Genomic DNA, 144,179 nt, shown 5'->3' on the forward strand with positions numbered 1-144,179 from the left:
TCCTCCTGCCCCCAATCCCTCCCAACATCAGGGTCTTTTCCGATGAGTCAACTCTTTGCATGAGGTGGCCAAAGTACTTGAGTTTCAGCTTTAGCATCATTCCTTCCAAAGAACACCCAGGGCTGATCTCCTTTAGAATGGACTGGTTGGATTTCCTTGCAGTCCAAGGGACTCTCAGGAGTTTTCTCCAACACCACAGTTCAAAAGCATCAATTCTTCGGCATCAGCTTTCTTCACAGTCCAACTCTCACATCCATACATGACCACTGGAAAGACCCCAGCCTTGACTAGACGGACCTTGGTTGGCAAAGTAATGTCTCTGCTAATCACCAACAAAGCCTTGCAGCTGCATCAGCTCCCGGCTGTCAGGAAGCACTGGTGAGTGTTCCAGGGGCGGGGCTGATGACAATGATGAAGACTGCGCTGGTCCCACAGAAGGATGTGAAGGTGGAGGAAAGCTTTGGCCAGGACTGCCAAGCAGAGTGGGGCAAGGCTGGAGTCGAGGGAGCCAGGTTCACCTGTGGTGTGGCCACAGAGCGGCTGCTTTCTGCCCTTACCCTTGGGCAGTAGCTGCTCCTCCCTGAAAAGGGGAAACTAAAACTAGGAAGTGTCTCTGGACGCTGAGCAAGCAGGCACATCGTGATACCACCGACACGCTTGGCTGGAGCCCTTCTGTGACAGGACCGACAAGGCCGTGGAGGCGGACTTCCCCCTCAGGCTGTTGGTGTCCTTCTCGTGACTCACCCTGCCGACGTAAGGGCGAGTGCTTCCCATCCCCAAGGCTGAAGTTCCGGCACTTGCCCTCCCCTGTGGTGTGCTCTAAAGCGGCCGACTCAGTGGGCCTCCCTGATGTGAGGTTTGTTTTACTCGATTCAGGAGTAAAGGGTGCACTCACAGGACTTCACACAGCTTGGTGTGCGGAAAGCGCCTAGTGTCTGTCAGCTTTCACTGTTACTGGCGCGTGGTTCTGCATGAGGCCACGGTGCTTCTCCCAGGTCAGCCATCCTGGATCTGGTTTTCATGTGGGACACAAAGCTGCGAGTGAGGGCCTGGACTGACAAAGAGCAGGAGACGAGAAGGCCCAACCCCATCTTGGCATGCAATTCTTCGGGTCCTCAGAAATCACTGATGACCCCTTTTGAACCCGATGCAAGACCCAGTTCCCAGGGGTGTCTGTGTGAATGGTAAGAGAACTTCGGGAGGTGGTGTCTGAGGGCACCTCCTCCCTGGTCTTCGTTTCTGGACGAGATGAGTGTAGCTTTTCCCCTTAGGAGAAAGATGCTGTGCTTGAGCCCCCTAGTGCCAGGCTGGGGAAACCAGTTCACTTCTCGCTTCTGCAGCACCGCAGTGCTCCCTGCCTGACTGTAGAATCCTAGACTCATAAGAAAGGAAATACTGTGGCCATGAGGACCCTAGGCTCACCCCAACTCCGCCCCTGTGGGGACCCAAAGGAAGAAAACTTACCCCTTCAGCTTTTGCTCAGAGGGTCTGAAATACTTGGCCTATCAGCTCTCTCCCACCCCTCACTTCACCGTTTGAAAGAAAATCCAGAAAGGAAAGGGCAAAAGGGCCAAGGTTAAACATTTTTTTCAGGCCTTGTCAAAATGACTCACATTAATATGGCCACGTAGAAGGCTCATTCACAATCGAGCACGTTCCCTGCCCTAGCACACTGACAACTCTGCACAGGAGGCATCTCCTCGGCAGCCCCCACCCTGTCCTGCCCAGCTGGTTTGCCTGGTAGTGCCTCTACTGCCTCTCGTGTGTCTGGACTCCACTCAGGGCTTGTGGAGGGCAGCTTGGCCGTGCCCTCGCTCAGCACCTCACACCCAGTGCGCGCACGTGCCATAAAAACTTTTACACCTCTTGAGTCGTCATGTGGATGTGAGGGGTGCTGGCCAGCTCTGACTGCTCCACTGTAACTCCTAGTAGGAGAAACATGAAGAGGGATGAAGGGACCTGGGAGGACCTTTGCCTCTGGCCACGGCTAGTCCCGGGGAACTTTCTTGGTGAGGGTTGCTTCCGTAGCCGCGCTGGCAGTCTTGCTGGGTGACTCAGCTGTGTTTGGCATGATCTGGGCTTTGTCATGTTTTCCCCGGCAGCAGGTTCCTCACCTTCCCGACTGCAGAAGGCTGTGAGTTGCTAGGTAAGCTTGATCTTGGAGTTCCCTTCCTGGATTCTGTCCAACCACCCTTCTAACTTGGACTTGTCAGGGCCTCCCTGCCAACCTTTATGAACTGGCCTGATTTTTTATTATGTGGGTCTTCCTGGACATTCCCCCGCCCTCACCCCCCACTGCTTTACTAGCCTCTGTTCCTTCTTCACTCAGCAGACTGGCTATTCTTCCTCTCCTACCTCCCACAGCCTATCTCAAAAAGACTAAAGCCCATCTGTGCCAAAACCCTGCTGTACCATAGACTGCACCAGTAACCAGAGCTGGTATTACCTAGCCCTTCCTGTCAGGTACCATGTTGTGTTTACATAAAGGCGTTCTCTGCCACGCACAGCAACTGGCACTCAGGGAATCTGACAGTTTCTATCCCGGGTGTTGCTTTGGGTTCAGACAAACTAGTTCTGCAGTCTCCGTGACTGGCAAAAGGACCCTCACGGGAAATGTGCAGTCCCTTCTGACATGCACCTAAGTGTGTGGCCATAGTTGTCTGCATAACCTCATGGGAAGAGCAAACATCACTGTGGTTATGAACCCTTGGGGGACTTCCGGTGTATGTACATCTAACTCGTTTAGGCAAAACCCAGTTAGGCAGTAACACCTATTCTAGGTGGTTTGCTTGACCTGGTATTATTCAGTATCTCAGATGGTAAAGAATCTGCCTGCAATGTAGGAGGCCTGGGTTTGATCCCTGGGGTCGGAAGATCCCCTAGAGAAGGGAATGGCAACCCACTCGTCTTGCCTGGAGAATTCCATGGACAGAAGAGCCTGGCAGGCTATAGTCCCTGGGGTCACAAAAAGTCGCACACAACTGAGTGACACATACTTACATAATTTTAAAGGAGCAGAGCCACTGAAATTGGCAGTTGGGAAGGGAGTGGGAGCAGAGAGATGCCATCTCCTCTGCTACAACCACCCTGGTGAGACATGGTGCTCCTCTGACTGAGTGCAAAGTGAAACCTTCCACTCTCAAAGGCCCCCTCATCTCCTCTTCACTTAGTAGAGAACAGACCTCAGAACAAACTAGTTTTGGGACCCGTTGTCTCAAATTCTTTTTGGATTAAGATTCTTTGGAGGCTATAAAAGTTTAAAATTAGAAACCTCTACTTAAGTGTTTTGCTTTTCTCTTTGGAATGACAAAACCCAGCAGGGATTAGGTTCAGAAGTCAGCATTTACGGAGAAAATGGCATACAGCTGAAATGAAGTCCTGCACGTCCATCTCCCACCAGTAGAGAAGGATACATGCCAGGCACAGTGGTGGGAAATGTGCAAGTCCTGTAAGAGGACTGGTGCTTGCTGAGTGATGAGCAGATCACGTCTCCTAATTAACTCAGGCAGAATCACTTGTGCTATTTTAATTATTTCCCTCCTTTACAGCCACCTTCCCTACCACCCCCATCAGAGAATAAAACTGCTTTACTAACTGGTATTTTTAGACGTCTATTAAGTAGTATGAAGAGGTTGATAGAAGATTCAAAACCAGATTCAAAATCGATTATTTGCCAATCAGTAAAATGCAAAGTTGTATCCGTTAGTGCCCTATCAATTAGGAGGGGAAACGGCCCGTCTGTGTGTAACCATGTTTGCAGCCCCGTGGGCAGGCAGGGACGGACAGGACTCTTCTGGGACAGAGCCATTGATGACCTCGGCTCTTCCTCACCAAGCCTCCTGTATGGGTAGCCAGGCACGATTCTGCTGCAGGGTGTGTGGCCTGCCACGAACAATTCTCCTTCCACTCCAGCCTGGGCTGATTCCTCTCCTAAGCAGAGACTGCTCTGCTCTGGCTGCCCTGGCATCCAGGCTGGGACCTCTCACACCATCTTTCCCCAGGTCAGTGGTCTCCCTTCAGGCTTCCGATGTGTGCTCTGCGGAGGCTCTTTACTGCATACCTTCTCAACAGGGCTGTGGACACACCCCAGAAGAGTGAATTAAAGGAGGGTTTAAGTGTAAGCAAAGGGGTAAGCCCTCCCCAGTTTTTGTGGCCCAGGGCAAGAATATAAATGAACCCTCCTACAGCCTCCCATCCACCGCTGTTTAATATTTTTCATGCTAATCAGATGAAATAGTATTTGGGGGTATCCTGAATTAAACTATATTATACATTTTACCTATTTCTTACCTTTTTAATGAGACTTCCAGAAAGTTTAGAATCACATATGTGGGCTACAATAAATATTACACTGGATGGCACTGCTATAGGTGAGTGTTTCTAAAACATTAGTGCACGTATGTTTTGGGCATTAAAGGTCTTGGTCAAGAGCTTTCCAGACCTCAGCAGACTTTTTCTCCAAGGCCATCAGTGCAGCAGAACTTCCAATGTAAGCCAGTACCAGTACCCCTAAGCCAGATAATAGGTGTACCATTAGGGTGCAAGTCCAGGGTGCTAGACACGGTCCTTCCTACTCTGACAGCAACTATTGCTGAATACATTACTGATGTAGAAGATATGCCGTTTCTATCATTATTAATCACCCTTTGGTTGGGAGATGTTTCTCTCCCATCTACTACCTTTCAAACCACTTGCCCCTCTGTTATTAAAATCGAGAGCCATCTACTTGCTTATGCTCTACAAATGTCTTCCTGATAATGTTTCAAATTTAGGGAAATAAGCTGCTGGGAAGGGCAGGAGAGCCCCTTCCTCAAAATCCAGGTGTCTCCAGAAGTCATACAGGAAATGCTAAAAAGCCATGCCCCAGGGGGAGATGGTGAACAAGCTGATATGGACCTGGAGGTATTGATGCGCCTTCACGACCGAGCTGCTTCCACTCTACTGACGCCCGCCCCTCTGCAGCTTACCTAGTGCTGTCAGACAGGAGAGGGCGATGGCACCCACTCCAGTGCTCTTGCCTGGAGAATCCCATGGGCGGAGGAGCCTAGTGGGCTGCAGTCCATGGGGTCCCCAAGAGTCGGACACGACTGAGCGACTTCACTTTCACTTTTCACTTTCATGCATTGGAGAAGGAAATGGCAACCCACTCCAGTGTTCTTGCCTGGAGAATCCCAGGGACGGGGGAGCCTGGTGGGCTGCCGTCTTCGTGATAGCACAGAGTCAGACACGACTGAAGCGACTTAGCAGCAGCAGTGCTGTCAGATACCTCCTGCCTATTTCTCACTTTCTAAAGGGACCATTTGAATTCTCCATCAGGTTTTCTCCCCACCAGACTATTACCTCATTCCTTCCTACAAAAACACAATAAAAAAGTCACTGATGCAGCTTTTGCTGTTTTTCCAACCCCTTTCTTCTAAAAAGATGGTCCCACTGGTCCTTTTTGGTTAAAAAAACAAAAACACTTCATCTTCGGAACTCTAAGCAGACGGTGAACGCTTTTTCTGGCGATACTTTCTCACCAGATCCTTGGAACGGGGTGCAACTGGTGGCTTTGAGTATTTCATAGCTGGGGTTCAGATAACTTGCCCAAAAGTTGGTTTCAAATTTCCTAGTGCATGCTGTTGAAGCATTTTTCAAATGACCTCCCAACCATTAAGGACAAATTTATCCTTAGTTCTTTCCATCTGCTTCTACCCAATTCCTGCATCAATCATGATCTAACTCTGAGGACTGGGAATCTGTGTGTATCCATTAGATGGGAGCATATTTTTAACTGTTATCTGGGGAGGTGCAAGGACTGACATGGAAGCACACGCTTCCATTTCCCTGCCTGTCTGCTGCTGCTGGCTGGCCTCTTCCTGCAGGTGAAAAAGAGAAGGATGCCCACGGCAACAGTGCCTCAGCATTTGTCTGAGCTGCTCTTGCTGTTTCAGTCATCACTCTCGATATCCCCATCCACCTTGCACAGGGGCCCTCTCCACGGTAATCTAACCTGAAAGGCACAGATCACCCACCTGGGAGAGACTACATAGTTCCTAAAACAGAACAAAACACAGAGGGGAAGGATTCTGTTCTCACTGCTTGACAGATTGCCTCTAACATTTCCCTTTCTCTTTTTCTGAAGAAATCTTAGGCAGATTCCATATGGGCAACCCAGAGGCCCCATCCTTCCCTCCCTCCCTCCCTCCCTCAAGGGCTGTTGCAAGACACCAAAAGTCACTGCTGGTGATCCGCATCAGATGATAGCTACCAGACAAAAACCCATCTTCAGAGCAAGTATGCAAACAATTTTCAAGATGGGCCATTACTGTAATACCACTAATACTTTTTCAAAAAGTATTAACAGGCATTTTTCACCACGTGGCAAAAAATTCTTAAAAAAAAAAAAATCCTATAGTTTGTATAAAATACTCCAGAGTTAGATCTCATTTTTGCTACCCTCAATTTATTATCAGTAGAAATGAGTAATCAGAGCTTGAAGAAGACGTACATATTTGCAAAGTACTGTTAAAAGATTTATTGCAATAATACAACAAAAGTTTAGAAAACATTTATTTGTATGACTCAGACTGGTTTGGAAGTCGCAGAGCAGTGGGGAATCCCTGCAATGTGACGCCTCGAGGAGATTCTTTTAACAGCATGCCACCAGACGTTCCTCCCCATATTATCAATGCAAGACTCCTTACATGAATTCTGTCCACTTCCCCATGTTGACATGGTTCTCCCCCTGAACTTACAGATGTGCAAAGCTTTTCTTCGTTACACCCCATTACAAAAACAGTCTTTAACAGACCATTTAAAGCAGCCTATATGGTGCCTGTGAGTTTTTCTAGTATTACCTTGTTTCAACAAATCATTTTACTATGGAATACATGACCAAGTTCTATGGCTTTTTTTGTTTAGAAAAAAAAAAACCAAAATACCAGCTTCAATTCTTTAAAAAGCTGTTTACATATGGTTCTGGCACCTCCATGAGAGATTTTAATGAGCAGCAAAGAGAGTAGAAAAAACAAACAGTGGTTGAAATGTATATTTAAGAATATTTACAGGGTGGATCCAGTGCAAAATAATGAAAACCAAAATATCTCAGCAGTGTTAAGCCAGTATGTTGGTGTTCAAAACCATTAAAGGTTTGATCATTAACCCTAAGTAAAGTGCCTCTATTTGATATTAACAACAACAAAACATACCCTATCAATCCCTACATTTCCCATATCCATGTAAGTTTCATTGAATTACTCTAGTTTGTGATATCTTCTTTGTAAGATTACTTGAGAAGAACTGTGACTGCTGTGCATTTTTTCAGCTAAAGTTGTTTCCTACCCCCAAGCCCCAAATCCCAGTGTTCCAAGACTAAGCTCTTTGAGGGTCTGAATGCCTAGACAACTCTCATCTCATGGGATTTTAAGTTCATTTGGTATTTGTTCAAGTCTACCGCAGCCACCCTCTATGAACTACTCTACAGACATGGATGGATGGGGCGATTCAATCCAGCAATCACGAAAGCCAGCACTTAAAACCCGTACTGGCTGTAATAAGAACGCACAATGGGAAAAGCTTGTTTACTCCCTCAGTGGAAAATTCATAAAGTCAGGGAACTCAGGATTCCTGGGTAGGAATAAACATTCTTCTCTGCAATTCTACCCCAAACTCTACCAAACACTAAGTATACCAAACAGCAAGAGCTATATATAGCACCTCAGATTCGGAGGCAAAGTATCAACTATAATAATTACAACGAGAAAAGAAGCTAGGGTGGGACAAACCTCCGAGTGATTTATGAGGTACTATCATGCCAGTCACACTAACAAGACATGGTGATAACGCCTGCTAGGAATTTTTCATAGGATTTCACTTGTAGTTGTTACATAGGATTTTTTTTTTTAGTTATTAAAAATAAAAAACTACTTACATATTTGTACATAATGCCTCTCCACGGTTTTGTTATGAGATTGTCACCAAGAAAAGGACAAGACACATTAGCTGAAAATGATCTCTTGGTGAGAGAAAATTCTTTCCATCAGAGCTTTCCCAGGATAGAGAAGAACAGTATTAGCTATAATGATGTGCTCTGCATTTCAGAGCAAAGGTAGTGTCCTTAGAGCAACAAAGACCTAGGAAACAAACAAGCAGGGTGGTTTTCCCTGGAGAAACCTGCTACTTACTAAAGCCCTTAGAAAGAAACTAGACAGCAGCAGAATGACCAGAGGCCACTTCAGTGGCTTTTAACCTGTGCCCAGGCAGGCATTTGGCTTCCATAACTGAACGACCTTAATGACTTACTTTTTACCCACAGAAAATAGTTCAATTTCAAAATGCACATGGAGTGGGTGGTAGGAGTTCAGTCTAGGTAAGAAGGAACTTAATTTCCCTCAAAACACAAGAAAACAGTTCTTAAATCTCTAGGACAGTATTGCAGCCAGCATCTCTTCTCTTCATGGATATGGGTCCTAAAGGAAAAAAGACCTCAGTTTCTTTGGTGTGTGGGGAGAAAGAAAACGGGAATGTCCGACAGGCCACAACGGAGCAGCGTGAGTGAAATCGCCTTTAAACTACCTCCCCCTCCAAAACCAGAATAAGACTGAAAAACCCACCCTTTTAAAACGAAACAAAAATCCTTGACCTAAAAACCGAACATGACCAAATTATAAAGAAACCACGTGTTTCAAATTGCCTATTCTCTGTAGAAAAAATTAATGGCATAAAAACGAACTCATATTAAACAGTTTTCATCTTTCAAGTCCGAATCATGAAGAATCACTTCCTTGTGATTCAATCTCTGAAACGAAGTGTTTAGCAAGTCTTAGCATCACAAGGGACCAACATGTCAGCCATGTCTATGGGGTCCATGCCTGTCCTCAGAGGGAGCTCCCTGCATTTCTGCCTCAACAGAACTGACCAAACAGGGCCTTCCTCCACCAGCACTGGTCTGGGAGAAGGACCTGTGACCCCTCTGTTCTGTTAATTATCATAAGCATGTCGGTCACCACCACTGCCCAGTTGACCAAGAGAAATGCTAGACTCCCTGTCTAAAAAAAAAAACCACCCCAACAGCTTAACCTCATTTTGTTCCAGGCACTATCCGAGCTAAACACGTAATGTTTGCTAGAGAGTGGAAGAGGCGCTTTCTCCAGGCGGTAGTGGCGCCTCTTGGTCACTGCCCGTCAACGGTGTCCAGTGTAAGCTTTAAACCAGGAGGTGACTGAGGCTGCGGCCGATGAGATCATCCCACCTGCACTGCTGCTCGCGATGGGCGGGGACGCCTGGCTGCTCTGGCTTTGGGAGACTTCCACCGGCTGGGAAGGGATGTCACAGAACCGGGGGCTTGGCAGGTTCTCCCAGTCCGTGCCCAGGTCAGTTTCCTCGTCACTTACGTGCTCATCTCCACTCTCATCTGATTCTCCAGCAACTCCGGGATCCACAAATTCCATGGACTCCTCCAGGTCTGCTCGCACTTCAAAGGGTCCTGATCTGCGGGCAGACAATGAGACAAGCACCACTCTCATGACAGAAGAGATGGGACGCGGGGGACCAGAGCCATCCCTGCACCCTCTGCTGGCCTAGAATTGAGTGCTTCTTTACCTAAGTAAGGGGCTTCCCAGGTGGTTCAGCGGTAAGGACTGTGCCTGCAGACTTGGGTTCAATCCCTGGGTAAGGAAGATCCCCTGGAGAAGGAAATGGCAACCCACTCCAGTGTTCTTGCTTGGAAAATTCCATGGACAGAGAAGTCTGGCAGGCTACAGTCCAGGGCAGTCGCAAAGAGTTGGACATGACTGAGTGCGCATCCAGTTACCTAAATAACGATGGCCATCCAAGTAGTGAATAGAACCACCACACGACACCTTCCTCAACTTGACCTACTTGTGCAGACCCTGAATGGAAAAAGCCCATCCACTGAGACAAGGCGTGCTTGTCCAATGTGTGAGTTCCTGTTTCAAACAACTGCTGTGTCTACGCATTCCAACGAGAGAATTCTAACAGTCAGCTGAGGTATACGCTGGTAGATTAGTGGAACAACGGAACTGTACAGGTGTTCTCTGCCTTATGTAAGCCCCCAGTTACTAAACTCCTAACACTCACAGGGGCTAAATGATAGAGCTGTATGCATGTTAACAACACTTCCTTGGATTTATGTCAATAGCAAGCTCTTGCACACATTTTAAGGTATCATTACATAATTTTCTAGGGACATATTTATAGTATTGAACGAGCTACAACTCTTCAAAATATAGTCATCTGGAATAGTGTGTATTTCTGTAGTATATTTCAAGAGAAAGCTCTTTTTATTTCCCAAAGGTCCCCAATGACATCATCACCTCCAAACCAGGCTGCATTGGCTGTGACGGATCCTCAGTGCCACTGTGGAACCCGTGTCAACAGGCTCTACCCAGCCCCTGCCCCTTCTCCTTGGCCTCTTCCCAGCTCCTGCCTCGGGGGAGCCTTCAGCTAGGCAGTCACCCTGCCCACTGCCCTTCTGGGATGGGACCACTCACAGGATGGGACCAGTCACGCCAGCAGCCCTTTTCTATCCCCTGTGGTCCCCAAGATAAGGACCAAGGCCTTGTTCACTGAGGAATTTCACTGATAGCAATTTAGGGGAAAATGACAGACATTAGCAAAAGTAATGGAGACATGAGAAAAAAAGAATCGTAGAGCCCGTCATTTTACTTTATGGTCCAAAATTCTTTGCACCCTTTTGAATGCTAAAACCCTAGCACTAGCCTCAGTGCACCTCATCAGACCTGTACCTTCTGACTCACTTTTTTCAGGGTCAGGCAACCTTCATTCTTTCAAGACAACCATGGTTCCTAGCTAGAACACAGCAACAGTAATAGCTAACATTTCTGTTCAGTCTAGGGGCTTTACAAGTATTAATTAAATTGGAAGAAGCACTGCAGGGCTCCCCCTTGGTCTGCAGTGAGCAATTTACTTTTTGAAGAGCCACTCAGACCAGGGGCTCCCAAGTTGACCAGGCTTCCATCCTGCCCAGCAGCCCTCACTGTACAAGAGGCAAGGGGAGGAAGAACGGAGAGATGTCTCTCCCCAGCAGTCTTTCAACCTCCTAATCACTGCACCAGCCTCTTAACTCTCAGTATCTCTTTTCTGGTTCCTGAAAAGGTTCTCCTTACAGTTCAGTCTTGTCCCCCTTCTCTTTTTCTTTTCTTGGACAGGTCTACCCCAAAGATGTTTTTTCAGATTCTTCTCCTCCCAGCTCCACTCACAAATACCCTCCAGCCTGCCAGAGCTCTCCGACTGAGGGCTGCTAAACTCTCACACTCATCTTCTCTGATGTCTGAGCTCACCAGTCTCAAAACACAAGCCAGCAGGGACTCTCCCCATCCTCCCTCATGCTCCTGCCTGCTATAACCAAATAAGCCCCCCTTTCCACCCTCACTGCCCCCCTCCAGCTCTGGTCCTCTCTACACCCCACCCCACTTCCTGGTCAGGGTCCCATCTCCACTCAACCTCCCTTCACCCACCTCGCTTACTGAGAGCTGCTAGCCCCGCTCCTCTTCTCATGGCAGCTGCCCACCAAGAACACAATTTAAGTGCCTCTGCCACCAAGAGGGACTTAGCCTTTGTCCCCATTTTCCTGAACACTAAAGTCTTGTATTCTGTTCTGTCCAGGGCCCTCAGCATCTACTGCCAGGTTCCATATCCCAGCGCCCCCAGGACCCCTCACAGACCCTGGCCAGCTCTCCACAGCAGTCGCTTCCTCCCAGCCAGCCCAAGAGGCACAATCTGTTTTCTATTCCTTTCTGATGCTGCCAGATCTACTCTTGGGGTCCTTCTCGGCATGAGACTGCCATCATCCACGGACCTTCTCTTTAAGGGTTTTCCCAAGGAAACAGGCAGGAGCGATGCAAGGTGGGGAAAATGACACTTCCTCCAGGCAGAGCTCCCTGCTGGAAGCCACCTGGACTCCAGTTTTCTGCTCAGAATTCCACAAAGCAGAGTCCAGCTGGCCTGAAGAAGGTGCCAAATTAAGTACTTCTAATGAAAAATAAGCCAGTAAGATGATCCCCAAAGTGACAAGTCAGAACAATTTTAGTTCTGACGAGTAACCTACATCTCTGAGAACCTGCAAGAGCAGAAGACATTTCTCCACTCAACTGCTCTCCCATCACTTCCAGCTCAGAGACGATCTGCCCAGTACACCCCAAGCCACACACACATCAACACAGAACTAACTAGCAGAATTAAGTCTTTTCACTTAATATCTTTGGGAATAAAGATTATAAAATCATTCCTTTAATTTTCAGTTTAGCTGAATAACTGACATCCTTTTATTCAAGACTCTGAAGTTAAAGAGTACTCATTTTTCACGATCCTATAGGAAGTTAACTCTTATTGACTAAGGGAACAATCTTTTGGCTTTTAGGAAGCCATCATTTTTGGCTTTTAGGAAGTTTCTTTTGCAAAATATTTCAAAATTATTATCTGATAGAATACACAACCTCAAGAGTGAACCCTAAAGTAAGCTATAAACTTTGGATAAAAATGATGTGTTAAATATGGTAAAGGCTGGATCAGATAGGAAAAAAAAAACAACAACAGATAACAAAATCCAGGGGGAAATTCTGATGAGGATAACTGCATGGTCTCAAAATGTCTCCTAAATGTCTGCTTACTAGTTGTAAGGAAGGAAAAATACAGGAAGTGTACAGAGAAGAAGCTGGAGAGCATCTCGACTAGGTGATGAAATTAACATCACCGGTGAGGGACAGACGGCCACAGTGGGCCTTGGGATGTGACAACCAGCAGATGTTCACCTAGGAGGCATTCCAGCCTGCAGTGTACACCTGATCCACGTTTCAAGGGAACAGCAAACTCAGAAGAAAAGCTCTATTTAAAAACAAACAAACAAATGGTAATGTCATGAAAAGCGAAATAGACTGTGGTAACTGTTCCAGATTTAAAGGGTAAAGAGATAACAGCAACTGAACAGAACATCCAACTCAAGACTGGATCCTGCACTCAGGGGCAGTGCTATCAAGGACATTATCTGGTCCAGACAAAACGTGCATCTGGGCACTAGAGTACTGTATCAATTAGATTTGTTGATGTTGGTAACTGCACTGTGGTTAAAAGCAGGAAAATGGCCCTATTTTTGAGAAATACATACTGAAGTCCTGCTAAGGGGTAACAGCCATGATCCATGTAACTTATCCTCACAGAGTTAAGGGAAAAAAGGTTTTGTGTGTGTTTGTTTGTATGAATTTGAAGATAAGAGACACAGAGAAACCACACAGATGACAAAGCGAACACGATGCAACACAAACAAAGGTGGATGTGGGTAAAGGGCCTAGGTATTTTTGTCCTATTTTTATTTTATTGCTATTTTTCTGTAAATTTATTTCAAAGAAGTTGTTTATTTTGGGCTCAGGATGGATCCTCAGTTCAGCTAGTCTTCATGGAAGCAGGCAGAACCCAGGTTCTTGCAACAACCTCTCTAAAGTCTTAATTCTGACTGAGGCAGGTATGAAGGGTGAAGCTTACTTCCCGCCCTTCTGGCCCACAGACGCGGATTCAGCACCCAGGCGGTGCGTGTGTACTCCCGGCAGGCCGAGCCCTCAAAGTGGAGGGCAGCCCAAAGAAAGCGTCACACCCACCAAGGAGATCTACCCTACGAGAACGGCATTTGTGTTCCAGCAACACTGGGTATCATCAAGCCTTTCTACTTTTGCCACACTTATGACTGAAAACTACTGACAGAAAGCTGTTTAGAACAGTAATTCTTTATTCTTGATTGAGGCTGAGGATTTTTTCATTTGAATACCTCTTGCACTTCTGTGTGAAATTCCCGCCTAAATCCTTTGTCTATTTTTCCATTAGGTTTGTCTTTTACTGATTTGAAAGATTTCTTTAGTCTAGATTTTAAGCTGCTGCCTATTATAAAGGTTACAAAACACACCTGCTGCTTGTCTTTTAACTTTGTTCATGGTGTCTTTTACCCGAGACATTTAGTTTTGACACAGTAAAATGTGTAACTCCTTCCCTTCATGGTTTTTGGGTCTTGTGGGTTGCTTGGGAACTCCCTCCCCACACTGCCTTTCCTCCTAGTTCCTTTAGAGATTTTTTTTTTTTTTTAAATAAAGTAATAAGGTCTTTTATATCATCTGGAATTTATTTTTACATACGGAATGCAGTATGATTCCAACTTTTCTCCCACAGAAATACCCACCTGGCCTACCACCATTGAGCTGCTACTGTTATCCGACTCAACATGCCACCCCATCATCATCTATGATGTTCCTACACACACACACACACACACACACACACACACGCCTGTTTCTGGACTTTGTTCTCTTCCTCTAAGTGCTCCACCTATCTGCATGCTGTGAGCAGGGAATAAAGGTTTTAATTACCTTCATACTACGTTTTAAAGGAGCCAAGCCCATCCCTTGTTCTTTCTTCAAAATTTCCTTTCAGACTGCGCTTCTAGCTGAACTTTGGAAATCAACTCAAGTTCCATGAAATATCTGTTGAAATTTCCGATCAGGTTTCCTTTTGGGCAGAAATGGCATTCTTACCATACGGAGCCTTCCCATCCTAGAAAATGCTAAGGGCCTTCACAGCCTAGGGCTTACTTTCATTCAGTTCAATACCTCATACAGTGCCTGGCAGACATTCTGGAAATATATGTTGAATCATTTTTTAAGTTCCTTATTTTCTTTATATGGGTTTGCAAGTATTTGGTAAGGATTACTCTTAGATAATTTATATTTTTTGTTGCCACAATAGAAAGGACCTTTTATCCATTACATTTTCTAACTAGTTGCTGTTGGCATATAAGAAAGCAACTGCTCTTTGTATGGTGAACTTGTATCTAGCCACCACTGAACAATCAATGCCAACAGTTTCTCAGTTCTCCTGGATAACCAGTTTGATAATCATATCATCTACATTGTCACCTTTTTCCCAATATAAACACACCTTCTTTGTAAAAATGTTTTGCCTTGGTCAGGCCTCCAAAGCAGTAACACAGCAGTGATAGTAGGCATTCTTGGCCTTTTCTGACTATAAGGGGGAGACTCTATTAAATATTTACCTAAGTAACATGTCAGTAAGTATACTAGTTTTTGATGTAGGTTTGTAGTAAATATCCTTTATTAATAACCTATTTTAAAAATTTTAATAGTTTTCCTTTAATTATTAATGAGAACTGAATTTTATTCATTGCCTTTTTCTCATCTATCATGTCAATCTTACACAGGTCAAGCAGTTGGCCCACTGTCCATATATACTGGCTCAAAAAATATTAGCTGTTATCATCAAAGATAAATTTCCTCATGTGGAATCCTTTACAAATAATGTATAGAGAAGACAGCAGCAAACTCACAAAAATAGGCATCAACCACTAAAAATGGGATGGCCACCTTAACAGGTTCCTGTGGCCTGTGAACTAATGCATGTGATTTAGGGTGAAGCAAACAACCTCCATATAAAATGATGTAGAATTCTAGGTATAGGTGCAGTGCCCTGGAGAGATTTCACAGCATTCTCCAGAAGGGTCTATGTCCCAGAAAAGTTAAGCACTGTTTTAGGTGGGGGGAGAGTTGAGAAGACGCACAAGACAAGGTTAAGAGCAGATGACCAAGATTAGGCTCACTGCAGTTTGGAGGGAGCCAGGCACCCTGGTCAGTGGAGGGGTCTCCCCTAGAGCTGTGGTTTCAGTATCGAAGAAAATGAATGATGGGGGAGGGAGTCCCAAAGAACTTTCCCACCTTTTATTTTCCTTTGTTCTCTTTCAAAAGTTCAAATACATTAACCAAGTCATATCTGAAGAAATGTACAGACCAACTTCTCAGAGCAAGGGAAAAAGATAAGCACCCAGAGAATGGGTGCATGGATGGTCCCAAAGGTAAGTCTCATTTATGTTGTGCTTCTGTGGGCTTAGAGACTACAAAGATCACACAGACCAGACCTGATTGGTCATTTTGGTGAACTTACTCCTCTTTTCAGGATAATGGGGTTTCAAACTAGTTCATCTCATAAACTTTCCAATACCCTTTATCTCCAACAAATGGTGGCCAGATGGACTCAGCAACAAAAAGAAAACAGGGAAGGATCATTATGATGGGAAAGAATGAAAAGGCACAAAAGAAAATGCGTAAGAACTGGGGGAGACGCTAGGCCGAGCTAAGGAAGAAACAGATGTGGATTCAAAGAAACAGCCTCTGGTCTTCAGAGACAGAACAAGAAGTCCCCACTCCAGGAATATATGGCTTCTATTCTGCTGTAGGTGTTAAAAATGGTTGCCATTTATTTCCTCTTAGGAAAGATTATGTAAGGACCACAGGGGATCAAACATAGCTAACCCTTGTTTCCTTCTGCACAGAACTGTGTTAGCTTTGTCTCAGCACCCTGCTCACGGGCTTAGAAACTCTACTTAGAAGCCATCGCAATAACACCACTTACAGAAAAGCAACAAACATCCTTCTTACCTGCCTAAGTGTTCAGAGTTCGGACTGACCAGGTACATTAGATTCCTGAGTGTATGCAGTGGCTGTAATTGATCTAAATTTACATGCTAGAAAAAGTGGGGGAAAAAAAAAAGATTAATATTTTCAACCATGTAACAAATTAAAATTGAGCTCACAGCATATTTTCCATACCTGGGAAAAGCACAGGTAAAGAATATTTGCATTCAGTTTCTTCACTGCTCGAGTAAATTTCTGTCTGCTGAGGTTTTCTCCACAAAATTCACTGCAAAACAAACGGACAATCTGTAAAGTCGTGATTCCTAAAGAAATTCTGTTAAAATGTTCATTTTAAAGAGTATGCTTTACACTACAGTTAGCACAAGACACACCCCAAGTCCTTGGCCTCATAATAAACTGCACTTAATCAGAAACTTTCTAGGAATGAGCTGCTGCTCTCCCGGAGAGCAACTTCACTGCATCCAGAAATTACACATGCATGTACCCTGTGACCAAGCAGCCCTGCTTCTGAAAACTTACTCTGCACAAGTATCCGCACACTAATGAAACAACGAATGGACAGGATTATTCTCTGAGGTATGAGCAGGGGACACAGCGGACTGGTAAAGATTCTGGCACATTTGTACAAAGAAAACTTTGCAACTATCCACATTAGGTGGAGTGACTGCTAAAGCCAACAGTGGCTCTATAAGGTCCCCACGGGATCCGCAGACTTGGGCCCCCACTGCCTCATTCTCTCACTCTCCCCAGGCTCTACACCTGCTCTTCTTGCCCAGGGATTCCCGTGGCCTGCTCCCAGCCTCCTCCAGGTTCCCACAGGATCCATACCCACCCTCTTGGAAGTGGTAAATAAACCCTTCCTTGCCCCACATTCCCGCTCTTTCACCTGCTCTAATGTTCTCCCCAACCCTCATCATGAACTGACACAACATTCATTTACTATGTGTCTCTCTGTTCAAATTAAGTACCAAATGGGCAGAGATTATTTTCTCATCACCAGTGCCTAGAACAGTGCCGAGCACACAGCAGGTGCTCAAAAAATCTTCACAAATAAAAACAAATTTAAAAAGCAAGGCATAACACCTTAGTTTAGCACAATACCTTTTATGTTTAAAGGGAGGTGGTGATGGTGGTAATAACATACATGAACATTTACTTGAAATGCAAGGATAACTGGTGGGAGGTAGGAAGGTCTTAGTAGGAACTGGGTGGACTATAAACCTTTACAATTAAATAAGTGTCACAATTTACTCAGTTCTTACACATAAGCATGCCCTCTGCATATCCTGGTTTTCCCTTATCTTTTCGTATGAGAGAATTCTGTGGTCTTTTCAAACATGTCACATGCAATTTTTGCACATTGGGCTTGGCACATTGGGCTTATCAAGTATTTCATGGTCAGATCTCTTCTCTGTAGAACTTCCTTCGATTCCTTTTCTTTCCTGGCCATACATGAGGCACGTGGGATCTGACCAGGGATCCAACCCATGCCTCCTGCAGTGGGAGTGCAGAGTCTTAACCACTGGACCGCCTGGAAAGTCCCAATAATACTTAGATTCTTGGCCTTCCCCAACTCCCCTCCCATTATTTAATTAGAATAAAGAACACAATAGGAGCACGAGAGAGCCATGATAAAGATGACATCACTGCTTTCAATTACTTGCCTGTTGCACAGCTTTTTGGGAAGATTTATGTCGAGTATATGAGACAAAATGTTGACCAGCTGAGTCGCGTAGCACAGTGCAGCGCTGATCGTGTAAGCAGGGTTATTATGCTCCATGTCTATAAAGTAGATAAACAACAGCCATACACAAAAAACTTCAATTTCAACAAGAACATTAATGAACCTAGATTTCTGGGATGTGTGGTTTTATCAATACATTACTGACGGCTAAGCTTTACTTTTATTAATAAAGGGTCCGTGGCCAGATATTAATATTTCATTATTTATAATTCTTGATGAGTGGAATATAACCTAAGCAAATGGGCCTAACCAGACCCAGCATAAATGAAATTGAAATCTGAACTGCTTGGATAACACATTATTTATGCAATTAATGACCAACTTAAAAGTCACCTCCTCAGAGAGGCCTCTCCTGACTACCCTACAGAGAAATAGTCCCTTCCTCTGTAGCCCCACCCCATGATGGTGCTGGCTCTGCCCACAGCCCACACTCAGTTGTGATGCCTTTGACCATTAGTTGCTTCCTTTCCTCTCCACAGAGAGGCAAAGGGCTATACCTGCATTGGTGACATTGCCTTGTATCACCAGCAGCGTGCATAACAGAAAGCATTCATTAAATACTTGCTGGATAACTAAATGCATCATCTTTCTCCACCAAAGCAAAGCTACTGGCATTTTAAAGGGTTTTTCTACTGGGGTATTTCAACCTCCACTTAGGACTGGTAAAAAAAAAAAAAGTTATTTACAAAGTTAGAAGCTATAAAAATGGGACCCAACAGGCTAAATACACTTCTTTAAATAGTGAGATCTTTTTATATAAGTAACATTTGACCCCAAAAGGTGAAATATGACGCATGTTTTCAGTCCATTCATTGATTAGCAAAATGCGACATAGCCACACAAAGGAGTATTATTCAGTCATAAAAGGAATAAAATGTATATGCCACAACGTAGATGAGCTTTGAAAACCACACACTACGTGAAAAAAGCCTGACACAAAAGGCCGCATGTTGTATGATCCCATTTCTGTAAAACAGAGAGAAAGCATCCACAGAGACAGAAAGCAGGAGTGACTTGATTTGAGCCCCACAGTTTTCGTCTGGGATGAAAAACACGCTTTTGATCTTGACAAAGGTGACGGCCGCACAACACTGTGAATGTACTGAGTCCCGCTCGCTGACCCTATAACTGTTCATTTTGTTACATCAAGTTCACCTCAATTAAAAAAATTTTTATAGAAGTTTTCGAACACTATGTTGCTTCTCACCAGGCCCCTGCGTGGTCTTCTTCTCTTCCACCCAGTTGTAGTAGGCCGAGTAGTCCCCGTTGTTGGGAAGGCTAATCCAAGGCCCTGTGATGCTAATGCTGGTATCCCCGTTGTGATCATCACAGACCCATCGCCCCGAGAGGTAAGTCGTCCTCCGTGCTTCAGCGAGTTTGCTCACGGTGCTGGAGGTCATGGCGCTGTCACTCTCTGAAGACACGTCTGCAGGATCTCTACAAACCGAAGATCATACGGATGTAAAGGCACTGGGTTTTAAACAGGTGTGCAGTTACTTGGAAGGTACATGGAACACTGGGATGATGCATGAAAAGACAGGAATTTAACTGGAAAATACAGAGATAAGCAAGTCCTTCCAGAGGTGAAGGACAAAGCAGCCGTGGCAGAGCTCACAGCATGTGGGCACGATGGCACCATAAACAAGGGCATCAAGTGTTAGGTTCTCAAACTATGTGATCTCAAGACCCCCTCATGTACTTAAAAATTCTGAGGGCTCCAAAGAGCTTTTGTGTATGTGTGTTAGATCTATTAATATTTACTGTATTAAAAATCTGAGAAATTTTTAAATTATTAACTCACTCAAAAATAATAAACCCCTTTACACATAAGTAGCTTGTCGGAGAAGGCAATGGCACCCCACTCCAGTACTTCTGCCTGAAAAATCCCATGGATGGAGGAGCCTGGGAGGCTGTAGTCCATGGGGTCACTAGAGTCGGACACGACTGAGCGACTTCACTTTCACTTTTCACTTTCATGCACTGGAGAAGGAAATGGCAACCCACTCCAGTGTTCTTGCCTGGAGAATCCCAGGGACGGGGAAGCCTGAAGGGTTGCCGTCTCTGGGGTCGCACAGAGTCGGACACAACTGAAGTGACTTAGCAGTAGCAGCAGCATGTTTTTATGAATGAAAAACTGTATTTTTCAAAACAGGAAAATTCATGAAGAGTGACATTATTTGCTGACTACCTGGGCTGCAAAGCACAGCACAGCACTGATCATGACTTTTGAAAATCTCTTTAAAACCCAAGTCTTTCTGGTGTTCTTTCAAGGGGAGAAAGTGTCCCATGGAAAAAACCAAACAAACTAGTTTTACCAGCAACTCACTCAAGGGCCTTTCCTTCAGCCCCCGGTAGCTTTCAGTATGCAGCAAACATGCTTTCTACAGACTTCCCACCACACTGCACAGCAGTCTAAGGATGGGCATGCAGAGGTCAAGACTTAATTTAAATAAAATGAATAATTTCTACTGCTTCATCAACAGTGTTCTTGATGTGTACCTGGCTGGTTTTTTGCACTGCAAAGCAATCCAATGACTATTACCACAGTTTGGTGTCACTGCCTTGAAACCTGTCAAGGCGACAGAGGTTTTCCTACCATGGCGTTTCAGCCACCAGTACAAATGTCAACAGAGTACAAAGGGAAAATAAAGTGTTAGTATTATTATGGAAACAGTTTCAACTGCACAGATGCCCTGAAAAGGCCTCAGTGACCCAGAGAAGTTCACAGACTACTCTTGCAGCGCTGCTGGCCTAAAGTGTGGAAATGGAATGAGAAGGCCTGGAGGGTACCATGCAGGTGGCGAGAGGACACAGGGTGTCTGGGGAGCAGAAGGTCAGTGTAGGTGCGTGTAGGAGGCACGAGCAAAGTGCCAGAAAATGGTGTTGAAAGAAGAGGTGGGAGACGCTCAGACAAGGCAGGGCCTGCCGTGCTGCTCTGGGTTTAGAATGCATCCCCGGGGCTGCCGGCTCTCAATTCCTCTTCCTCTGCACCAGGTGCACGTAAACTCACTCCTCCTGGCGGCCCTGTGCAGGACAGGACAGCACAAGACATCATGGCCAGTTCTAAGCTGACCTTTACTTCCTCCTTCCTCCACTCAAGGCAGCTTGAGAAGAAATGTGAAGGAATAAGGTATCTTACCATGGGGATAACTTCAACACTACTAGCTTAAAAAAAAAAAGAATGATATACAGCAATTTACACTAACATAAAAGATTTAAACAGCACAAGTATGGAAGAGAAAGTTTTTCTCTATGAGTGGTCTTAGTATCCTAAAATCTGGAACAGTAGCCTAGTCTTGTTGACTATGCGTTCTAACACAGGTATTTTGGCTCATACGTAATTAAAAAAATCTAGAATGTAATTTGGCATAATGCTTCTGTTTGTCAGCTTTTTCCCCCTCAAAGGCCTGGCCAGCTGTCTTTACACCAATTTTTTGAAAAATCCAACTTTCCCCCACTGATTCCAAATACCACCTCAGGGTCTATTTCTGAGCCCTGCATTCTTCTCTATTTTGAATCTGCCTTTTTATCTCTGTATTTGCTAACCATCACTAGTGACAAATGACTTGTTAAGTGTCAGAGAGTAGGCTGTCAAATCAGAAGCACAATCAGACCTTCAGGCTTTGAGGAAGCTCACTCTGGCAACAGGTGAAAGGATAGACTGAAGTGGAGGCAGTGAATTTTAAGTCCTAAGGAGCAAGAGTCCAGACTGTCCAGCACCAGGAAAAGGAGCCAGAAAGTGAAGACAACTGCAAGAGAAGGAAAAGCCTCAAGGGCAAGAGCCTGATGGTTAACCAGAAAACAAACAGGGAGGTGGGAGGGGGGGTTCAGGATTGGGAACTCATGTACACCCATGGCAGATTCATGTCAATGTATGGCAAAACCAATACAGTATTGTAAAGTAAAATAAAGTAAAAATAAAAAAGAAAAGAAAAGAAACTAAAAGAGGAATCAACTTTCAATCAGATTATTAAATGTCATAAAAATTTCTTTATAAAAGTCAAGATGAAAAATTTAGAGTTTTTCAATATCTAGCTCTAAAAATTAAAATGTGTTATCATACTTTCATAATTTAAAAAATAAAGAATATTTAAGAAAAGAAAAAAAAAAAAGAAAACAAATGAAACTCCTCAGTGGAAGTTTCCAAATCTGTGTGATCACCAGCATCATCTAGGGAAGTTTAAGAAACAAAGCATTCCAAGATGGACAGGGAGGCTGGAGCTCAGTCCTCTGGGACCTGTTTTCTCCTGAAGTTCCTGAGTGACTCTGATGGCCAGCCGCTGGGAATCCCCATCCAGTTCGTCCCATGGGCTCCTGAGGGTGTCTGAGTACTATGGCCTGAGACTCGACCTAGCTGATCCTGAGCTAGACGGGAGGGTTACCAGGAAAAGGTAGAGTCAGCATGTCTTGCCCACCAAGTAAGAGACCCAGGGGCTTCTTCTTCCATCTTCGCTCATGATTTCTCTGTGAAGTAGGCGTTTATTATCCCCATCTCACAGACAAGGAAATAAGACTTGAAGGCGCAAGAACCTGCCTAACAGCGTGTGACTAATGAGCAGCCGGACTGGCCCTGCAGCCACAGCAGATGGCTCCGGATGAAGCGTGTGAGCCTAGCCCTCTTCTGGAAGCTCCAAGAGTCCACAAGCCTGGGCTTCACCTCTCCCAGGGCCACCACCCTTCCCCTTGGCTGCCTCCCCAACTTTGTGCAGTGTTTACTGTTTGCTGAAGCAGATAAGAAGACTTAAGTTTCATCACCAGGAAAACCCAGAATAAGGCCCAATAAATGTGCTGACGTGCTTGAAAGACACTTGATCTTTGGAAATTGGGTTTCCCTAGAGCTGAAATACTCGCTTACTGTACCTCGCACCAGTCTTTACTTCCTCGATGGGAAAAATGACAGACGTGAGCTCTAATATGTGCGACCGCCGAAGATCTGCCAGACGCTCATAATGACTTCTTAAGTCCGTGTTTTTTTTCTCTACCAGGTCACCAAGTCTGCGATTATGCCTCTGGATCTTCTCCTTCTTCTCCTGGTGCCGTTGTGCTCGAGTATAAAGTTTCTGATTCTTTTCCTTGGTTTTGAGGAGGCCTTCGGCATCTAAAATAAACAAGTCACACCCAACAATAAGCTCTGGAAACAGTTCCTGGGTACTGTATACTACCACTCCCCCACCACAGCTCCGAAGCATTAAGTGTCTTCCTGAATTATGTCTAAATTGAAAGCAAAACTTCAATAACATTAATGAGGTGATGTTCACCAAGTATGGAGACCAAGAGTTTAGTTCAAGAAGGTATTACACACAGAGCAAAGGGGACCACCACTAAAATGATTCTGAGTCTCCACTGGTAATCAACATTAGTAAGTACATTGAATCATAAGTAACATGATTCAACATGTTAAATCAAAAGATTCTGGAGAAATATTCATCAGGAGCTACAGTTTATAATTGGTATTTTAACAATAAGATTCTGGTTTTTTTTAAAAAAAAAAACACACAACAGGCTATTTCTTGAGCAGTAAACTCTTAATCTATAAACTTGAGCTTCTGGAATCCATTAACTGCCTTGAAATTGTTTGCAAAATTTTCTGAGTCTAGTGGAGATGGTGGCAAACAGCTTATGAACCTGGCAGGTCATCAGAGTAGAGCTACTACTTAAAGTGTGAACCATGGATCTGGCCCAAACCTTTACCACACAAAACAAGTACAGAAGTAGAGAGCAAACTTAGGAAAAAACAAACAAACATATTTTGACATGGCTATGTGATATTACCCTGGCATCCAAGTATGCAATCACTTTTCTAGTAACTAATTTTATTATAGTTTATAGAAGTATTGATGTTGGTTTATGACACATTAGAAAAAAATGGTCTTCTACTACAGACAGCTAATGAACCATTGACCCCAGTCGCCATGAATGAGATTTTCATTTTCTAAGTTCAAGGCAGGGCCCAGATTCTCTCTAGATTTTAAAAATGGTTATCAGGTGACACCAATCATCTGCTAGGAATGGAAATCACAGCTACAGAGTCCACTAGTGGAGAACCATTGGAGAAGGCAATGGCAATCCACTCCAGTAGTCTTGCCTGGAAAATCCCATGGACGGAGGAGCCTGGCAGGCTGTATTCCACGGGGTCACGAAGAGTCAGACATTTACTGAGCGACTTCACTTTCACTTTTCACTTTCATGCATTGGAGAAGGAAATGGCAACCCACTCCAGTGTTCTTGCCTGGAGAATCCCAGGGACAGCGAAGCCTGGTGGACTGCTATCTATGGGGTTACACAGAGTCGGACATGACTGAAGCGACTTAGCAGCAGCAGTGGAGAACCATCGCTCTTGTTAATATTTCCCATGGTTGTTGCTTTCAGTATTTGGGGGCTTTGTTGTGGTTTAGTCACTAAGTTGTGTCCAATTCTTTTCCACCCTATGACCGGCCAAGGCTCCTCAGTCCTCCACTATCTCCCGGAGTTTGTTTAAATTCATGTCCATCAAATCAGTGATGCTACCTAACCATCTCATCCTCTGCCACCCTCTTCTCCTTTTTCCTTCAATCTTTCCCAGCATTAGGGTCTTTTCCAATGAGCTAGCTCTTTGCATTGAGTGGTCAAAGTATTGGAATTTCAGCTTCAGCATCAGTCCTTCTAATGAATATTCAGGGTTGATTTCCTTTAGGATTAACTGGTTTGATCTCCTTGCAGTCGATTCTCAAGAGTCTTCTTTGGCACCACAATTTGAAAGCATCAGTTCTTTGGTGCTCAGCTTTCTTTACGACCCAACTCTCATATCTGTATATTACTACTGGGAAACCTATAGCTTTGGCTAGATGGACCTTAAGCAACAAAGTGATGTCTCTGCTTTTTAATATGCTGTCTAGGTTTGTCACAGCCTTTCTTCCAAGAAACTAGCATCTTTTAATTTCATGGCTGCAGACACCATCTGCAGTGATTTTGGAGCCGAAAAAAATTAAGTCTGACACTGTTCTACTTTTTCCCTATTTGGCTTGAAGTGATGGGACCAGATGCCATGATGTTAGTTTTCTGAATGCTGAGTCTTGAGCCAGCTTTTTCACTTTCCTCTTTCATCCTCATCAAGAGGCTCTTTAGTTTCTCTTCACTTTCTGCCATAAGGGTGGTATCACCTGCATATCTGAGATTGTTGGTATTTTTCCTGGCAATCTTGATTCCAGCTTGTGATTCATCCAGCCTGGCATTTCGCATGATATACTCTGCATAGAAGTTAAATAAGCAGAGTGACAGTATACAGCTTTGTCATATTCCTTCCACAATTTTGAATCAGCCATTTGTTCCATGTCCAGTTCTAACTGTTGCTTCTTGTCCCACATTCAAGTTTCTCAGGAGACAGACAAGGTGGTCTGGTATTCTCTTCTCTTTAAGAATTTCCCACAGTTTGTTGTGATCCACACAGTCAAAGGCTTTAGCATAGTCAATGAAGGAGAAGTAGATGTTTTTCCATAGAGGAGCCTGGTGGGCTACAGTCCACGGGGTTACAAAGAGACAACTTAGTGACTAAACTAAAAGGATAATTGGGATAGGAGCCTATTAAAAGGAGCTGATCAAAGTTTTAAGCTTATTTATCAGAGAAAAGCACAAACTCAGTCAATTCAGCAATTTCAGGAGGTTCACAGATACCTGGTGGCAAACTCCTACTGTGAACATCCAGGGAGGGGAAAGTGGGTGAACCCATGGTAAGTAATGAGTCCCTACGCTGCTGCTGACCCAGAGCCTTTGGAGGGTGCAAGCCAAACTCGGCACAGGAGAGGTGGGCTGTAGTTCTGAGACCTCTTCACCAGGCTGCCCTGTTTCTGTAGCTTATTAATCTGTGAAACTCCACGCGAGCACTTTATTAGGACAAGTTTTTCAAAGGCAGCTTTTATACCATTACCCACCACTATAAAATACTTGCTTCTAGAAGCAATGAGTAGACAAGAACGGGACTTACAAGGCATGACAGCAATCCATTTTAAACTTTAAACAACTGTCTTCAGAAATACTTATTTTTCTTTTTTCTAAAATTTATCTTTGGCCTTGCCACATGACATGTGGGATCTCGGTTCCCTGACCAGGGACTGAACCCCCACCCCCTACACTGGAAGCTCAGTGTCTAAACCACCGGACCACCAGGGACGTCCCAGCAAGCACTATGTCTAAAGACACGGATTTCTAAGAGGATTCTCTTAAAATCTGGCAACTACCTGTGATAAAATATGAAGTATACAAACGTAATACAAAATTCATACAAAGTAAAATATGTATAAGACTCACTGATGGAGAAAAAGCCAGTATTTGCTTCTGGTTTGAACTAATAATTATACGTGATTATACCAAGACTGACTCTGAGCTTCCTATAAGCTAAGGGAAATGGGACACATACAGTACTCAACTTTTTAAGCTAAGTAGTTTATAAAGGTTATTACATTTGCACATGTGTTTATGTATATATGCACACATTTGTAAATATACATAACACAGATACATGTTTTATATATATATTTGAAATATATATATATATCCTTATACAAATGTTTTACAAACAGTAAAAGGCAACCAGTTAACTTTTCCAGGTTGCTATTGCCTCTACTACCCCTCCCCTTTTCTTTCCCTAGTTGATCAATCCCATGAAATTACACATGAGTTCTTTATCAGGGCTGGAGAGAGGTGGGAAAGTTACTTACTTTTCTTCATCTCTTCATTTCCTTTACATATAGTTTGTTTCAGCTGTTCAATCCTCATCTTGCAGGACATTATTTTCCATCTCTTAAAAAAGGTATGAAACAAATATCACAAATATTGGTCTCTTACAATTAATATGATTATCTACTAGGGACACTACTTATCCTGAGGTGTATCTTAGAAAATGAAATGAAGAAATGTCCAGTATAATTATATTTATTACAGCTTTTGTAACTAGAGATTCAGGACAGAAGCTGCTAGGCAAGTAAGAGAGAATAAGAAATAGTTCTTTTCTGTGTTAGTAAGTACACAGAAAAAAGCTGATGCATATTATCTTAACCTGTCCTATCCAAAACAGAGCTACTGTATGTGGGTCCTATGTGGCTATCTGAAAGTCAATGAGATTATATAAAATTTAAAAAGAAAATCTGGTTTTTACTCCCACTACCCACATGTCAGGTGGTCCGTGTCGACACCACCTATGGCTAATGCCTACCACATCGGCAGTGTAGACAGAACATCTGTATCATCAGAGAGTTCTATGGATGCACTGCTCTAAATTCCCAGTGCTGGTTACTGAGGAGACTATCAGCTGTACTATCTCACTGATATAATAAGCAAATATTACTTACAGAGTAATAAAAAACTGCAACAGAGCAGAATTCCTTTTTTTTTTTTAAATGTATAACTCATGTAAGATTTCTGGAAAAGCCCTGAAAAAATTTTGTCAAACATGAAACTGCCTTTTTCCATTACCAAGATTTAGGTACGGCTTCCCCAAAGAGAATGAAGGATAAGTAAAAATTTGACATACTAGCTGGTTTTTAGAAAGTATGATTTATCTATTCCATGATGTCTCCATAAATGGGGACATCCGAAAGCTTACAACAACATTCAAATGCTTATAATGTTTAACACTTGTCTAAGTAGTGTGATGGTACAAGATACAGAATACATTACAGGACTGTTCAGTGGGGAAAATGCTCCCCTTTCCAAAGCACTGTGAGAGACATCTGAGAATAGACTCACAGGAACCGTGATCAATTTAGGAATGTTTTCACTTTTAAAAGATATTAGTCTTTAAGAACCAATATTTTAAGTTTTTGATAGATAGAAAAACTAGAAAACTTAGAAAGGAACTTAGAAAAACTGGGATGAGATTCTTTACAAATAGTCTTTTATAACTTTTTTCCATACAACATAATTTGTGTATAGAACATTCAGAATATAAGCAGAATCCACTTATATCACATCTCTAAGTATTTAAAAATTATGAATGATGCTTATGATAAAAAAAGCAGGCATCACAAAAGAGAAGAACGAGATTGTTAGCCTGACTCCTTCCCACTATTCAGGGGTAACTGTGTATCTTTTCAGCTTTCAAGAGCATATATATTTAAAACACATACACAAATGGAATCCTACTTTACCCGAGCCTACTATTCGAAATTTTTTTCATTTAAAAAATATACCTTGGGTATCATTCCGTACTAGTGCATATAGACTGACCACATACTTTTTAACAGCTATGCAGTATCATAATCAGCTGATTCTATTTGATGAATATTTAATTATATATTAATTTTACTAAGAACAATGCAGACAATCAGAATCTTTACCTGTAAATCTCTACAGTCACATGCACTTTCTCAGGAGGAAAACTGCTGGATGTATTTATACCACATATGCATTATAAAAGCAACAAACCACCACCAAGCTGTCCCTCAAACAAATATGTCAACATGCCCTTCCCCCAACAGTGAATACACGTGTAGTCAATCAAACCCCTTATTTTCATATGTTGTAATCATTTTGTCCCAGTTTATATTCATTTTGCCAGGGTCTTCAACAGACATAATTTTTAAACGTTTTATGTAGTGTATCAAATGTTTTACTTTATGGCTTATAAAGGTCTGCTCACCTTCAGATTATATAAACACTCTCCCATATTTTCTTTTAATATTTTAGCTTATTTTTCAATTAACCCATCTGGAAAATGTGTGTTCATGATGAGTAATTTTTTTAAAAAAAGAGCATCTAACTGTTCTTGTATATTTCTGTCAGCATCAGACCTCATAATTATTCATTATGGTGGTTTCATAATTAACTGCCGATACCCTGTTTTTGATATCTAAATGAAATATGTGAGAAGCCTGCACTAGAAATATACTCACAGAGAACTACTAAAAAATGATCACAAATAAATTTAAGTTCAAAATCATTTTTTAAGTTCTGCCAATTTAAAAACATCTAACCTCAAGTGTAAAGAATATTATTTAAATACTTGTTGTTCTTACCAATTGATCTGTCATCCATTTTCCTTCCATAGCTTTTAATACTCTGTATGGAGAAGAGATAAAGGAAATAAGCTCTTAAAATAATAAAACTGGTAAAGCTCAAAAATGCAAAATCAACAACTTTTTAAAATAAGGTCTTAGAAAACTCTGGATTTACCAAAGTGGGGTATAAGTATTTAAAAATGTTTTCCAAATCCCCTACTTTCTGCCATGCTTTTCCTCACCTGCTTCCTACTGTGCTTTTAGTATGGCTCAGAGCCTTTCTGTAAATACAATAAACTTCCATAACAGCCATTGCCTTTGCTCTCCATCATAATCAATAATTTCCATCACTTGTAAGTAATAATAACGAGACCCTGATATTGGAAAAGATTGAAGGCAAGAGGAGAAGGGGGTGACACAGGATGAAATGGTCGGATGGCAACACCGACTCACCGGACATGAGTTTGAGCAAACTCTGGGAGATAATTAGGGCAGAGAAGGCTGGTGAGCTGTAGTCTATGGGGTCACAAACAGTTGAACACAACTTAGCAATCCAACAACAACAAGATAATTCATGATTCAAAATGCTATCATCAGTTCCCCTACTTTAAAATGGCACTAGTAGGCTAAAATTTGTTCTATAGAATGAAGTGTTCTACAGGAAAGAAGTTAAGTTTCTATGTTACAGTAAGTCAGAGAAGTGACTGAGTAAAATAAATCCAAGCAGGTTTCTCTAATTCAGGGCATCTCTGAAGAGTTAATCTGCTCATAAATGTGTTAATCATGTCTGGGGTCTGGATGGAGAGCAGTGACTGGACCAATTTGGGACAAAAGGTTCTACAGGATAATTTCCAAATCCAGAGGATGAGAGATTTGTCAGGGGTGCTTGTTAATACCTGATTTCTGGGCCTCCCCTCAGATCTACTGAATCAGAATATCTGAGGACAGACTCCAAGAAAGAATCTACATTTTTAACCAGAACACCAAGTTAATTTAATCTTATGTGGATGATCCAGAGATCACACTTTGCAAAACCTTCATGTGGAAGAATGAAGACAAAGAGAAGCAATAATGTCCTACATGAGCCACCACCACTAGTATAACATGCTTTCTGTACTGGACCCAGTCAGTCACTGTGCCTGCTGTTAACCAGGCACCATGTTTGATCCCACTGTTTTCCAGAAACCCGACAATCTCTTATTTTGGTTTCTCCCAGATACAGTGCTCTTCACATGTTGAGATCTGTATCCTAAATTCAATAAATCAGCAACCTACACATCTGCGTACCACAGCATTGAAATAAACCAGGTGGTGACCAGATAACCCCCACAAATTAGAAAGCAAAATGAAAACTCACTCTTTTTGAAATTCTTCTTGCTTGCTCTTAAGCTGGCTTAACCTTTCCTTCTTGTCTATAAACCTGTAAGAAAAAAATGCAGCATTTTATTTAAATGTTCTTTTTTTTTCAGTCAAATGAGATTCTGCAAATTCCTGAGAGCCAATCATTTCTGCAGACTCATCCAGAAATGTCACTGTCCAAACATATCTTCTCGATGGGATGCATGCAGCTGCCTATCATTTTACTTAAAACTAGGTTCATAGTCTCAGCTTTAAAACTCTTTCATGGATTTATAAAATATGTCTATAGGTTTCTTCATGCCTAGGTTAAATTATCTTCCAAAACAGGCAAATCAGAGCACTAAAGTGAGTTTGAATCCAAGGAAACTGAGGCTTCCATTATAAATAACTATAATTATTAAACTTAACTGAACCCTGCTCTCATCTATAAATTGGTGCCTCAGCTCAGTTCAGTCACTCAGTCATGTCCAACTCTGCGACCCCATGGACTGCAGCATGCCAGGCCTCCCTGTCCATCACTAACTCCCGGAGTTTACTCAAATTCATGTTCACTGAATCCGTGATGCCACCCAACCATCTTATCCTCTGTCATCCCCTTCTCCTCCCACCTTCAATCTTTCCCAGCATCAGGGTCTTTTCACAAGAGTCAGTTCTTCGCATCAGGTGGCCAGACTATTGGGAGTTTCAGCTTTAGCATCAGTCCTTCCAATGGATATTCAGGACTGATTTCCTTAAGGGTTGACTGGTTGGATCTCCTTGATGTCCAAGGGACACTCAAGAGTCTTCTCCAATACCACAGTTCAAAAGCATCAATTCTTCAGTGCTCAGCTTTCTTTATAGTCCAACTCTCACATTTATACATGACTACTGGAAAAACCATAGCTTTGATTAGACGGACCTTTGTTGGCAAAGTAATGTCCTATTTTTTCTCACTAAATTTACTGCTAGTAAGTCACTATTATTAATAAAGTTAAAAGGAAAGAATATCACATCACAGATCATTTTTTATATTTGTCAGTATTCTACCCTTATTTTCTTCCTGCTACCTTATTAGGGATTTAGTTTGCCTTTTTTTTTTTTTTTTTTGGAGTGTAAGGTAGAAACTTCAATCATCAAATTTAAGCCTCTCATTAACTTACAAATTTCCACCAAAGTATTGCTTAAGCTAAACACTAAACATTTTTGAAATGCTGTATTTTATTCTTTAGTTTGAAATTTCTAATTTTCCATAAAATTCCCTCTGATCAAGAATTTATTTATAAGTGTATCACTCAATTTCCAGATATACCAGCTTTTTAGGTAACGTATTGTTATTTTTCTACTTTAACTCTGATGTGGTCCCAGAATACATGAGATTTCAATCTTTCAATTTGAGATTGTCTGATGGCCTTGCACATGATGAACTTCACCTTGGTGAAAGTTCCATGTGAACTTGAAAGAATGCATATTTTATAGTTCCTGGGTACAGAGTTCTATAAGCATCAACCAGCTGAAGGTGGCAAGCAGTGATATTCAAATCTTCTAGATCTGTGCTGTTCAACACAGCAGCCATCAAGCATATGTGGCTACCGAGTACCTAAAATGTGACTGTAATGGCTCTAAAAATCTCTTCCTTAAAATAATAGTAAAATAATCTCTTCCTTGAAATAGGAAAAAAATTTAAAAATGTATGAGTAATATCACGCAACAGACTGGTTCAAACTGGGAAAGGAGTACATCACAGCTCTATATTGTCACCCTGCTTATTTAACTCATGTGCAGAGTACATCATGCGAAATGCCAGACTGGATGAAGCACAAGCTGGAATCAAGATTGCTGGGAGAAATACCAATAACCTCAGATATGCAGATGACGCCACCCTTATGGCAGAAAGTGAAGAAGAATTAAAGATGAAAGTGAAAGAGGAGAGTGAAAAAGTTGGCTTAAAACTCAACATTCAAAAAACTAAGATCATGGCATCCAGTCCCATCACTTCATGGCAAATAGATGGGGAAATAATGGAAATAGTGACAGACTATTTTTGGGGGGGGCTCCAAAATCACTGCAGACGGTGGCTGCAGTCATGAAATTAAAAGACGCTTGTTCCTTGAAAGGAAAGCTATTATCAACCTGGACGGCATATTAAAAAGCAGAGACATTACTATGCCGACAAAGGTCCATCTAGTCAAAGCTATGGTTTCTCCAGTGGTCATGTATGGATGTGAGAGTTGGATCATAAAGAAAGCTGAGTGCCAAAGAATTGATGTTTTTGACCTGTGGTGTTGGGGAAGACTCTTGAGAGTCCCTTGGACTGCAAGGAAATCAAACCAGTTCTAAAGGAAATCAGTCCTGAATATTTATTGGAAGAACTGATTCTGAAGCTGAAGCTCTAATACTTTGACCACGGGATACAAAAAACTGACTCATTAGAAAAAACCCTGATCCTGGTAAAGACTGAAGCCAGGAGGAAAAGGGGACAACAGAGGATAAGATGGCTGGATGGCATTACTGACTTGATGGACATCAGTTTGAGCAATCTCCAGGAGCTGGTGATGGACAGGGAAGCCTGGCGTGCTGCAGTCCATGGGGTCGCAAAGAGTCGGACACGACTGAGCAACTGAACTTAACTGAATCTCATGCAATGATTCTGAATTGAGCTAACAGTGGCTTATTAACTACTTTCAAAGAAATAAACGCAATGTTACCCGCCATGGTTTAACATGGTATGGAGTCCAGAATTAGGCTTGTGGCTATCTCCTGATTTTCCAGTCTAAATTAAAACAATTCAACAGAACCGTAACATAAAACCAGAACCATAACGCCCTAAAAATCTCTTCCTTAAAATAATCCAGACACAGAAGTCTAACACACTATTTTTATAATCCCACATCTGAAATATCCCCGGATATCTACTTCTAAATGGAAGGGATAAAATGCCCTAACTATGACTCTGCCATTTCATAGTCACTGAAAATGTATCACATATATTAAACAAGAAAGCAAATCAGACAATATTATATGTGACAGAATTATATACTTAAGCGGCTAAATTAAATTAAAAATTCACTTTCTCAGTGACACTCTCACATTTCAACAGCTACATATGGCTGGCGGCCACTTTACTGGATGCACAGATATGGAGCATCATTGCACAGAGTTCTACTGGGTAGTACTGCAAAGGCCACTGAGGTGGTAACTACACTCAGAAACCAATGTAGAATGTGGACAAATTCATAGGTTCACCAAATAATCTATCAGGCTTTTACTATGTGCCTGCAACTTACTACAGAGCATTTTACAGAATGTTAAGAAATCTAATCATTCATTTTCTGCAACTGGCTGTGTGCTAGACATGGTACTTGTTATATGCTTCCATTTCCTTACATTGAAAATGAGAAACAAATGTGGTATTTACAGCTCCCTTACTGAGGTAACACGTGATTCATGCTCTTGATAACCTGAAAGGAGATGACAAACTCACAAGATTCATCAACCTGTGTAAACAAAGGGCTGAAAATCCTGCTTTCAAAGGCTATAAAAGTGCTCCTTCCAGATCTGTTGTTAAGACTCCACTTTGCACTAACACAAATTGGGATGATGACACTGTCCAGCTTTACATCAGGCGGGTTAGTTCTCCTGGGTTGTTAGAAACAAACCCAAACAAAACACAAAAATAAACAAACACAAACTTAAAACACAAGCAGGAGATGGCAATTCCTCCTGTACCGAACGCTTCATGAGCAATGTCATTCTTCACGAAGGAGATGAGAAAATAGGCAGTGTGAACAGAGCAAAAGAGCAGATGGCATCAAGGAGTGTGCCCGGTCAGCAAGCCAACTGCTTCCCAGCACCTCATCCATTCTCTGCATTTTCCAGTTCTGGACTCATGGAGATAGATTAGGGAAGGAAAAAAAAAGAAAAAAGGAAAAGGGGGAAAGGCATATTTTATTTTATACACTGTCTTTCAAGCTGGGTTTATTACATAAAATGTTCTGTATCTTTTTCCACGTCTAATTATAGAATTTCACTGAATGGACATCATGTAACTTGTTTACAGAAACTCCTACTGAGGAACACTGCCATTGCTTCTAACTTTTTACCACTATCAATAATGTTAGAAATGAATATCCTGGTGCACAAATCTTTTAAGCTTTTAAGCTTTTAGGTTTCTCTACAAGAAATTCTTATAAATAAACTGCTAGGTCAAATATTTTCATGCCAACCTCTGGCAGTTATCTCTAAATTTCTTCTGAAATCATTTCATATGATATTTCCAACCCTACCAGCCTGTTCTCATTCTCTCAGCTCTGCGATTTTATTCTTTACTAACCTGACTGGCTTCCCATTCCCTTCCTTCAAAGACAGTTTACAATTCATTTACTTGCCTTTCTTCATTATTTCTTATTGGCTACTTTTCATTTGTTATTCTATGTCCTTTATTCACTTTTCTATAGTTTTTTTTTTTAAGGGTTATTAGGAAAATTAGCTATTTTCCTTTCATACATCTTAAAGTTCTTTCTCAACTTTCTTAGTGACTACTTATGGTTCTGCTCTACAAAAATTCCAAAATTTTGTGCAGATACATTTATTCATTTTCTTGTCACTGAATGGCTCTATAGTTTTGCACTGTTTTCTGAAAGAGATCTGCCAGTGAACCTGTACCATGCATAAGGGCTTTTAAACACTTTTTAAATATTTTTTTTCCCAATTTAAAAATGTCTTTTGTGTTATTTACCAAATTCCTCCAGACTTGTACTTGCTTTTCTCCCCCCTAAAAAAAGGATTCCCTTAAGTTGACTTTAAACGGTGCCCCTGTGACAGAGACTGGTGAGAGCCAGGAGCAGGCGGTCACACACAGTCTGGGGCTATCAATCCAAGAGACGGCACACAACCCAACTCAGGTTCTGGAGTCACGTCTGCCTGAGCTGCCACTTGAGGACCGGTTAGAGGTGGCCCTGCTAAGGGAAGGAAGGCATTACAGGCAGAGGAGATTCTGCTGTTTCACAAGCTAGGAAGTTAATCTGTCCTGCCCCAGAGAACTTCACCACACCCAGGGGACAGCAGGGTGACGAGGATCAGTTACAAGTGTGACCCGCCATCGCGCCACGCTGCGCCATGGCCACAGATCGTCCTGGGTGACTGAGTGGATCCGGCCACAAGCAGGACTGGTCACCTAAGTCTGTCCCATGAGACCAGAAAAGCAGCACCCAGGCATGCGCCCTATCAGGAATCCTATTAATTCTGTGCGAGATGATCAATAACACCGTCAGACCACCGACTACACCTTGCTGAGCACTGACTTGGTGCCTTTCATAAAAGAATTCTCACCTTCCATCTGCCTGCCCAGTCCTTTCCCTCATTCTAGTGCTTTACATTCACTTTGTGCCTAGGGTTATGGCAACAGAAAAGTCCAAGAAACACTCTTCCTGTATTTTAAGAAAGGTAAACAGAACAATGCCACAAAACTTTCAAATATGCAATTGAGGGCCTTCAGAATTAGTCAACCCTTATATTCCTTGGGTTTCTTAAATTTGAAAGGAGAAAATAAGCACTGACAGCTTTCAAATTAGTAGGGGGGAATTTCCCCCAGCTCTGATTTGGACACAGGTTTGGTGAAGAGTTGATGATTCTGGCTCTAGAAATAAGGCACCAAGACTTATCGGGCAAGAAAGAGCACAAATTTTCTTGGAGAAGAGCACAGCAATCTCTATTATACAAGCAGAAATGGTTAAAGAATTGAGTATTTCTTGAACTAGGATACTATCAATAACACAGCAAAAATTACTAGCATTCACATTTTTCTCCCTCAAGTTCTTTTAGGCATTCAAGGGTATGACGTTTATGGACAAATGCAATATGAAAAGACATAGTCCTTATCAGAATAGTTCTTCTACCTTATGTTAGAGTATTTAAAGTATGAGAAAACACACAACTTCAACAATGCGGGTCTCATCAATTGTAAATACTACAGTACCACACGGTCTGAAGTGGATTCAATCTGTGGATGCAGAGCAACCGCAGGTAAAAAGAGGGCTGACTATAAATTATAGGCGAATTAACCCCTGTTGTTCAAGGCTTAACTGCAGTAAAAACCTACTCCACTGGCAGGAATGAAGGTTAAGTCATTAGTAGAAAGGACAAACAGAGCACTGTTTAGTTTCCTCACTTGTAAAATGAAAATAATGATTATCCTACTTGATTATAGGGATTAAATAAGATAAATGTGAAAGCATCAGGTACAGGCATTTAACAGGCAATACAGGCTAGTTTCCCTTTTCTTCATCGCAATCAGTGATTTTGCACTTAATCCTACTAATGTATTAAATAGAGTATATACATATGTATGTATATATGTATGTATTTCAGATCTGGAGGTCAATGTAAGAATGAGCATAGCCCAGCAATAAGTAAGGCACAACTACTCTGAGCGTCCTCATCTTAAAAACAGGTTAATAACTCATGGTTTTGTTAGCAGGGAACAAACGAGATAATACTTGTGAAATCCTTTTACAAATTCTGAAGGGTACACATAATGGTTAAGAGTAGCCAGTGATACTGATTGAAACAAGAATTATACTTTCTTAGGAGATCCGCATGTATTGTTGGAAATACAATTAATAAGCTACAAGGGTTGGGAGCTGTGACCCTTTCTGAAAGATAACCAAAGAGCAGCAGGTTGATTAAACTCTTGTCTCAAGATGGGGAGTCCAGGTACCTATGGAGCTTTTTTTCTGCTGAGTGGGGTACACAGATGTGGGTCCAGAACCGAATCCTCATGAAAACAAACTTTTATATAAGCTAAGGAGTGACAACCAAAAAGATACTGGAGGGGAACAGAAATGTCTCGAGAGTAGCTTTTAGGATGCATCTTCCTCTCAAAATCTTCACTAATGTCTAAAATTTCTTGCTGTTCTCTATCCCACTTCTCAATTTGTCCAGTGCCCATATTTGTTTTGTGGTAAAAATGTAGTCCTCAATGCCTAAAACTCATCAGTGAAAGGAGCGCTGTATCATTCCTGATGCTGTGTACATATGAAAGCAATATCCATCTGCTCATAAAATGCCTTTCTTTTTGATCCACACCAGCATGTAGATGTTCCTGGGTATCCTCAGATTATCCCCCCTGTCTCATTCTTACACCCTATCATAAACTGGTAAGCAATTTTTTCCAGTTTTGAGTGGAAAGATTATTTCAACTTGTCAGTTATTTATTGGGTAACTGTTATTTCTAGTATCAGATAAATGTTTAATCCAGAAAACTACATTCCTGTTAAAAGACCTGCAATTTTAAAATGTTCTCCGGTACAAGATTCAAAGGAGATGGTGTTGAATGTACTGCTTAAAATCATTCCTCTTCATCTCTTAAGGAAGCAAACAAGTGAAAAGACAGACACAAAAGCAGAGATGTGGGTACTGTCTCAGGACTGGGCCGAGGTGGGAGATGAGGAAAGGATAGTGCTGATGAGGGTACCAAGGCTATAAGGAACTGTCCCACTGAATAATAACCAAAAATAAAAACCAAAAGTGGCAAGTTCAAGTATTTTTCAATCTAACTGCCAAACTCATACTGTCCACAAAACTACATAAAGATGCATGTTCCCTTCTTAGAAGTCAAAAGAATTATTAGGAGACACATTTATTCTTTAATACTGAATTTTCCTTGAACTGCTAAACCATTAGAACCTATATATTCAGCTAGTCTATTAACGAAACCTGAAAAAAACCTACATTTATAGGAACTTTGATATGTACATCACATTCAAGATCCTTGCAGGCACAGCTATTTTGGTTGGCTTACTGAAAAGAACCAGGGGTTAAACAAAGGTATTTAAATCATGCTGAAGCTTCCATATTTTATTTCCAAGTGATTTCCCAGTCAGTGAGTTTTCTCATAAAGTAAGAGGGGAAAAAGGGTGTGAAGCAAAGCGCAGAATACAAAATTTTTCATAAGTACTGAAGACCAGAGAATATCTCACAATCAACCTTTGGCCCAAGATATTTAAGGCTTATTAGTAGTCAGTGCAAATCCTCGAGAGCAGAAACCTGCCTTTCTCTTATCTACTGGAATATTTCACACCAATAACTGCACCCAATGAGCTCAGTCAAACTGAGGACATCAGGACAGGGTCCTGGGTCTCAAGAGATTCTTGTATCCTACTACATGCTGGACACTGGTTAGGGAATGAAGGAAAACAAGCAAACTCCTCTTTAGAAATACACACTTCAGAAAAGGGGATGATTGAAAGAGAAGTGAAGCTGTCTGTTATGCCTAAACCTTAACTTTTTCATTTCTAAATTCTGAATGATCCTGGTATTTATTTTTCACTTTTCTGCTTCGTCATAAAAAGAAATCCACTGTAACACATCCCTCTCCTGAAAATAATCTGTATTTCAGTTTCTAAAATGGTCTTGCCTTTAACATTCCCTTCAAGAATCTGCTTATTACGTTCCTCCCCAGCGCTGCACTAACCATCAGGATGGGACTAAACAAAAGCAGAATTCACTCCTGTGTGGAACTACTGATACATTCTGGATGCAGTTACCTTCCACAGATAAGTGATACCACTTATCATGCTCAATACCATGAAAGAATTGAGTACTGTAACAGAAATGGGGGGAGAGATGAAGTGGGGACTACCTGAGTGAAGGTCAGGCAAAGTCTCGCTGAGGAAGTGACATTTAAGTTGAGACATGAAAGGCAAAATGCTCATTAGGAGGAACAGTGTTCCAGGTAGAGGGAATAGTAAGGAAAAAGGCCCATGGGTAGAAGAGTTCCATGTGTTTGAGGATGTGAACATGAGGGAATGTGGTGAGAGTTTACTTTTTGAGTGCTTAATACATGCTAGACATCGTGTTAAGTAATTCAGTTCATGCTCTTATGTAATTACTACCAGAAACCTATGAAACTTCAAAATCACATAACAACTGGTGGAGCTTGGATTCAATTCAATACAGCTTGAATCCAAAGATCACATTTTAAACTCAACCTTACAGCCAAAATTACAAGGTAGGCAGTAGCCAGATAAGGCTTAATAAGCACAGTAAAAAGTTTGAATTTTATTTTCTATAAAGTGAAAAAACACTGAAGGGTTTAAGCAAAACAATGAGTTATCTGATTTACATCTCTACTGTGGCTGCTGTGTGAAGGCCAGAGGGTGGCGAGGGAGCTGTACCTGTAAAAGAAAGAAAACAAAAGTAGTGGCCAGGAAAGAAACGATAGCGGTCTGGACTAGAAGTTGACAGGTTCAAGATCTACTCTGAAGCAGATCAAACTATACCTGTCAATGATTTGGATACGTGGAATAAGAAAAAAAGGAAAAAGCTAGGACAACATCCAGGTTTCTGGTTTAAGTAACAAACGGGTCATGATGTATAATAATGAAGTGGTGCAGGATCAGATTAAGTTTGGGAAGGAAGGGTAGACTGATCCAGTCATTCAACGAATCTTTATTAAGCTTCTACTATGAGGATATAGCAGAGTACAAAACTGTCTTAAAGTTTTCACAGAGCTAACATTACTGGAGTGAGAGGCAGTTACAAATTAATATGTAAACCATAAGATGGTGATAGGTACTATGGAAAACAAGATATCACGTTGTGTGGGGAAGAAAGTTACTATTTTAATTGAATGAATGGTCAGAGTTTCTCTGTAAGGAACAGAGGCCTACAGATTCAAAGAAAGTAGCCTAGAAGCCTAGAAGAAAGGAGTTCCTGGCAGTCTAAATAAGACTGAGGCAGGAGTGTTCTCAGTATGCCTGAGTACTGGCAAGGAGGCCATGATGTTTTGAGAGTAGGTAAGAGAAGGAAATGGCAACCCACTCCAGTATTCTTGCCCGGAGAATCCCATTGAGGCAGGAGCCTGGTAGGCTACAGTCCACAGCGTTGCAAAAAGTCAGACACAACTGAGCTACTTTACTTTACTAAGAGAAAAACAATAGAATTGGAGAACAAACAATATAGAACTTCAGATAAACACTTTGGCTTTTTTTTTTTCTTCCAAACTTTGGGTAAAACAGCACACCCCTGGAAGATGTGAACAGAGGAATGGAAGGATAGAATTAATCTGTCTGCAATATGAGAAATTACACTATGAAGGAGAAGAGGCAGAAGCAGAGACTCAACAGGCAATAATCCTCCGGTGGACCAGACCGGGAGGTAGTGAAAGGGCTGGGATTAGGATAGGTTTTGAATGGCAGATGGGATTTGTTGATGGGATAAGATATGGTAGCATTAAGAGAGGAGTCAAGGAAGACTGCAAGACTTTTTTTGCCTGTTTCAAAGAATTAGGTCATCATTTACTGGGTTGGGATGAGCATGAGAAAAATAGATTTATTATGGATAATCATGAATTCAGTCTGCCATATGAAGATGGAGATTCTCACTACAAATTTAAATACAAATAGAGCAGGCAGCTGTTTTCTCAATTTAACAAAGGCCTAGGTTGGAGAAACAAGTCTGGCAGTCTTCAACCTATAGATGATATTTAAATTATAGGAATGGATCTAGGAAAAAGTATATAGAGAAGAGGATCTAGAACTGACCCTTGAAAGACATTTCCATCTCATACCTAGTATTTTTATAATAAAACTGTTTTAATTCTTAAAGCTATTACTTATTATATCAGCAGTTTCTAAATTCATCAACTACATCAATGAGAAAACAATGATGAATTAAAAGATTATATCATACAAATCTTCTCAAAATAAAAAGTAATGAACTCCATTCATGATCAGAAGACTATCAGAAACTCAAAAACACTTTCAAATACAGATGTTATATAATCCAGTGGTTAAGTGCATGGCATATGGGATCAGGCTGCCTGGAATTTAATTCTGGTCCCTACCCTTATTATTTGTGTGACCCAGGGCAAGAAACTGTGCAGCTTCCTTAGCAGTAAATTAGGGATAATAACTTATTGGATTGTTGTTAAGGTGTTATTATCTGAACTTTTGCACTAAAAAAAATTAGCTGGCTTACTGTCACTAAGTTATCGAAACAAAAGTTGGGACTGAGAAAACTTGCAGCTAACCACACTAATTTTACAATCATTTAACCAAGGACTTGTTTTGGTGACTAAGTCTGTCCGACTCTTTTGTGACCCCATGGACTGTACCCCGCCAGGCTCCTCTGTCCATGGATTTCCCAGGCAAGAATACTGGAGTGAGTTGCCATTTCCTTCTCCAGGGCATCTTCCCCACCCAGGGACAGAACCCGGGGCTCCTGGATTGTTAGTTGTATTCTTTACCACTGAGCCACCTGGAAAGCCCAGGACTTGTAGGCCTCTGTTTAAATTTCAAAACGAGGCCAAAACGTGTTCTTAAATTCAATTCTCTGAGGGCTTGCATCTCCCACTCTGCATTTGTAAAACAGAGGAAACATCCTCAAACGCCTTAACATTCAAAACAATCTTTGTAAAGAGGAGAAACTAGCTAGACTAGTTTATACATTACAGTAAGTATGTCTGATAACAAGATCAATCTGTGACACAAACTACCAGGGCCCGAATCCCTCTTAACCAGTTATTTGATTCTCTTCTGGCCTCTTCTCTAGAAAATGAATGTTCTTTTGAAAATAAAGATTAAACCAAGCTTTTGCTTGAGCGAGTAACAAAGTACCGAGAATCCAACTCTATGGCAATAATAGAAGACCTCTCCACAGGCACCACCTAGTACCAGAAGCACCGTGAGGTCAGACTCCACTCGAGTGGGTTAGGAGGAAACTGCGACCTCTCCTCTTCGGGCCTCCATCCCCATCCCCTGGGAGCAAAGCACCGGCGCAAAGGAGCTACCTTCGCTACCTCCTCCTCTTTTCGCTGGGCTCCGAGGCCCGTCTCGGCTCCGAGGCCCAGACTCGGCTCCAGGCTCCAGCCTCCGAGCCAGTGGAGACACCCAGAGAAGACAATAGCGCAGGGGCGGCTGCCGTACCTTTCGCGGTCGCGGCCGTCGAAGTAGACGAAATCGCCGCTCTGGACGCACTTGGCGCAGGTCAGCCGCCGGCGGGTGGTGTTGCAGAGCGGGCAGCGCTCGACCGCCACGTACAGCCCCTCCGCGTCGTCCACAGAGTCTACCAGGTCCCGGGCGAGCGGCTGGGGCCCGCAGCCAGGAGCGTCCTGCGCCTGGGCTCCCTTCCCACTGGGAGACGCCATGATAGCATGAGAGCAGAGGCAGTCACGTGGGATTTTGTTTTCAACCAGGTGCATCTTGGGTGAGGAGGAGGGGCCTGGGAGGGGCCTAGGGAGGCTCCAGGAGCTCGGCGGGAATCCCGCGAGCACCTAGCCTGACCTCGCCTACCCGTCAGCTGCCGCTGGGTACGAATTAGGTTAGAGGAGGGGCGAGGCGGCGCAACAGAGTGTCGTCAGCGGCTTCTTCACGTCCAGGCTACAAATTAACGCCACAAACGTGCAAGAGATAGTAATATAGTGCCCCCAGGATTTGGGGAAGACAGATTGCGAACGCATAAGGGAATTTCTGTCATTAGCTGTGGATACTTACTAAATTTGACTAAAACCACCGCAGAGTTGGATGAGGGAAGTGGGTCTTGGAGCGAGGGGGAATTATGGCTCATGTGATTTCGGGGCAAATTCCTCACCTCTCCTGTGTTCACGTGGAGAAAATTTCAGTGCCCACCCAACGTCGTGAGGATTAACAAGTCAATCCGTTTAATAGTAATCTGATAGTACTTTGCCAATAATAACTAACCAGTGGAAACAACTGTACTGAACGTGTAAATCACAGTTGGATCTTTATGAAAAATAAATTTTAATGTCCAGCATTCTGCTTCTATTCTCGGCCATATTCCAAGAATTTCAACTAGGTAGTCTTTTAACATGGCTTGAGTACTCCAAATTTCTTTTCTGTGAGGATAAATAAGGTGGGCCAGAGGATTATATCAGAGTAATTGGTGTTTGAATATGCCTGTAAACTACATAAGAAAAAAATTGGGCTCATAGGTCAAATGATCCAAACCAGTGACTCAACAGGATTATTTTGGCAGGCTATAAATTAATGACTGCCTTAATTTCTCCCTTCAACTAGGGCTTCTCTCCCAAGTTCAGTTCAGTTGCTCAGTCGTGTCCGACTCTGTGACCCCATGTATCGCAGCACACCAGGCCTCCCTGTCCATTACCATCTCCTGGAGTTCACTCAGACTCACGTCCATTGAGTCAGTGATGCCATCCAGCCATCTCATCCTCTGTCATCCCCTTCTCCTCCTGCCCCCAATCCCTCCCAGCATCAGAGTCTTTTCCAATGAGTCAACTCTTTCCATGAGGTGGCCAAAGTACTGGAGTTTCAGCTTCAGCATCATTCCCTCCATACCCCCAAATTCATAACTGCCTACACTAGGCTTAAAGTAATCTACGGTGACCAATTCACTGTATAGAATTGGTCTGAAGCAATTCAAAAACAAAACTGAACTCTCCCTCCCCACAAACGTTTCCTCATTTTGTTGTTGTTCACTCGACCAGTCGTGTCCGACTCTTTGAGACCCCATGGACTGCAGGCCAGGCCTCCCTGTCCTCATTTCAGTGAAAGACAATCCCCGCCCACAGGGGAACAAGGTCCAAGACTCTTATTAGCCCATCCCCCTCCCTGTTAATCTCCACTTCATCAAATGCGCATGATTCCCACACGCTAATTGGGTTTTGAAGCTGAGCTCTGCTCCAGCCTCTTAAGTCTTATTTGATCTATTTTAATACAATTACACAGGGTTATGAAGGTACAAAAAAAAGCACAAAATCCCTAAACTGTTTTCAAAATAGACTTTATACCAAACCTGAATAGTTCCTGAAAGTTTAAGATTTATTTTTAGGGAGAGAAATACTTTTCTCTGATCATTTCAAACAAAACGATATGTAATTATTTTTCTTAAAGTTTTCAGACTTTAATGTTTCATTTGTATTCTGACAGGATCCGTCACAGGCCTGTACCTACTGGCCAGGATCATCTACTCAATATTTTAAAAGGCAAAAAAAAAAAGACAATATACAGTTTCTATCCTGTTTTATACAGATATTTTAAATTTCTATATATTGTTATGCATTTTTAGAGAACACATGTTCATGTACTACGTCTTTAACAAGAACAAAGCATTAAATTTTAATGATGTTAGAATATCATTCTAGCAAGGCCTTAACTCTTCAAATTCTGAAATCAGGTTACTTTTTCCATTTTAAAAATAACATACAATAGTCATTTCAAAAAAAGCATAATTTCTTAGGCATGGTTACTCATACAGAATCACACTTTAATAATTAAAGTCAAAATGTGCATGGGACATCTACAGTCTAGCTGTTTCTGTTGCTGGGCTTATGCGTATATTCAAAACAATACACTGTGAGATGTTGAATGATACGTTCAGGCTTTTTTAAAACCCTTTAGAATAGGATAGATGTTTTCAAATGCTTCATAGATGTCAGAACGTTTTTTGGCACCTATAAAGAAATCCAAGTTTACATAATCTTTAATATAAAAGCAATGCTAAAATTTTCTTAAGACTAACATTTCATTGTCACTTTCAATTACCTTCAATACTTTAGGTGTACCTGAAAAGTACTTTATTCCTGGTAAAGACAAAAGAATTTGGTGACCGCAGTCATACCCCCACAAAAACATACCCTAGAGCAGAGTTTTCTAGTATTTCTGTAATGTGGGCACATCAGTATATCTTTAGCCTCCTAGGGCACAGTATGAAATATGGAATGTTATCTCTTGGTGTGGCATGGACATGACCACAGAACATGACCTTCGTCAGCAGCTGTGGGCACTTCAGTTCAGTTGCTCAGTTGTGTCCGACTCTTTGGGACCCCATGAATCGCAGCACACCAGGCCTCCCTGTCCATCATCAACTCCTGGAGTTCACTCAGACTCACATCCATCGAGTCAGTGATGCCATCCAGCCATCTCATCCTCTGTCGTCCCCTTCTCCTCCTGCCCCCAATCTCTCCCAGCATCAGAGGCTTTTCCAATGAGTCAACTCTTCGCATGAGGTGGCCAAAGTACTGGAGTTTCAGCTTTAGCATCATTTCTTCCAAAGAAATTCCAGGGCTGATCTCCTTCAGAATAGCTACCAGAAAAAGGGACTTCCTTTGATCTACTCAGCTTTAGTTAACATCCTTATTCCCTAATATTAACTAACAGAGTGAGACAAACTGGAACTGTTCTAAAGTTTCAAATTTCAATTTGGGAAGGGATTACTAGAGGGAAAGACTCTACCATTGTTACCCTTAGAGTTAAGTTTCACGAGGTCTTTAATTACAACTGCTCTAGGGGTTAAAAAGGATAAAAATATGAATTAGACATACCGCCCACCCTTCAGCGAGATTATCAGTCAGCCCTACTAACTACCTTCCACTTTCAAAGCTATGCAGGCATGTTATGTTAAGGGTTAAGGACATGTAGTACTTATGTGGAACTGTCAGTCCATCAGGGAACTATTATCTGATGCTGGGCAGGAGGCAAGGAGATTAATGAAAAGCATGTTAAAAACTGTTAAGAAAAATGGAAAATAGTTTTTCTAAGTTGATAAAGACTTGTTCTTGGGAGCTATAAACTTAGCTAGGAGAAAGGCTAAGTAAGACAGCAGAAATAACTTGTGGGATGTAGTTATCTGGTTTAAGGATGGGACTAACGAGAGGGAATTCCCAAAAGGAGAATCAAGAGATTTGAGAAGTAGGTAGAAATCAGAATTCAGAATCTAGGATGAGCTAGAATAATTTAAAAAGTGGAAAATGGCAAGTGTTGGCAAAGAGACTGAGAAATTGGAACCCTCGTACGTTGCTGGTAGAAACATAAAATGGTTCAGCTACTATGGAAAATAGTTTAGCAGTTCCTCAAAGCTGCTAAAGAAGAATTACCACATGACACAGCAATTTCACTCCTGGGTACCTGGGAATATACTCCCCAAATTGAAAATAAGTACTCAGACAAATAATATGCATGTAGCTGCATATTCATTGCTGACAATGGAGTATTATCCCACCACAAAAAGGAATAAAGCGCTGATACAAGTACAATGAGGATAAACCTCATAAACATTATGTTAAAAGAAGTCAGACATGAAAGGTCACATATTATATGATTCCATTTATATGCTATCTCCAGAATAAGTAAATTCAGAGACTAGAGACTGGTGGTTGCCAGGGGTTAGGGTAGGGAGGAAAGGGGGGAAAACTGCCCATGACATAGGACTTTATTTTGGAATAGTGGAAATCTTTTGGCACTAGAGTTGGTGGTTGCACAACATTTTGAATGAACTAATTGTCCCTCAATTTTTCGTTTAAATGGTTATATTTGCGCTATTTGCATTTCATCTCAATAAATTAAAAGTTAAGAATCAAAAATGAAGTACTTATTAGCTTAAAATGGCGGGGGGGGGGGTGGTGGTATGCAAGGGCAAAAGTTACTCATTCACTGCCAAAGAGTTTACTTTCTGAGCCTCTACCTTCAAAGATGTCTGGTAGAGAGGTGGGAGGGTGAATCATTAAATGGTTAATAGAAACTCGGTACGTTTGAGGTTGGAAAAGTCCCTTAAGTCTCAGCAAATTTTAATTATAGTACTAAAAATTTTAGTTTCTAAAGAGACTGGTTTTGTAGAAGCCAAACTGTTAGTTTGGGAAAAAGTAAACATCACTATAAAAAGACACTTTGCCTCTCCTTTGATGGACTTTTTCAGGTGCTGGATACATTTGAATAGAACAGCCTTAACTGGGAGACAGCAAATTAGGAAGATCCCCTGGAGGAGGGCATGGCAACCCACTCCAGTATTCTTGCCTGGAGAATCCCCATGGATGGAAGAGCCTGGCAGGTCCATGGGGTCACAAAAAGTGGGACGTGACTGAGTGACTAAGCACAGCACAGCAGCACAGTAGGCATAGCAAGCAGGGATACACATTCACCTCATTCCCCCCCCCTGCCCCCAACCCTGCCCCTGGCAAAAAACTAAAGTTCTTTTTTTTTGTAACTAAGTTTCTTTTTATATCTGAGTTAACAGATATCCAGGTCCAGCATTTTGGGTAACCATGTACTTCAGTTTTTTCATAACACTTAAAAATAATACCTAGGGACTTCCCTCCTGGCCCAGTGGTTAAGACTCCAAGCTCCCAATGCAGGGGGCACAGGTTCAATCCCTGGTGAGGGAACTAGGATCCCACATGCTTCATGGGGCAGCCCAAAATTTTTAGAAATACCAAGAGCTTTACATTCAAGCCCCAAATAGTATAGGGTTCTGGTGTCCCCTAGAGAGTAGAAAACACCCATTGCCCAAGAGGGAATAGACATTGAGAGTGATCATTTTTTTTATATCCTAGAAAAACAACTTTAGACACAGAAAGGCTTTAAGAAAATTGTCTAGTGCAATTTTTAAAAATTTACTGTGTGGGAAAGCAAGGCCCAAGAAGTTGAAGATCCCCCGAATCATGAGTATCAACTTTGAGAGAAGACTTCACGTATCTGTGTTCCTTCCTGTACACAGAAGGTGGAGCAAACAAACATCACAAGGAATTGTAAATCCCAATGAGGGAACCCGGTCAATTTAGTGAAATACTTTCTCATTGAAATATTGGCATAAAAATTTTGAGGGAACCTAAATTGGCCCCACCGGAGAAGGCAATGGCACCCCACTCCAGTACTCTTGCCTGGAAAATCCCATGGATGGAGGAGCCTGGTAGGCTGCAGCCCATGGGGTCGCAAAGAGTCGGACACAACTGAGCAATTTCACTTTCACTTTTCACTTTCATGCATTGGAGAAGGAAATGGCAACCCACTTCAGTGTTCTTGCCTGGAGAATCCCAGGGATGGCGGAGCCTGGTGGGCTGCCGTCTATGGGGTTGCACAGAGTCGGACATGACTGAAGCGACTTAGCAGCAGCAGCAGCAAATTGGCCCCACAGTCCTATTAATAATCAGTCTATAATCAAACATCTCAATTTAGAGCACCAGACTCTGGTTATATGACCCTTCTCTTTTAAGCGAAATCTATCAGATCTTTCCTTCAAGTTTATGATGACCACCAATTTCCCTGGTAGCTCAACTAGTAAATAATCTGCCTGCAATGCAGGAGTTCAGTTCAGTTCAGTTCACTCGTGTCTGACTCTTTCTGACTGCAGCATGCCAGGCTTCCCTGTCCATCACCGACTCCTGAAGCTTGCTCAAACTCATGTTCACTGAGTCAGTGATGCCTTCCAACCATCTCATCCTCTGTCATCCCCTTCTCCTGCCTTCAATCTTTCTCAGCATCAGGGTCTTTTCCAATGAGTCAGTTTTTCGCATCAGGTGGCCAAAGTATTGGAGATTCAGCTTCAGCATCAGTCCTTCCAATGAATATTCAGGACTGATATCCTTTAGAATGGACTAGTTTGATCTCCTTGCAGTCCAAGGGACTCTCAAGAGTCTTTTCTAACACCACAGTTCAAAAGCATCAATTCTTCAGTGTTCAGCTTTCTTTATAGTCCAACTCTCACATCCATACATGACCACTGGAAAAACCATAGCTTTGACCAGACAGACCTTGGTCGGCAAAGTAATGTCTCTGCTTTTTAATATGCTGTCTAGGTTGGTCATAACTTTTCTTCAAAGGAGCAAGTGTCATTTAATTTCATGACTGCAGTCTCCATCTGCAGTGATTTTGGAGCCCCCCCAAAATAGTCTTCACTGTTTCCATTGTTTCCCCATCTGTTTGCCGTGAAGTGATGGGACCAGATGCCATGGTTTTACTTTTCTGAATGTTGAGTTTTTACCCAGCTTTTTTAGGCTCCTCTTTTACTTTCATCTTCAATTCTTCTTCGTTTTCTGTCATAAGGGTTGTGTCACCTGAGTATCTGAGGTTATTGATATTTCTCCTGGAAGTCTTGATTCCAGCTTGTGCTTCATCCAGCCTGACATTTCACATGGTGTACTTGGCATATAAGTTAAATAAGCAGGGTGACAAGATACAAACTTGATGTGCTCCTTTCCCAATTTGGAACCAGTCTGTTGTTCCATATCCAGTTCTGTTTCTTCTTGACCGAATACAGATTTCTCAGGAGGCAGGCAAGGTTGTCTGGTATTCCCATCTCTTGAAGAATTTTCCACAGTTTGTTGTGATCCACACAGTCAAAGGCTTTGGTATAGTCAAAAAGCAGAGGTAGATGTTTTTCTGGAACTCTCTTGCTTTCTTAATGATCCAACAGATGTTGGCAATTTGATCTCTCGTTCCTCTGCCTTTTCTAAATCCAGCTTGAACATCTGGAAGTTCATGGTTCACATACTGTTGAAGCCTGGCTTGGAGAATTTTCAGCATTACTTTGCTAGTGTGTGAGATGTGTGCAATTGTGCAGTAGTTTGAACATTTTTGGCATTGCCTTTCTTTGGGATTGGAATGAAAACTGACCTTTTCCAGTCCCATGGCCACTGATGCATTTTCCAAATTTGCTGACATATTCACTGCAGCACTTTCACAGCATCTTTTAGGGTTTGAGATAGCTCAACTGGAATTCCATCACCTCCACTAGCTTTGTTTATAGTGACGCTTCCTAAGGCCCACTGGACTTCACATTCCAGGATGTCTGGCTCTAGGTGGGTGATCCCACCATTGTGGTTATCTGGGTCATGAAGATCTTTTTGTACAGTTTTTCTGTGTATTCTTGCCACCTCTTCTTAATATCTTCTGCTTCTGTTAGGTCTCTACCATTTCTGTCCTTTATTGTGCTCATCTTTGCATGAAATGTTCCCTTGGTATCTCTAATTTTCTTGAAGAGATCTCTAGTCACTCCCATTCTATTGTTTTCCTTTATTTCTTTACACTGATCACTGAGGAAGGCTTTCTTATCTCTCCTTGCTATTCTTTGGAATGCTGGATTCAAATGGGTATATCTTTCCTTTTCTCCTTGTCTTTCTCTTCTCTTTTTTTTCAGCTATTTCTAAGGCCTTGTCAGACAACAATTTTGCCTTTTTGCATTTCTTTTTCTTGGGGATGGTCTTGATCCCTGCCTCCTGTACAGTGTCATGAACCTCCATCTGTAGTTCTTTAGGCACTCTATCAGATTGAATCCCTTGGATCTATTTGTCACTTCCATTGTATAATTGTAAGGGATTTCATTTAGGTCATACCTGAATGGTCTAGTGGTTTTCCTTAATTTCTTCAATTTAAGTCTGAATTTGGCAATAAGGAGTTCATGATCTGAGCCACAGTCAGCTCCTCCTCTTGTTTTTGCCAACTGTGTAGAGCTTCTCCATCTTTGGCTGCAAAGAATATAATCAATCTGATTTCGGTGTTGGCCATCTCGTGATGTCCATGTGTAGAATCTTCTCTTGTGTTGTTGGAAGAGAGTGTTTGCTATGACCAGTGGATTCTCTTGGCAAAACTGTTAGCCTTTGCCCTGCTTCTTTTTGTAACCCAAGGCCAAACTTGCCTGTTACTGCAGGTATCTCTTGACTTCCTACTTTTGCATTCCAGTCCCCTATGATGAAAAGGACATCTCTTTTGGGTGTTAGTTCTAGAAGGTCGTGTAGGTCTTCATAGAACCATTCAACTTCAGCTTCTTCAGCATTATAGGTCAGGGCATAGACTTGGATTACCATGATATTGAATGGTTTGCCTTGGAAATGAACATAGATCATTTTGTTGTTTTTGAGCTTACGCCCAAGAACTGCATTTTGGACTCTTTCGTTGACTATGAGGGCTACTTCATTTTTTCTAAGGGATTCTTGCCCACAGTAGTAGATATAATGGTCATCTGAGTTAAATTTGGCCATGCCAGTCTATTTTAGTTCACTGATTCCTAAAATGTCGATGTTCACTCTTGCCATCTTCTGTTTGACCACTTCCAATTTACCTTGATTCATGGACCTAACATTCCAGGTTCCTATGCAATATTGTTTTTTACAGCATCAGACTTTACTTCCATCTCCAGCAATGAAGGAGATCCTGCTTTTATTCCTGGGTTGGGAAGATCCCCTGGAGAAGGAACAGCTATCCACTCCAGTATTTTTGGACTTCCCTGGTGGCTCAGACAGTAAAGAATTCACCTGCAATGTGGGATACCTGGGTTTGATCCATGGATTGGGAAGATCCCCTAGAGAAGGGAATAGCTACCTACTCCAGTATTCTTGCCTAGAGAATTCTATGGACAGAGGAGCCTGGCAGGCTACAGTCCATGGGGTTGGAAAGAGTCAGACATGACTGAGCAACTTTCACTTTCACCAGATCATTCCTTCAAGTTATGATGACACCAATTTGGGGGATAAACACCTTTGCTAACTGTGGTAAATGAGATAGAAATTCTGTGGCTAGTGCACTGAAGAAAGCAGTGGCTACTGGCTTGAGATCAAACCACATGGGCTCAAATGCAAGCACTCCCACTAAGTTTGAAACCACAGGCAGATTGTTTAACTTCTGAGCTTCTATTTCCTCACCTATAAACAAGGACAACAGTCTTCTCATAGGGTGACTATGAGGATTGCGTGAACAAGTTTTTGCAAAAAGTCCTTTTCAAATGGTAACATTTAACAAGAGTTCAGCCATTTTTCCTGTCCTAAAAGAATGTACTTCAGGATTAGGGATGCTGGGATGGCTGGTTCACGCACTCATGGCTTATCATTTGGTTCTGTGAGAATCAGTATCATGTAATTTGTCTGTGTCCTTCACCAGGGCTGGATTTCTGCTGGATAAGGAGTGCATTGTATTTGCTTTCGCATCCTGAGCACCTTAAACAGTATATGTACCTTGTAGGCATCCGAAGTTTATTAAATATCTATCATCTAACAACAGAGTTTGCAAGCTCATCCATACCCCCTTGCATGCATGCATGCGTGCTAATTCGCTTCAGTCATGTCCGACTCTTTGACCCTATGAATTGTAGCCCACCAGGCTCCTCTGTCCAAGAAATTTCCAAGCCAGAACACTGGGGTGGGTTGTCATGTCCTCCACCAGAGGAATCTTCCCCACCCAGGGATGGAACCCACGTCTCTTATGTTTCCTGCATTGGCAGGTGGGTTCTTTATCACTAGCACCACCTGGGGAGCCCTCCCTACCTCTTCAGTTCAGCCGCTCAGTCGTGTCCGACTCTTTGCGACCCCATGAATCGCAGCACGCCAGGCCTCCCTCTCCATCACCAGCTCCTGAAGTTCACCCAAACTCATGTCCATCGAGTCCGTGATGCCATCCAGCCATCTCATCCTCTGCCGTCCCCTTCTCCTCCTGCCCCCAATCCCTCCCAGCATCAGAGTCTTTTCCAATGTCAACTCTTCGCATGAGGTGACCAAAGTACTGGAGTTTCAGCTTTAGCATCATTCCTTCCAAAGAATACCCAGGACTGATCTCCTTTAGCCAGCCCCAATATCTCTTCCCAGGACTACCTGGATTTTCTAACTCTATTCTTACACCAAGTCACAAGTACACATCTTATTTTTCCAAGGGATACCATATGTGTATACACATAAATGAAAGTGTTATAAATTGGGGGAAAAATAGTCTTTAACCTCTCAAGGTATACATTTTGCAGTATATGCTGAGTCACTCTTAGTGGTAAATTACCAGAAATGGTCAACAGAGACATCCTGTTCTCTGTCTGGCTCACTCACTATTAAGTCTTGCCATTTTTATGGTGTCCTCTGACCAAGTCATTTCCAAGAACCACTGACAACCAGCTGATTGAGAGTGACCCTCCATAACAAAGACCCAGATTCTGCATCCTTTATGCCAGAAGGAAATAAGTGTAAAAAGCATTTTACTAAAGCCTCTTTAAACTTCATATTCCTATCATCTGGGCAAGACATGAGAGCAACAGCTCATCTTTTTCAGTGCTGGGGAAAACACAAGAAGAGTGGGCTTTCACAGAGGTAATAACAACTAACACTATATTGTGTTTACCATCTGTCAGGTCTTGTTTTTAAGCCTCATTACACTTAGCAGGTAGTTTCTATGGGCACCTGCCTTTTACATATGTAGAAATCAAGGTGGAGTGCAAACTCACCCAAGGTCAATGTAGCCAATAGATGCTAAAGCTTGGATTAAAACTAGATGACTGGCTTCCAGAGCTTAGCCTCTTAGCCACCACACCTGCTGCCTCTCACCACTAAGAGTATTTGCCATTCCTTAGGTGACAAGGAGTATTAGGAGGAAAGTGTCCAAAAGACCACACAGGTGTATTCATAGACATCTAAAGAGCTGGGGGATAGTGTACGTACATGAAGATGGTGGGTTCTGAAGCCAGGTATGTGCAGCATGAACAGCTGTTTGACATTGTTAATGTTACTTAAGCTCTCCGTTGTCCTCATTTTACAGGTGAGGAGACTGAGATATTAAACACAACCTCACAGAATTAACTGTTGTTGTCTGGTCACTAAATCATGTCTGACTCTTTTGCAGCCACATGGACTGTTCGCCCGCCAGGCACCTCTGTTCATGGGATTTCCCAAGCAAGAATACTAGAGTGGGTTGCCATTTCCTTCTCCTGGGTATCTTCCCAACCCTGGGATTGAACCTGCATCCCCTGCATTGCAGGCGAATTCTTTACCACTGAGCCTCCAGGGAAGCCCACAGAGTTAACTAGAATCCACATAAAAGCCCTTACTTATCATAATGCCTGGTATATGAGTACCTAACATGGCTTTATTATGTCTCATCTTGGAAGTGAAAATTGACATATACGCCGTCACTGTATATTGTTCCAGCAGATCCTAGCTAGACGATTCATTTTACCATGGTCTGAGAGAAAGCATGGGTCCTAAATGTCATATTAGCCGTAGAAAAAAAAAGCAGCACAGACTTGAAAAAGTTGTGTTAAGGTCCCTTTGCTGTTTGCTCTCTGGGACCATGATGAAGGACAAAATAGGAAAGTAGGTCCTCTTTGTTCTCAGCTCATTTAACTATTCATTCATTCAGTTGTAGCTTTGGACCTGCTGATTGCAGCTTTGGCACCTCAAGGGAGTAAGACAGTTTTACAACTAGCTATGCCTGTTCTTTGAGCTGAACACATTGACAAATTTTCAGGGAAGCGTATTGTATAGTCTTCAGTACCCTGTGTTGACATTCCTTTACTTTTGTCATTTGAAACTTTTCCCTGGTGGCTCAGAGGTTAAAGTGTCTGCCTGCGATGCAGGAGACCTGGGTTCAATCCCTGGGTCGGGAAGATCCCCTGGAGAAGGAAATGGCAACCCATTCCAGTATTCTTGCCTGGGGAATCCCATGGAGGGAGAAGACTGGTAGGCTACAGTCCACGGGGTCGCAAAGAGTCGGACACGACTGAGCGACTTCACTGGCAAATGTGCACATGAAAGTATATCTTTTTCCTTTTTATTTGGGATAACTAAGAAAGTTGGTCTGAATTATGGATATTTAAAGAAACTTGTTCTTGTATACCTATAATAGGAACTTAGCCTGTACTTAGCAATTTGTACTTGTAAAGAAGATAGATTCCTAACGATACATAACACATAGATGAAAACATCCATTCAAAGGTCTTAAAATATTTTTTTCCCTGGAGGAGGGCATGTATTTCCCTGCAGTATCTACACTATTCAATGTACTTGGCAGGCTTTATCCCCTTTCTTCAGGACATATAGAGGGAAACTGTCAATTACTGCTGCTGCTAAGTCACGTCAGTTGTGTCCGACTCTGTGTGACCCCATAGACGGCAGCCCACCAGGCTCCCCCATCCCTGGGATTCTCCAGGCAAGAACACTGGAGTGGGTTGCCATTTCCTTCTCCAATGCATGAAAGTGAAAAGTGAAAACGAAGTCACTCAGTCGTGTCCGACTCTTTGCGACCCCATGGACTGCAGCCTACCAGGCTCCTCTGCCCATCGGATTTTCCAGGCAAGAGTACTGGAGTGGGGTGCCATTGTCAATTACTAGGATGTCTTAATTATTCCAGACACTAAACTGGTTGCATCTGAGCAATTGTTGCATTGTTGTATTCAAAAGGTTCTTGAATTCTAAACAAGCTTTCCCCATTTGGAAGACACATTATTTCTGAAAGAAAAACTGTAACACTTACTGGGCGTTCTAAAGATTTAATAACAGACACTCCATGTTTTTGGATGCTGAGTAATAACTTTATCGATGTTTCTCAAACTAATTCAGCTAATGCAGAAATCTCAACTGGCTTTAGATGAGGCAAGATATTACTAAATTTTAAAGTTTATTTGGAAGAATAAATATTTGAGGGGAACTAATACAAGAGAAGCAACAACGGGAAACTAGCCTATCAGATATAGAGCTCACTAGGATTAACACCGGAGAAGGCGATAGCACCCCACTCCAGCACTCTTGCCTGGAAAATCCCATGGAAAGAGGAGTCTGGTAGGCCGCGGTCCATGGGGTCGCAAAGAGTCGGACACGACTGAGCTACTTCACTTTCACTTTTCACTATCATGCATTGGAGAAGGAAATGGCAACCCACTCCAGTGTTCTTGCCTGGAGAATCCCAGGGATGGGGGAGCCTGGTGGGCTGCTGCCTATGGGGTCACACAGAGTCGGACACAACTGAAGTGACTTAGCAGCAGCAGCAGGATTAACCACAATATAGTAAAAATACAGTAGGATTATCATAGTATAATTCAGGAGCAAAGGTGGAACTGGAGACCAGACCCACATTTTAAAATAAAGGCCAAAAAGAAGTCATCAGAAATTAATAATGAAGGATATATAGTTTTAGGTTGGCTGGCCAGCTATTTGGGGGTGGGGAATAGTCAATTTGGCTCATGCCATATGAACCGGGAATTCATACTGGTCCCAGAGAGTAAACTGTGTATAAAGTCAGACAAAATAAGGCAAAACCAGCACACTTCAGTAGAGTGGTGTGGCAAAGAGCCTCAACCATTTACCTCAAGAATTTAAAAAACCTTTATGTAAAAATAAGTCAAACTGGACAAAATCACAAATAAAACGGAGAGTAATTATTTTCAATACTACGGTGAACTCATACAAACCCTTAGAGGGGGAAAAGTAGACAAAAAGCAGTAAGTTACATACACGCTATTTTAAAAAGATGAAATGCTATTTACTATGCTGAAAAGCAATCAATTTCTATTTCTGATGACCAGTGGGATCCCTTTCACTTGCACAGTTAGAGTTTTCTTCTGTAAATTATTGTTTTGAATGTTGCTGACAGTTTGTAAAAGATACTCAGATACATTGCTGGCAGCAACGTATGCTATAGAAAAACTGCATTGTATAACCCTTTTCAAAACAATTTCATAAAATAATTTGTACTAGGAAGCTTTAAAATGGTCTGTCTTTAGAGAAATATTCCCCTTCTGAGCATAGGTCTTCCCTAGTGGCTCAGACGGTAAAGCGTCTGTCTGCAATGGGAGACTCGGGTTTAATCCCTGAGTTGGGAAGATCCCCTGGAGAAGGAAATGGCAGCCCACTCCAGTACTCTTGCCTGGAAAATCCCATGGACCCAGAGCCTGGTAGGCTACAGTCCATGGGGTTGCAAAGAGTCAGACATGACTGAGCAACTTCACTTCTGAGCATTTACAGTAATAAATGACTCTCTACACATAAAAATAGCCAAACTTTTGTCCCATTAATAAGTACCAAACAAAGAAAAAGCATAACCTGACAATGGGAGAATCAGTCTGATGCAGTAACATGTTAGAACAGAGGTTGGGAAACTTAGGTGTGCTGGTCAAACCTAGTCTGCTACCTGATTCTATATAGCCTGTGAGCTGAGAATGATTTTTATACTGAAATGTTTGGGGGGAGAAAAGAAGAAAATTAGTTGATATGTGTAAATTAAATGAATTACATTAAATTCACACTTCAGAGCTTTTTTCTTAAGTGGTGTTCACAGCTACTTTCACAATAAAACAAGGCTCAGTTGTGACAGAGACTCTACTGCCCACAAAACCTAAAACATTTAGTATTTAGCTCTTTGCAGAAAAAGATTTGTTGACCCCTTTGTAGGAACATTGTTCAGACATTGAAAGTCTTCATTAAGAATTTGTAACAGTGACTTAAGCTACATATGTTATAATAGTTATTAAAAAGATAGGATGTAAAGATGAGTATCTCTGGAGTAGGAAATAGCTATAAACTTCAGTATTCTTGCCTAGAAAATTCCATGGACAGAGAAGCCTGGTGGGCTACAGTTCATGGGGTCACGACTGAGAGCTGGACACAACTGAGCAACTGAACGGACACATAGACACATAACATATTCATTTTATATATATCAAAATGACATAAAAACATGCAAAAAGTTATGTTGTTTAACTATAGGGACCAACGTATGATGTTATCTTTCATTTTGCTTTTCATTTTTTTCTGGGTATTCTATAATACCAAGAATTGCTGTATGACAGTGAATAAAGTTATTTAAAAGATAAAACAAAGCATAAGCAAAGCATACACAAAGCTGTTGAATTTTAAGAAAGTCAGAATCTTAGAACTTACCTGTCAACACAACTTTTCCAGATACAAAGATAAGCAACACAATTCGTGGTTTCACCATTCTATAAATAAGGCCAGGAAACAGTTCAGGTTCATAACTGTTAAGATATAAAAGAAAGAATTTTAAAAATAGCACTGTTCAACTACTTTCTCATAATATTTGAGATCCAGCACACAAAAGCAGTTTTCAAAAGCCATTTTACCAAAAACCTTTTGGCCATCTTGACAAAAGTAGTCTTGGTTGTCCTAGGTAATTTCTGTGGCAGTCAGTGACAGAATTCATTTTTAGTCATAATATTTTTCCAAGTCCAGACATCCTAAGCTTTTAGAAATTAAGGAAATTTACAGCATCATATTTAATATATTAAGATCATCTTAGTTAAATGTTCTCTATCTTTCAAAAAAAGTCTATCAATAGCAATACATAAACACATTTTCAAAAATTTCCAAGTTCCACAATGAGCACATTATGGATATATTTATAAACTGCTAAAGCCTTTGACTGTGTGGATCACAATCAACTGTGGAAAATTCTGAAAGAGATGGGAATACCAGACCACCTGACCTGCCTCTTGAGAAACCTATATGCAGGTCAGGAAGCAACAGTTAGAACTGGACTTGGAACAACAGACTGGTTCCAAATAGCAAAAGGAGTATGTCAAGGCTGTATATTGTCACCCGGCTTATTTAACTTATATGCAGAGTACATCATGAGAAACGCTGGACTGGAAGAAACACAAGCTGGAATCAAGATTGCCGGGAGAAATATCAATCACCTCAGATATGCAGATGACACCACCCTTATGGCAGAAAGTGAAGAGGAGCTAAAAAGCCTCTTGATGAAAGTGAAAGAGGAGAGCGAAAAAGTTGGTTTAAAGCTCAACGTTCAGAAAACGAAGATCATGGCATCTGGTCCCATCACTTCATGGGAAATAGATGGGGAAACAGTGGAAACAGTGTCAGACTTAATTTTTTTGGGCTCCAAAATCACTGCAGATGGTGATTGCAGCCATGAAATTAAAAGACGCTTACTCCTTGGAAGAAAAATTATGACCAACCTAGATAGCATATTCAAAAGCAGAGACATTACTTTGCCGACTAAGGTCCATCTAGTCAAGGCTATTGTTTTTCCTGTGGTCATGTATGGATGTGAGAGTTGGACTGTGAAGAAGGCTGAGTGCCAAAGAATTGCTGCCTTTGAACTGTGGTGTTGGAGAAGAGTCTTGAGTCCCTTGGACTGCAAGGAGATCCAACCAGTCCATTCTGAAGGAGATCAGCCCTGGGATTTCTTTGGAAGGAATGATGCTAAAGCTGAAACTCCAGTACTTTGGCCACCTCACGCGAACAGTTGACTCATTGGAAAAAACTCTGATGCTGGGAGGGATTAGGGGCAGGAAAACAAGGGGATGACTGAGGATGAGATGGCTGGATGGCATCACGGACTCGATGGACATGAGCCTTAGTGAATTCCGGGAGATGGTGATGGACAGGGAGGCCTGGCGTGCTAGGATTCATGGGGTCGCAAAGAGTCAGACACGACTGAGCAACTGAACTGAACTGAAAGTTAACATTTTTAGCAGATAGAACCTAAAAACATTACTAGAATACTTTGGACAGATACTGTATACTAAATCATATCAAGTTTTACAAATTCAGAATTTGCTCCTATAAATAGTATCTCACTCCTTCCTAGAAAGGCTTGAGGAGCCTACAAGAAAGATGTCAGTAGTTAAGAGGATGTTGATGAAATAAAACTATTCTCAAAACAATGGCTAATGGGGATAGAAAAGAAAGAAAAAATCTAGGAAATTGAACACTATAATATACATGGGGAATTTCCTAGTGGTCCAGTGGTTAGGACTCTGCACTTTCACTACTGAGGGCACAGGTTCAATTCCTGGTTGGGGAAATAAGATCCCTCAAGCTGTGTTCAGTTCAGTACTGGAGTTTCAGTTTTAGCACCATTCCTTCCAAAGAAATCCCAGGGCTGATCTCCTTCAGAATGGACTGGTTGGATCTCCTTGCAGTCCAAGGGACTTTCAAGAGTCTTCTCCAACACCACAGTTCAAAGGCAGCAATTCTTTGGCACTCAGCCTTCTTCACAGTCCAACTCTCACATCCATACATGACCACTGGAGAAACCATAGCCTTGACTAGATGGACCTTAGTCGGCAAAGTAATGTCTCTGCTTTTGAATATGCTATCTAGATTGGTCATAACTTTTCTTCCAAGGAGTAAGCGTCTTTTAATTTCATGGCTGCAATCACCATCTGCAGTGATTTTGGAGCCCAAAAAAATTAAGTCTGACACTGTTTCTCCTGTTTCCCCATCTATTTCCCATGAAATGATGGGACCAGATGCCATGATCTTCGTTTTCTGAATGTTGAGCTTTAGGCCAACTTTTTTGCTCTCCTCTTTCACTTTCATCAAGAGGCTTTTTAGCTCCTCTTCACTTTCTGCCATAAGGGTGGTGTCATCTGCGTATCTGAGGTTATTGATATTTCTCTTGGCAATCTTGATTCCAGCTTGTGTTTCTTCCAGTCCAGCGTTTCTCATGATGTACTCTGCATAGAAGTTAAATAAGCAGGGTGTCTATATATAGCCTTGACGCACTCCTTTTCCTATTTGGAACCAGTCTGTTGTTCCAAGTCCAGTTTAACTGTTGCTTCCTGACCTGCATACAGATTTCTTAAGAGGCAGGTCAGGTGGTCTGGTATTCCCATCTCTTTCAGAATTTTCCAGTTTATTGTGATCCACACAGTCAAAGGCTTTGGCATGGTCAATAAAGCAGAAATAGATGTTTTTCTGGAACTCTCTTGCTTTTTCCATGATCCAGCGCAGTGGTGCAGCAGAAAAAAAAAAGTTTTTGCTCTTAAAGAGTGGATCCAGATACACAGAAAAACTTCATTCCATTCTGCAGTGGCTATGACCTCTTACTGGCACCAGAAAGATGCATGACGGTGGTGAGGGTACCCATCTGAAGTATATGGAGGTCGTTACGTGTAGACATGTCTTCCTGGGACATCACTCTATTTTCCTGCAGAAAGCCTGTCAGGACTTCTGCCCACAAGCCACTTCCGGACACTGTGGAGACAATGGTACTAGCTGGAGCCCTGAAAAACTTCTATGGGAACTATGAAGTTCCAGCCAAGAGAGTGAAGACTAAGGGCAGAGAAGAAATGTTTTCATTTGATTTTCCAACCAAATCTGAAGACACTAAAAGGGAAAAGAGCAAATAAAAGTCTTTGGTATGTAAATACCTGGAAATGTCCCTAACCTGGGAAAGGAAGCACACATCCAGGTCCAGGAGGCACAGAGAGCTCCAAACAGCATCCACCCAAGGAGGACTTCACCAGGACACATTGTAATTAAGATGGAAAAAATTAAAGATAAAGACAGACTATCAAAGGCAGCAAGGGAAAACCAGCAAGTTACATACAAGGGAACTATGGTAAGGCTATCACAGCTGACTTTTCAGCAGAAACCCTGAAGGCCAGAAGGGATTTGCACAATGTATTCAAAATGATGAAAGGGAAAAACCTACAACCAAGAATACACTACCAAGCAAGGCTGTCATTCAGATTTGATGGACAGAGCAAAAATTGTACAGACAAGCAAAAGCTGAGAAATCAGCACCACCAAAACAACGTTAAAAAAAAAAATGTTAAAGGGACCCCTCTAAGAGAAAAAGAAAAAGCCACAACTAGAAACGTGAAAATTAGAGAAGGAAAAAGCTCAGGTAAAGGCCAACAATGCACAGTAAAGGTAGTAAATAACAAAGCTAGCAGGAAAGTTGAAAGACAAAAGTAGTGAAATCATCTATATCTACAATCAGCAATTAGGGAATTCAAAAAAGAAAAAGAATGACGTCAAAAACAGTAATCATGGGGGGGAGTAAATATTCAGGGTTCTTAAAATGCCTTTGAACTTAAGAGATCAACCACTTAATTATGTGTATACACACACACACACAGACAGATTGCTATATAAAAACTTCATTTATGGTAACCACAGACCAACAATCTAATAATACATACACACAAAGAGAAAGGACTTTCCTGGTGGTCCAGTGGCTGGGAATCTGCCTGCTAATGCAAGGAACACAGGTTTGACCCCTGGTCTGGGATGTTCCCACAGGCCTTGAGCAACTAAGCCCGTGTACCATGACTACTGAACTCGTGCCCTAGAACCGCTGCTCTGCAACAACAGAAGCCACGGCAATGAGAAGCATGCACATGGCAACTAGAGAATAGCTTCCAGATTGTCACAACTACATAAAGCCTGCACATAGTAATGAAGACCCAGCACAGCTAAAAATAAAATTTAAAAAAAAGAGAGAAAGAAATCCAAACATAACCTTAAGGATAGTCATCAAATCAGAAGGGAAGAGAACAAAAGGAAGAAAGGAACAGAAAAGACCTACAAAAATAACTCCCAATAAATTAACAAAATGGCAGTAAGAACATGAAAGTGAAAGTGAAGTTGCTCAGGTGTGTCCAACTCTTTGCAACCCCATGGACTGTAACGTATCAGGCTCCTCCAACCATGGGATTTTGCAAGCAAGAATACTGGAGTCGGTTTCCATGTCCTTCTCCAGGGGATTTCCCTAATCCAGGGATTGAACTCCTGCATTGCAGGCAGACTCTTTACCATCTGAGCCACCAGGGAAGCCCCAGTAAGAACATACATATCAATAATTACCTTAAATCATAAATTGACTGGGGACTTTCCTGGTGGTTCAGTGGTTAAATATCTGTCTTGCAATGCAGGGGAAAAGGGTTTGATCTCCAGTCAGGGAACTAAGGTCCTACATGGTGCAGAGCAATTAAACCAGTGAGCAGCAACTACTGAGGCCAAATGGTACAACTCGAGAGTCCATGGGCTGCATGAGAGATCCCAAGTGATGCAGAGAAGAGCCTGCATGCCACAATTTTTGTAGGGCTTTTCTGTTCCTTTCTTCCTTTTGTGCCCAATGCAGTCAAATAAATAAATACGTTCTAAAAAATTAGAAATAAAACTACCATATGATTCAGCAGTTCCACTCCTGGGTATATATCTAAAGAAAATAAAAAACATTCAGAAAGATACACACACCCCAAAGTTCACAGCAGCATTACTTACAATAGGCAAGATATGGCATCAATGTTAAGTGTCCATCAACGGATGGATGGATAAAGATGATGTGATATATATACACAGTGGAATACTACCCAGCCACAAAAATGAATAAAATTTTGCCATTTGCAACAACGTGTATGGACTTGGAGGGTATTATGCTAAGTGAAATAAGTCAAAGACAAATACTGTATGATGTCATTTATATGTGGAATCTACAAAATACATCAAACTAGTGAATGTAACAAAAAAAACAGAATCACAGATACAGAGTATGAACTATTGGTTACCAGTGGGGAGAGAGGGAAGGGAGAAGAAGTAAGAAGGGATTGAGAGGTGCCAATTGCTATAATGTAAAAAGAAATAAGCTACATGGATATATTACACACTACAGGGAATATAGCCAGTATTTTTATAATAATATTAAATGTATAATCTATAAAAATTTGAATCACTATGTGGTACATCTGAAACTAATATTGTAAATCAACTGTACCTCAATAAAAACCAGATACATACATATATATACAAAAAAAAGTCTTTAGTATGTAAATCATGGTGAACTGTCTTTGGCTTCAGAACCATGATTTTAAGGTACTAGCATGATGAACTCCCAACTAGAGATTTACTTCATTTTATTTACTCTCTACTTCATTTCAAAAGAAGGCTGAGACAGAAAGAAAAGAGGTTTTGGTTAGAGATGGAGAACATTTCATGAAGATTGAAAACAACAAACAGCTGCCGATCTCTTGGACCAAACCAGCTCATTCAAATCTCAGTTTAAGTGTCATTTCCCTTAAGTCTTCCATATCTTCAGCCCTTCCCCAGTTACATTAAGTATCCTAATTGATGCTACCAAAACACGCCAAGAGGTGTTCACCTTCGCAGTTACACCTTCATAGTTACATTTCATTATTGTCTTTGGTTTCTCTGTTTTCCCTTTTAAATAGTGGTTCCATAACGGCAAGGGCCCATGGCTGCACTGATTGCCACTGGCCCCATAGCATCTACTACACAGCAGCCACCTAGATTCTACTCATTTAAGAAATATTTAAGATAACTTTGATTTATTGGGTTGGCTAAAAATTTCATTTGGATTTGTCCATGAGATGGAACAAACTTTTGGGCCAACCCAATAAAAACTGAATGGAAGGGGAAAAAATTGCTCAGGGAAAATGGAAAACAATTATGGCATAGAAAGACTGATGGAGAAGATGCCCAGTAACAAGTGAGATACATATTATCAGATGCTGATATACATATTTGTAGAATCAGGGGAATTCAATGAGGTTTTAACATAAAGCAAACTTGACTTGACAATCATAAGTGATATGTTGCCATGGTTCCCCCACAGGGCTACAGGCAATTAAATTAAGTCTTCATTTTAAAGAGAGAAAGCTGCTGAGAAAGAGGTTTTAATGCCAAAATGTCACAAATACACACACTGAAGTTGTAATCCATAAGATAAGGATGGAGGGCATGTTGGGGGAGGCAAAAATGAGACTAGAAAGAGGTATCTGTGAGAGTATCTGGCCAAATTTTTAAAAAAGATGAATGAGATCATAAAACTGGCTTATGAGGAGGGAAAAACAGTGATGGACCCACTCCAAGTGACGAAAAGCACAGCATCAGATAAATTCTCATCTTGCCCTTCTGCAATTTCATTTTTCAGAGGGAGAACTGACAAGGGGGCACTCCCACCCCAGATTTAAATCTGACCTACAAAGAAGACAATCTTGGTGAAACAGAAATGAAATTTGGGGGAACTGCACACATCATTTCAGAGCCCTAAAGGGCCAGAAAGGGGAATGCCAAGACTAATACAGACATGTACCTCAAAACTGGGCAGACATCTTTTACATGTTCATTAAACACTGGCTCAGAGAAAGATCGACAGGAGGTCCAAGGTTGAGGATCTGGAAGATTAATAGAGTATGTGTTCAGAGACTCTTAAAAATGAAGGTTTTACTATGAATCTATGAGGCATTCCAAGATTGAAGGAAGAAAAGGACACATAAAGAAGCAATACATCTTGCATGGGGTGCTTCTCAGTGAACTCAAAGGGTACCTCATAGGCACTTAATAAACATATGCTGAAAAAATTGAGGCAGAGGAAAAAATGAAAATACAATCAAGAGCAAGATATTGCTTGCTAAGTGTTTTCAGTCGTGTCTGACTCTGTGCGACCCCATAGATGGCAGCCCACCAGGCTCGCCCGTCCCTGGGATTCTCCAGGCAAGAACACTGGAGTGGGTTGCCATTTCCTTCTCCAGTGCAGGAAAGTGAAAAGTGAAAGTGAAGTCGTGCCCGACCCTCAGTGACCCCATGCACTGCAGCCTTCCAGGCTCCTCTGTCCATGGGATTTTCCAGGCAAGAGTACTGGAGTGGGGTGCCATCGCCTTCTCCAGATATTGCTTAAAGAGTATCATAAAAGCTAAATCTCAGAATGAACAAATTTTTTTTGAAAGTTAGGGGAAAACAAGGCAGTTTTTAACTTCTGTTTAGGTCATATCTCAATGGAGAGTTAACAAACATTAAAGAACACACATCTCTATGATCCCTCTCTATTATTAAGCAGAATGATTGCTTAAAGGCAAAGGGAAGGAAAAGTAGAGTGAAAGGACTTCAGTTCAAGTTAGATCACAAGAATTTAAGAGCATCTGTGATTCTAAGCCAGTTCAAGTGCCCTGGCCTAAGGGGTGGTGGGATTTAGTGCTTGTCAGTCACCCTCCATCACCACTCTCTGAGGGCCTGAGCAGGCTGTGAGAAGCACAGAAGCAGCTGGAGGAGGAGCACTTGCTGTTGAGTGGGGAAGTTTCGTTTGAAGAGGCCAAGCAGGCTAGAGATACTCCCCAAGAAATATGAATCCATGAAAGAAGCTGTGGTGGGGGCTACAGCCACACACAGGGAAAGAAAACCCTCGAACAAACTCCGCAGGACAAAAACTAGATAGGATTGCCTTCATAAAGTATGCTATGGCCATTCTTTATCATTATAATATTATTTTAAAATCTTCTCTCCAGCCCTTTCTCCCTTCACTGGCTGTCAGCCCTTCCTACTTACCTAGTCCGTATCATACCTTTTCTCTTCCTGCCACCGCCCCCAGCCAGATGTGACTTTTTTTTTTTTTAGAAATCTACATACATTAGTGAGTCTCAATGTGTGGGACTCTGGCCAGCTGCAATGGCATCACCTGTGAGCTTGTTAGAAATGCAGAGTCAAGCAGAATCTCTGGGGACTAGAGCCCAGGCAGGAATGCGTGTTGATAAGCCGTCCAGGTGATTGCTATGCAATTTAGTTTTGAGAACCACTGTTTCAGAAGATTAGACACATATGGTAACCAACGAGGACTTAGGGATAGCAACTTAACCCTTTCACTTATTGTGGCTTAAAAAAAATGTATACTTTCTCTGAAAGACATATAAGCAATCCAAATAGAATTTTAATATTTTGGTAAACTCAAAGTGAAGTTATACAATCATACCTACTGAACTGCTGATGGGTTAGCACCAAACCTTCCAGACTGATAGGAAATCTCACATCACAGCTTGCAACCATGTTTTGAATTGTAAAATCGAGGAATCTGGCAGGAAAGCCCAGCTTCTGCACCACACGAGCGTATTTTCTCGCTGCAAGTCGAGACTGTTCTTCGCTGGGGAGGGGCAAGACATTAAAGATGTCTTAATCACTGCGACTGCTGGCAAGTTGGGCTATATTCAGACACTTCTCTGATTTTATTTTTAGCATTTGTACCATGTTTACCATTCACTGTATACAAGGAAGCTGCAGACTTTGAAGAGAAGGACCCACCTCCCCTACTACTGTCCCTAGCACCTAGAAAAGGGTTTGGTACAATGGACAGTTGTTGAATCATAAACAGATTTGTGTCTTTTTTTCTTTTACTTGTTTTAAGTGCTATTAGATAAAATTAACAATTTACACCAGTTCTCGAAAGGCGTCTTCAGGTCAGCAGCAGTAGAATCACCCGAGAACTTGCTAGAAATGCCAAGTCCTAGGTCCCACCTCAGCTGTGCAGACACTCTGGGTGGGGCCCAGCGATCTATGTTGTAACAAGCCCGCCAGTGACTGTGGTGCTAAGGGTTTAGAACCATCCGTGTCGTCTAAAAGTACGTGCCATTTAGATGAGGACAGCAGCAGCAAAAATAAGGACATGTGCACACAAAAAAAGTCAACACGAGAAAAAGTAAGATATGAGCCATCTGAGTGGCACAGGTAGGATGTCAGGACTTGGATCTTTATGGGGCAACTTATATACTTATAAAAAGAGTCATACCTCAAAATCTGTCCAGTTTTGCTTAGGCTTTCTTATACAACTGTCATTCAACTCATGCTCAAAATGAGAAAGACATAAATTCACCCAACTCTGTGGCTATGTTCTTCTAACCATTTGTCCAGCTCTGTCCTTAAATCTATGGCAGAGAATGTGAAATCCTGAGATTTGGGGCTTTGTCAGTGGTCACTATGGTCACTACCAAGTGACTACTTTCACCAAAGTGAAAACAGTGAGCAGCAGGGGTTGCCAAACAGGGACAACACCTGGTGAGTAAAACCTACGAATTCTACCCTCTGTTATGGCTTATCCCTATCTTTAAGTTGAAAATCAGAAAGCACATTAAAGAAAAGCCAGATTGAATTTACTTGCCTGGACCAAAGAGACTGGTAGAGTCTCTTTCTATTCTAGATCTCTCACATCATAGTCCAATTTTCACATCACCTCACTCTATGCTGATTCTCTTCATCCATTTCCAACTCCTGAAATGTCCCTAGCAGGGCCATGTCCCCATAGCAGAAGTGAAATAAGTGGTTCCCATTCTTAAAAAACATATTTCACCTAACTAACCCACTACATTTCCTACAGTGCTAACCTTTATAAAGTCAAATTTCAAGAATTTTCATAGCCCTATAGTTTCTTGTATCACACAGAAATTCCCATTCAAACAACTAACAGTTAAAGTTTACATATATGTTCTTGTACAAACACTTGAAACTAGGTTAAGAACCTTGAAATTTCAACACCAGTGGTGATTACCACTGATAAGTTTAGCCCCTCTTCACTTTTCTGTGCAAACACAGGTATCCCTTACTCAGCAAACTCTGGTTATTACAACTGAAGAAACTACACTGGGATACTTTTTTTGGAGATAATTCTGATATCCCTTATACTAACCAAACTTTCACAACTCTCGATCCAAAACTTAACCTCAATATGTGTCTATTAATAATACTATATGTGGCTAAATAATTTTATTTTTTGATTGAATCAAAACTATCTTCCTAGATATTTGTTCCCTCTGCTCCCATTTTAAACAATGCTGAAATGAACATCTTTGCAGAGTTGTCCAAAAATGACTTCAAAATGGAGATTTCTAGATGAGAGGATACACAGATCAACAGAAGAGAAAGTCCGGAAACTTACCTGGACACAGGTAATGGTGGCCACCAGTTACATGTGGCTATTTAAATTTGTATTAATTTTAAAACAAAATAAAAATTTCAATTTCTCTGTGGTATTAGCCATATTTCAAGTTCTCATGAGCCACATGTGATAAGAGGCTACCACACTGGACAGCACAGATACAGAACATTTCCTTCATCTAGAGAAGGCTCTAGGTGAATCAAAACATTAATTTCCTCTCTTCAATACAAAGCAAGACTTGAAAGAAACAAGAAAAACATATGGAGGTCAATACTTACACTTGGGGAATGCCTTCCTAAGCGTGAAGCCAAACACTGAAGCCATAAAGAGAAAGATTGGATAGACTAACCATACACACAAAAATTGTATATTTAAAAAACCCCAAAATATCACTAACATTAATATGGGAGAAATACTTATAGTCCAAAATGGCAAAAATACTTAAATACCAAAAGATAAATATATCCATAGAATATTGGGCAAAAGATACAGTAGACAGTTTATATCCTTATGAAAAGTTAGTCTCACTAGTAAATAAAAATTTAAATTACATTTAAAACAATGTAACTTTTGCCAATAAATTTGGCAAATATAAAGATGAATATTAACACTCAGTGTATATTGAAGAAAATTGGTTCCCTTTCAGGAGGACAATTTACTCCTTATTTACTAACACCTGGAGGGAAGAGTGGCTCTCCTACTAGCTTTATGGCGAACAGATCTCCATCAGCACAGGCTACCTCGGCATGAGAGCCAGGAAAGAGAAGCCTTTTAAGAGATCCCTCCTGAGTGAATGCTCAAGCTAGTGGTCAAGAAATGTCTAATTGCCCTCCTTTGAAAAGTCCTATCCATGTATCTGCCTGCAATGAGGAAAACACACAGGAACTACTTCCCCAGATTTATAACAGGCTTTACTACTACTATAGCTTTTCTTTTTCTCATTTTAAATATATCTTAGAAACAAGTTGTAATAGCCTAGTGAAGCGCCCTTCGCTATGCTACTAAGTCACTTCAGTCGTGTCTGACTCTGTGCGACCCTAGAGAAGGCAGCCTGCCAGGTTCCCCGGTCCTTGGGATTCTCCAGGCAAGAACACTGGAGTGGGTTGCCATTTCCTTCTCCAATGCATGAAAGTGAAAAGTGAAAGTGAAGTTGCTCAGTCATGTCCGACTCTTAGCGATCCCATGGACTGCAGCCTGCTAGGCTCCTCCGCCCATGGGATTTTCCAGGCAAGACTACTGGAATGGGGTGCCACTGCCTTCTCTGTCCCTTCACTATGGGAGACTGTAAAGTGGGATATGCCAGTATTATGAGGCTGAATGTTTTTAACCCCTAACTTCGCATTTCATGAATGTAACTCTTCAGCAAAGTATTTTGCATCTACTATGTGTTTTAGAACATTAATACCATCCTTCCTTGTTTCACGTACTGAATTGTTTGTCTGGTTTTGGAGGAGGGTGGCTCCTCTTACCTTTTGGCTCCTGTGCAGACCATTTTCCCAGAGCTAAATATGAGGGCTGTAGTCCTGGGCTCTCGGATCCTCATTATGACAGCTGCAAACCTCTAAAGACAGAAGCCAAAAGAACAATTAACCTCCACGAGGGGTTAACACCTGCTGAAGCTGAAACTCCAACACTTTGGCCACCTGATGTGAAGAACTGACTCACTGGAAAAAACTCTGGTGCTGGGAAAGATTGAAGAGAGGAGAAGGGGTGACAGAGGATGAGATGGTTGGAAGGCATCACCGACTCGATGGACATGAGTTTGAATAAGCTCTGGGAGTTGGTGATGGACAGGGAAGCCTGGCATGCTGCAGTCCATGGGGTTGCAAAGAGTTGGACATGATTGAGCAACTGAACTGAACTGAAGGGTTAGCATTATTCCAGTTGCAACGGTGAGCTAGACATGAAAAGTGTTGAATAAATTGAAATTTAGTGGGAAACTAAAAAATGTCTGGGTCTATTCTCCTACCCTAAGGTTAACAAAACGATCATGATTCTAAAACGTACACGATTCTAAAAGAATAATAGTAAAGCTAAAATTTGAGTATCTGTTATGTTTCAGACCCTATGCTAAAAGTTTTATAGGACTTATTGCATTGAAGTGCTGACAGTAGAAAGAACCCTGAGTCAGCACTACACACAACTGATCAAGGCCTATTAATGTTTTCCAGGTGTTTACTAAAATGGTGGCACTCTCACCTGATATTCATTTTGTTAAATTCTTAAGACATCTGAAATGCCAAACCAGAATTTTTCCAGCTGTCAAGTCTGCTGCTGCTAAGCCGCTTCAGTCGTGTCCGACTCTGTGCGACCCCATAGACAGCAGCCCACCAGGCTCCCCCATCTCTGGGATTCTCCAGGCAAGAACACTGGAGTGGGTTGCCATTTCCTTCTCCAATGCATGAAAGGGAAAAGTGAAAGTGAAGTTGCTCAGTCGTGTCCGACTCTTAGCGACCCCATGGACTGCAGCCTACTAGGCTCCTCCGTTCATGGGATTTCCCAGGCAAGAGTCCTGGGGTGGGGTGCCATTGCCGTCTCCGGCTGTCAAGTCTAAGTATGGACAAATCCTATGCATCAAATTGAGAGGAGAACTGAGGACGGCAGCTGAGGCTCAAGATGTTGATTGCTCAATTGTGTAGTCAATCATAGCTACATCCTTAAAAATTCTAGGCCATCACTGGGCTTCTGTCCTCATCATAGCTAGCAACACAAAAGATAAATAGGAAAGCTTTGTTTCACTAGGTAATATTCAGGTAATATTAAAATTCAGATGTCAATAGCACCACTACCACAATAGGAAACAAAGACTTTATCCATAAATAGTTGATGTTGGCAAGGTCCTCTGGGTTCTGACTAATATGGCCTTTCTCATCTAACTCCTTAAATCCTCCACTACCCAAGACAGTGAACTTTTCCCCCGTAGGCACCAGGTCTTACTCATCTTTGTACTAAGTAATTTAACTAATCATTAATGTTGATTGAATTAATAAATCCTAGGTAAATAGACCACTGAAAATGGGATGCCTGGCCTTGGAAAGACACAGAAAAGAATAGATTTTATTAAACTTTGATTTTAATAGATAAGATAGAATTTAATAAAATAGATTTTATTAAAGCTGGAATCATACACTTCAAATTTGCACTTTATGCAATTGAGATTTCCCAGGTAAGAGAAACTATAAGTGAAAAAATACATGTGTCAGCTGAATGGGAAAACAATTAGAAAAAATTATTTCCATGAATATGATGACATTGTAAGAACGTTAGCATTTCCATAGTCAGGCTGAAAATAGTCACACTGAAAGGTTTTTCTGAATAACAAGGAAAAGATCTTAATGTTTAGAACTGCTTAATAAGTATTCAACACAGAAAATGAGATTTTTAAAAGTTCAAAACAGAGAATGAGGCAATTAAACTTTCAAATTGCCAGAAGTCTTCCACCAAACATTTTTTCTTTTTAAAAAATATTAACAAAGGAATGAGTCAATATCATAATCCTATGAAGGAAAGAACATCTAAATAGAACCTAATTATTGAAAAAATTACTGAGAAATCTTACCTTTGGGTTATATTCTGCATTTTTTGCATGCAAAGCTATTTTCTTCAGATCCAATTTACAGGCCAAGTTTACAGTGGAAACTATGTTCCTAAAGAAATAAGTCAACCTAAGTTATACCAGATTTTAAAAGTAAAAAATAATTAAAAAATATTTACTTTATTTTATAGGTTTAGGTGACTTCCTAGGGGGAGAATTATTCTAAACGTGAAATATATAGTTACACAGTTCTTAGTATATTGTAAAACTCCTAAAGGACTAAAATAGCTTTTTCTAAAATTTCGTGACTAAGTTTTAGATCTTTTTCAAAATGCCTCAAAATAGAAAGCACAACATCAAATCAACTTGCAAATCAAATTCAGTTTTACATTTTTTTTATCCTTTGTGTTATTCCAACTCCAACCACAATTTACAACAACTAAAGTGCTTTAGTGTAAACAATCATAGAAGGCAATGGCAACCCACTCCAGCACTCTTGCCTGGAAAATCCCATGGATGGAGGAAACTGGTGGGCTGCAGTCCATGGGGTCGCAAGGAGTTGGACACGACTGAGTGGCTTCACTTTCACCTTTCACTTTCATGCATTGGAGAAGGAAATGGCAACCCACTCTAATGTTCTTGCCTGGAGAATCCCAGAGATGGCGGAGCCTGGTGGGTTGCCATCTATGGGGTTGCACAGAGTCGGACACAACTGAAGTGACTTAGCAGCAGCAGTGGTGTAAACAATATAATCCTTCAGGAATATGTAGACTAACCCTCAACTCCTGCTTAGGAGATCAAGAGTTGGTGCTTCATTTTTCAGGTAAATAGTCTAAAACCAAGTCCACTAAGAGCTGATAAAACAAAGGATACTGAGATCTGAAATTCTCTCCCCTACACTATTATGATCCCAGTCAAGAATACAAAATCTATACTCTGAAGCATTACTCATTTAAAACAATAGCAACTTACTGTAGTTGAGGCACAATTCCAGAACATTCTGAAATAGGGGCCATTGGTGTCATAGGAGTTATGGACGCCAGAGGCAAGGAGTGTGGTTTCTCAGGAGAGGGCTGGGCTGAGTTACCATCAGCAGGGTGCAGATGTGAATGGGAACTTGACCCACTGCTGCTGTTTAAGGCCAGGCCAGTGTCCAGTTGGCTGGGTAAGGGCAACGTAGTTTGCCAACTTTGCGTTTTACAGTTTTCTTCAATTTCATGCTTGCTCCTAATGACAGTCTGGTCTTTATTTTCTTGGGAGAGCTCATCTGGTAAGAAGCTAAGATCCACAGCTGAGAAACTGCCAGATGTTTCTGTGACTTCTTCAAGCTGGGGATTAAATGCAGTCTCTGGATTTGATGAAGTAAGCATGTCCACATCATAAGGCACAGATGGGCTCAGCAGGGGTGATCTGGGTGGGGTAGGGGCATCCTAGGCCGTTCCCAAAACAGATAAAACACAACACACAGAACATCATGTCACACCCAAAGGATGCCACCTTGGCTGGCAGGCAGTGTGATCAGGAGGAGGCCGTTCAGATAGCTTATATTCACAGCCTGCTCATTCCACAAAGTCTCCTTAAAGTTCTACTCTAGGGTTACAACACACTTCATGAAAACAGGAAAATACAGAAAAAGCAGGTTTCAAAAAACATTTTTCTTTGGTTAGATTTGTAGTAAGTTGCTACTCTAAATCCACTTCTGTAATTCAGGTAAGTTGACAATCAAACTCTAAATCTGTACTTTGAAAAGTACAGATTTTTCTGTACTCCCTAAGTTGATTATAAACTTCAGTTGACTTGGAAGGTTTTTTTTTTTTGAGTTTTAAAATCATATTTTAAAGAGAAGAGCAGTAAGTGAAGGAAGCTGAGGATACAGCCTTGAGTGCTAATCAAGCCTCCACAAAGGACTCATCTTTATTCCTTCTAGTCAAAGGAGAGATAAGAAATCATTCCATTTATGTGCATAGCGGGAAAGTTATTGAAATTTAAATGGAAAGACTAGTTTAAATCAATGTATTGTATTTCCAGCCCAGGGACAGCTAATCAACTTCCATTATCATCAACCGAGGGAATGAGCTGTGCAACTGAGAGAAACAGCTAATATAAAACTCATGGCCTTTGTTATGGAAAAAAATTGTTGGTACATATTACCACCCACGTCACTCAAGTTGCACGCCTGGATTCTATATTTTGACCACTAGCTGGCAGGATAACCTCACCCATCAGTAGATCTTACTTCCAATAATTGAACAGTCACGAATGCCTTGTGCTGTGTCTTCTCCATGACAAAGTTATCTCAGCTAATATGTCTGGCTAAAAGTGTGTGCTCAGTCGTGTCCAACTCTTTGTAACCCTATGGACTGTAGCCCGCCAGGCTCTTCTGTCCATAGAGTTTTCCAGGCAAGAGTACTGGAATGGGTTGCCATTTCCTACTCCAGAGGATCTTCCTGACCCGGAGATGGAACTCATATTCTTTACCACTGTGCCACATGGGAAGTATATACATATATATCTGTGTGTGCTGTGTACTAAGTCACTTTAGTCGTGTCCCGCTCTGTGAGAATCACCAGACTCCTCTGTCCATGGGATTCTCCAGGCAAGGATACTGGAGTGGATTGACATGCCCTCCTCCAGGGGATCTTCTCAATCCAGTGATGGAACCTGGGGCTCCTGCATTACAGTCAGATTCTTTACCATCTGAGCCACCAGGGAAGCCCATAACAAGTCTGGGTAGATCCTATTGGGACGAGGTGGCCGAGTGGTTAAGGCGATGGACTGCTAATCCATTGTGCTCTGCACACGTGGGTTCGAATCCCATCCTCGTCGGCCTGTGGCTTCTGTGGCCCACTTTGCATTTTATGGAGCTTCCCTGATAGCTCTGGAGAAGGAAGTGGCAACCCACTCCAGTATTCTTGCCTGGAGAATCCCATGGACGGAGGAGCTTGGTGGGCTACAGTCCACGGGTCGCAAAGAGTCAGACACCACTGAGCGACTTCACTTTCACTTTCTGATAGCTCAGTTGTAAAGAATCCTCCTGCAAAGCAGGAAACCCTGATTCAATTCCTGGGTGAAGATCCCCCGGAGAAGGGATAGGCTACCCACTCCAGTATTCTTGGGCTTCCCTTGTGGCTCAGCTGGTAAAGAATCTGCCTGCAATGTGGGAGACCTGGGTTCGATCCCTGGGCTGGGAAGATCCTCTGGAGAAGGGGAAGGCTACCCACTCCAGTATCCTGGCCTAGAGGATTCCATGGACTGTATAGGCCATGGGGTCGCAAAGAGTCTGCAAAGAGTCAGCAGGACTGAGCGACTTTCACTTTTACTCTTTCACTTTCAGATCCAATTGATGGTGCTGTTACCACAAGTCCAGCAGATGGCAGCGGTGACTAAATGTTAGACAAAAACATTTGGAAGAATGCAGTTATTCTCTTAAAATAAGATTTGACCTTATTTCATTTTGAATTATGTTATTAGCCCCATCTCCCTCCACCCCCACCCCACAGGTGGGCCCTAGGGAGAGTGAGGTGGGGACAGCGGCCCAGATCCCTCTCCATTATTTCCGGGGCCTCTTCTGTTCTAGCTAGGAAAGATTCCATCAGCCAATTTACGCTAAAGCACTAATGTCTGCAACATCGGTGACTCCCCTCCTTTTTCCCATTACGGCATTTTAGCAGAAGGCAAAACTCCCACCCAAAGAACTGAACTTCAACAAGGAACTTGAGGCAATGGCAACAAGATATTAAAGAGGGATGTTTTATGTCAGTGGAACCCTGAAAGCCTCCTGTCTGAGTTCACTTATAGGAACACACCTTAGAGAACAAGCTTACAGAGTATTCCCTAAGTGTACAGAGTATAGCCTTATACTTGAAGAAACTTTTTGTTAAACTGTCTTTACAGAGCCATTAACTCATCTTTCACGGAATCTTCCCAGCTTGGGCTCTCCTTTAAATGCTGTGGGACTTCACAGTTTCTACTTCACTGCTAATCACTCGTCTATTTAAGCAGCCCCCAACTGCCACCACCCCCTCCGAAAGTTGCTCTCTTGCTTTTTCACTTGTTTTTGGCTCCACCACATGTATGATCTTAATTTCCTTAGCAGTGATGGAAATCCAGGCCCCTAAAATGGAAACTCAGAGTCTTAACCACTGGACCAACAGGGAAGTCCCTTGTTTTTCTTTTTGGGGACTCCTTCCTCTGTTTTCTACAGTTCTCAGATTAAAAAGCAAAACCTCAAAATGTGAGAATCAACAAGTCGAAAGACGCCTCAGGTGTCTCTAATTTGTATTCACACTGGACCAGCAACCTTTAGTAAGTTAATTCATCTCTCGAACCTTCTAGTTTTTCAACTGAAAGATGGAGATAATGAAGCCCAGCTCGTACGGTCGCTAGAAGTTTTACTAGAGATAAAATGAAGGCGGACTCCGGGGTGCGCTGGACGTGGGCCCTGACTCTGGGACAGTGGCGGCGGCTTCCAGGCTCACCTGGGCGGAGCACTGGTCCAAGTAGAGCTCCAGGTACGTCTCCTCCATGGGTGGAGGGCTCACTGTTGGGAGCTGAAAGGTTGGTAATGGGGGGAAGAGCCAGCGCGTATGGAGCTGCGGCTGAGCTGGCCAGGCGTGTGGGGCGCAGAAGCCATTTATTGGCTGCTGCTCGTGGAGAGGCGGGGCCTGGGCCAGGGCTGGGAGCCGCGGACCAAGGGCCGGGCAGGGGGCCTCGCCCGGTCCCCCCAGTCCCGCAGACGGCTGGAGGGAACGGTTGCAGAACTCAGCACCCGGCCCATGAGTCCCTTACCTTGCTGGGGAAGGAGGGCTGGGGCAGGAAGACTGTTTTCGCCTGAGTGCAATCGCTGCACTCGGCCCACAGCTGAGAGGCAACGCGGCCTGCCAATCTGGAGAGTTCCTTCCACCTGCAAATGCTGCCCTTACCTTTTGCAGGAGAAAAGGTCTCTGTTGTTCAGTCACTAAGTCATGTCCGACTCTTTAGGAGCCCATGGACTACAGCACGCCAGGCTTCTCTGTCCTTCACAATCTCCCAGAGTTTACTCAAACGCATGTCCATTGAGTGGGTGATGCCATCCAACCATCTCATCCTCTGTCTCCCCCACTTTTTCTCCTACCCTCAATCTTTCCCAGCATCAGGGTCTTTTCCAATGAGTCAGTTCTTTGTATCAGGTGGCCAAAGTATTGGAGCTTCAGCATCAGTCTCTCCATGGAATATTCAGAGTTGATTTCCTTTAGGATTAACTGGTTTGATCTTCTTGAAGTCCAAGGGACTCTCAAAAAATCTCCTCCAGCACCACAATTGGAAAGCATCAATTCTTTGTCACTCAGTCTTCTTTATGGTCCAACTCTCACATCTGTACGTGACTACTGGAAAAACCATAGCTTTGACTATACGAACCTTTGTCAGCAAAGTGATGTCTCTGCTTTTTAACACACTGTCTAGGTTTGTCATAGCTTTTCTTCCAAGGAGCAAGAGTCTTTTAATTTCACGGCTGCAGTCACCATCTGCAGTGATTTTTGGAGTTCATTGTTAGCATCATGAAATGCGTTGGGCAGTGAGAAAAAAAATTTTTTAATAGAATTTTTTTTTCTTGAGTAAAGTGAGTGGAATTTTAGGCATTTTACCCAGTCAGGTGTTGGACTTTTATGTTATAATCACTTCTCACTTTCAAATTCCAGCTGGCTTTTTTCCAATCTCAGACAATTCAGTCTAAAGCCACGTATAAAAGAATGTGTTGCTGCACTTAGGGTTGTGCTGTGCTAAATCTCTGCAGTCGTGTCTGACTGTTTACAACCCCATGAACTGTAGCCCGCGAGGCTCCTCTGTCTATGGAATTCTCCAGGCAAGAATACTGGCATGGGTTGCCATTTCCTTCTCCAGGGTATCTTCCCCACCCAGGGATTGAACTCATGTCTCTTATACCTCCTGCATTAGCAGGCTGGTTCTTTACCATTAGTGCCACCTGGGAAGTCCACAGTTAGGGTTGATGCAGTTCAGGAAGGTAATGTAAAACCAAATAACCAGAAGATTTTCCTCTTTCTTGAAATTTAATTTTTGGTGCCTCAGCTTTCATAAGAACTTACATGTGCAGAATGGTTCTATAAATACAATTGATACTCTTAATATGAGATATTTCAAAATGGAGACATGCATGTCCCCATTCTAGCCTATGCTCTCTGAGAGGAGGATTGTTAATTATTCATCTTTGTGCCTTTGAAGCAAGCTCATAGATAATCAGTAAAATTTGATCAGTGAATGAAAATCTGTCCTCAGAATGGAGCATAGTAGAGACAGAGAACTCTAAGAATCAGGTCTAAAAATCACATACAATTTCTAATTGAAAATATAGGATATATTTTGACAAAGCTGGGATTTTATATAATAGTTATACTGATGAATTATTTAATGATTTATATTTAATAAGATAACTCATCAAAAATGTTTAGCATAATACCTGTTTAGTAACTCAAATATTAGCTCTTAGTTTTGCTATTAGACAGATAAGGACCAAATTGTGTCTCGCCCCTCCCCCCCAGTTCATATGCTAGAAACCTAATCTGGGTAACTTGTGTCCTTGTAAGAAGAAAGAGACATCAGACTGTGAGGACACAGTAGGAAGGTGGCCATCTTCAAGCCAAGGAGAAGGGCCTCAGGAGAAACCAGACCTTCTGACTCCTTGATCTTGGACTTTCAGCCTCCAGAACTGTAAAAAAAATAATTTTTTTTTCTTTAAGCCATTCTTTCTGTGATAGTTTGCTGTGACAGCCCTAGCAGGCTAAAATATATGCTTATAAAGTATCTCATCATATGTGGAATCCTGAGATGGTCCCCCAAATTTCCACCTTCTCCCAGTTATTCAAACAATAATCTAGGTGCTGCTGTAAAGGTATTTTGCAGGTTTAATTAAGGTCCCAAACCAGTTAACTTTAAGAAAGAGAGACACATTATCCTGAGTGAGCCTGACCTAATCAACTCATCAGGCGAGGCCTGACAAGGAACCAGGCCCTTTCTTGGGAGAAAGATTCAAAACTTGAGAAAGAATTGCCATGAGGGAGATTCTCCACTGCTGCTTTGGAGATGGATGGGGTCATGTTGCAGAGAGGATGGGTGACTCGGAGTAGCTGAGAGTGGCCCACACTTGACACCAGCAAAGAAATGGAGACCTCAGTCCTACAGCTGTAAGGATCTAAATTTGGCTGGCAACACAGAAAGGAGTCCCTGAAAGAAACTCAGCCTAGCCATGACCTTCATTTCAGTCACGTAAGCTCTGAGCAGAGAGTCCAGTCATGCTGTGCTCAGACTTCTGACCTGTACAACTGTGATCTTATAAAAAGGTATGGTTTTGAACCACCAAACTTGTGGTTTGTTATGCAGAAATAGAAAACACATACATCATAAGTTGTGAATAAGAAGTAGGGACACAGATTTGCAGTGATCTGCTGGACAAATGATAAGTTGAATGAATAAAATGTTAATAATTCTGAGTTTGAAGTTATTTGCAAATAAAGAGTTTCAAAATAAAAGATGAATAACTGGTTTTGTAGATGTTTTCAGCTTTCGTAAGAGTTAATTTATTCAAAATCTTAAATTGTTTTATTTCTGAGAATCAAAGATCGGTATGGTTTTGGTAAATGATAACTGATAGCTGGCATTTGTTCACCTCTTATGATGGGCCAAGCTATATTCTAAATATTTCCTATCTATGAACTCACTTAAACATCACAATAACTCTGTGAGGTAAAGTGAACGTGTTTGCTCAGTTGTATCAGACTCTGTGACTTCATGGACTGTAGCCTGACAGGCTCCTCTGTCCATGGAGTTCTCCAGGGAAGAATGCTGGAGTGGGTAGCCATTCCCTTCTCCCGGGGATCTTCCTGACCTAGGGAATGAACCCAGGTCTCCTGCATTGCAGGTGATTCTTTACCTAATACTCTTATCATTTTACAGTTGAGGACACTGAAGCACAGAGAGGTTAAGTAACTTGTCCCAGGTCACTCAGCTCCATTCAGAATTCTAACTCCAAAGCCACGTGCTATGTATTGTTCCCCCATCAAAGTCTACAGATGTAGTCTACAAAGTCTACAGATCAAAGTCTACATTTCAGATTAGTTTGCTTTCATATGCACTGTGCTTGTTAATCTGTTTTGATTCTGAAGATTTTTTGTCTGTTTTATAGTTCAGAATTTGTAATATTTTTTACTTTGACAAAAAAATGGGGGGTACAAAAGCCCCACTGTATCCAAGCATTTTAATTCATTATTTCATAATTTACTATTGTAAAAATGAAATGAGTTGTATGGGAGTATGTGTGAACTTTTACCAAGCACTTTGCATGAAATATTGTTTGTAATGTCTTTAAGAGAGTAATGCCAAACCTGAAACATTGTAAGTCAACTATACTTCGATAAAATATACATATTAAGGAAAAAAAAGGAGAGTAACATCAAGACTTAGATGGACCATGTCAATGATCATGAAGACTCTTTGAGAGGTCAACTCTGAAAAATAGGCTTTTTACTCTTTAAGAGGTTGCTCCTCATCATAGAAAATATTAAAAAGAACCCACATCTCACATTAAATGTAATTTATATGAAACTATTTAATAGCTGAGTTGCTGTGGTTAGTTGATATGTCACATTTTGTAAACATTTGATCCAATGTTTCAATTTTGAATTTAAAAGACTTTGGAGCCAATGGATTTTTCTCAGCTCTCAAACAATTTTATTGGCCCTTGAAAAGCTTGTAGGGCGTAGGTGCTGGGCCTTAGCTGCTAAAAGGCAATCACACTGCTTGCTGCAGAATGGAGATGGAATTTCGCTGTTGATGAAACTTTAGGAAACACCGTTTCTAGGTGTTTCCTAGAGGGTGCTCTTTCCTCTCCAGAAAGGAACTCCTTGTTTGGGGAGCAAACAGCTTTTGGAGACAATACAAAGGAGTCCTTGCACCCCTAGATGTTAAAATAAAAAGTGAATATTACTCTGTGCTCAGAAGACCAGAGGGTACTTCCAAAAATACTGATAACTAGAATTAGGGAATTCCCTGGCCATCCAGTGGTTAGGACTTCAAGCTTTCACTGCCAGCGGCAAGGGTGCAGGTTCAGTCCCTGGTCAGGGAACTAAGATCCTGCAAACTGCAGGGTATGGCTAAAAAAGAAGAATTAGGATTTGTCACTGTACCAATCAGTGCAAATGTATTTTTACATAATTATACAAGTGGATTCAATCTTTTTAGTGCTGAAAGCAACTGTAAGTGCTTTAGAGTAATCTACGTTCTTACCACCTTGATAGGTGCATAAGTGAGGGGCAATTTTGCTGCCTAGGAATAAGCTGAGAAACGAGAGTTTGCGAGGTCATTAGGTTTCTTGAGGCCATGTTAGGAGAGAACGTTCTTTAATCTGGTGCCAGCTTTGCTAGGTGTAGCCTTCTCTTTCTTTCGGGAGCCCTGGACATTCATTGTGATGAATCTCCGCATTGAACTATCAGTTCTCCTGACAGGGATTTTATACACAAGAATAGGTAGGTGGATTTGAGCACTGCTTGAAGGTCTTGTGCAGATCAAAATTTGATGAATTCCCTTCCTTTCAGTGATTATTTGAAATAAAAATATCCTGCAATAACTCATCCTTTCCCTTTTCAGTGGATTTGGAGCATAAGAGTCAGCATCTGGGAAAGAGCCTGGGTTAGGACTTAATCGAGGAGGCTCTGAAGCAAAGTCACAGATAACCTTCTTAGTAACCACAGCCTTGGCTCCCCGCTCTCAGTCCATGGCAAATTTTGCATGGTAACCACTCCACAGTGCTTCCCTGATAATGCCAGTGCTTTCCTTCTCAGGTCACACTGGGCTCCGCATGAAAAGAAGACTTGTGTGTTTTAATTTTTGCAGAAAATGGCTCAATTTCTTGTAAAATGAAAAAGTTAAAATTTCACAAGTTCTCTTCTCTTTTTGATTCATCCTCATTAGGAGATCCAACCAGTCCATTCTGAAGGAGATCAACACTGGAATTTCTTTGGAAGGAATGATGCTAAAGCTGAAGCTCCAGTACTTTGGCCGCCTCATGCGAAGAGTTGACTCATTGGAAAAGCCTCTGATGCTGGGAGGGATTGGGGGCAGGAGGAGAAGGGGATGACAGAGGATAAGATGGTTGGATAGCCTCACGGACTCGATGGACGTGAGTCTGAGTGAACTCCGGGAGCTGGTGATGGACAGGGAGGCCTGGCGTGCTGCGATTCATGGGGTCACAGAGTTGGACACGACTGAGCGACTGAACTGAACTGAACTGATATGTACCATTAGAGAGTTTCTACGACAAAGAATACATTACTTTTAAGCCTGTAGATAGCAAGTGTTATGTATGAGCATAGTTTTGGCAGTTGTTACATGGAAACAGAACTGCATCAATCAGCACTGATTCTGGGCAGGATGGAGTTGCTTTATCATTTCCCGAACTGAATGCATCCAGGGAAACCTCATCCCAGAAGTCTGCTCTACCTGCCCTACCGGGCACAGCAGATCAGGTTTTCCGGCATCTGCTTGGCAAAATATGTATAAGGGTTTCCGCTCCTGTCTTCTCTTTCACCTATGCTTTGTACACACCTTGCTAAAATATGAATCTTTGCACATGCCTGTGCTTGCATATTGTATAATTAGAGGCAAGTTGGGAATGACTCTCCAACACTATCTTTCCTGCCTCCAGAATTAACATTTAAAATTTTAATTCTGATACTCATTCTTAGGAAACTTAAAATGTGTTTATATTTCTTATGTGAAATCAGGTAAACTTCTGAGACTGCAGCTGTTTACCCATCTGTGAAGGGTCTGCCTCGGTATTTCTAACCTGGGAAATGCAAGAAGATTGCTTTTGTTCTCTGCTTGGAAGAGAGGACTATGTGGATACATATTAGGAGGTGGTAGTGTTCGGTGGTTCAGAGTCTGAACTTGGCAGTTAGATCCAGTTGGAATCTTAGTTTCATCATGCACAAGGATTGTGGTTGCAGGTGTTATTTACTATCTATAAGCCTGAAGTTTCTCCCCTGTGAAATGGAGCTAATCACAGGTTTCTCTTAGATTTGTGGTGAGGATTACAAGCAATAATCAGTAGAACACAGGTCCTGGTGCTTACTAAGTGCCCAGTCAGTGATGGTAGGGTTACCAGGAATATTATCTGCAGCCAAGTGGCAGTGACTGCCAACCCTCACATCTAATGGTGAACATCTTTTAGAAAACTTTAGAGTATTCTAAAACAAAAGAAAAGAACCATTTCTTAAGAGCCTTGACCTTTTAGAAATAGCCCGTGGGATCACAAGGGGGAGAGTATAGTGTGCAGAGAGAGCGAGCAGGGCAGTGAAGGTTTCCACATTCCTGAGAGGCCCTTGAGGGGAGCAGCCTTTGGGAGGTGAGTCAGCACACCTACCCAGTTCTGAAGAGGCTGCTTAGGGCTACTGAGTCACTTTTCCCTTAAACCAGGAGCCAGCCTCTCCCCACCCCCTTTCTTCCCTTCTATTTCAGAGTCACATCAATACTAAGAGGTACAATGAGAATGATAAAATATAATTACCATGATGACAAATCCACAGATGATGTTCTTTATGAAATGGATTCTCCTTGGACATGCTGGCTCACTCAGAAGGGCCACTGAGTGACAGACCTCCCAGTTGTGCTTCTTGTAAGTCAAAGGGAGTAGCTGCTGGCAGAAAGGTCCTGGGAGTGGCCAAGAAGAGACTCCCCACCTTTGGGGAAGACTTGCGCGTTTACTCCTTGGAAGAAAAGCTATGATCAACCTATATAGCATATTCAAAAGCAGAGACATTACTTTGCCGACTAAGGTCCGTCTAGTCAAGGCTATGATTTTTCCTGTGGTGTCATGTATGGTTGTGAGAGTTGGACTGTGAAGAAGGCTGAGCGCCGAAGAATTGATGCTTTTGAACTGTGGTGTTGGAGAAGACTCTTGAGAGGCCCTTGGACTGCAAGGAGATCCAACCAGTCCATTCTGAAGGAGATCAACCCTGGGATTTCTTTGGAGGGAATGATGCTAAAGCTGAAAGTCCAGTACTTTGGCCACCTCATGCGAAGAGTTGACTCACTGGAAAAGACTCTGATGCTGGGAGAGATTGGGAGCAGGAGGAGAAGGGGATGACAGAGGATGAGATGGCTGGATGGCATCACTGACTCGATGGACGTGAGTCTGAGTGAACTCCGGGAGTTGGTGATGGACAGGGAGGCCTGGCGTGCTGCGATTCATGGGGTCGCAAAGAGTCGGACACGACTGAGTGACTGAACTGAACTGAGCACTTCACTGCTGATGAGGGGCTGGATAGAGCACTCACCCCTTCATAACATTTCCAAATATGTCTCTGTGATGACTTTTTTATTTCAAGGCAACTTATCTGTCATTTTCCCCCAATATTCTTTACTCTGTGCAAGACACATCTTAGATGCCATGGAGGATACAGAGAGAAGGAACTTTCAAAATTAGGGAAAATGATAAAATCTACCACAATAAAGATAATAATAATAATAACACTTACTGATATTTTACTGTTTCCAGGCTCTGCTTTAAGGCCCCTTCAGTGTCTTTTTATTTGGACTTCCCTAGTGGTCCAGTGTTTAAGACTCCATGCTTTCACTGCAAGGGGCATGGGTTCCATCCCTGGTGGGGAACTAAGATCCTGCATGCCATGTGACTAAAAAAAGTTTTGTTTTGTTTTGAATCAAAACAGTGCTATAAGAAAACGTAATTATCATCTCAATTTCAAAGATGAGGAAACTGAGGTCTGTGAAAGTAAGGGGCTTTCTTAGTGTCTAAGATGATAAAGAATCTGCCTGTAATGCAGGATACCTGGATTCGATCCATGAGTTGGGAACATCCCCTGGAGAAGAGAATGGCAACCTACTACAGTATTCTTGGACTTCCCCGGTGGTTCAGACGTAAAGAATCTGCCTGCAACTTAACTAAATCCTTCTTGGTGTTATTGCATGCGTGTATGCAGGACTCATCTTAGTGTGAGTTACTTGGAAGTTACTTTTTGTGAAATAACTCACACAAAAATGAATCCTGCATACAAGCATGCAATAACACCAAGGAGGATTTAGTTAAGTGTCCTGATAGTTTGTAACAGGGAAGGATTACTTCCTGTGTATTGCCATCAGGGCATTCTTCACAGAGGAAGCAGCGTTAAAGCGAAGTATTGAAGAACATAGAGGGGTTGAATGGGCTTCCCAGGTGGTGCTAGTGGTAAAGAACCCACTGCTGGTTCAACCCCTCAGTCGGAAAGCTTCCCTGGAGGAGGGTTGGCAACCCACTCTATTACTTTTGCCTGGAAAATCCCCATGGACAGAGGACCTTGGTGGGCTGCAGTCCATAGGGTCATGGAGTCGGACACGACTGAAGCGACTTAGCCCACAGAGGGTTGCATTGTGGCCCCCAAAAAGACACATCCTCTTCCAAACTGGGAATGTGACTATTTGGAAAAAGAGTTACTGTAGGTGTAATCCAGATAAGGAGCTTGAGATGAGATCATCCTGGATTTTGGGGGGGCCCTAATTCCTGTGACAAGTGCCCTTTTAAGAGAAAGGCAGGGGGAGATTGGAGACCCTGACACACAGGGAGAAGGCCATGAGGCGATGAAGACAGAGATTGGCAGCCCTAATTCAGGGGTGCTGGCAAACACTAGGAGAGAGGATGAAACAGATTGTCCGTGAGAGAACCAGTCCTGCCAGCACCTTGATTTTGGACTCATGGCTTCCAGGATTGTGAGAGAATAAATTTCTCTTGTTTAAAGCCACCCAGTTTGTGATAATTTATTGTGTCAGCCCTGGGAAATGAATACAAAGGGTATGTGAGAATCGCTGGGAAACAACAGCTCAAGCTAAGACACTAAAGTGGAAAAATACAGAGATGTGAGTGTGTGTCTCTTTCAGTTTGGTTGAAGCATAAAGATCCTGAAAGGGAACAGGGTGTTGAAGATGGAGGTCATATCATATGATGGAGGCTGGTGAATTTCAGGTTAAGAAATCTAGATTTTATTTGCTGAGCAATGAGGAAAATTAATTAGAAAATTAAGGTATCCCTGAGCTGGCAAGAGGTGATGTGTAAGTGTGTTTTGCGACCCACGCAGGGTAGCCCTCCAGGCTCCTCTGTACATGGAATTTTCCAGGCAAGAATCCTGGAGTGGGTTGCCATTTCCTTTTCCAGGGGATCTTCCCAACTCAGGGATCGAACCCACATCTCTTTGCATCTTCTCATTGGTAGGCGATTTCTTTATCACTACCACCTAAAAGCAAGAGATAATACGTATGTATACAGTTACTTCAGTCATGTCCAGCTGTTTGCAACTGTAGCCCTCCAGGCTCCTCTGTCCATGGAAATTTCCAGGTAAGAATACTGGAGTGAATTGCCATAGCCTCCTGCAAGGGATCTTCCAGACCCAGGGATCAAACCCACATATCTGCATTGGCGGGTAGGTTCTTTACTGCTGAACCGCTAGGGAAGCACAAGAGGTAATAGGGGCCTGAAACAAGGCAAAGGGATTGGAAGGAAGAAAAGGGACAGAGGAAGGTATCTTGTGGGAATTCGAGAGACTTGGCAATGGGTAGATCTCAGCCTGGCTTGCTAAGTAGCTTGATCCGTATTTTACCTGCTCTTGCTTATGCGCCTTTGTCTTCTGACCTGCATCACACTCACATGTTAAATGAGCTACCTCAAGTCTTTTGGCTGCCTGTCAAGTCAGATTATGAACTTGTTCTGGTCTTCTGGTAGTCAAGCTGCACTCTAGGTTGGGGACTTTTTCTGAATCTTGGGACTGCTTCTTTGACTAAGATCTCCCCCTGCTCCTCCTACGTGAGCTGGACCTCTGGAAGCTTCGGAAGCTGTTTCAGCACCCTTGGTCACCTCGTCCTGGCTCCCATCCTGCCTGAACTGGGAGCAGGGCCTCATTCCTGCTATGCTGACCTTATTCCAGCATTCTGTAATAGATCCTGTCTTAACATTTGATGCAGTGTGTGATGGAGAGACGGCATGGATCAAGCCCTGACGTCTGGAATAGGTGCAAATCCCAGAGCCTTTTCAGAGGTTGGACGCTGGCCATGCCTCGGAGACCTTCAATGTGGTCTGAGTCTTCAAGCCTTATTAACATCATATTCCTTCGGTTAGTTTTCCCCAATCATGCTGACCCTCTTGATCTGGTTTTATAAATAGTGTGAGACCAATGGGAGAAAAAGAAAGGGAACCAGAATTTACCCAGGGCTGACTCAATGCCAGTTATCTTGTGAGGTGCTTTGCGTATGTTATCTCATTTCATCTTTGTGTCAGAAGTATGAGGCAGGTGCTATTATCATTTTACAGATGAGGAAATAGAAGCTCAAAGCGCTTAGGTCATATGGTGAGTGGTGCTGCCAGGATTCAACTTTGGGACTTGCCCAGAGACCACACTGCCTCCTACATAAGAGATCATTTGTGGTCAATGCTACTAAAATGGTAGAATTCAGTTTTCGGCATATGTGCAGGATTTGGCTGGTATGTCCTGGTTTTTTAAATTTTGTGCCATGATTTTGTAAGATCATTTCTCCCATGGTACCTCCTAGAGCCTAGGCACTGACCTAGCATTTCCTGGACAGCAGCTTCCAGAAGGTTTGAGGACTTTCTAGGCTGATGAATTTGTGCTGTTTCACAAAAGAACAAAAGTGTTTCAGCATCGGGTTGCAGTTTTCAGTTTTCTGGTCGCATTGCTAGGTTTGGTTGTATTGATATCTTGGAAAGAGTGAATACAAAGTGTTCTTTTATGTAGCCTGTGTCTCTGCATTGGTTTGGGGAAACGAATGGTTTTGGTAGTGTCACAGCAGTACTGCTTACAAAACCTGTGATGCCAGGGCCTCTGTTCATGGTTTCCAAACCCTAGCAAATATCCTCAAGTCCACTATACTAACAGCCTTTGTATAAGCTGTTTTGTCCCACCTTCCTCTTGCTCAATCCCACAAAGTGCTTCTCCCTTCTTTCTGCAATTCCAATCCTACACTTTGCTCTTGGCTCAGTCCCAGCTCACACCCTCCATTAAGCACTATCTGATCAGCTTTACCTTTCTGGATTCCTGAGGCCAGTTTGCTTCCATGGTGCTCCTCCCCAGCTCTCTTTCTAACTCTGGATCTGTGCATTATCTCTTTAATGGATTGTAGCCTCTGAGAGTGAGTGTGGTTAGTCTTCCTTATGGCACCATGGTGCCTGGAAGAATGAGGGGCATACAACCAGGGCATTCATATGATTGAGTCCATAAGTTGCACCTGCATTTCTAGAACATAGACTACCTTGCACAATCTGCATTGCTTTCTCCACCATGTAGAGAATACAGTGCAAATTCCTGAGCATGGAATTTTTGTTTTAGGGAAAAACAAAACACTATACTTCTAGCCTGTAAAAATGCATTATCACCGCTCCTATGATTCTCTCAGCCAAGAATACCATTTCTGGATTGTGTGTCCCTGGAAATTTTTCCTAGACTTCAGCTGTCACCTTCTGTGTGGAGCTCTTCTTGATCTCCCGGGACACAGCTAAGACAGTTTTTCTTCAGAGTATCTGTACCATATCACTTTAGCTCCACCTGGCCTGTATTTCATTTGACCCTGTCCTCTATTTCATTGTTTACACTGACTCTGGATTGCACACTGCTTAAGGAGCAGAAGGGTGTGGATTCACTTCTACACCCAGTTAATGCCCCATGTAGCATAAGCAGCCTTTCATTAAGCCTGCCTCTGGTTGGCATAGCCCCTACTTAGTAGGAAACAGCAGTAGCTCTGACGGCTTGCTTGTAGAGGAGCTGAAAGGGGAGGGCTAGGAGGAAATGTACCTGACCTTTCCTTCTTTCCACTGTCTTCCCTGGTGGCAGAGACAGGGTTCTTGGGTCTCGTTTCTGGATGCATAACTGGCTGTCCTTAGCAACCTCTGTTTCCTGGAGAGGAAATAGAAATCAGTGCGGATTCAGGTACACACGTCGCATCAGAGGCAGGCCAGGGCCTCTGTGTCTTATGAGTCAGCAGGCATTAGACCAAGCTCATCTCTTCCCTTACCTCTAAAAGCCACAAAGCAGCAAACTCATTAGCTCTGCACAGGGAATCAGGAGCATTAGGCCAAGGTCAGAGCAACCTGGATTGTTGCAAGGATTGCTTTTTTTTCAGGGTTGGCGCGGTGAGCCGGTTTCCTTCAATTGCTCACTGCCAGTGAACCAGAGATTTCCTCTTGACATCATTAGTTGGGTGAGCCAGATGTCAGCCACTAGCTGTTTCTAACTTCCCCAGCTTACTGAGCTCATTTGGTCTTTTATGATTTAGTAAAAAATGTCTCACATCTTCATCCGTATGCAGTAAGTAGCTCAGATACTTTCCCAGTGGCTCTGAAAATTCTTTCTGGCAGCACAAACGGAAGAAGCCTGTGTTCCCTCTGCCCCTTCTCTCTGTTTCCTCTGCTTTCTTGGTCTCCACTCTACTTTCTGCCTCCTGTATGCCCTGTTCCTTTTGCATATACTGCCTACTTACTGGACTCCTTACAAACCCTCAGAGCCCAGAGTGCCCTTGTTCCTGGCTGTGAGTGCTGCAGAGTTTACCAACGATTTGGGCAATGGAGTGCATGCCTGTGTATGTGTGTGTGTGTGTTTCCTAGGGCTGTTGTTACAAAGTAATATAAACTGAGTGGCTTAAAACAACAAGAATTTATTGTCCCACGGTTCTAAAAGCTAAAACTCTGAAATCCAGATGGCAGTGGGACTGTATGTCGGCTCAGAAGATACTAGGGAAGGATAACTGCGGGCCTCTCTCCCAGTTTCCGACGCTTCCTTAGGTTGCAGTGTGGTGTTTTTATAAAGACACTAGTCCCACTGGATCAGGGGCCCACCCTTCTCCAGTATGACCTCATCTTAATTACATCTGCAAGTCCTGTTTCCAAAGTCACATTCTGAGGTACAGGGTGTGGGGGTGTTAGGACTCCAACATTTACATTTTGGGAGGATATAATTCAACCCATAACAGAGAGGAGTGTGTGTGTGTCTACGTGCATATTATGTATATTAGGGTTAGGAGTATTACCTTACAGAATATAAGGGCAAAACACTTGCAAATGAATACTTACCCTTCTTAGTTTTTTAAAGTCCCTAAGCCATTGTGTACTTTGGGGAAATTCCTGTGGTCCTCTCTTTCCCTTGGCCTCCTGCCATGTTGCTGGACCCCATCTTACCCTCTTCTTGGACTTCTCTTTGCTTCAACAACTCCAAAAATGTGTGTTTCTGATGTAAAACAGTTAAACTATTTTCCGCTCTCTACAAACCATATAGATGTGATCAAGAGGGCCATCCTAATAACCAAAAAATCCACTTTAAGATTTTTTTTAACAAAGATAGTTCTCTGCTGAAGGAGAAATTCTGTAATCAACTCTGACAGAAACCTTTTTTTCCCCTTCCGTCAGTACATAAAATAAAATTATTTGTTGTTCTAAGTATTTTAGCAGATTAGCCTTTTAAAATTTATTTTATTTCTGGGTGCATTGAAAAAATGATGCCTCTTGCACAAAAAGAGAAGGAAACAAACAAACAAACAAACCCAGAAATGATAGGGAGAATAGGTTGTGTATCTTAGGCCGGGGAGGGCAGCTCATTTCCCTTCTACTGAAACACATACTGATAAGCATGGCATTCTTTCCTGCTGAGCAAGGACATGGCTTCGGAGTCCTCTACAAAGCTGACTCAGGCTGCCATTATTAAGTCCATTAGAGAAGCTGGGGGTGAGGAAACCAGTTTGCCACCACTGGGAGGCAATATGAAGGGAGTTGTATTTTCTGGTGATTACTTCTATTTCTGTTCACTAACAGTTGCTGGTTTGGGGAAATGAGTAGAGTGTGGAGAATGTGATTTCTGTAAGAGTCAGTATAAACTGTGATAATAACCCCCCCAAACTTGGTATTTCTTGCTCACGTGACTCATTGTTTCAGAATTAGTTAAGGATCTGCTCTGTGTTACCTTTATCTAGGAAGTCAGGCTGACAGAACAGCCTCTATCTGGAACATTGCTAGTCTTGTGGCAGTAGAAAACAGACCATGGTGAATCATACACTGACTCTTAAAATTTCTGCTTATAAGTTACTCATGTCACTTCTGTTCACATTTCATTGGCCAAGCCTAATGTCAGTGAAGTGGGCAAGTGTACCCTCCCTTAGGGCTGGGCAGCAAACACATTAATTCAGCTTACATCATATATTTACATTTTATTGTTCTTAAATAAAGGGAGTGAAAGAAAGGAGACTTTTCTCTTTATCGGTTTCAATGGCTGTTCCTTATTTTTCTTACTGTATATAGTAGAAATCTTATTTTGAGGTTTAAAGACTAGAAATACACATTTGATGTGATTAACCTCAGGACTTTTATTATTCAGTGTCTTTTCTTCAGCTGGGATATAATTAGTTTTAACAGAAGGCTGTTTAATGGTCAAAATGAGGTGTAATATTAATGCAGACTAAGATAATCTTAGTGGTTAAATTTGACTCTAATTATCTGACACAGTAGTGCTGTCTTTTAATCACCTTCATAGCAGAATAAAGGTAAACTGAACAGTATTAACCTCATGAACCATACCCTGCTCAACTTTCTGAAAATATACTGTACCCTTATACATAATTTTACTAGGAAAATAATCTTTTCATATTGAAATAGCTATGATAATGTTCACTTCATCCCATTTAATGTAAAAGTTTCAGCATGTGACATACAAAGCAGAATTGCTAACACGTTTGGAAGAACACTGGTTTAGAAAGTGTTGGTAGATGTTACATTCAAAGAGGTTTAGTAATTCGAGGGTTCAGGAGTGCTTGGTTAAACACAGTGAATCTATTATGCAAGAAGTCTGAGAGTCTTCATGATGCATTATTAGCGCACGAGCCACTTACATGGTAGTATTCTTCAGAGCACACTTTAGAAAATGCTGACGCACAGCTTTCAGCCAGTCCATTACAACCATTTTTCAACCTCTCTGGAAAGTCAGTCCTTCAAGCCTTCTGTTTGTTTCTAATTAATCAGCCCTCTGCTTTCTTTGCTTCCCTGTTTATCCATCTTAGACTGAATGATTCATCATTTTAGTAACATGCTTGGCCAATTATCTAAGCCCCCTTATTTCTTGTTTGAACCAATCTGGCAAAACCCCACTGTGGATGGAGCCAACTTTCTGCTTCCATTGAGCCCTGCTGGAGAAAGCCAGATGATCATTTAGTGTCAATTAGGCCCTTAGTATCTGACAATCCTATTAGGCTTCCCGTTCAGCTTACATCCTACTCTCCCACTCCCTGTAAACTCTTCAAATCCTTTCTACTTTGTGGATTCTACAACTACCTCTCTCTTCTCCCCAGCTGCATATCCTACCCACCTAGCTCCTTTACACAGCACAGTTGTGCCTGGTGTCCCTCATCCTACAAAATTCCTGTGGCTGCCCCCATTCCAGCCTCCTTTTCCCCTATTGAAATGATAGAAATGTTCCTCCTCTATCTAAGGACAATCCCTCTACTTGTACTTGGATTTGCATACCCTCCCAACTTTCCACAGATCGTACACTGTGGATTATACTTTCTTTTTCTTATACAGAGTCAATTTCAATTTTTAACTAGTGTTTCTCACCAGCAATCAGCTTTTACATATGAGTGAGTCTTTCCCATCACACAAAGGAAGGGAAGAAGAAAGGAATGAGAGAAGGAGGGAGAGAAAAATTCTCCCTTGACAGTACAATCTGTTTTAGCTAGTGCTTCTCTGTGGCCCCAGGTCTCTTTCCATTTCCTCTTCTCTACTCTTTACTCAGTTTGCTACCATTAAATGTTTTAAATTGAACTTAGGATACATATGGTCATGTGCCCCAATCTTAAATGCACAGCTCAGTAAAGTTTTACATTTTTATGCACCCCATGTAGCTACCACTCAGAACATTACCAGGTAATAGAACATTACCAGGAACAAAAAGTAGCAATATCCTCAATGTTTACTAACTTGTTATCTTAACAATACATCCTAATGATTACTCCATAGCAGTGTACCGAGAACTTCTCAATTTTTTCTCTCAACTGAGTAGTGCTTCAGTACTCAGCTGTGCCAACGCTTATCAGTATTCTACAGATGGACCTTTAGATCGATTCCAATCTTTTGCTATTACCAATAGCTCTTCAGCGAAGAGTTACATACAGACATCCTTCAGTATTTCTGCCAACGTTTGTTTGATTCTAAGAAATGACTTACTGGGCCAAAGGTTAAGTACATTTGTAATTTGCCTAGATATTGTCAAGTCTTCTGTGTAGAGGTTGTGCCATTTGTATTCCCAACTGCAGTGTGTTAGGGTATGCCAAAATACTCTGTTTCCCCACAGACTTGCTAATAATATGTTAATAAATGTTTGAAGTTTATATGCGTATCTTTTTTCCCTCTTATTTCCTTGTAGCTTACTTGAAATATAATTGACATACAGTATACTACACACAATTTGATGAGTTTTCTCATATGGATGCTATGAATCATACTACAATCAAAATAATGGATACAGCCAGCTCATCCCAAAGTGTCTTCAGGTTCCTTGGTAATCTATCTTTTCCTCCCCAGTCCCATCTCCTAATATTTTACTTCTCATACACTCTTTCTCAAGGTGTCAAGAAGTGTGTCCTCCAACATGAGGGAGTAAATTAAGAGAGGGAGAAAGGGCCGTCCTTTCTCAGCATGAGGGTAAAGAAGTCCAAATCTATGGGTTGCTGCAATGCAGGCTGATGGCGCCAGCGTGGAGGGCAACCATTATGGATGTGGTGCAGGCCTTAAGACTCTAGAATAGATGAAGGTGAAACCAATGCAGGTTTTTTGGAGTAGAGATGTAGAGCTCTAAATAGAATGTTTTGTGACTGAAAAACCAAGCAAGTGAAAAAAATAATTGATAAGGAAAAAAAGGGAAAAGTTATCCTGATATGCGAAATGGCTCAACTATGGATGGCATTTGCATTGTAACTTTAATGTAAATATTGACGTTAATTCAACCACAATTCTGATATGAGTCTTGCAGGGGAGTGGCAGAATGGGAGTGCATGCAGTAGGAGTGAAGGAAGGCTGACTCCTTATCTTCGCATGGGCAAAGTGAAGGAGCTTTCTTACAGCTGAAAGATCAAGAAGGAGCAAAAGAAGCACGGTCTCAGCTCCTTCCTACATCACCTTACATCTTGGCTTGAGTGACGTGTCCAGGTGCCACTTTTCCTGACTGCCCTTGGTGGCTCTTTCAGGCAGTCTTGTGCATACCTTTATTAAGGCACCACCAAGAGTTTTTATTTACTTTTCTGCATACCCATGAGATTGTGAGCTCCTTGGGAGGAAGGACAGTATTTTATATCCTCTTGGTCTGACAGATAGAAAGTGTGAGTTAATAAACAATACTACAGAACACCACAAAAGCAAAACTATAAAGTCTTGGCAAAATTAAGAGAAATTTAAAGCATCTATTAAGAACCACAACATACTGAAATTAAAATCATAAAGATTTAAAAATATTTACTTATCTGACTCCTAAAACTTAGAAACATTCTACCTTGCATGGTGATGAGCAGTAGTCATGCACAAAATCTCCCCTTAACTCTTTAGGCTACTGAGCTGTTTTCTTAATGAAACTAAGTGCTTAGTACCCTTAGTACCCATAGGGGCATTTATTTAACTTTCTCATTCACTAACAAAAAGGTTTTATATTCATTTTTCCATTACCTCCTGCTGGGGTAATTTCATAAGCCCTAGGTGTCTTGTCAGGAACAAGAAACCAGTATAGCCATGAAACATTGTGGGATATTAAATTGTACTTAACAGTACAGGTGTGTGCTCAGTCATGTCCGACTCTGCGACCCCACGGACTGTAGCCCACCAGGCTCCTCCCTCCGTGGGATTCTCCAGGCAAGAGTACTGGAGTGGGTTGCTATTTCCTTCTCCAGGGGATCTTCCCAACCCAGGGATCGAACCCGGGTCTCCTGCATTCCAGGCAGACGCTTTAACCTCTGAGCCACCAAGGAAGCCCTATTACTATTGAAACTCAATGTCAAACATGTTAATTGATAAGATATTTCAATTTGATGGAGATGGAGAGCAAGTGGGAAAAGTGAGTTAGGGGGTGAAAGAGTGACTATTTGATTAATAAAAATAATTTTGCTGAACTATTTCCTTTACACTGTGAGTTCCTCAAATGCATTTAAATTCAATTCAGTTGGCCACAATTTGACTTGCATTTAGATTTTTTTTAGAAGCCCATTTCTATCATAAACAGGTCAATCTGTTTTCCTAAAACTACAATATTTTCAGTTCTATGCTGCAAATGACAAACGAGGTGGAGGAGGCACCTCTGAGCATTCCACTCAGTGACCTAGTTGCAAAATTTTCGTTGTCCATCTTCAAAGTTCTGTGCTTTGTCATGCCCAGGGGGAGGAATGCTTTCACAAGCAGATGCAATTATGTTCTAGTGGATCAGAAGTAAGGTTTCCACATGCCGTTGGCTGAACAGATATAAAAAGAGGGGTTCATGATGTTGATGGGGTGATTGTGCCTGGCTCCTAAGAAGAAATGAAGTTGCTGCCTGTGAAAAAGAGATAAGCCCAGCAGATCCCTTTGAAGGAAGGACTTTTGGCCCAGCTACAGGCAATATGGTGTGCAGTCAGCTTCCAGATATCAGACCTTTAGCTGCCAAGAGCCACCTTGCACATGCCACACCCTTCCTGGGATAGCTGGTGACTGAGTGACCGGCAACACTTGCTTCAGAGCTCCCTCCCCACCAGGCTGGCTTAGGCTTTGCCAGGTTTATACTGCAGTTTTGCTCCTCTGCTCAATTCTGCTTCCCCCTCCTTAACATCACTGGTGTTGATCCCTAACAAGCACCTTGCACCCCAAACTCCCATCTCAGTATCTACTTTCAGAGAACCCAACTGGCAACATGGCACACAGGGAGGGCAAGAAGGAATATGGATGGGACTCTAGGGAACCACTGGACTGCCTCCGCCACTGCCAGTGGTAGAAGTAAGTGGAAAACTACAGTAACTCGATAGCAGCTGGACCAGGAGGCTCAGCTCCCACAGGAATTAAGGTTTGGTTCACTTCTTCAGGCAAAAATCCAAACCAGCTGAGATGCTGATGGAGAACCAAGGAAATGTGGGACAGATGGTGGGAAAACAAGCCATAAATATTAACTGTAGTATTTATACAACATTGTGGAAGTAAGAACAATCTCCGCAATTCATGTTTTCTTCTCTGCTATTGTGTATGTATTTATATACTTTAATTTCCCCTCTCCTTTCTTCCTTCAATGGGCTTCCCTGGTGGCTCAGATGGTAAATAATCTGCCTGCAATGCAGGAGACTCAGGTTCCATCCCTGGGTCACGAAGATCACCTAGAGAAAGAAATGGCAACCTACTCCAGTATTCTTGCTTGGAGAATCCTATGGACAGAGGAACCTGGTGCGCTACAGTCCATGGGGTCACACAGAGTCGGACACAACTGAATTGACTTAGCTCTCATGAAGGAGTGGAGAGAAAGAAAGAAAAGGAAGAGGAGGAAGGAGCAGAGGAAGAAGAGAGGAAGGAGGAGAAGAAGATGAAGAAGAATCACTTTAATATACCTAACATTTGCTGAGCACTTGAATTAACTTATTTAATGTTGCTGTTCAGTCGCTGAGTCATTTAATCTTTAGGACAGCACTTCGAGAATGGTACTATTATTATCTCCATTTACAGATGAAATGAAGCCTCCTGCAGTTTAATTAACTTGGCCACAGTTACAGAGCGTTTGTCCCTAGGCATTCTGTGTATAGAACTCATGCCCTATACTCACTTAGTTTGCTGCAGAGGAGATAGGTCATTCTTTAAGGCTGCCCAGCTTCTGAGTCCTGTGTTATGCTTGGGAAATTCTCTTTCACATGAGTCTGGGTAGCAGACAGAGCCCACCTGGGCCTACAAAGCTGAAAGTGCCGCTACTCACGTGCCAGTTTCCCTTGCACCTTGGATATGGCATGTGATCAAGACTCACTCATCCTGTGTGCTCTCTGGGGGCCACTGCAGCAGGATCAAATTTCAGGAGCTCCAGGGTCAGTGCTGCTAGTGATAGGCTCCAGTGTCCAGTGGTGCCAGGGGTGTTGGGGGGTCAGAAACTGCCCCTTCCAGTTCTTGGCAGCTTGGCAGTGGCAATAGGCCTGTCCTCACTAGACCAGTCCCTTTTTTTTTTTTTTTTTTTTGGCCACATTCTTTGGCTTGTAGGATTTTATATCCCTGACCAGGGATTGAACGCAGGCCCTTGGCAGTGAGAGCACTGAGTCCTAACCACTGGGAATTCCCAGTGATCCGTCTTAAAACATTATTTTGGAAGTTCTTAGCTATGAAGTTACTCTGCAGTCTTCTTGGCAATTCTGTGAGGCTCCTCATATTCTAATTTGTAGTAACAGCCCTCATAGCTGTTTAGCCTTGTTTTCTAAAATGAAATACTAGCTTCACATATACAGCTAACAGCATTTTCTTTACCAGGCCCTATTCTAATGTCATTTCGTATATAAGCCAAATGAAGTCTTAGAAAATCTTAAGACTTCAGTTCATCTCTTGTCTACATTTTACAGTGAGGAGACTTAGGTACAGAGAGCTTAAATGACGTGTCCAAGGTCACAGAGAGATTTGATCCCAGCCCAGGTGGTCTGTCACCATAGTCGACACTCACCGGGGCTCTTTCTTTTCTAAAATCTTCTGTTTTGATTCTACCCATTCTTGCATGGCTGCATTTTGTTATCAGAGAATTTTGGATTGTCTTCTTTTTCAAGAAGAACTCATAGTTATTTCATTTGAGCTCTTTCATGCTGGAGAATATTTGCCCTCTGCTTTATTTTATGAAAGCAAATTTGTGAATATAAATTCTTTTTTTAATATAAATTTTTAGGTCACTCTTTCTTATAGAACACTCCAAACATGGTTCTGCTGTCCTCCAGAACAGAAAATATCAGTAAAGATAGATAAAATTTGAATAATACAATTAGCAAACTTGATCTAATGGACATATATAGAATCCCATAAAACAACTAGAGAATGTACATTTTTTATGCTGTACAGAATGTTATGAAAATTGAGTACTTAATAGTCCAGAGTTTGTGTCAATACATTTCGAAAAATTGGAACCACAATTTCTGACTACAGTGCAGTTAAAATTCAAATCAGTTTGTAAAAAATGACTGTGAAAATCTTATATGCCAACAAATCTTAAAATAAACTGCTAAATTATTCACAGGTAAAAAAGGAACTCAGAAAATTCAAAATACATAGAACTGAAAAATAAAAACAAATGTAACAAATAAAAAATTTGAAGATTTAGCTATAGCAATGCATATAGGGAAACATAATCTTAAATGGATAATTTAGAAAAGCCAAAGGCTGAAAATTAATGAGCTAGGTGGCTAATTTAAACGTTATTAAAGTAACAACAGAATAAACCCAAGGAGTAGTAGAAGTATGGAACTAATACAGTAGAAATTAATAAAATGGAAAAAAAGGTAGAAAAGAATCAACAAGCAAAAAATTGGTTCTTTGAGTAATAAAATTAATATATCTCTGGAGACTTAGTTTAAAAAAAGAGAAAGGCACAAAAGCACTATACTGGGAATAACTGGGACATAACACAAGGGACAACAGAGATTAGAAAGAAATTATGAAAAAAACTCATTTTTAAATAAATATAAGTGAACAAATACCTAGTTTAAGAAAAGTAATTAATCAAGATTCACTTAAAAAGTTCAAACCCAACCCTGAGTACTCCTTTAAACACACGGAATTGGTAATTTCAAGGGAGATTCTCCTAAAGAAAACAACTGCTCCAGATCGTTTTGAGGACAAGTTCTAATAAACAGTTGATGCAAACCTTTTAGAGAATTGAATAAACAAGAACATTTATTCATCCTGTAGGATTTACTAAATTGTTAATTTCAGAAGGTTGCAGTAACTACTAGAAAAATCAGCAAAGTATTTTGTTAACTCTTGTTAAATTTTTCAGCAGTTCAAAGTAACTCTTGGGTTAACTGTACGCTCTATCTGATCCAGTTTACATAATTGAACTTACCTCAGTTAATTAGAGCCCAATAGAATCCTGTTTTAAGTCCTCCTATTCATCTATATTAATACAGGGGCTTTCTATGTGGTTCAGTGGTAGAGAGTCCACCTGCCAATGCAGGAGACACAGGTTCAGTCCCTGGGTTGGGAAGATCTCCTGGAGAAGGAAATGGCAACCCACTTCGGTATTCTCACCTGGGAAATCCCATGGACAGAGGAGCCTGGCGGGCTACAGTGCCTGGTGTTGCAAAGAGTTGGACGTGACTGAGCGACTAAACAACATACTAATAGAAGTGATCATCCTTTGTGAGAGGTGGGAACTTGCCAGCAATCTCTGAGAGCATGATGTTGCAATATCTATAGGCAGAGAGTTTGCAAAGTCCACAAACTCTTCCAAAGGAATCACAAATGGGAGAACTTCTTGTGTTACTTATATCAGTTCAAATTTGCCCCATTTTTTCCATGCAAATAATCTTATATAGGGAATTCCCTGACAGTCCAGTGGTTAGACTCTGTGCCCTCGCTACTGAGGCTCAGGTTCGATTCCTGGTCAGGAAACTAAAATCCCTACAAGCCACGTGGGTGGACAAAAAACACAGCTTATGTAATATGCCTGAATTGGTATAATCTCTTTTCTCCTCAAATTCCAAAAAATCTGAAATATGGAGCTCCACCTTCACCACTGAATTTAAGAGGAATATATTTAATTGACATAAAGTATAATTGAGCCATTTTTTCTCTCCTTGTACTGCATACTGCTGAAGTTTACAGGTTATGAAAATCTGCCTATTTATGATACCTGAAAAATCCTCTTATTAATCCTAGCTGTGCTCTTGTTGGGGTCCCAAGGGCTATCTTTTTCTTTCATGACCAAATACATGATCTCTGTCCTACATGTTTATCAGTCACAATTGCAGAATTCTTGTTGGCTTGTCTATTTTCTCCATTCCCTGGGCTTATTTTTTTATTTCTAGTGGAAGCATGACTCCCAGCCTCTTCTAGAGGCTCTTGATTTCCAGCAGTCCACAGAATCTTTCCTGTTCAGCATTAAGCTAGAAGTAAAATGTCAATAACCTCAGATATGCAGATGACACCACCCTTATGGCAGAAAGTGAAGAGGAGCTAAAAAGCCTCTTGATGAATGTGAAAGTGAAAAAGTTGGCTTAAAGCTCAACATTCAGAAAACGAAGATCATGGCATCTGGTCCCATCACTTCATGGGAAATAGATGGGGAAACAGTGGAAACAGTGTCAGACTTTATTTTTGGGGGCTTCAAAATCACTGCAGATGGTGACTGCAGCCATGAAATTAAAAGACGCTTACTCCTTGGAAGAAAAGTTATGACCAACCTAGATAGCATATTCAAAAGCAGAGACATTACTTTGCTGACTAAGGTCTGTCTCGTCAAGGCTATGGTTTTTCCTGTGGTCATGTATGGATGTGAGAGTTGGACTGTGAAGAAGGCTGAGCGCCAAAGAATTGATGCTTTTGAACTGTGGTGTTGGAGAAGACTCTTGAGAGTCCCTTGGACTGCAAGGAGATCCAACCAGTCCATTCTGAAGGAGATCAACCCTGGGATTTCTTTGGAAGGAATGATGCTAAAGCTGAAGCTCCAGTACTTTGGCCACCTCATGCGAAGAGTTGACTCATTGGAAAAGACTCTGATGCTGGGAGAGATTGGGAGCAGGAGGAGAAGGGGACGACCGAGGATGAGATGGCTGGATGGCATCACAGACTCGATGGACGTGAGTCTGAGTGAATTCCGGGAGATGGTGATGGACAGGGAGGCCTGGAGTGCTGCGATTCATGGGGTCGCAAAGAGTCAGACACAACTGAGCAACTGAACTGAACTGAACTGAACTGATGGGTTTGGAGTAAGACACACTCTATTTGGACCTATAAAACTAACAAGTCCAGGGGTAATTTATTCAACATTTCTGCTGCTCAGTTTTCTCATCTGTTAACTAGGAACAGTGATTCCTACCTTGCAGGACTGAATGTTTGTGTCCCCCTAATAGTTATATGTTGAAACGTTACCCCTACCCTTACACCCCAGCATGATGGTATTGGGAGGTAGTCAGGATTACATGAGGTAGTGAGAATGGAGTCCCCATGAATAGGATTAGTGTGCTTCCTCGAGTCATGAGAGAGGGTGCACCTTCTCTGTGCAGTTAGGGGTGTAACTAGAGGTCCACCAGCAGACCGAGGACGCTCACCCAAACTCAGCCATACTGGCCCCCTTATCCCAGACTTCCAGCCTTCAGAACTGTGAGAACTAAATTTTCATTGTTTGTAAGCTACCCATTCTATGGTTTTTCTGTTTAAGCAGCACAAACAGACTGAGTCTGAGATAGTAATGATAAGGTTAGAATGAAAGTAAGTGCTTAGCATAAAGCTTAGAACTCAGTAAACACTCACTGCCTGCTGCTTATCATTATCATCATCATCTCCATTCCCAAAGCCAGTTTTCTGTGTGTTATAGGGGTAAAGAGATCTTCAAACTGTCTCTTCTAATCTCCATTGATTATCTATTGATGTAATTCATTTGGGGGAAGGGCAAGTTTTTATTTTTGTTTTATTTTTGGCCACATCATATGGCATACAGGCTTTTTGCCATGCAGATCAAACCTGTGCCCCCTTCAGTGGAAGTGTGATTCTTCTTCTTTTCATTTTTTTAATGTGGACCATTTTTAAAGTCTTTATTGAACTTGTTACAATATTGCCTCTGTTTTATGCTTTGGTATTTTGGCCACAAAGCATGTGGAATCTTAGCTCTCCAACCAGGGATTGAGCCTGTACTCCCTTCATTTGGAAGATGAAGTCTTAACCACTGGACCACCAGAAAAGTCATGGAATTATGAGTTTTTAACCACTGGACTGCCAGGGAAGTCCCAAGAGCATGTTTTTAGGTTTTAATATTTAAATACCCTGTGAGATCTGATTTCTGGGAGCATCAACTGGGAACATAATGGCGATGATAGCTTGTATTTCTAATTGCCTTTAATGTACTCGTAGCCTTCCTGGGAGCCACTATCAAGGCCTTATGAAATATCTTAGCTATTGGTATAGCAATGTCTCTTGCTTTCAGGACCCTCAACAGTGAGTTAATATTTAAATCTTATAACTCAGAAGGGCAGTTGATACAAGTTTCTGTGTGATTTTTTTCACAGATATAAAGAAAGTAGTTTTTCTCATACTTTTTGCCAAGAAGATGCACTGGTCATAGCAAACACCCTCTTCCAACAACACAAGAGAAGACTCTACACATGGACATCACCAGATGGTCAACACCAAAATCAGATTGATTATATTCTTTGCAGCCAAAGATGGAGAAGCTCTATACAGTCAACAAAAACAAGACCAGGAGCTGACTGTGGCTCAGATCATGAACTCCTTATTACCAAATTCAGACTCAAACTGAAGAAAGTAGGGAAAACCGCTAGACCATTCAGGTATGACCTAAATCAAATCCCTTATGATTATACAGTGGAAGTGAGAAATAGATTTAAGGGCCTAGATCTGATAGATAGAGTGCCTGATGAACTATGGAATGAGGTTCATGACATTGTATGGGAGACAGGGATCAAGATCATCCCCATGGAAAAGAAATGCAAAAAAGCAAAATGGCTGTCTGGGGAGGCCTTACAAATAGCTGTGAAAAGAAGAGAGGCGAAAAGCAAAGGAGAAAAGGAAAGATATAAGCATCTGAATGCAGAGTTCCAAAGAATAGCAAGAAGAGATAAGAAAGCCTTCTTCAGCGATCAATGCAAAGAAATAGAGGAAAACAACAGAATGGGAAAGGCTAGAGATCTCTTCAAGAAAATTAGAGATACCAAAGGAACATTTCATGCAAAGATGGGCTTGATAAAGGACAGAAATGATATGGACCTAACAGAAGCAGAAGACATTAAGAAGAGGTGGCAAGAATACACGGAAGAACTGTACAAAAAAGATCTTCACGACCCAGATAATCATGATGATGTGATCACTAATCTAGAGCCAGACATCTTGGAAAGTGAAGTCAAGTGGGCCTTAGAAAGCATCACTACGAACAAAGCTAGTGGAGGTGATGGAATTCCAGTTGAGCTGTTCCAAATCCTGAAAGATGATGCTGTGAAAGTGCTGCACTCAATATGCCAGCAAATTTGGAAAACTCAGCAGTGGCCAGAGGACTGGAAAAGGTCAGTTTTCATTCCAATTCCAAAGAAAGGCAATGCAAAAGAATGCTCAAACTAGTGCACAGTTGCACTCATCTCACATGCTAATAAAGCAATGCTCAAAATTCTTCAAGCCAGGCTTCAGCAATATGTGAACCGTGAACTCCCTGATGTTCAAGCTGGTTTTAGAAAAGGCAGAGAAACCAGAGATCAGATTGCCAACGTCCGCTGGATCATGGAAAAAGCAAGAGAGTTCCAGAAAAACATCTATTTCTGCTTTATTGACTATGCCAAAGCCTTTGACTGTGTGGATCACAATAAACTGTGGAAAATTCTGAAAGAGATGGGCATACCAGACCACCTAACCTGCCTCTTGAGGAATCTGTATGCAGGTCAGGAAGCAACAGTTAGAACTGGACGTGGAACAACAGACTGGTTCCAAATAGGAAAAGGAGTACGTCAAGGCTGCATATTGTCACTCTGCTTATTTAACTTCTATGCAGAGTACATCATGAGAAATGCTGGACTGGAAGAAACACAAGCTGGAATCAAGATTGCCAGGAGAAATATCAATAACCTCAGATATGCAGATAACACCACCCTTATGGCAGAAAGTGAAGAGGAGCTAAAAAGCCTCTTGATGAATGTGAGAGTGAAAAAGTTGGCTTAAAGCTCAACATTCAGAAAACGAAGATCATGGCATCTGGTCCCATCACTTCATGGGAAATAGATGGGGAAACAGTGGAAACAGTGTCAGACTTTATTTTGGGGGGCTCCAAAATCACTGCAGATGGTGACTGCAGCCATGAAATTAAAAGACGCTTACTCCTTGGAAGAAAAGTTATGACCAACCTAGATAGCATATTCAAAAGCAGAGACATTACTTTGCTGACTAAGGTCTGTTTCGTCAAGGCTATGGTTTTTCCAGTGGTCATGTATGGATGTGAGAGTTGAACTGTGAAGAAGGCTGAGCGCCAAAGAATTGATGCTTTTGAACTGTGGTGTTGGAGAAGACTCTTGAGAGTCCCTTGGACTGCAAGGAGATCCAACCAGTCCATTCTGAAGGAGATCAACCCTGGGATTTCTTTGGAAGGAATGATGCTAAAGCTGAAGCTCCAGTACTTTGGCCACCTCATGCGAAGAGTTGACTCACTGGAAAAGACTCTGATGCTGGGAGGGATTGGGGGCAGGAGGAGAAGGGGACGACTGAGGATGAGATGGCTGGATGGCATCACAGACTCGATGGACGTGAGTCTGAGTGAATTCCGGGTGATGGTGATGGACAGGGAGGCCTGGCGTGCTGCGATTCATGGGGTCGCAATGACTGAGTCAGACATGACTGAGCGACTGAACGGAACTGAACTGAACTGAACAGCTTCATTGGGCTTTCTTGGTGGCTTAGATGGTAAGGAATTCGCCTGCAAGGTGGGAGATCTGGATTTGATCCTGGTTTGGGAAGGTCTGCTGGAGGAGGGAATGGCTCCAGTATTCATGCTTGGAGAATTCCATGGACAGAAGAGCCTGGTGGGCTACAATCCATGTAGTTGAAAAGAGTTGCATCCAACTGAGTGACTTTCACATTCAGCCTCATTGGACCCCTTATCAGTGTTTGGCATGCTTGTGAACTGAAATTTTAGTGTCTATTTTAAAAGATTGCTCACTAGTATAAAGCAATATTCAAAATTTATGATGATCATTTCAGATTTTTAAAGATTGTATGCAATTTCTGTCAAGGCAGTGTCATAATGGGTAACTTGATTCATTCTTGGGACTTGCCCTGGGGCCGTACTGTTGCAGTTTTTGAATGTGATTTAAAATAAGCTGAATAATACATCATTGATTTATCTTCTAGGTATCTGAAGAATCATCTGGAGTTAGGGAAAATTGAAGGTGTTAGTCATTGAGTCAGTTGTACACAGTGGAGTTTTCTGAAGATATCCTGATGTTTTACCTTCAACATTAAAAGTCTAGATAATAGGTGCTTGAAGTCAACTTTGGGTCAACTTCAGATACAGTTTATGCTCCTTAGATTTCTTTGGATTCCACATCCTGAACCTGTAGCTACTTATTCTATCCTGGCTACAATCAAAGCCACCCAGCTTCACTGGGGCCCACGTGGCTCTGCTCCCTGGGTCTGACCAGCCTCTCACTGGGAGGGCTGGGTCACTCCCCTTGCTGTGATCCTGCATCCAGGCCAACCACCCTATACCTGAGTGTTCTGACACCTTGGGTCACTTCTGGACCTGGACAAATACTATACACTGGGCATGGCAGTCTACTTTCCCAGAAATCAGAAAGGTGCTTGTGTTAATCAAGGTTCTCCACAGAAACAGAACCAACAGGGTATTGGTTGCCTACTGTTCTTTTTTATTTTGTCAATTGTTTATTTTTTATTTTAAAAAATATTTATTCGGCTGTGTCAGCTCTTAGCTGTGGCACGCAGGATCTTCATTGTAGCATGCAGGATCCTTCATTGTGGCCCACAGGCTTCACTGTAGTTGTTTGTGGCAAGCAGGCAGGCTTAATTGCCCCAAGGCATGTGCAATCTTAGCTCCCCTAGGGATCAAACCCAGTGACCCATACTGGAAGGTGGAATTTTTTTCATTCAAATGTTATTTATTAATTTAAAATTAGCATGTTATTAATTATAATAAATGGGTAGTAATAAAATAAATTAATTTAAATTTTATATTAAATATATAGTAATAATTTGATTTTTAGATTTTATAATAAAACTTATTTATTTTAATATTTTGATTTATTATATTAGTTATATAATAAATGATTCAATTTATTGATTTTATTTATAATAAAATAAATTGATTTAATTTATTAATTAAAAATTAATGAAAATTAAGTTTCATTTCAATAATGAAAATCATGATCTTCAAGATCTTGGAAGGTCACATACACACTGCTACATTTAACGTGGATAACCAACAAAGTCCTATTGTATAGCACATGAAACTGTTCAATTTTATGTGCCAGCCTGGAAGAGAGAGGGGTTTGGGGGAGAATGGATACATTTATATGTGTGGCTGAGTCCCTTTGTTGTTCACCTGAAACTACCACAACATTGTTAATTGGCTGTACCCCAATATAAAATGTTTTTGGTGTTATATAAAAAAAGTAAGAATATGAAAATTACAGGTTTGAGTCTGTACATTAAGTTGTTATGATTTGTAGCAATAAAAAATTCCACCAGCATAAGACCCATGTTCCATCCGTGGGTCAGGGAGATCCCCTGGAGTTCAAAATGGCAACCCACTTTAGTATTCTCACCTGGAAAATTCCATGGACAGAGGAGCCCAGCGGGCTACAGTTCATGGGGTCGCATAGAGGTTGAACGCGACTGAGTGACTAACCCTTCAGGGATGAGGAGAACAAAAACTCATCTAGAGCTTCTCACCCACATGTTATATCATGATATGCCAAGGTCTGGTTTCTGCCCTGATTCTCATCAGCGGTTTCCTTCTCGCATGAGGTACTAGTGCGCACAAAGGATAGTAACTACTCTGTTACCGTGTGTGCCTTTGTCATTAGCTTCTACAATAGAGTCATTCATTAAGGGATTGCCAATAGCCATTTCTGTCTTCTCTCTGAATATGATTCTTATCATTTGCTTTGCAACTGTTGTTCAGCAATGCCATGACATGCACTTTACTTGCAAAGTATTATTACTTTTAATAAGGTTCATAAGAATGACAGATAGACATTGTTTTGATCCAGCAGCACATTTCACTGTTTTCATATTGAAGAATATTATTTATTTTCTGCTTGTTTTGAAACAGAACAGATGATTGGTTCATCTGAGTGGTCGTGATGCTTTGTTAGAACATTACACAGAGAGTTCACGCTACCATCTGGCAACATTTTGAAGCAGACAACATTGCTGAGAACTAGAGAATAAATTAATTAATGACTATCATTCAACTTCAAAGATTAATCATATTTCTTGTCTGTATTTTTCATCTTTTGTTACTTATAGGAAATCAGTATGCATTGTATATTTGTTCTAGATTTCTAGTCACTTTTTATGTGGTTGTTCTCAAGTATAGTGTTTACATTATTATTTTCATTACTATATTTATACTTTGATGAACTATTTTATTTATTTATTTGGCTGCACTGAGTGGTTTGCAGGATCTTAGTTCCCTGATCAGGGATTGAACCAGGGCCGTGGCAGTGAAAGCACAGAGCCCTAGCCACTAGGCCACCAAGGTACTCCCTCAATGACCCATGTTTAAATTATTGCTGCATTGGACATAAAATATAACAAAGGGTAATTTCAAAAGTAAAAATTCAACAAATATAAACTTTATTAAATGATATTCAAATATGTTCTCTGAGATAAATTACGATATATTAATTGAATATAAGCTGAAGCGAAGTGATTGAAGTAGTCCTTGTAAGATTTTTACAACTTTAAGAATGTAATGATTACTATACATGAGATGAGATTCATGGGAAAATCCTATTTAGTTATATTAATGCATCTCACATTTTTAAATGTATGTGGAACAGTTTATTAGGCTTTGCTTGAGGCTTTAAGGTATGGTGTTTCAGATACCAAAAGTTCAGAAGACCATGCAAAGACTTTAAAGTAGATGTTCAAAAATCAAAGAATCAATAGAGCCTTCTACAATGATGGAAATGTTCTGTATCCGTGCTTCCTGTGTGGTAGCCTCTAGCCACATGTGGCTATTGAGCCCTTGACTTATAAGTACCATGACTGAATTTTTAATTTTTTGTAATTTTGATTAATTTATAAAGTTGATTAATTTATTTCTTTGTTTTTACTTTTTTGACTGTGCCACTTAGTTTGTGAGATATTAGTTCTCTGACCAGAGATCAAACCCACGCCCTTTGCAGTGAAACCATGGAGTCCTAACCACTGGCCCATCATGGAACTCCCAATTTTGATTCATTTAAATTTAAAGGATAGAAAAGCTGGCTTAAAACTCAACATTCAAAAAATGGCATCTGGTCCCATCACTTCATGGCAAATAGATGAGGAAATAATGGAAACAGTGATAGACTTTATTTTCCTGGGCTCCAAAATCACTGAAGATGGTGACTGCAGCCATGAAATTAAGACGCTTGCTCCTTGGAAGAAAAACTATGACCAACTTAGACAGCATATTAAAAAGCAGAGACATTATTTTGTGGACAAAGGTCCATTTGTGAAAGCTATGGTTTTTCCAGTAGTCGTGTATGGATGTGAGAGTTGAACCATAAAGAAAGCTGAGTGCAGAAGAATTGATGCTTTTGAACTGTGGAGTTAGAGAAGACTCTTGAGAGTCCCTTGGGCTGCAAAGAGATCAAACCAGTCAATTCTAAAGGAAATCAGTTCTGAATATTCAATGGAAGGACTGATGCTGAAGCTAAAGCTCCAATAGTTTGGCCACCTGATGCAAAGAACTGACTTCTTGGAAAAGATAGAAGGCAGGAGGAGAAGGGGACGACAGAGGATGATAGCATCACCGACTGGAAGAACATGAATTTGAGCAAGCTCTGGGAGTTGGTTATGGACAGGGAGACCTGGTGTGCTGCAGTCCATGGGGTCACAAAGAGCCAGGCACAACTGTGCGACTGAACGGAACTGAACTGCACAGACTTAAGTGCGAGTGAAAGTCACTCAGTGTTAATTGGCTCTTAAATCCTTCAGCCACACCAAGAGCATAGATGGGATGAGGGAGAAAGGATTGGTGAGAGCTGTGATATGGATTCCCCAACTGCCATCAAAGAGTAGAGCTGGTGGGTGGATGCTCCTCACTCAAGCCTCGTGAAACAGGCTCGGTTCCAGGAATTTAAAGGATGTGAGTGGGCTGGCTAGCTGCTGACAGGCAAATAAAATTGAATGGGGCCAAGACTTCCTAAATGTTTCCTAAGACCCAGATTTGAGAGAGAGAGTGGTGAGAATACCTACCCATACATACAGTCTGATAGGGTTTCCTGAAGGGTGATGATGGCCTAACAGAAACTCTGAAGAAATTATTATGGGCCATAGAAGGAGTAAGACACACAGACCAGACAGATCTAAGATATGATTGCTTAGATCAAGGAAGCTATAAGTAAAAGATTTCTGATTGGGATGTTTCTGAAGCAACCATGGCAGTTACCCACAAAAGGAAAGAGCCAAGCTCTAAACATTTGCCAGGACAGTCTTCAAGGCCATTTTAAGTCAGCCTTTTCCTGCCTTCCTCACCTCTTCCTTTTGCTCAATTCTCTCGCTGCCTAAGGGGTCAGGAACCGTGGTTAGCAAGCAGGATAAGAGGTGGGTATAGGAGCCTAGACATTCATTTACTTCAACTAAAGTTGGTTTGCTTACGTCAAGTCATGGTAAGGATTTTTCTGTGCTAAAAGGGATCAGAAAAGTCATGAGACTGCTTGAGTTCATTCAGAGGTAAAGGATGAACCAGTTCCATCTAATAAATTTGAAGGGATAGTGAAAGACAAAATTCAGTTGCTTTATGATTATAGCTCATGAGTCCAGCCTATTTTGTATACTATGTATTAATGTGAACAAAACTGTTCTTTCACTTTTTCCTCTGAAATATATCCAGAAAACTACTTGATGGAAGGGTATATTTTAAACATTGATGGAACTCCACCCAAATCCCTTTACTAGGCTGTCCAATCCATCCCTCAGCTGCTGTGCATGTTGGTGGCAAATCATTCATAGCTGCACCTTTCCCCAGAGAATTGTTCTAGCCCAGAGAGAACCAGCTCATCAAGAGCTGGTTGGGAGGTTGTTAGCCCCTTCCCCTCGGCCAGCCAGTAACTGACAGATGTGTGGAACACAGCTCCTTGTTTTTTTGAGGAGGCAGTAACTCTGTGATGCAAGATACATTCCAAAGCTCCCCATGGGATCAATGTGAAACTAGACTCCAGCTGAAACTATGGCTTTGCTTAGCTTTTACTTCTGTTCTATCTTATTACCCTTCTCTCCTGCAGGTTTCTCCAGAGAGCACTGTTCAATAAATCACGCAGTCTAAGTGAGTCAAACCAAAGTCATTAGAAGTTATTAATTATGTTCATTCTCTTCATTGATCTGCCTGCAAGTTCCTAACTTTTTAAATTTCATGATCCAGTAAAGTTTTTGTTTTTAATCAGGGGACCCAATAGGGGGTCACCAACTTTTAGTTTTGCAAATACAATTAAGGGAGAAAAATCCTTTCTGAGAAAGACACCATTGGTAGCATATTAAAATCTCATGCCCTTCTTCCTTGTTTTCAGAATCCCAATTTTGTTCATGTCTGTAGTAGCCAGGGGATTGAACTCCTTCTGTGGCAAGGAGTGAATCTTGATTAGGATAAGCCAATTATGCAGTCCCATCCCTTTGCCAATGATTTGTTTAGGAGTGAGCCTTGGCTTAGTTTTAGTCAATGAGAGATATATAATGCAGGAGTTCTGGGGAAAGTTTTTCTTATTCTTAAAAAGAGAGATACACGAAGAAAAAGTGCTCTTCAGGATAAGATCCAGGTTATGGAGCTTGAACATTATACAGTTTGGGGGCCCTTTTTAAGGAAAAAGGTATAAAATTATCTTGCTTTTTCAATTTACAAAAATACATGACCAGGTGAATGATTGCTAGTGTCCTCTTCAGGACCTTGGAAGAAGCCTGTAAAAGTGAAGGGTCCTAAAGCTCAAGATTGCTTAGTGTCATAGTAAATGACCACTGGCAGCCTTGCTTTTTTGGACATTGCTGTCTTTATGGGACAACCGGAACTACTGCAGCCATCTTGGGACCAGGAAGAAAGCCAGCTTAAGGGGACAAGCCAACATGCACCAGATGCAGAGTGCAAGGATGAAAGAAATCTTGCTGGAATCACAGCACTTGACGTTCCTTGGAATTCCTTTAAGTACAGGATTCTTGTATGAAAAAGAAGTATCTTTATTGTTTCAGCCACTGTTTAATAACTTGTAGGCAAAAGCATCCAAACAAAGACAGCTACTATCTACTCTCTCCATTGTTTCACACACACACACACACACACACACACACAAACACCCATACTCCTAAATATGTAGAAAGGAGATAATCTCAGAATATAGAATGGTCCTTTATATCAAATTAAATTGATGGTCCTTTATATCAGATTAAATTAGCTTTATGGAAAACTCAATTCATTATCCTTTTTTTTCTTATTGGCTGTGTACCCAGTGAAAACTTCACCATGGTATTTGGGAAGCACTGGCCTAGACCAGTGCTATGGAAATTGTGGTTCATGGGCTAGCGCCAGTCCATGAACTATTTATTATCAGCCTGGTATGAGATAAGTTCTGAAACCAAGAGTAGGAATTTAGAAACCTTCTATAGCATTTAGACATTTGAGAGTAATTTTTGTTATAATTAATGAACCAACATTGAGGCATTATTATTATTATTATTAAAGTCTATACTTTATTCAGATTTCCTTAGTTTTTTCTTAGTGTCCTTTTCTATTCTAGAATCTTACCCAGAACACTACATTACTTTTAGTTGTCATGATATCCCAGGCTCCTCTTGGCTTCTTTCTGATGGCCTTGACAATTTTGAGGAGTAATGGTCAGTTATATTGTAGAATGTCCCTTAATTAAGATTTGTCTAATGTTTCTCTCATGATTAGTATGTCTTTTTTTTAAAAAATTCATTTTCTTAATACAGTCATTCATTTTTACTGTGTTTTACAAAAGCATTGGTCCAGGAAAATTCCCTGGTGCCCTATTGGTTAGGATTACTGTGCTTCTGCTGCTATGACCTCGGTTGAATCCTTGGCCGGGGAGCTGAGGTCCTACAAGCTGCTCACAGCATGGCCAAACAAAACAAAACAACCAAAAAAATTGGTCTGCGGTAGATTGGGAAAAACCTGGTCCTTCATCCCAGGGAGTCTGAGCAGCACTGGTCTAAAGAGCTACTATTCTAGTCTTAGCACTTAAAATTCTCAAACAAATTCTCCTAATGGAACTACTGGTTTGCTTTTGGATGCCATTCTGTTTTCTGAATCAAACTGTTATGAATGGGGCTTTTCAGTTTAAATTTTAAGATAAGTTAAATTACCTTTTTAAAAGATTATCTTTTGGGCTATCTATAGTGTGTCAGCAAATGCTTGATAGCTTGCAGAACATTTGAAAGAATGTTCATAAACTCCCAACTATTATGAAAATATGATGTTTCTGAATCAAGATTGTAGTGCTGCTGCTGCTGCTAAGTCATTTCAGTCGTATCCGACTCTGTGCGACCCCATAGATGGCAGCCCACCAGGCTCCCCTGTCCCTGGAATTCTCCAGGCAAGAACACTGGAGTGGGTTGCCATTTCCTGCTCCAATGCATGAAAGTGAAAAGTGAAAGTGAAGTCACTGAGTCGATTGTAGTAGGGAAGAACAAATCACACTCCATTTTTGATCTGTTTCTTTTTCTTTAACCTTTGTATCCTATTGCTTTTGCTACAAGTTAAGAATGTTGCCTATCAGTTCAGTTCAGTTCAGTTGCTCAGTCGTGTCCGACTCTTTGCGACCCCATGAATTGCAGCACGCCAGGCCTCCCTGTCCATCACCATCTCCCAGAGTTCACTCAGACTCACGTCCATTGAGTCCGTGATGCCACCCAGCCATCTCACCCTCTGTCGTCCCCTTCTCCTCCTGCCCCCAATCCCTCCCAGCATCAGAGTCTTTTCCAATGAATCAACTTTTCTCATGAGGTGGCCAAAGTACTGGAGCTTCAGCTTTAGCATCATGCCTTCCAAAGAAATCCCAGGGTTGATCTCCTTCAGAATGGACTGATTGGATCTCCTTGCAGTCCAAGGGACTCTCAAGAGTCTTCTCCAACACCACAGGTCAAAGGCATCAATTCTTTGGCGCTCAGCCTTCTTCACAGTCTAACTCTCACATCCATACATGACCACAGGAAAAACCATAGCCTTGACTAGGCCTATAGCTTGAAGTATTCAGGATAGCCCATTCTCAACGCTCTGACCTTCCCATTCTCAAGGCTCTGACCTTTAAAGATGTAACACTTTTCCATTCAGTTGCAGATCAGAGAATAACATTTGTCTTGTTGGAGGTTTACAAGAATATCATGATCTGACCTATGTGGACAGCAGAGAGAACAAAGGATTCTGACCCCAAGAAGTTTGCAACAACCAACCACATTCTCTCCCTTTTTAGTATAAAAGCTAGAATTCTAACCCAGCAAAGATGGTTCTTTAGGACCATCATCTTCTCAGTCTGCTGGCTTTCCAAATAAAGTTGCTATATTCTTTGCCCCAACAACTCATCTCGATTTATTGGCCTATCATGTGATGAACAGTTCTGGACGATGCAGCGAGGTTGGCCTCGGTAGAAAGATCTTTATTCAAGAGGTGTTGGACAATTTAAGCTAGAAGCCGTAGAGGTAGCATACAAACCAGAACATAGTCGTATGTGCATCTGCATTCTGCTTTGTTTAGCCTGGCCATCAGATGTTTTGTTTTTCTTTCTTTTCTCTCTCAATTTCACTATAACAAATACTTCGAGCATTGACAGCCAAATTTTCTCCATTATGTCACATTCCTCAGTGGGTTATCACTGTCATGTTCATCCTTTTTTCGCATGTTTCCGCTGATATATTCATGTTGATGATATAAAGAGTTCCCTAAACCTTGCTTCTTTGTGGATTCTTTCTTTGATCCTTGTGTCTAGAAACATTATTATAATGAGCCTTCTTTGGGCTTTGATGATAAAAGCTTCACTTGGTATGTGTTTCCTCTCTGGAACCTGATTTTTTTAGTTGTAAGATGTGTGTTAAACAGTATATGTAAACCATTGTATGCCACTTCCTTTATTTATTTTTGTAATTCACGAAAGTATAGCCAAGTATTTTTTCCTGTGTTTAATGTAACAGCCTTTAATTTTTGGTTTAGATCTCATTTCTGCTTTTGAAGCTTTTGACTTCATTTTGAAAATCTGGTTCTTATTTCTTGCCTCACTTATTGCGATGGATACAACCATCAGCTCAAGTTCATTTTTGTTGGTTGTCCAATAAGTCAATTAAGTAGCTTTGGCGGTTTTTCAAGAACAGTTTGCAGTAAGGCTTTTGACTCTGATTTAAAAATTGTGGTAAGACTGTCCTTGCCCCTCATCTGGATCTTTCCGTAACAGTTGCCAATGCAAATGGGTAAAGAAAAGCACATGTAAGACTATCTTTTCATTCATTCAGCGATGTTCACATGTCAGATGCTACTCTTGCCCCAGCGTTGCAGGGCTTGCTTCAAAGGTAAAGTGCTCCTGTTTACTGTGGGAAATGTGGGTATATTTACAAATATTCTGCAGAGCCATTTTTTCCTAAATATATTTCCTTAGAATCACTTTATTTTCTTGATACAATTTTGTCTGTATTTCCCTCTGATCTGGAACTCTGATTTTCAAATGTCTGTTATGATTGGTTTTTTACTTTCTTTTCTCTCATTTTAAACAGTTCAAGGAAAGACAAATTATACATTCTTCTGTAGGTTTGTCTAGTCAAATGTGATTTTGCCACAGGCTTGTTTGTTCATTTACTCAGTTATTTATCCACAAGGTCAGCACATGTTTAGAAAGTACCTGTTAGGGGGAAATGCTGTTGTTGTTGTTTATTGCTAAGTTGTGTCCAACTGTTTGCAACCCCGTGGACTGCAGCATGCCAGGCTTTCCTGTCCTTCACTATCTCCCAGAGTTTGCTCAAATTCTTGTCCATTGAGTCAGTGATATTATCTAACCATCGAATCTTCTGTCACCTTCTTCTCCTCCTGCTGTCTATCTTTCCCAGCATCAGGGTCTTTTACAAAGTGTCGGCTCTTTTCATCAGGTGGCCAAGGTACTGGAGCTTCAGCTTCAGCATCAATCCTTCCAATAAATACTCAGAGTTGATTTCCTCTAGGATTGACTAAAGGGCAATGAATGCTACTTCGAGGTAGCAGAGAGACAGTGGTGAACTAACAAAAACTCTGGCAAGAAACTTTTGATTTAGTGGGAAAGAGACACGTGATACACATATACATACGTAATTAAAGATGAAATTCTGACCAAGGTGGTGCAGAATAAGTACAACTGCAATTACCCTAGTTTTGTGATTAGAGATGGGAGGGGGCTGTAACTGCTTTCCTTTCTTAGAGAAGTGTTATTCAGACTGGGACTTGAGGCATAAGGGGAGCAGATCAGGTGAGGTGGAATGAAAGACTTCTACAGTGAACCTACATGCTGGGCAAATCTGATTCTTCTTGCCCTCCCCCGCTTTTTTTTTTTAACCCTGGAAAAATTAATTCATTCAAGTAATACCGAGCACCTACTATGTGCCAGAGATAAACACTTGTGTGTGGAAATAATGTATTAAACACTCTTTAATAGGTAAGAGAAATTCATATATGGTTCTGAGATTGGTTTGGCCTCTAGAGCTCATTTCTCCTTTTTTTTATTTCGGCAGTTGATAAGAAAATACTTCAGAGACTTCCCTAGTAGTCCAGTGGTTAAGATTCCACACTTCCAATGCAGAGGGTCCTGGTTTGATCCCTAGTTAGGGATCTAGATCCCACACATTGCAACTAAAGATTTCACATGCCACAGCTGGAAGACCTCATGTGCCATAACTAAGACCCAGGGAAGACAAATAAATAAATAAGTAAATTAACAGATATATAAAAGAAAATATTTAAAGATAGGAAGGAGAGAGGAGTGGATAATAATAATAATAATAATAAAATAATAACAAATTTTTATTAATAATAATGAAATAGTGATTGTGAACTCATTGAGAATCCTTTCTGGGTTTTAGTTGCTTCATCTTTAATAGGGTAAGCTGAAACTAGATATTGTGCAAGGCTTTATTTCAGCTTCAAGTTTTGGTTAAAAGCCACTAACTTTCTGTATTTGCATATGAGAAATAATTCTGACAGTGTTATTACTTGGCGTGTTTTGCATGATATACACAAAACACTTACTTTATGACTATAGTTTTGAATTATATGAAGATGTTTTCAAAATCTTATTTTAATTTGGCTGTCAGTAAATTTCTTATCATTATTTATTTCTGTTTCAATTCACCAAATATACTATTACTTGGAAACATGTACACAAGGAACACTAAACTAATCAAGTGTATATTCAGGCAAGTGTAATCAGTTATATAGTTAATTATGTATATAAATTCTTTTTGAATCTGTTACTGTTTAAGCCCTGAGATTTAAAATGGTTATTTGGAACTGGAAAGCAAAATTTAATGCCAGGCATTAGACATTTTCTCCCTCCTGCTTAGTTGCAGAAAATTACAAGGTACTAAATCTTGGCCTGATAGTACAGTTATAAGATGCTGTATTTTCCTTTGTGTACAGGCACACATACATACCACATACTGCTTGAAGGAATATGCAAATATTGTTAAATATACTACTGTTCTGGCCGGAAACAAAGCCTCTGGCAAATAACAGAGTGCTGCAGCATTTTGCCAATTTTAAACCTACTTCTATTTCTCTTCTGATTTCTGGCTGAAACATGAACCACCTTTATCATTCTGCATAGATGGCACCAACCCAGCTGTTCCCTCGCTAAATTAATTAATAAAGATTCCAAATGAGTTATAATTTTATCTAAGGAGTAATTTTGGCAAGATGACTTGAGTGAACTCTCTTGCTTCTCTTAATCCAAAGAGAATGTTAGTCTTGGAGTCCTGGCCGCATTTCTGCAATGTATCCCGATGGACTACTACCTGTCATTGAGTAGAATGGGAAGTTTCCCTACCCACTCTAAAGATGACAACACAGAGGAAAAAACCTCTTCTACATTCACAAGGGGGAAATGAACCTAATAACTGCCTAGATGGGAAATGGGTTGGGGTCTGATAAATTAGGATTGGAATACTGTTTTCATCAGTTATTTGTTACCTAACTTCAGTGTCCCCATCTAAAAACTGGGGTAATGATACTGTAATCCACATACCAGTAGTCCTTGTAGATTGCCCCATGCTTTCTCAAGAGCTAGTTCAGTATATTGACACTTCTGGGAAAAAATAAAGCAGAATCCAAGTTGAAGAGTGATGAAGACCTATGAGGTTGCTCAAGGAAAAAAAAGGGGGATTACATTGCACAACTCCCAGGAAGACGTTTTAAAACCCCTCTTTCAACAGTTTTAGTTTCCCCCAGCTTCCAGTTCCTCTATCAATTTTCATATGCATTTGTTAGGGTAATAATAAGTTACCATAACAAAGAGTCCCAAAATGGAGTGGTCTAAAAAAAAAACAACCGTTTTTTTTTTTTTTTTCTCTCTCTCTTGTAACAGTTAGGGTGTAAATGTTCCTGGTCAGTAGGGCAGCTCTGCTCCCTGGTTCTTCAAGAAACTAGGTTCTTTCTAAAGCTCCTCATTGATAACATTTGCATAATAAAATTGGATGGATTCCACATGAAGGGAACAGAGAAGAAGGTGTAAAGGAGGCACCACTCTGTGTCTGAAGATCCAGGCTCGTAAATGCATATTTCACTTCTGCTGACATTTAATCATTCAGTTGTTAACAACTTAATCACTTGACCACACCTACTGTAGCAGTTTGCAAATTGGCCCCAATTCTTCACCCTGCCCTGTACCCAACCCTTTGCATTGTGACTTTATGGCTCTTCTGATCAAAAGGTAGAGTTTGTTTCTCCTCTTGAATCTGGCCTGGACTTGTGATTTATTTCTGCTAGTAGATTATGGCAGAAACAATGCTGTGGCAGTTCAGAGTCTAGATTTTAGGGCGTTCTGCCTTCTCTCTTGGAGTTCTTTCTATCTGCCATGTGAAAAAGTGAAGAAGTCCATGTGAACAAGTCCAACCAGCCTGAGGATGAGAAACCATGGAGCAGAGACGGACCACCTCAGCTGAGCCCAGCCCAGATCAATGACCCACAGAATTATGAACTGTTAGTGGTTAATTTGTTGACAGTTGGGTTCTCTGGGGAGCAGATGCTGAGATGGAGTTAGGAATACAAAATACTGTGAAAGGAAAAGGGAAGGAAGCAGGGTTTGGCAGGATTTATAGGCAATGTTTACCGTTTAGTAACTATCTTATATGTTGTATGTAGCTGTAAAAATTTGAGCTAATATATACAAAGTATCTTGGAGAAGGAAATGGCAACCTACTCCAGTATTTCTTGCCTGGAGAATTCCATGGACAGAGGTACTTTGCAGGCTACCATGCATGGGGTCGCAGAGTCTGCTGCGACGGAGCACATGCTGAGTATCTAGTAAAGTGCCCAGAGGTGCATCCTGGTTTTGTGGGGCCTAAATGTTATGTAAATTGCAGGTCCCTTTTTAAAGAAAAAGGATGCAAAATGACAAAAACAAAATTAAGTGCATGACCTTGGATAGGTCCCTTGTAAGAGAAGACTTTCCTTCATTAACTTCACAGTAAACCTGCTCCTGATGATGCTTGACAGATGATAGATGTTAGAAAGTGCATGTTATTATTTGTCCAGTTAAAAAAATCACACAGTCATTAATTTATTGGTAGACAGCATTGCACAAACAAGGTGATCAAGTTCACTTAGGTGCAAAATCCATACCAACTTCAATTTCCTCCTGAGGGGAATTGAGGGTCCTTATCACAGACAGAGCCCACCTATTCTTTCCATCATATAAACCTGTGACAGGGAAACCCCCGTAGCTTTGTCAGGCAGAGTCAGGCTTCCACTCTACAAGCTGAAAAATAGCGAAAATGTACTTCCTGAGCCTTTTCTGCAGCTAAGACAGCACAGATCAATCAGGGCACATGACCTAGATCTTGAAATGAAAATAACTGTGTGAGGAAGGAGCCCAGCAGAATGTTCTCTGGTAGTTGTTTGGAGACGCAGATGCAGTATCTCTGGCAGTGCGCAGTGTCCGACATCCAATATCGGTGGGGTGAAGGGGAAGTTGCGGTGGCTGCACCCAGGGATAGCGCTAGCGAGTTTGGATCCCACACCAATGTGAGTATAGACCTGTATACACAGCCTCCCAAAGATTCCATGAGATGCCCAGTATCTTTTCAATAGATTTCCTTTCCTGCTTAAATTAGCCAGAGCAGCTTTCTCCTGCTTGCAGCCAAATCCCAGCATACTATACATGGGTTTTTAACTACAGCCCTCGCAGCTGAAGAGCAGGAAAGGTTCCCTTTCCACCTTGGGTGAATTCATACATCTGGAGATGCTATGGAAAGAAGGATGCACCTATGTGAGAATCTGATGAGAAGCATTTTCCTCCTTAAGAGTCAGACTACTCATTTGATGTCTTCAGTTGTTTACTTGCTGTATGACCTTGGGCCACACAAGAAACTCAGTTTCTAAGAGTCTCTAATGCATGTACCTGGAGTTGGTGTAAGGCTTAAATGTGATGGTATATGTGAAAGTGATCTTTAAATTGTTAAGGAGTTAACAGATCTGAGTTATTTTTAAATATGTATAAAAAAAATCTACCCAATTCTTACTCTAAAACTGATACACTAATTCCTGCTTTGGAAAATTTGGATAGTAATTAAAGTCAGTTTGTGAGCTTGAACACATTCCTCACATAATTCAAGCTTGTTCCATCTTGTTTGCATAGTTAGTTGGTGGCTTTACTGTGGGAAATGTACCTTTGTAACTTTCTTCTTGCTGTATAGGTCACAGCAATCATTTACCTCAACAACTCTCAGGTATTTTTCAAAATTTGTGAAGGAATAAATTTTATCATTTGGGTTCTTAGAAGAAAATAAATGTAATGTGGGAGAAATAATTTCACAATCATTTATGCAATCCACACATTGGCCTTAGCTCTTTTCCATTCTTAGTTTGGAGTTTCAGTTTCTCTTTGGAGTTTCCTTTTGGAGTTTCTGAACTTGTTTAAAGAACTTGGATGAGCAGGAAATCAATCTTGGAGAGAGCAGACTGAAGTATTTTTGTTTCCCATCCAAGTACTCACCAGGCCGGATCCCTGCTTAGCTTCTGAAATCAGACAAGATTGGATATGTTCAAGGTGATATGACTATAGACTAGACTTAAGCATTTTTGTAATCGTTCTTTGCAAAATATTGTTTGGCTTGTATGTAATATATACTCATTACAGAGAAATTGGAACTATAAATCAGAAAAATATTCTAAATCCCAGTAATACTACTTTGGCATTTAGTTATCTATTATTAGTTATTTATTTTGTGTATTATTATCTATTGCTGCATAACACACAGCCCTAAACTTAGGAGCCTGAGACATTCTATGAAGCACACCGAGTGTCAGGAATTCAGACAGGCACCGAGGAGTGGCTTGTCTCTGCACTATGATACTGGGGACTCACCTGGGAAGGGAAGCGCTGGTGACTCGCAAGCCGTGACTGGAGTCATCTGGTGGCTTCTCTACTCACAGGTGTGCTGGTTACCCTGGAATGACACAGAGGCCAAACGCAGCTGCAATTCTTGGCTGGAGTCTGGAGCATCTAGGTTTGGTCTCCCCGTGTGGTCTGGACTTTTCACAGCATGGTGGCTGGGTTCTAAGAGGAATATCCAGAGGAAACTTTAGGAGAGTAGTCATTCCAACAGAACCAGGCAGAAGCTCCCTGACATTTTATGAACTGACTTCAGAATCCACACTGTATCACTTTTATGCTCTTTTGTTCAAAACAGCCACAAGATTGTCCAGATTCAACAGGAAGGAGCCATATACCCCGCCATTCAATGGAGGAAATATCAAAGAACTTGAGGGCTGTATTAAAAATGAGTAACTTGCAGACTTTTCTGCATGCCTTATACAATATACTCATACACACACACACGCACACATATTTAATCTTTTGTGTGTGACTACACCATGTGGCTTAGAGGATCTTAGTTCCCTGATCAAAGATCAACTCCAGGGTCCCTGCAGTGGAAGTAGAGTCCTAAAGACTGGTCCACCAAGGAATTCTCTAAGTAATTTTAAAAACAAAAACAAAGCCAGATCATGCATTCTATATTAAACATGATTTTATGTAACAAGAAAATAAAAGTTAATGAGATGATTGTTAACTTCCAAGAACATTTAAATTCTGGGAGATTTTATATAGTGATCTTAAGATTACATCTGGAGTATTTTATATTTAAGTATTCTATATATAAAAATAACTCAGATTTGTTAACTTCTTAAAAATTTAAAGATCACTTTCACATATACTATCACATTTAAGCCTTACACCAACCCCAGGTGCATGCATTATAAGTGAAATTTTAGCAACTTTTAGAAACTGAGTTTCTTGTGGAGCCCAAGGTCATACAGCAAGTAAATAGCTAAAGACATCAAATGAGCAATCTGACTCCAAGGTGAAAAGTACATTTTATAGTTTCCTGAAGATTAATTTAGTGAGAAAAATAAAATTTGGAAAGATGATATACATTTAGAGTTTAAAAAAGTAAAGGTCTATACAGTGACAATGTTTCTATTTCAAAGCTATTATTTGAATTCAACTTGTAATCTGAAGACAGAGCTCTAAACCAGTGCTAGTGTTAAAAAGAGAACCAAATGACATTATTTCATCTCAAATATTTTAAAAGATAATGTCAATGCCATGTAGTAGAATCATGGTTTGACTTTTTTATGGTCCTAGGCATGGCCGTGTATCAAATCATATGTGTACATAGCATTCTAGTTATGCTAGCCAGGAATTCAGATACTGTCTTCTTGTTGTTATTTAGTTAATAAGCTTTATTTTTGGCCTTGAGGTGTGTGGGACCTTAGTGCCCCGAACCAGGGATTGAACCTGCACTCTTTGCATTGGAAGCTTGGAGTCTTAACCACTAGACCGCCAGGGAAGTAACTTCATTTTTTAGAAAAACTTTAGGTTCACAACAGAACTGAGTGGAGAGTACAGAGAGTTCCCATATACTCCCTGTCCCCACACACATGCAGCCTCCTCACTATCATCATCCCATGTGAGAGTTGTACATTTGTTGCAATCAGCGTTTCTACACTGGCACGTCATTGGCAGGCAGAGCCCCCAGTTTATGTTAGGGTTCAGTTTTGGTGTTGTACATTCTAGGGGCATTAACAAATATATGATGACCTGCATCTACCACTGTAGTAGAATGGTTTCACTTCCTTAAAAATTCTCTGTGCTCTGCCTTTTCATCCCTCCCTCCCCTTGAAACTCTGGCAGCCACGAATCTTTTATTCTCCATAGTTTTGCCTCTCCCGGAACGCCATATTGTTGGAGTCATACAGTGTGTAGCCTTAGGTTGGTTTCTTTCAGTCAGTAATATGTGTTTGTTGTCTTTTCATGGCTGATCATTTTGTATTGACCTTTTCATTATCTGTATGTACCCGTTCATTCATCCATCTTGATTGCTCCCAAGTTTTGGCAATTATGAGTAAAGCTGCTGTAAACTTCCATGTGCATGTTTTGTGTAGACATAAGCTTTCAATTCATTTGGGTAAATACCAAGGAATGCTACTGTCGAACAGCGTGATAATAGTATGTTTAGCTTTGTTAGAAACTGCCAAACTGTCTCTCAAAGTGGCTGTACTATTTTTGAATTCCCACTAGCAATGAATGAGAGTTACTGTTGCTCTACATCCTTGCCAGCGTTTGGTGTTGTCAGTGTTTTGGATTAGGTGTGTTATGAGATAGTAACAAATATACGTATTGGTCTCTGCCCCTAGGTCCTGGCACAGAGCTCCTAAAACCTTTGCAATTTCTTAAGAAATAGAAGCCCTAGGATTTGTTCTACTATTTGGTCTTTGACTTTAGTTCCTGACACAGAGTTCCTAAATCCCCTGGAATTTCCTGGGTGATAGCAGTGTATTTTGCTGTAACAAGGTAACACTTTGGGGGTTCCTGGATGGGGGCTGGTCATCAGAAACACCAAGCCATGATTAGAAGCTTGAAATTTTTAGTCCTACCTCCCATTCTCAAGAGAGAGGAGAGGGTTGGAAATGGAGTTAATGATGAATCATGACTAGATGATAAAGCCTCCGTAAAAATCCCAAAGGTATGGAATTCAGAGAGTTTACAAGCTGGAGAACATAGAGGTGACATGACTGCTTCCCACATCCCTAGCCCTTTGGATTTCTTTATTTTATTTTATTTTTTTCCCTTTGGATTTCTTTATGGGTATTCATCTATATTCCGTATCATATCCTTTTGTAATAAACTGGTAAATAGTAAATAAACTGTTTTCCTAAATCCTGCAAGCCACTTTAACAAAGTACTCACTTGCAAAGAGGGGTTGGTGGGAATCTTTCGTTTACAGAGAATTGGTCAGAAGCACAGGTGACAACCTGGACTTGGTGACTGGCATCTGAGGTGGTGACAGTCTTGTAGGACTAAGCCCTTAACCTGTGGGATCTGATGCTATCTCCAGGTAGTGTCAGAATTCGGTAAACTTGTTAACGCTCAGCTGGTGTTGCAGGGGATTTTTGGTGGGAGAAACCCTCACATGCCTGCTGATAGAAGTGTTGTGAGTGTGGTGGTGGCATGGGAGTGAAAGATGAAAGAGATGCACAGAAGAACTGAGTTTCTCCTACACAGTAGCGGTATCTTATTGTTTTAATCTGCATTTCTTTGATGACATGACGTGGAGCACTTTTTCAGATAGTTGCTTGCCATGTGTATATCTTTTTTTGGTAACATGTCTATTTAGGTCTTTGGACCATTGTTTAATCAAGCTCTCAGCTTTCCTATATGTTAAGAGCTCATTGTATATTTTGGCTAATAGTCTCTTATCAAATGTGTGTTGTCAACTACAAACTGGCACTTGCCATGGCTGCTTGCTACCTACCGCTACAAGGATTAGGTCATGTGTTGCTGCAGCTGCTGATTTTCAACATCCCCTGAAAGGAGTTCGGGGTGGGAAGCAGAAATGAGGCATTCTGGGAAATGAGCTCTGGGAAAAACTGGCAGCATAGGTCTTCAGATTGATATTTTTAGGAGCCGATTTTATGAACCCAATACTTGTATCTCCTCATATCCAGAAAAGTACCAAAAGCCTTCATATGACAACTGTTCCTCGTGACTAACAGAAATCTGCAAAAAATATGATCTTGATTGCATGTATTGGCCCTTACCGAAATCACATTTATACTGACCTTCCCCTACTACCTCTTTGGAGCAGTTTTTCAGAGCTATCTGAGATGCTGCCTCCTGGGCTATAGTCCTCATTTTGCTCCCAAATAAAACTTAATTCACAACTCTCACATTGTGAATTTTTTTTAAGTTAACAGTGTTTTGCCAATATTTTCATCCAAATATACATCCAAATATTTTCAAAGAAATATTTGTTGCTTGTCGTCTCATGATCTTGATTCTTCTGTTTTCAAGCTGTTCATTTTGCACTTAACAGTGCATCTTCAACTCGATTGTTTTTCACACTGGGCTCCATTCTAAGAGGACTGCTTTTTTGGCACACATACTCTGGGCACAGGATGGTGCTTTCAGGTTCAGATAACTCTCTTTAATAATACTTGGAGATATATTTTACCTAGGGTTTGAAAGACAAGGGAAAGATTACTTGAGATAATTGAATCCATATTATGGAGTAAATTATGTACACACATAGCTTATATACAACTGTACACTATGTATAGAATTATAATAATTATATTGGTGACTCAGACGGTAAAGAATCTGCCTATAATGCGGAAGACCAGGCTCGATCCCCTGAAGAAGGAAATGGCAACTCACTCCTGTATTCTTACCTGAAGAATTCCATGGACAGAGGAGCCTGATGGGTACAGTTCATGGGACTGCAAAACGTCGGACACAACTGAGTGACTAATGCTCACTTACTTTAGTGGAGTCAGAAGGCATCCAAACCAGGGCATCTGCTAGTCAGCTCTTTGCCTTTGGTAACTCACACCAATTCCTCTGCCTTAGTTTTACTTTCTGTAAAATGAAAGGGTCAGATTAGATCAACTCTCAGTATACTTCTAAGGCTGGAGTTGAACACGATTGAACAACTAACCTTTACTTTCACAGATGTAATTGACTAATTTTTGAATTTTCTACATAGTAGTTATCTCCAGCTCAAACATTTTGTTTTTGATCATTTATTTTCTGCCTCTTAGAATGTAAGTGTTAAGGTTATGCTATATTCATCTCTAAGCCTAAAACAGCATTTGGCACACAGTAGTGGAGATGACGGGATTCCAGCTGAGCTATTTCAAATCCTAAAAAGATGATGTTGTTAAAGTGCTGCACTCAATATGCCAACAAATTTAGAAAACTCAGCAGTGGCCACAGGACTGGAAAAGGTTAGTTTTCATTAAAGTACCAAAGAAGGAGAATGCCAAAGAATGTTCAAACTACTGCACAATTGCACTCATTTCACATGCTAGCAAGGTCAAGTTCAAAATCCTCCAAGCTAGGCTTCAAAAGTACATGAACCGAGAACTTCAAGCTGGATTTAGAAAAGGCAGAGGAACCAGTGATCAAATTGCTAATATCCATTGGATCATAGCTAAAGCAAAAGAATTCCAGAAAAACATCTACTTCTGCTTCATTGTCTACAGGAAAGCCTTTGACTGTCTGGATCACAACTAACTATAGAAAATTCTTAAAGAGATTGGAATACTAGACCACTTTATCTGCCTCCTGAGAAACTAGTATGCAAGTCAAGAAGCAACAGTTAGAACCAAACATGGAAAAACAGACTGGCTCAAAATTGGGAAAGGAGTGCATCAAGGCTGTATATTGTCACCTTATTTATTTAACTTATATGCAGAGTACATCATGTGAAATGCTGGGCTGAAAGAAGCACAAGCTGGAATCAAGATTGAGGGGAGAAATATCGATAACCTCAGACATGCAGATGACACCACCCTTATGGCAGAAAGCAAAGAGGAACTAAAGAGCCACTTGATAAAGGTGAAAGAGAGTGAAAAAGATGGCCTAAAACTCAACATTCAGAAAACAAAGATCATGGCATCCAGTCTCATCACCTCATGGCAAATAGATGAGGAAACAATGGAAACAGTGAGCGACTTTATTTCTTGGGCTCTAAAATCACTGCAGATGGTGACTGTAGCCATGAAATTAAAAGATGCTTGCTCCTTGGAAGAAAAACTTTGACAACCCTAGACAGTGTATTATAAAGCAGAGACACTACTCTGCCGACGAAGTTCTGTCTAGTCAAAGCTATGGTTTTTTTAGTAGTCATGTATGGATGTGAGAGTTGGACCATAAAGAAGGCTGAGTGCCAAAAATTTGATGCTTTCAAACTGTGGTGTTGGAGAAGACTCTTGACAGTCCCTTGGACTGCAAAGAGATCAAATCAGTCAGTCCTAAAGGAAATCAGTCCTGAATATTCATTGGAAGAACTGATGCTGAAGCTGAAACTCCAATACTTTGGTCACCTGATGGGTAGAACTGACTCACTGGAAAAGACCCTGATGCTGGGAAAGAGAAAAGGCAGGAGAAGAAGAGGACGACAGAGGATGAGATGGTTGGATGGCATCAATAAATCAATGGACATGAGTTTGAGCAAGCTCTGGGAGTTGGTGATGGGCAGGGAAGCCTGGCATGCTGCCGTCCACAGGCTGGTAAAGAGTTGGACACAACTGAGCGACGGGGTTTATATTTGATGAATAAATTTATGATTAAATGACTCTGGGGTCTTGCATTCTTCAGATATTGGTGAGACCTTCAGGCAGTTCTATGCCAGACTTGTCATCTTCAGAGGTGCTTACACTTGTCTTTAGATCTATCTTGTATCAAGCGATGACCGCATTTCTTTATACTGTCAGAGCAGAAGCCTTCATTGCAAGGAATCCTTTGTTTCCCATCTGAAATTGCTCAGAGTATAGATTTAAAGTACAGAGTATCCAAGAGATGTGTTTATATGGCTCTATTTAAAATGTATGTGTCTCTAATTCTACAAAACACTTGTTACAGCTGCCGGGAAATGCCCCTGAGTGCTGGCCATTAACGGTCTTCTACAGGTGCTACAGCAGCTGGAGGAGCCTCAGGAGGATGAGAACAACTTTCAGTCTCTGGGAAATCCTCCATCCTACTCCCTCTGCTCAGGAGACTCCCTGTGCATTGCCACCTCAGCTAGGTTATCCTAACTGGCTGGGTATACAAATAAAACACATTACTTTGCAAGGGTTCCTGTTTATCTATACACATGTGGCGCCTACTGTGTATTAGGTGAAGTAGAAGATACTCATTACATACTAATAGATGGGTTGTTATTATCATTATTGATTATATCACTGTTATTATTTCGGGTTAATAATTAGGAAATATATATCTAAAAAGTTACATTACACCAAAGAAGATATATGAATGGCCATAATCACACGAAAAGATATCAACATCACTAATCATTAGGGAAATGCAAATCAAAATTACAATGAGATACAACTTCACACCCATTAAGATGGCTTTATAAAAGTTTTTAAAAATAAGAAAATAAGTATGGCATGGATGTAGAGAAATTGAAACCGCTATGTCCTGGTAAAGGGAATGTAAAATTGTATATCCACTGTGGAAAGTGGTATGCCAGGTGGTGCTCAAAAAATTAAACACAGAATTTAATTCAGGAATTGCACTTTTGGATATATACCCTCCAAAATTGAAAGCAGGCACTCTATCAGATATTTGGACACCAGTGTTCATATCAACATTAGCAATAACTGAAAGGTAGAATGTTAGCAAACATTCATTGACAGAGGGATGGGCTACAGTCCATGGGGCCAACAAAGAGTTGGACTTGACTGAGCATGCAGATAGTTTACCACAAAAATCCCTCCTAAATCACTTTGTCACTAGCAAAGCCCACTGAGAAATATACGCTCGAGGGAAAATACAACCCCAAGAAAAATAAGGTGGGATTTAGGTGACAGGTGATAAGGTCTAATCTCTTCCTTTGTGCTTCATCTAGTTTTCCTTGATCCTCTGGGTGTGGTATTCATGGGGTACCGCACCCAGAGGCCTTGTACCCAGCCCTTCAGACCAGAGTCCCTGGTGCAAAAATGGCTGTGCCGCTCATCTGGCCTCGTACAGGAAAGCTCCCTAAGTTGTATCTGACTCTTGGTGACCTCACGGACTATACTGCTCTCCAGGCTCCTCTGTCCATGGGATTTTCCAGGCAAGAATACTGAAGTGGGTTGCCATTTCCTTCTCCAGGGGACCTTCCTGACCCAGGGATCAAACTTGAGGTTGTGCATTGGTAGGTGGGTTCTTTACCACTGAGCCACCTGGGAAATCCAGAAGCTTGAGTGCTGGGAAAGTGAAAGTGAAGCTGCTCAGTCATGTCCGACTCTTTGTGACGCCATGGACCATAGCCTACCAGGCTCCTCTGACCATGGATTTTCCAGGCAAGGGCACTGGAGTGGGTTGCCATTTCCTTCTCTAGAGGATCTTCCCAACCCAGGGATCAAACCTGGGTCTCTCACATTGCAGGCAGATATTTTACTGTCTAAGCCACCAGGGAAGCCTTTGAGTGCTGTGACTAGCACTCAATTCAAGATGGTGGTGGCAGGCCATGAGCAGACACTGGATGCTGGGCACAGTGATCTGAAGCCTGAGCAGCACAGCTGTGCCTGATCATGTGAGAACTACCCCCACCCCCAGCCCCACCCCAGCAGATCCATATAAAGCGGTCTCACCTATGACCTTTTGGGGGAGAGTGTGTGCTCTAGAGTGGGAGCTCCCACCTCTCCATTCTTTGATCAAAGAATAAAGCTTCTTGGGCTTCAAAACCAAACTCTACCTTGCTCTACTGGCTCAAGAAACACCTGACAGGAGGACTCTTGTTGGGGACCAACTTGAAAAGGTCAGTAACAACACTACATACAGCTGCCTCTATTTCCACATTAAGAATGTGATGAAAATGAAGTAACAGTAGTTCAGTTCAGTTCAGTTCAGTCCCTCAGTCGTATCCTACTCTCTGTGACCCCATGGACTGCAGCACGCCAGGCATCCCTGTCCATCACCAAGTCTTGGAATTTACCCAAACTCATGTCCATCGACTCAGTGATGTCATCTAACAGTCTCAACCTCTGTCGTCCCCTTCTCCTTCCACCTTCAATCTTTCCCAGCATCAGGGTCTTTTTCAATGAGTCAGTTCTTTGAATCACGTGGCCAAAGTTTTGGAGTTTCAGCTTTAGCATCAGTCTTTCCAATGAACATTTAGGACTGATTTCCTTTAGTATGCACTGGTTGGATCTCCTTGTAGTCCAAGGGACTTTCAAGAGTCATCTCCAACACCACAGTTCAAAAGCATCAGTTTTTCGGCGCTCAGCTTTCTTTATAGTCCAACTCTGACATCCATACATGACCACTGGAAAAACCATAGCTTTGACTAGGCAGACTTCTGTTGACAAAGTAATGTCTCTGCTTGTTAATATGCTGTCTAGGTTGGTCATAGCAAGCATCTTTTAATTTCATGGCTGCAATCACCATCTGCAGTGATTTTGGAGCCCAAGAAAATAAAGTCTGTCACTGTTTCCATTATTTCCCGGTCTATTTGCCATGAAGGGATGGGACTGCATGCCATGATGTTAGTTTTCTGAATGTTGAGTTTTAAGTCAACTTTTTCACTCTCCTCTTTCACTTTCATCTTCAGTTCCTCTTCAATATCTTCCATAAGGGTGGTGTCATCTGCATATCTGAGGTTATCGATATTTCTCCCAGCAATCTTGATTCCAGCTTGCATTCCATCCAGCCTGGCATTTTGCATGATGTACTCTGCATATAAGTTAAATAAGCAGGGAGACAATATACAGCCTTGACGTACTTCTTTCCTGATTTGGAACCAGTCTGTTGTTCCATGTCCAGTTCTAACTGTTGCTTCTTGACCTGCATACAGATTTCTCAGGAGTCAGGTCAGGTGGTCTGGTATTCCCATCTCTTGAAGAATTTTCCATAGTTTGTTGTGATCCACACAGTCAAAGGCTTTGGCATAGTCAATAAAGCAGAAGTAGATGTTTTTCTGGAACTCTCTTGCTTTTTTGATGATCCAACAGATGTTGGCAACTTGATCTCTGGTTCCTCTGCCTTTCTAAATCCAGCTTGAACATCTGGAAGTTCACGGTTCACGTACTGTTGAAATCTGGCTTGGAGAATTTTGAGCATTACTTTGCTAGCGTGTGAGATGCGTGCAATTGTACACTAGTTTGAACATTTTTTGACATTGTCTTTCTTTGGAATTGGAATAAAAATTGACCTTTTCCAGTCCTGCGACCACTGCTGAGTTTTCCAAATTTGCTGACATATTGAGTGCAGCACTTTTGCAGCATCATCTTTTAGAATTTCAAATAGCTCGACTGGAGTTCCATCATCTCTACTAGCTTTGTTTGTAGTGGTGCTTCTTAAGGCCCACTTGACTTTACGCACCAGGATATCTGGCTCTAGGTGAGTGATCATACCATCATGGTTATCTGGGTCATGAAGATCTTTTTTGTATAGTTCTTCTGTGTATTGTTACCCCCTCTTCTTAATATCTTCTGCTTCTGTTAGATCCATACCATTTTTGTCTTTTATTGTGCCCATCTTTGCATGAAATGTTCCCTTGAATTTTCTTGAAGAGATCTCTAGTCTCCCATTCTATTGTTTTTTTCTATTTCTTTGCACTGATCACTGAGGAAGGCTTTCTTATCTCACCTTGCTATTTTTTGAAACTCTGCATTCAAATGGGTGTATCTTTCCTTTTCTCCTTTGGGTAACAATAGTAGTATACCCTTATAATATGTTTACTGTTTGTCAGACACTTTTCTAAGTGCTTTTTATGAATTCATTTAATCCTGCCGACAGCCAGTAATGAATGACATAATTTCCATTATCATCTTCAATTTACAGTAAGGAAATAGAGACACTGAAAAGTTAAATAACGTGTGAAGCATTGCAGACCTAGCATGTGGTGAATGGAGCCAAATCAAATCCGGGCCCCCCAAAGAAACTCTCCCCTGCTTCGCTGTGGCACACTGCCTCTCTAATCATATAACAGGCTAGTATGAGTGCCAAGTTAACACAAAAAGGCTCAAGGAGAGGATGTAGCCCTGCCCCATAACACAAATGAAACAGCTAACTGAATGCCATCCCCTGCTGCTTCCCTGCTTCTTTCATTCCATTTGACAAGCTCTGATTTTTGAGAAGACTCAAGGCCTTTGGGCCGTGAGGAATAGGCTATTCTAAACTGTTCCTGCGATTGAACTCACAGATTGTTGGGCAAACACTGATGTGTGCCCTGCATGGGGATCCTCTGGGATATTCTTAATTTTTAAATTACGACATGAGCATTTCATCTTGTGTAGGCTGGTACAGTAAATGGAGCAAGCAGAAACCAGCTGATTTCCAGAGAGGCAGAAAGCTCAAAAATGCCAACCGAGAGTCATTTAGTCTCTCATTTAGTCTCACATTCTGCGGCATTCTCTCATAGAAGTACACAAAATCAGCACTGACAGGCCATTTCCACTCTCCCATCTCTGATGGACGTGCAGTCCAGAAAGGAAAGCAGTAGACACTGGGCTATGCCAGGGAGACTAGCCATGAGGATTGTGGCTTTTGCTGTGCTTTGATATGATTTGAGGGCTCAGTGATAAAGAATCCGCCTGTCATTGCAGGAGACGCCAAAGACGCAGGTTCAATCCCTGGGTCGTTAGATCCCCTGGAGAAGGGAATGGCTACTCACTCCAGTATTCTTGCCTAGGAAATCCCATGGACAGATGAACCTGGTGAGCTATAATCCATAGGGCTACAAAGAGCTGGACATGACCGAGCACAAATACACCATTAAGAGTAGTGGAATTGAATCTAACCATCATATTTACAATTATCATACTTTACAGAGGCTTCCCTGGTGGCTCAGATGGTAAAGAATCTGCCTGCAATGCAGAAGACCTGGGTTCAATCCCTGGGTTAGGAATATCCCCTGGAGAAGGCCATGGCAACCCACTCCAGTATCCTTGCCTGGAGAATCCCATGGACAGAGAAACCTGGCAAGCTACAATCCGTAGTGTCTCAGAGTTGGACACAATTGAGCAACTAAACTTCCACTTTTCACTTTCTTTACTTTCTAGAAGCGATCATCTGTGAAAATTACAATTTTTTGTGATAATAAACTTGAGAATTAATCGAGAACTTACTAAGTCCCCAACACTGTACTAAGCACTTTATGTATCTTATCTCATTTCCACCTCACAATAGCTCACTGAGAGGTATTCTTACTTGCATTTTACAGGTGAGAAGACCTGGAAAGTTTAAGAAAATGCCAAAATCCACCCATCTATAAAGAAGCAGAGCCAGGATTCAATTAAAAGTCTTTTTTAATCTGGTGCTTGTGCTCTTAACCACTTATTTATATGTTTTGTATTAAAAGAAGAATGCATTTACATTAATTTTCTGATAGATGAAAAATAGGTAGGATTTCATTAGGTTGAATGATGCAAAAGGGCTGTTTCTGTAGGCCAAAGCAATAAAATATTGGCAGTTTCACAGAAGTCAAACAGTTCATAACTGAGCAACTAATAAATTTTCATTTTCATATCTTTAGCATCCTAATAGGCTAATGTGCACAAAATTATGGACCACTGATAAGTTTTGGCATCATCCTGAAAATATAGATATCCCTTAATAGCTCTATTGAAACCGTGGGGCCACTTTCTTCCATATAAATTTTATAGAAAAGAAAGGTTCGGGGGAGAGCAGGGCTACTGAACAGCCTTCATTCTTTTTGGGTCACATATGGGCAGAGAAAGTGCTCTCTAAGTTGCTATCTTAAAAACAAAATTATTTATTTACTTCTTTTTGGCTGTGCTGGGTCTTCGTTACTGTGCGGCTTTTCTCTGGTTGCAGTGAGTCAGGGCTGCTCTTCACTGCAGTGTGCAGCTTCCCACTGTGCTGGCTTCTCTTGGCCCAGTCTAGGCCTGCCAGCTTCAATGGTTGTGGCTCCCGGGCTCTAGAGCACAGGCTCAGTGGTTGTGGTGTATGGGCCTAGCTGCTCCATGGCACATGGCATTCTCCCAGACTAGGGACTGAACCTGTTTCCTGTGTTGCAAGCAGATTCTTTATGCCTGAGCCACCCGGTAAGCCCTATATAGCTCTCTTAGGGAGATGATGAGACATGTCTGTGATGAGATATTTCAGATTTTAAGTTTCTCTCTTCTCAAAAAGTAAATTCTTGTATTATTTGGAGTGTAAAAGGGTAACTCTGAGTATTTCTTCACGACATACCTGTAGAGGCAATTATAATGTTAATACACACTTGCTCTATGTGTATACATATACATGCTGCTGCTAAGTCGCTGCAGTCGTGTCCGACTCTATGTGACCCCATAGATGGCAGCCCACCAGGCTCCCCCATCCCTGGGATTCTCCAGGCAGGAACACTGGAGTGGTTTGCCATTTCCTTCTCCAATGCATGAAAGTGAAAGTGAAGTCGCTCAGTTGTATCCTACTCTTAGCGACCCCATGGACTGCAGCCTTCCAGGCTCCTCCATCCATGGGATTTTCCAGGCAAGAGTACTGGAGTGGGTTGCCATTGCCTTCTCTGTATACATATACATAGTTAATGTTAATTAAGAAAAACTCTCTTCCTATCAAATGAGTGCATTTCCCTCTTCCTTCTCATTTATATCAAAACAGCCTAAAATAGGTCTTCACAATAACGCAATAAAATATTGAAGTTTTTAAAATGGAAGGAAATTCTGACACACTCTGGTCAGGACAATGGGTAAATCTTGAGGATGTAATGTTAAGTGATATAAGCCAATCACAAAACAATAAATAATATATGATTACACATATATGTAGTATCTAGAGTAGTCAACAGAGAAGGCAATGGCACCCCACTCCAGTACTCTTGCCTGGAAAATCCCATTGACAGAGGAGCCTGGTAGGCTGCAGTCCATGGGGTCACCAAGAGTCGGACACGACTGAGCGATTTCACTTTCCCTTTTCACTTTCAGGCACTGGAGAAGGAAATGGCAACCCACTCCAGTTTCTTGCCTGGAGAATCCTAGGGACGGTGGAGCCTGGTGGGCTGCTGTCTATGGGGTCGCACAGAGTTGGACACGACTGAAGCGACTTAGCAGTAGCAGCAGAGTAGTCAAATTTGTAGAAAGCAGAATGGTGGTTTCCAGGAGCTTGGGGGAAGAGGAAAATGGGGAATTATTGTTGAATGTTGAGTATGGAGTTTCAGTTTTGCAAAATGAAAAAGTTCTGGAGATTGATTTCACAGCAATATGAATATACTTAACACTACTAAACTGTCCACTTAAAATGGTTATGATGATAAGTTTTATGTTATGTGTATTTTACTACAACTTAAAAAAAGATTGAAGTTTTTAGAGACCAGGTTTCCCCAAGGTTTCTTATTAGTATATGGGAGGATGTGTGAGTGGTCTGTGAAGATAATTTTAGAATGCAAAACTAAAGACAGCAGTTGATTTATCTTTTTAAACCAGTCCTTGAAAGCTCTTTGAATAGAAAAAGCTAGTTGACAGCTTTTCATTTAATGCCAAATTCACTACATTTTACCTGCAAGCATCTACAGGCGTTGAAGACAGTAGTTGTATGCTCTTTCCTCGACAAACGTGGAGTTTTAAAAATACATTGAGAGTGGGTTCTCTCATCAATGTAATGGCCTAAGGCAGAATTTCATACTGTTACACAATTTTTAAGAGCATAGCAGCTCCAAATACACTACTTTTTATCCTTTCTCCCTGACCAAATATCCTAATTGGTAATTTCATGAAAATCAGGACCGGATTTATATCTTATTTCAGATTTAATAGAACTTGCCTGGTGGCTCAAATGGTAAAGAATTTGCTTGCAATACAAGAGACCTGGGTTCGTTCCCTGGGTTGGGAAGATCCCCTGGAGAAGGAAATGGCAACCCATTTCAGCATTCTTGCCTGGAGAATCCCATTGACAGAGGAGCCTGGCAGGCTACAGTCCATGGCGTCGCAAAGTGACTGAGTGACTAACACTATGCTTTAATACTGCTAACTGAAAGTGCACCAAACTTTTTTGCTTTTTTCCCTTTTCTCTTGTTGAGGTGACAGGAAGCTATATCTTTGTTCTTAAAATGTGGGAGGATTGGCACTTCCTTGCTGACCCCCAGCGGTTAAGACTTTGCGCTTTTAATGCAAAGGGGGAGGGTTCAAACACTTGTTAGGGAAATAAAATCCCACATGCCCTGCAGCACAGCCCAAAAAGTATAAAAATAAAACAAAAACATGAGAGGATTAAGAAGTTTTATATAACTGTTTACGGTAACACTTGAGCTTCATTGCTAATTGTGTGTGAATGTATGCTCAGTGAACAAAGGTGCAAGTGTAAAGATTAGGAGCTTAAAAGAAGTCACAGGTATTTTACAAGAGTAAGCTAATTATGATGCATCAGAAATAAAGAAGCCAGAAAATAAAATAAAAAGAGCACAAAGATACAATCTGGAAGCAACCTAAATGTCCATTGACAGAGGAATGGATAAAGAAGCTAATGATACATATACCCAATGGAATATTACTCAGCCATAAAAAATAATGAAATGATGCCATTTGCAGCAACTTGGATGAACCTGGAGACTGTCATACTGAGTGAAGTTAGACAGAGAAAGACAATGTATGATAGTGCTTATTTGTGGAACCTAAAAGAATGGTACAAATGAATTTATTTACAAAACAGAAATAGAGTCACAGATATGGAAAACCAACTTATGGTTACTAGGGGGAGGGATAAATTAGGAGATTGAAATGGACATATATGCATTACTATGTATAAAAGAGATAACTAATAAGGACCTACTGTGGAGCACAGGGAACTCTACTCATTATTCTGTAATAACATATATGGGAAAAGAATCTGAAAAAAAAAGGATATGTGTATATGTATAACAGATTCACTTTGTTGTACACTTAAAATTAGCACAAAATTATAAATCAACTATACTCCAATAAAAATTTTTAAAAATACATCATTTGATGTATAGCTCTCTGTCTCAAAAAACTTCTGTAACTGTGCCTTGATTTCTAACCAGCAGAACAGTTCTCAGAGATTACTGAGATGCTTTTCTTGGATTGTAATCCTCAAATTTGGCTCGATTAAAATTTTCCAATTCTTTTTTAAAAAAATGATATTATCTATAAATAAGAAGCTTCAAGATCAAAGACTCTAAATAGGATCATGAAAGTTTCCAAGGTAAACTCCTTAGGTTGGGACTATAGAATACATGTTTTGTTCTTAATTATTTTGTATTTAATATCATGTATTTAACACAAGTACTGAATATTTATTTTGGAGGTACCTCTCCAGAGCTAGAGAGATTACCAGTGAAAGTCAAGAGGCAAATTTTCCAGTTACCCTTTTTTGTCTTGAAAAGATTTCTGTTTGTTCTGTTCTTTCTGTAAATCATATTTCACATGACTTTGTCATTTTATTACTTCAGTTTATTACTACTCAGCAATCTCGAGTGATTAAAGCTATCGTTTCAATTGACCAATTTGAAATAATGCCTCATCAATGACTACTCATTGCTGAGTTAGCTCGTAACTCACTTTAGATTGTTATGAGCTGCCAGTAACAGAAAATCTTATCAGAGGAATCAAAAAACAGGGGCTCATTTTTCTCATTACAAAAAGTCAGAGGCTTGTGGCTCTTGGCGTTGGTTGAGTAGATTAAGTTGTCAGGATCATTGTCTGAGTCAGTGGATGTCAGGCTTTGGGTCTTACAGTCTTAAAAATTATTACGGACTCCCAAAGAGCTTTTGTTCATGTGGATTATGCCTATTGATATATTAAAAATTTTTAATTAAAGGATAATTGCTTTACAGAATTTTGTGGGTATACATCAATAAGAATCAGCCATAGTGGTTTATACGTATTGATGTTTACTCTGTTAGTTACAGCTTCCCTGGTGGCTCACACGGTAAAGTAGTCTGTGGGAGACCCAGATTCAATCCCTGGGTCAGGGAGATCCTCTGGAGAAGGAAATGGCAACCCACTCCAGTACCCTTGCCTGGAAAGTCCCTGGTAGGCTACAGTCCATGGGGGAGTCGGACACAACTGAGCAACTTCACTTTCACTTTCCTTATTGTGTTAGAGAACTTATACTTTTCAAAAATTGTTAATTCATTTGAAAATAATCAGCCAATTACAAAATAACATTTTGTGAAAAATACTTTCCAAACAAAAAGAAAAATTGGTGAGAAGATTGGGATTGTTTGAAATCTTTTGAATGTCTGACTTAAAGAATAAGTAGATTCTCATACTGCCTGCGGTCAATTTATTGGGCCTTGGTCGTTTGGTTGAAGTATGCTCTTACATAGATACATAGTTAGGAAAATGGTGACCTTGAGAATGCCCTGAAAGGACTGAGGGACTCCCAGGGATCCTTAGGCCACCCTTTGGAAACTGCTGGACTGGCTGGTTCTTCTCATGTTTGCTTGCATCCTAATGAAAAGAAAGAAGAGGGGAGAGTATAGGGTTTTCTTATAAGGCTCCTCTTCTCTGTAAGATTTCCTCTTCATCTCATTAATCATAACTGGATTAAAAACCGTCATCAGACTAATCATTAACCAAGGAGAGTAAGAAGATCACAACTGATTTAGAACTGGGACCAGTCTGGGGCTGAGGTAGGATTTACCATCCCTGGAATTAAGAACTCTCCCTCAGATTCAGCAAAAAATACAGGATGTCATTAAATTTGAATTTCAGAGGTCAGGGTGGCAATCTGCTTCAGGAGAACTGTCTCTTGGAGGCAGAATGGCTGCTGGAGGGGGGTTTAGGGGATGTGGAGAAGAGAAACCAGCCTGAGGAAGGCAGTGAGCAGGAGTTTCTGGGCTTTCCCCACCACCCCCAGTGGGGCACAGAGAAGGCTGTTCTACTGCAGGAGACAGCAGCCTGGCCAGCTCAGTGTAACCGAGCAGAAGCAAAGAGAAGCCCGTTTGCTTGGCAGCCCAGAATGTCAGAGGAGCCCTGCAGGACCCAGTCCTGAGAGTTGGTCCCTGGTTTCCAAGTGTTGAGGAAGACAGACAGGCTATAAGAACGCAGTCTCACCCCTGCTTTCCAATTGCTCTCCCTTCCAGGTCAGAAGCAGCTATATTTACATTTTATACTGGTGAATTTACATTTATTAATCTTCAGATTTCAGAAATTGTCACTGCCTTTTCATTGAACTTCTCAGTACTAACTTGTGCCTCAGTAAGATGATAAGGAAGTGGCAAAACCAATGGAAACAGGGTGTTTTTGTTCTTTTTTTTTTTTTAAACAAACCCTTTCCCAGGGCAACAACCAAGTGGCAAAATAAATTCTTTCAGTACTCATTACTGCTTGGCTTGCATACATCATTACCAACCTAAAGAAATGAGGCAGGAAGCTATTGTAAGAAAATTTTATGGTAAAGAGAAACAAAAGTAATGTCACCAAAGATTGTTTTTTTTTTTTTCCCTGTGGAAATAAGATACCATCTAAACATGTTAGTCACTCAGTCATGTCTGACTCCGCAATCCATGGACTGTAGCCTGTCAAGCTCCTCTGTCCATGGAATTCTACAGGTAAGAATAGTGGAGTGGGTAGCCATTCCCTTCTCCAGGGGAGCATGCCAACCCAGGGTTCGAACCTGGGTCTCTTGCATTGCAGGCAGATTCTTTACTTTCTGAGCCACCAGGGAAACCCATCTATGCCAAAGTATTAAATCTTTTTTTTTTATAACTAGCAGGTCTGAGAGCCCAAAGAATCAATCATTTATTCACTTAACAGTTATTATGTGCCTTTTCTATGCCAGTCTGTGCTGGCATACAAAGGATGAATTAGACATGGTCCCATACAGTTAGTACAGGGAGGGAGAAATGTAAAGAAGAAACTAACAGCAACACACACAAGAATAATGTTAATAAAATCTTTGGTAGATAAATGAATGAGGGATAGTATTTATTGTCAAGCATTGAATGAAATGCTCTATATTAAGGAAATATATCAGGTCCATAATCAATATCAATAATCAAATTTAACCCTCCTGATAGGCATATGTTTCAGGCATTATTATTATTTTCATCTGGTTAGCAAACAAAAAAATGTCCCTGAGCTCAGAGATGTTTAAAGATTTGCCCATGTTAGTAAGTAGTAGGGGTGGGATTCAAACTGGTGATCTCTGGCAGGTGAGGAAAGGTTTCAGTTAGTAGGTGACCCTTGAAAAACAATTAGGTGTTTCCTAGTAGGAAGGATGGAGGGAGTGGATTGAGGAAGGGTAGTCCAGGAAAGAGAAGAGAATGTAGAAACGGGTGGGAGACAGGATGTTCCCAGCCTGTGGAGAAGCAGGGGGCAATTCTGAGAAAGCTGGGCATGGGCACGATTTGGTGCGGGAAGTGAGGGAAAAGGCTGGCAAAGAAGACAGGGCAGAGCACAGGGGCCTTGAGTCTTCTGAGAAATGACGGGTTTGTTCTGTCAAAGGTTCTTAAGAAGGGGAGTCACAAGATTGGATTTACATTTGAGAAAAATTATTCCAAATCAGCAACGTAGAGAAAGGGAGGCAGGAAACGGTTTGTCTTCCTGGCTCAAGAGACCAGCAAAGTAATGCTACTCCTGAGAATACAACTTAGAGAAACTCTCAAACATCTGTTCAAATAGAGCAGCGCTGAACTGTTTGCATTTGTGAAAAATCCAAAATGCCTTTGACAGAGGATAAATAAACAAATCATGGTATAGTCACATGACAAAATACCATATGGTAGTTAATGTGACTGAATTAGGGCAATAAATGTCAACAGGAAGAAAAAATAAAATTGAGTGAGGCAAGCAAGTTGCAGATGGCATGTACAGTAGGCATCATTTAAGTAAAGCAATGCTTTAAATTGTTAGTCAATTCTTAAATATCTAGAGAAAGCACAAAACGTATCTGCAATTGATAATAGCAATTTCATGAGAATGTGCTGGGGAAAGAGGCACTTGGTGGTGGGGGACAGGCTAGTCAAGTGGGCTTAAATATCTATACTCACAACTATATCTGTATCTTCATTTCTTTAAGTAGAATGGCAGATATGACAATGTTAAGATTTTGATAAAACTTGTAGTCAGAACACAGTTTGTTATATTATTCTCTATGAAAGTGTTAGTTGCTCAGTTGTGTCTGACTCTTTGCAACCCCATGGACTATAGCCTGTTAGGCTCCTCTGTCCATGGAATTCTCCAGGCAAGAATACTGGAGTTGATAGCAATTCCCTTCTCCAGGGGATCTCCCCAACCTAGGGATCAAACCTAGGTCTTCTGCATTGCAGGCAGGTTCTTTACCATCTGAGCCACCAGGGAAACCCTTATTATTCTCTATAATCAGCTGTATATTTCACACGTAACATTAAAAATGTTAAGGACTTCCCTGGTGGTCCAATGGTTAAGACTTCATGCTTCCAGTGCAGGAGACCTGGATTCGATCCCTGGTCAGGAAACTAGATCCCACATGCTGCAATTAAGACATGGTGCAGCCAAAAAAATAAAGGTTTAGCTTGGATTCAAAAGTGTCTGCTTTCTCCAACAAAAAGAAAGTAAAGAAAGAGAAAACAGCACTCAAGCAGCAGTACAGCCCAGTGATAGTGGGCTGGGAGACCACTGCAATGTCCAGGCAAGTGGTGGTGGGGACGTGGATCGCGGTGGTGGCAGGGGGAATGGAGAGGACACAGGAGATGGGAAGCAGGTGGCTGTGGACTCATGGCAAGTGGGGGGAAGAGTAGAGTCTAGATATCCTCCAGCCTCTAGGTTGTACTATTGAATGGGTGGTGGGGCTAAACACCAAGAAAGGGAAAGTATGAGAAACAACCGGTATGGTTGGATTGTGGTACATGGAGATGGCTTTCAGGCATGTTCAATCAGAGGATCTTCCAGGAAGAAGCGTTGGACACATCATTTGGTATTCAGACCAGGAGTTCAAGGTCTAGGGTAGAAAGATAAATACGGTTATCACCAGCAGTTGGGGGAAAATGTGAGAGTAAATAGAGTAAATAATAAGTCTTACTGTAGGAATAAATATAAATGCATGATATGGATAAGGATTAAAAAAATTTTAAGGGAAGGTGAGGTCAGGTGTGAGAAGGATGGTATGTAAGAAAAATATGAATCTTGACTTTTGCTCATTGAGAAGTAGTAACCTGACTAATTACATGTTGAAGACCTGAAATATGTGTTGCCTTAACCCCTCATCACCATGAAGAGGAACTTACTAGGGATCCTTAGGAAAGTCTGATCTCTCTACAGGACACATTGGAACCAGCAAAAAAGCATTTCTAAATCACTAGTGGAAACCAACCTGATGTTGGTAAACCAGTCACTGCTAATACTCACCTGTGAACCTGAGCCAGACTCAGTGGTGCAGTGGTAAAGAATCTACCTGCCAATGCAAGAGACGCAGGAAGATCTGGGTTCAATCCCTGGGTTGAGAAGATCCACTGGAGTAGGAAATGACAATCCACTCCAATATTTTTGCCTGGAAAATCGCAAGGACAGAAAAGCTTGGTGGGCTATGCCCATGCAGTCTCAAAGAGTCAGATATGATTGAGCACATATACACACCTGTGTTGTGTTAGTTGCTCAGCCATGTCTGACTGTTTGTGACCCCATGGACTGTAGCCTTCCAGGCTCCTCTGTCTATGGGATTCTCCAGGCAAGAATACTGGAGGGACTTGCCATTCCCTTCTCCAGGGGAGCTTCCCAATCCAGGGATTGAACCCAGGTCTCCTGCATTGGAGGCAGATTCTTTAACATCTGAGTTACCTAGAAAGCAATGTAGATTCTAGAATGATCAACTGCAACCCTGGAGCTGGGGCCTGGGAATCATAATTTCAAAAATCTCTACAGGTCAAGCTGGTCATCAGGACATCAGTTGGTCATCAGCCACAGTATCAGCTTGTGGACAGCCCCTGTCAGCTGATGTGGAGTCTGTCCAGCTCCATTTGACTTCTTTTCCATCACTGGGACCTTGAGCTCATATCTTTATGTCTTGGTTTCCTTAGCCCTAAAATAGGAATAAAAGTAGTACCTACTCTTGGGGTATTTGTAAGGACTGAATGCATTAATTTACTTAAATTAATTAATACTATTTACTTAAAATAGTATCTGGCATAATATTGTAAACATGCAATAAAAGATAGTTACTATAACTATTATTTTACTAATATATGTGAGAAAGTTACTGGCATACAGTTCTGCTACTGTTTTTGCTAACTAAAATATTCTAATGATTTTTAAGAAAGAATAAAATTCTACACTTGAATCCTTGGTACTAAGATCTTCACTTCCCCTGTCTTCCAAGCCTCCTGAAGTAGTTGCCTTATCACTTTTACTTCTTTGGCACAGGGAATTTATCCTGAAGCTGTTGGAAGCTTGAAAGCATATTTTATGCATGAACTAGTCTATGAGAGTTTTGGCATTCGAAAGAAGATAGATTTGTATTCAATGGCTCTTATTACGATCCAGGTGCCTCAGCAGAACCTGGTGATATTTGGAGTTTCTGGCAGTTTCACAGGAAGTATTTCCGTGGTTAAGAAACTTTCTTGTAACCAAATAAATTTGTTAGACTTCACGTCCATGCATGCCCTGCAGATCTAATTATATGGACTTCCTGAGGTAGATGTATCACATTACATCCACATTTTTGAAAGGAAAACTCGTTGAATTATTACAGTTCATATAGATTCTTAATTCAAATTGGTTCATAAAGGTGAGAAAGAAGACATGTTTATTATAGACATACTCTTTACCAATCTAACTAATCTTATACTAGCCATACACCTTGGGTATATTTCATGAATATTGTGTTGAGTCATTTTGATAGAATTCCACTACACTGAAAGTTAGTCAGTAGTTTTAATTTCATGAGAAGGTAATACTTCTAAGATTTTTGCCTATTAAGTAGTTAATTATCTCTAAATAATTACTAAAGCACACTTAAGAGCTAAGTAAAATGCAGCCAGCTGAGAGGTCATGAAATGATGTAACATTAAAATGTTAACACATTAAAAAATGCTCAGCATCGCTGTCAATAGGGAAAGACAAGTTAAAACTGCAAGGAAATACTACTGTACATCTACTAGAATGGCTAAAATTAGAAACACTGACAGTACCAAGTGTAGCAAGGCTATGGAGGAGTTAGAACACACACATTGCTGGTGGGAATGCAAAATGGTACAGCCACTTTGGAAACAGCTGGACAGTTTCTCTTGAAACTTTATAAACAAATATTACTATTTGACCTAGCAATCACACTCTTAGGCGTTTTACATAACCAAGAGAAATGAAAACTTATGTTCCCTTAACCTCTGGTTACTAGGGGGCGATGAGTGGGAGAAGGGATAGTTAAGGGGTTAGAAAAAAAGAAGACTTGTATTCCCATAAAAACCTTCATGCACATATTTATAGCAGCTTTGTTCATAACTGCCCCAAACTGGAAGTGATCCAATTGTCCTTCAGTGGGTGAATGGATAAATTATCTGTAGCATACCCATATGTGGAAGGCCAAATAATGATACCCTGGAAGATGTTCATGTCCTAAAACCTGTGAATGTTGCCTTATGTGGAAGAAAAGGACTACAGGTGTGATTAAGAACCTTGAGCGGGGAGATTCACAAAAGTCTGTATAAGAGGAAAGCAAAGGGCGATTTGACTTCAGGAAAACATGATAGGAGGACCTGTGACCACAAAGGCAGAGATCAGAGTGGTGTGGCCACAAGTTAAATATTGCTGGCAGCAATACTTCCAGCGTTGCTGGAAAAGACAAGGAAAGAGTTCTCTGCTAAAGACTCCAGAAGCCTCGCCAACACTTGGTTTTGGCCCAGTGATACTGATTTCAACTTCTGGTCTCCAGAACTGTGAGAGAATACATATGTGTTGCTTTAAGCCACCAAGTCTGTAGTAATTTGTTATAGCAGCTGTAGGAAACTAATACCCCATACAATGGAGTACTACTCAGTGATAAAAAGTAATGAACCGCAGTCCATGGGGTCCCAAAGCATCGGACACAACTGAAAGACTAAGCACATATGTAATAACATAGATAAATCTCGAAAAATCTCATATGCTTAGTGAAAGAAACCTAACTCGAAAGTCTACATGCCAT

At 41.4% G+C, this 144,179-nt stretch overlaps 2 protein-coding genes and 2 non-coding genes across 4 annotated transcripts; 1 reads left to right on the forward strand and 3 right to left on the reverse strand.

The window, feature by feature from the left end:
* Positions 1-6,502: 6,502 nt before the first annotated feature.
* ATG14 (autophagy related 14) lies at positions 6,503-42,795 on the reverse strand. The gene is made up of 10 exons (XM_069596691.1): positions 42,425-42,795; positions 30,520-30,582; positions 29,181-29,223; positions 26,886-26,967; positions 23,053-23,290; positions 19,400-19,629; positions 18,113-18,230; positions 16,623-16,713; positions 16,452-16,537; positions 6,503-9,471 (listed from the first exon to the last, which is right to left on the reverse strand). Exons 1-10 carry the CDS (start codon positions 42,697-42,699, stop codon positions 9,165-9,167), a joined length of 1,533 nt encoding a protein of 510 aa, XP_069452792.1. The 5' UTR covers positions 42,700-42,795; the 3' UTR covers positions 6,503-9,164.
* Positions 42,796-44,854: 2,059 nt separating this feature from the next.
* On the reverse strand, positions 44,855-86,889 carry TBPL2 (TATA-box binding protein like 2). Its single transcript, XM_069597517.1, has 8 exons — positions 86,794-86,889; positions 76,436-76,696; positions 72,930-73,387; positions 71,982-72,069; positions 69,892-69,983; positions 66,470-66,637; positions 57,874-57,968; positions 44,855-44,931 (listed from the first exon to the last, which is right to left on the reverse strand). Exons 1-8 carry the CDS (start codon positions 86,887-86,889, stop codon positions 44,855-44,857), a joined length of 1,335 nt encoding a protein of 444 aa, XP_069453618.1.
* Positions 74,702-74,783, forward strand: TRNAS-GCU (transfer RNA serine (anticodon GCU)). The gene has a single exon. It is a non-coding gene; the product is annotated as a tRNA-Ser (tRNA).
* An 8,030-nt stretch (positions 86,890-94,919) lies between the features above and the next one.
* On the reverse strand, positions 94,920-94,991 carry TRNAS-GGA (transfer RNA serine (anticodon GGA)). Its single transcript has one exon. It is a non-coding gene; the product is annotated as a tRNA-Ser (tRNA).
* Between the last annotated feature and the right edge of the window lie 49,188 nt (positions 94,992-144,179).

Source organism: Ovis canadensis, chromosome 7, assembly GCF_042477335.2.
Source record: "Ovis canadensis isolate MfBH-ARS-UI-01 breed Bighorn chromosome 7, ARS-UI_OviCan_v2, whole genome shotgun sequence".
Classification (NCBI taxonomy): Eukaryota; Metazoa; Chordata; class Mammalia; order Artiodactyla; family Bovidae; genus Ovis; species Ovis canadensis.

Bases quoted from the DNA above. Each gene is read 5' to 3' on its own strand.
- ATG14 (XM_069596691.1), bottom strand. From the start codon at position 42,699: ATGCACCTGGTTGAAAACAAAATCCCACGTGACTGCCTCTGCTCTCAT. The intron at 30,583-42,424 runs GTACGGCAGCCG...TTTTTCTTACAG, and splicing joins GACGGCCGCGACCGCGAAAG to GTTTATAGACAAGAAGGAAA. The intron at 23,291-26,885 runs GTAAGTAACTTT...TGTTTATTTTAG, and splicing joins AAATGAAGAGATGAAGAAAA to ATGCCGAAGGCCTCCTCAAA.
- TBPL2 (XM_069597517.1), bottom strand. From the start codon at position 86,889: ATGAGGCCCTGCTCCCAGTTCAGGCAGGATGGGAGCCAGGACGAGGTG. The intron at 76,697-86,793 runs GTAGGAGGAGCA...CGTTCCCTCCAG, and splicing joins CTTCCAGAGGTCCAGCTCAC to CCGTCTGCGGGACTGGGGGG. The intron at 44,932-57,873 runs GTAAGTTCTAAG...ATTTCTTTATAG, and splicing joins TGGAAAAGTTGTGTTGACAG to GTGCCAAAAAACGTTCTGAC.